This window comes from Gallinula chloropus, assembly GCF_964237585.1.
Source record: "Gallinula chloropus genome assembly, chromosome: 2".
Lineage (NCBI taxonomy): Eukaryota > Metazoa > Chordata > Aves > Gruiformes > Rallidae > Gallinula > Gallinula chloropus.
In genome coordinates, this window is record NC_140086.1 from 42,867,670 (window position 1) to 43,011,848 (window position 144,179).

Sequence of the window (144,179 nt, forward strand, 5' to 3'; positions counted from 1 at the left end):
CCTAATTCAGAAAGTATTTTTCTCCTAACACAAGGGGTTTATTTTTAGTCTGTGTTGTAGGTCCTTCAGCAGGATTGCTTTTTAAGAGTTACCTAAAAATGTATAATTGACTATTGTTTTTTCCCCACACATTAAAGCAACAAACTAATGACAGATGTTTAATATCAGTTGCAGTGCTTTGTTAGGAGACCTTTGTAAAGGAACAAGTTCAATAATTACAGTAAAAATGTTTGCAGAGTGGATGCCAAGTAGACCTAAATATCCACTGGCATTCACAGTGCATGTGCTGGGCAGGCACAGGTTGATTGGTTGGTATAACCTTCCTCATGCTACATGTGCTGTAATCTTTATGCCCAGCTGTGACACTTAGGAAAATTAACTGTTAGGGAAATAGAGTAATTGTCTTCCTCTACTTACTGAATTCTATCTGGACTTCATTGCAACAACTAGAACTGCAACAGGGCTTTCTGTGATACAGCCGTATCCAAGCAGGAGTTCAAATAAAATGTCATTTAACCTAATGTTACTTTATGGCTGGGCAGCAGCCTTCACCCTTCCTTTTTTCTGTCCCCAAGGTAAAAAGAACTCAGTGAAAGATAAAAGTCTGAGAACTAGATCCAAAAAAGACTGTAGGTGCCTAAATTCTCTTCACACTTCATTTTGGTTACCCAACTATGTGCACCTCAGTTCAACAAATACTTCAGTCTTCCTTCCCAATTGTCTGAAATTACCCTCCTCTGCCTAAGAGGATGCTGAAGGCTGAATAGGAGAAGGGTGTAGAAGTGGGGCTGGGACTGTATCTCATCTTCTCAGCTGGCTGACTCGTCTGCTGAGCTACAGTCCTGCTGTGACTGGCCCAGTACACGTTTTTTTGTAGTGAAAGATGCCAGAAGATCTGGCAATGAATCTCTCCCATCCAAGAGTAACTTAATAAACTAGTTATTCTTTAGAATGACTTCTTACATTTATGGACATTTCAATTCTTTCAGGTGAAAGAGAGACTGGCGCCTCATTGCCCTACATAAGCTAATTTACACTAATCTGTTAGAGAAATTGAGGGGCTCATGTTCCTTTTAGTGTGAATATGGAGAAATCTTTAAGAATGTCATCTTTCCTTCTGTAAGGAGGGCTAGAAATTTCTGCTGCTCAGAAAACACATCTTCCAGAACCTTCATTGAAGCAATTTCTTCATAGATAGTTCTCTTAATTTTCTCAGGAGAAAATGTGGGTTTCAAAATCCTCTGTACTAAATGAGTCTTTTTGACTAGCATGAAGCAGAAGGTAAATACCTGCTCAATGATTTTTGGCTTTTGTGAATTCTACTTTGAAGTCCTATTGCACTTTCCAAACATTGTCAAGTCTTTTTATCTAGAGTTTGGGATTCTGCTTGTGTGTTGGGATTCTGTATGTGACTTCTAAATTGAAAATTGCATACCAGCTTAGGTAGACTGTAAATTCATCAACGTGAAACCATTCACCAGAACGTGGTTGCATTACCTTTCAAGCACATGCCTTTTGAAGTAGATCATTAGTAGTTGTTCATACAAACTAACCTGAGGAGTGTTGAACTCAAGTACAGTTTCATACAGCTGCATATTATCTTCTCTTTCACCAGATCATTACTCATCTTGAACAATTTCACCAATTTAAAAGGTTTGGGATTAATTTATTTACAACACTAGTGTGGGAAATCTTACATTAATGTAATTGAAACAATACTGATACCTTTCATGGCAGGAGACACGTGTTCTCAATTACTGTTTAGAGGAAATTTGTTTAAAAACTACTTCACATTGAGGTGAATGAAGTAGCTTCACTACTTCACTTGCTCTTTTTTTCAGATATCCTTTGTAATTAGAATGCATAAGTACATGATGTTTGTGTGATAAATTTTAATCCATCTTTAAGTAGTATAGCCCTTCAGGGTAGGGGTATGTGTGTGTATTCCCCCCCCCCCTTCATTTGTATTGTGCTAATGACTTTGGAATTTAAAGGTCAGCGTAAGGCACAATACATTGGCTGGAGGGGCCCATGCAATTTTAATACTGCTTAGCAGGCTGGTGAAAAGAGCAGTCTTTAACAGTGTGCATGTTCTGTGGGAGTTACTGGTTTGTGCAGTGCAGGCATTGAAGAAGGAATACCAGTGGACTGGAAAGTTGTTGGAGCTTAATGATATCCTGCAGTTAGATAAATGCCAAGACAAACCAACCATGCTTATTTTCAAGCTAGGATAAATTGATTTTGTGATAATTTCTTACTTGATGAATTATAAATAATGTCTTGTGTCGCTATGATTATCTTCTCCTGCTATTCATGTAACAGCTCGTCAACAGCAACTTTTCAGTGCAACTCATTTTTGCCCTGAGAAAATTTGTGCGTAAGAAGCAAGTATATAGTAATGAAATGTAGTTAAAACCGGTCTTCTGTGCAGGTTGGTTTTTGTTTTCATTGTTGTCCCCTGTAATTAAATCCAGCATTAAGCAGTCTCAAAATAACATGATGTATTGGGGGCTGGGTGGGTTGGTTGGTTGGTTGGTTGGTTAAAAAATACTTTTGGGGCATCTGGGGACCGGACCAGCATTCTGCTGTTGGTGTTGGGTGTAAGCTTAAACCTAAACCACAACAGAAAAAAACTGTTAGGCTTTTCTAGGAAAGATGTGCATTGTAAATGTTTGCATGTTGTAACACAGAAGTAAAATGAAAATTGCCTAGGGAATTTTAATTGCTTAGGAGTTGTGGCACGTAGTAAACAAGAGTAGAAATTAGTATTTTCTTTTAATGGTCACATCTGAGCCATAGAACTGCCCAAACCAATATAGTTTTCTCTCCCCTCTAATTTCATTGCATCTTTTTCTTTCTTTTTCTTGCAGAATAATAGAGTATATTGTTTGATATAAAGTACGAGTGTTCGGTCTGTCTTCCAGCTCCTAATGAGGTATCTTTGCCGGGAAGGCAGATAACTTAAAAGAAACCAAATCCTCCATTGCATGAAATGACACGCTTTGAACTTTTTTTTGATGTGCATGTCTGATCTCTCCAGCAAGCTGGATTTGACCTAGTTAAACTTACTTTGTTAGCTTCAAGTTCTAGAGCAGCCTTACCCTCCCTGGTTAAGACGAGTACAGCATGGCCGGTTTGACTGCAGGCTCCCCGTGAGTGCTGCCTTACCGATACGTCCGGCTGGCTGCTTTGCAGTTACTACCTGTCACATAATACTTCATGTAACCAGATTGTATCGATAGTGCCCCGATTGAGTTTACTACCAACTCAGCTGAGGTGACCAATGTTCATGCATTCAGCAGTGACCACTGCACGTTGTTTTAAACAGTGGTATAGAGAAGGGCACCCTCTTAATCGTAGTTATCCGGTGCCGTGCTACAGAGGGCAAAAGCACTTTGTTTTGCTCTGTCTTTTAAGGTTATTTGTTTATGCTGATGTGTCAAAGAGTGCTGCCCTTTTTGGAAGGGGATGATGGTAAATCTTCCATACCTATCACTGTTAACTTCCTGTGTCTACTGGGTCTTCTCCTCTGGTGCTGTGTAATTGTTAAACAAATGACCATGAGGTTTTTCATGTGAATGCAGTAAGGGCTGAATGTGTTTGCTGCTGAGTACGTGGAGGGAACAATTAAATTGATCTCCTAAATTCTGCTTTGTTACACCCACTTCCTTCTTTTCAGAGCCAGAAACCCTCCGTTTTGTGCTTTTCCATAGTGCTGGAATTAGTCAAAAAGTAGGCTTTAGAAGGCTACAGTAAATGTCACTGAACTGCGTGTGTCTGGTTTTTCCCTTCTAGGGGTATTGCTTTTCTTTTTTCCCTTTGTATTTCCTTTTCCAACCTACATGTGTCTGATTGAAATATGTGTGCAGGAAAAAATACAATTTAATGGTAGGTTTAGTATAGTGGAATTGGAGTGAATCTTGCTATTTAAAATAAGTCAGTCATTCTAATAACAGATCTACATACAAACTGATTATGTGGATTCAATTTACTTTCATCCTAGTACTTCCTGTGATTACTGATTTTGACATATGATCAGAAATCAAGTGTAACTGGAGAATTGTATCTATTTCCGGGCTCCCCGGTACAAAAAAGACAGGGATCTCCTGGAGAGACTCCAGAGAAGGACTACGAAGATGGTTAAAGGACTGGAGCATCTCCCCTATGAGGAAAGGCTGAGTGAGCTGGGGCTGTTCAGCCTAGAGAAAAGAAGACTGAGAGGGGATCTGATCAATGTATAAGTATCAGATATATGGGATACAGGGGGAAATGGCCAGCCTCTTTTCAGTGGTCTGTGGGGACAGGACAAGGGGCAATGGCTGCAAGTTGGAGCACAGGAAGTTCTGCACCGACATGCAGAAGAACTTTTTCACAGTGAGGGTGACAGAGCCCTGGGACAGGCTGCCCAGGGAGGTGGTGGAGTCTCCTTCTCTGGAGATATTCAAGACCTGTCTGGATGCCTATCTGTGTCACCTGTCCTAGGAACCTGCTTTGGCAGGAGGGTTGGACTTGATGATCTCTTGAGGTCCCTTCCAACCCCTATGATTCTGTGATTCTGTAATGTTCTTGGGATACTGTAAATGGACGTTGTTTATTGGCAGATAGAGCTGTTGCTTTCCTTTCGGGCAGTCTGAAGTGGCGCTATATCAGAACAGAGTAGTTCCAGCTTCCTCCTTTTGTCAGTTAAATGTATGAGTATGTGTAGTGGAACCTCTTCAAGATCTGTCAGGTTAACAGGAGACTAGAGTATGTACAGAGATGGTTGATACTGCCATCCTTTCTGAATGCTGAGGGTTTTTTTTTTAACATCTACCTGCTAAGGGAAGAGAAGAATATGTGAGAATTCTTGTGCTTTATTTCAGAATTTAAATGCCCAGACTCTTTTTTCCTCATTAAGTAAATAATTTATAAATATCAACAATATGAACTTAAAAATGCTTTCGGCAGACTCTAGTAGTAAAATAACAATTCTTCAGCAAAAGGTTTTTTTAGGCAGCATTATTTCAGCCATTAGCTTTCATGAACTTGAGATTGCCACACTGATATCTTTTCGGGCACCGTATGCACATCAAATATACCAAGACAAGTGGAGTGTACCTGTGCCAGGTACGATTTGTACAGCATGTGAATCGTTGTCTAGTGTAACTCGGATATTGACAGCACTGTTTTTACTTCTGTCACAGTGTGGATGGGGAAACTGGTTTGGATTTCCAGAAAATTCCAGCACTCTGCTTTTATTTTAAGTTTAGTTTTGGTGCTCAGTTGGCATTTGTAACTCAGACATACGTTGTAACAGATTTGCAGCTGAGTTGCGTGCTGGGTTTGAAAAAAAAACACTGCATCTTTTTGAACAACACTTTCTCTCTTCCTTCTCTTTTGCAATGTAACACTGAATTTGATCAGAAACTGTAGTTAGCTGATTGTGTCAGAGCCTTGTGCGGGTTTAAATCATTCAGTCTGCGGTCAGACTTGCCTGAGTTATTTTCAGGTAAATATCTGATTAAATTCCCTGTGGATTGGTGTAGCCCAGAGTTCCATTTGTTTTAAAATAAATACATTTAAGAAGGAAAAAAAAAAATTAATCTTATGCTTCAATGGATTTTTCAGATAAGGACCGAAGCAAGTCCTTATAAATAGCAGAGTTCATAAACCGTGGGTAGGAGTCTCTGTGCATTAAGGTATAAATCTGAAGCTGTGCGTCATCGAAGGTGTGTTGTGAGGGTTCCAGCATATTTCGGTTAATAACTTCTCTTACTCTGGAGTCCAGGCTGACCTGCATATTTAAAATAGAAAATTCCATAATTAGTGGTGGCGAACAGTACGTGCGGGGGCTTTAGGCTTGAGAAAACAGTCGTGTTTAACCATTTCTGCTGGTGTCCTTCAAGAGTGTAAAAACTGCTAAATATACTTGGGCAGAAATGACTGTGTTTAAATTTGCAAGTAGTAATCTCTCCAGTGTGGATAGAGACGTTTCCTCACCGGGGCGACCTTACAATCTGCTGCCTGCAATAATCCCCATGTTACAGAAACCCAGGAGGTGGGCAGACTATTTCCAAACTGACTCCCTGCTTCCACAGTAGGGAGGATCTGTAATTTTTTGTGACTGTTTCCTCAGGAGTTAGGGCTGTTGTAGAGACTGAATCTGGACTAAGCAGTATGACGCAGATGGAAACTGTCACCTGGGAAGCTGTGGCTTAATCAAATTCCTGTGCTAAAAAGCAGGGTGAGTTGATGCACGCCACAGGTATGGCTCTGTAATGACTGTACAGCATCCAAGTAATGTCACTATTTTTTCTGCTGAGCTCTAGTGTCTGTAGAAAGATGTTTTAGTCAGTCTCCTGCAGTAATACCAAGCTAAACAGCATTTCTGTACGTGCTTAAGTACGGTTTGCACTGCAAACAACTGTGTGAATTTTGCAAGGATATTGGAAGGTTTAAAATTCCAGCCTGCTTGGTAGGATTATATTAAAACTGAACTAAAGAGTCTTGGAGGCTTGACATATTTGCTAACAGCGGAGTGACAAGTAGTTTTGTAAATGTTCACTAAGTTGGTGTGTTTGCTCCATGGCATGTTTTGTCAGCTGCTCTATGAGCCACTTGGGCTTTGCAGGTAACACTTTATGTGTGGCTACCATGTTTTTGGAGACACATGCAGGCCCTCTCATAAGTGCAGAGCAAAAAGAAACTGATTTGTCCAGCAAATAAAATTGAAGTTGAGCACCTCCCCTACGAAGAGAGGCTGAGGGAGCTGGGCTTGTTCAGCCAGGAGAAGAGAAGGCTGCGGGGGGACCTCATTGCAGCCTTCCAGTACCTGAAGGGAGCAGAGAAACAGGAAGGAAATCAACTTTTTAAAAGGGTAGACAATGGCAGGACAAGGGGGAATGGATTAAAGCTAAAGGAGGGAAGGTTTAGATTGGATATTAGGGGGAAGTTTCTTACAGAGAGTGGTGAGGTGCTGGAACAGGCTGCCCAGAGAGGTGATGGATGCCCTGTGCTTGGAGGTGTTCAAGGCCAGGTTGGATGGGGCCCTGGGCAGCCTTGTGTAGATCCAGGCCTGGAGGTTGGTGGCCCTGCCTGTAGTGGGGGGGTTGGAACTCCATGATCCTTGGGGTCCCTTCCAATCCAGACCATTCTATGATTCTAAGGATGATCACCTGTACGTTTGTGCTTCGAACTAAACACATCAGCATGTCAGGGTAGCACAGGTAAGAGCTTTCTTGCAGCCAGTCAAAGTAGTTTTGACCTCATCTTGCCACAACAATGGCTCTACCTTTTTCCCTTAAATCTCCATTGTTGGCACTGGAATGTGGGGGGAAAATGTATACCACTCAAGTATAGCTGTGGGTGTAAAGGGGTGTTAGAACTAAGTGTGCAAAGCAGCATCAGAGAATGCATTGGGGAAAGTAACATACCTCTTTTGGAGAAAGGATAGAAATATAATCTTCATAAATTAGTCTTGCTTTTTCTTCGATGACACTTTTGTTGGATTCTTGTTTTAGTTCCTCACAGGCCATCCAGAAAAGCATGTTTTCCTCACTGAATTCTGTTCGTAGGAATTCACGAAAAGCATTTCTGCCAGCTGGAGTAAGCATCAGCTTGTCAAATGACTGAGCCCAGGCATTTACTTCTTCAAGAGTAGGAGCAGGACTTGAGGAGGAAGGAGAGGACAAGAAGAGAGAAATGCATGATCGTTACTCAAGCTGTTTGCAGCTGGCAGGAGGCAGCTACCATCCCAGTGGAACAAAATTGCAAGGTTCATGGGGCTCTTAATTCCTCACCAGAACTACCCAAGTGCAAACACCAGTAAACTTATTTCTGAGAGGCTTTTTTGAAAGCGTGCTTAGGGAAAGCTGAGATGCAGGTGATTGCCAGCACTTCAAGGCAGAAATTGCAGTTTACTGCTGAAAGTAATTGCAACTAAGAAGTCCCTTTGCAATGGTTCAGGATTTTTTCTGTACCCAATAGTCCTTTTTAGAATCATTGTTAAGAAGTGAATGAAAACATGGAAAGAAGCAACAGTTCAAACCCCATAAAAGGCACCCTCCTGTCTGTTATGTTTTCACAGGTGCTCCTACCTGTTTGAGCAATTCTGAAGAGACAGTTGCCTGACCCTTGGGAGGATCGACCTCCTCTTTATTACTTTTGTGAGGCTGAGCACTGCCAGTTACCTTCATCACATAGTTGCTGGGTGGGAACAGGATGTATTTAAAAGATACTTCAGAAAAAAGGGGAGACGGTGTTTACAATGCTGGTTTTGATCTGCCCTGTTATGAAAGTAGGGATGTGGTTACATGCTGCATGTAAATAAGGTAAAATATTCTAGATCAGACCTCTGGTTCCTTGGGAGGTGCGAGACAAATGGCTACAAATTCAGCAGAAGTGACAAATAGATAATAATAGTTATTTGCATATTTTGTTTCATTTTGGCTTGCCAAACACTTAGTGTGAAGGCCATACCTTTCCTCACAGTTTGGAATACTCTCTGCTTGGAGCTCATGAGATGTTCTTGTTCGCTCTTCGTCTTGATTTCTAACAGTGAGACTGCAAGGTAGAAAAAAAATGAATTAGTTCCCTTTCTAAAGGAAGAGGCTGACATACACCAGGTGCTTTTCCTCTGATATTTAATAAAAAAATAAAAATCGGGCTGAAGCACAGAAGCTGCCAGCAGCCACAGTACTACTCAGTTGTTTGAAGCTGGCAAACGGTGTAGCTGAATGCTGCTCAGGATTGCATCATGTAGACTTTCTGTGCAGGGACTGGAGATTCGTAGAGTATCTCAAGGTGGAGGGGACCCGTAGGATCACTGTGTCCCGTTATGGCTGCGTACGCACACGCAAGCATATGTACGTGGGATACGTATGTAAGCACGTGTATATCCACAGGTACCTGTGATCATATAGCAAATCTCTTCTCCACTGGCACTTAACTATGCTGTGTGTGCTTGATGCAATGGTTTTATGTGAGTTGAGTTTCAAGGTCGGTGGTCTTGGTCTTCTGGTTTTGGGTTTGTTTTTTCTCCTTGGCTGTTTTTTTATATCCATAGGGCACAGTGAGGCCAAGACTCTGGTTTAGCATGGTGATACTGTGTTACAAGGCAGCCAGAGCTCAGGAGCTGGAGCAGAAACTTTAACATGCTTCTCTGTGTCGTTGGCAGTGTCAGCATCTGTCAGAGTTCAGATGTAGGTATAACCAGACTGCGTGGTAATTGATTGTAACTTTAAGTAAGTGCTAGTACCTGCTTCAAACTGTGAGGCCTGGAGCACGGAGAGCAGATACATCATTGCCAGATACCATCTTGAGCATGTCTGACTGGAAATAAGTATTAGCTTGTTTGCAGCTTTAAAATACAATAATGTTTGCTGTCACTGCTGGTGATCACTGAGAGAGTTGTTCACATCCCATGGAAGGGGAGCTGTCAGCTCCTGCTGCTTTCATCCAATGCTAGTTAAAATAGCTAGTTTTTAGAAACCTGTAATGTACATGAAATGGGTCCTCCAGCTAAAGTAAAGCAATTCAGTTGTTATAAATTCTATGAACAGATCAAACAGTTTCTCACTTTGTATCTTTCTTTAATGCTAATGTCGTAACAGTTTTGTTACCTTACTCCTGAAGAACCTTGTTTATCTCTAGTGAGGCTTTTCCTTAAACCATTTGATTTTTCTGTCCTTTCTGCCTTGTCAGCTGATGGCTCTGTCCTGTTTGCAGCCTTGCTCTTCACTGGCTATCTCCTCCTCTTGCTTCCTCCTGTGTTAGTCCATGATGTGCAGAGACCTGCCTCTCTGCCAAGGCAGCCCGTGCAGTGAAGAGGCAGGGAAGCTTTGCTGTTGCTAAGTTGGAAAGCACTTACTGTGAACACTTCCCTGCCCCCCCTGCAACATCTGAACTGTAGATTGAAGCCAGTGAGATATTTCAGTTCACATTTTCAGAAGAAAAAAGTAAGTACTGTTAGTTTTATCTTCTTTTGGGGTGTATAGGGCTCAGTTCTTTACTACGCTTTTTACCAGAGATTCTTGCCTTTTTTTGTACTCTTGGGAAGTGATGTATTATGTATTTTTCACACACAGAGGAGAAGTGGTATGCTTCTCAGAGCTATTCTTGGCTTGAGGGGAACCAACAGATCCAATGGGAGTACTGCAGCCTCTCAGGATAATGCTCGAAAGGGGAAAATGGCAAAAGAAATCACAAAAGCTTCCTTGAAATAACAAAAGCTTCCTTGAGACAACGTGCTATGCCTCAGAAAATGCCTTGCAGATAGGCTCTTTCCCTAGAAATGTAAGGGAAAAAAAAAAGACACTAGTGCTGTAGTGCATCTTTTCAGGATCTGGAAGAGTAAAGCACTGGAGACTTGAGTTTTGGCTGTAGGAATGAACACAGGCTCTGAGCATCCAGCTGAGAGACTCATTTCACCATTTCTTCACTCTAAATCTACTATTAAGAGTGTGCTGGATGTTGGATGTTCAGCAGCTCAGCTGCATGACTCATGTAGACAGTTATTTTTATTCCTATTCATAATTTTTCAGCTCAAAGTACTTGAGTTATTTTGAGGAAAGGCTCTATGAATAGGGAACTGAAATAGCTTAATTACGGTTTGTTTTGCATTTCTTGCTACTAGAAAACAATTGTTCTCAAAAAAAAAAAAAAGAAAAAAACCTAATTATTTTAAAGCTAAACCAGGCTGTTCTGTTTTGGAGCTTGTACCATTTTCCCAGATGATTCTGAAATGCAAATAGAAGTTTGAGGCTTATCATGAAATTTGAGTAATTTCACACACCCTATTGAGTAAATTGCTTTCTTTGAATTGTTTGAATGGTGAGGTGCACAGAAAATGAGCATCCTGGAGAATATCTGGTAAAATGGCAAAAAAAAAGCGCACTTTATTCACTATTTGAAGGATAAAATGCAAATTGTCTGTACTCTGACTTAGTAGATAAATGTATCTTCTTTCTTTTTTTTCCCTCTTCTCTTAATGGAAGAATGCAGGTTTGTGTAATAGGGAGGTGTAGATTGAGCCCCTTGGGCCTGTGCTGGACAGCTGTCCAGATGGTGCTGGAGCTTGGGTGGTAATGCTGTAGTGTAGATGTCATTCTGCGAGGCAGCGAACTCTCAGGTGCACCATTTAATCTCCCTTTAAACTCTACCTTAGTCTACCTCTAGGCCACTGAAGGGCTTTGTAGGATCAGAGCCAGTTCACTTGGGATCTTGCAAAAACAAACACTGCAAGCAGCCTTTTGTCCTTCCAACACGTTCACTGTCGGCATCGGAGGATGGAATTGGTTATCTCGGCTCCTGCTGAGCTGGGGACCAATAGCAGAGGAGTAACTTGCTCTCCCCCAGCTAATGTTCTCCAACATGTTTGCTACCAGCTGCTGTTAAGGGAAAGGAAAGGAAAAGAAAAGCAACCCAAAAAAGATTCCTAGCCTGGGCTGTGAAGTTGTTTATGGCTTCTTCCCTTCACCTGGGTGCTGGGTTTGCTTGCTCTGAACTGTTTGGGTGGTGGATAGAGCGCTGATAAGGAACGCTGAGCTTGCTGTCAGTGTTTTGGTTGAGCACCTATGGCTGTGTTAAGACTTTTTTGTCTTATTTCAATGGGAGTTCTGGCCTCACCCAAGGATTGACACTTGGCCCCTAACAGATACAGGACTTTTGAGTATCTGAAGCTTTACTTCAGTTTTGAATTAAATCACTTGGGTGTGGAGGAGCTGCTAAGAGAAAGCAGGTGAATGCATCATTCATTTAAGGAATTAAGTTGGTTCCTTTTCCTCTTTTTGCTTCCCTGGTAAGAAAGAAAAATTAACACCTTGTAATGGGAATGCTTCTGAATTATGTACTGCTTAACTCATCCTTCAGCAGGTCTCACAATGTCTGAAATCTCTGATCCTAAAGATTAACTTCATGTGAGTTGCAATTGCCGTGAGTTGGCAGCACCTTATTAATGTCAACAGATCCAGTTGCCTTTCAAACAGCAGAAGTACTGGGCACGTGGTTATTCATTCCCTGACCCACAAATTCTTCTACCTTCTCCTAACTCAATTTAACAGCATCTGTGCTGCTCCTTAAGTTCCAGTCTTAAATCTAAAGCTATTACAGTTTTTACTAAAATCTAAAGCTTTCAGTTTTTACTGGAAGACCTGGGTGAAGCTCAATGCTGGGGAGAACCTAGATGAAACAGACCTTCCACTACACAGTACTAACAACAAAAGTACAAGAGAGACTGTGCAGAAATTTAAAAAAAAATCAAAATATCAATTGCAGGGGGGGAGAGTAAATGAGAAGGTTGTGTCTAGTGCTGGAGCACAGTCATCTCTCAGCCTAGTGCTGGAGCACAGTCATCTCTCAGCCCCAGATTTGGAGAATTGCCCAGGTGGTTTGTTTGGCTTATGTTGTTTTACACCCTGTCTTATGTGTCCCTCCCCTGTGGCTCTGTTCCCTAGAGGCTCGAGTGAGAGGGGTTACCATGAGCAGCTGCAGCAACAGCACCAACAAAAGCAGCAGGCATTGGACCCTCGATTTCCTGTTCTGTGCTGAGCCTGTGCAGCGCCTGGGGTCTCCTGGGTCGTAGACATCTGCCGTTTGCGCATCTCCATCCGCTCCGATCCCATGGGCTGCAAGACAGCAAGGGAAGGGGGGAGTAATCAACATCTCTCTTTCCTTTTGTTTGCTTTAAAAGTCTTACCAAGAACTGCTGAAGGCCACAACTCCAGAGGAACTGAAAAGCTAAGCGCTTGATTTCCATCCCACCCACCCCCCCAGAAGCTCTTCTGTGTTGAATCCTTTAGAAAAATCCTCTCAGTTTATTTAAGTGGTGTGGTGAAAGGCAAGGGGCTAATAAATTCTGCACATGGGTGGGAATACAAAGAAGAAAGTGGTGATGCAGAGAGAAAAAGGTGGAAGTGAAGGGTCTCAAGAGGGCTGCAATGCAGGTATAAGTAAGCCTAGGAGTTGAAAAGGGTTTCCTGAGGTTTTTGACCTCAAGGCCAGCCCCAAAGACAATGGCACAGAATAAAGGTAGCTAGAAGCCTTTTTTTTTCTTTTTTTTTTTTTTTTCCATCTCTATTTCTTAGCCACTGCACAGCCTTAGTGGAGTTTGAGTGAGACACCTGAGCTCTCCTGAAAATGTGGCCTTTGGCGAGTATCAAGGACTCTCAAACCTGCTGGTTGCCCTGTCTGTAGCAAAGGGGAAGGGCCAGCACTTATCCGCCTGTTGCAGCTCTGATGGCCACTGGCTTTCATAAAAATGTTTCTCTCTCAAGAAGGAATCAGGTGCTTCTGTGAAGATGAGGAATTGCTGATGGAGGAAACACACGGCCGGACATTGATACTCAGCGTGCAGGTTACGGTCGCCTCCCCCAGCGTGAAATGATTTGTGGTGGAAACACTCATCGTTTTTACACTGTTCTAGGAAACCTTTTTGGAGCCTGGATTCTGCAGCCTGTGCAGAGTAGTGGTGGTGATGAAATGACCAGTCCCCTTGAAGTCCCTTTCCAACCTATCTCTGACCAATGTGGCGCTTAATAGTGCCCTTCCTATTATGCTGAGGGCTGTGCCGTATCTAGGTGACAGGTGTCTTTTTACAGATGAAATGCTGGCTTGTACAAAGATGAGTACCTTTTTCTTCATTTTTACTGTATTTGATTTTTGGATATGTAACTAGTCATCCCCCTGTGTTGGGAGATCCTTTTGGGTGTAGGTTTTTTTCAGGTTGCCAAACCCTCTTTTGAGGCCATGACAGTTGTAGGGGAATTACAATTAGGCTCTACCAATTTTGAGTTCTTTTCTGAATCAATAATTGAATACCAGACTTGAAACGTAATCTGATGAGCTGAAAAAGGGATGGTTAAAAATTGCCTTCCTTTTGAAAATGTTCAGCCAGGTTTAGGAAACACTACTGTTGTAACTTGAGGGAGAATGCACAGATGTTGTCGCAGACCCAGGAGGGGTGTCAGCAGGAGAGTATTTTAGTAGAGCGCCACATATTTTAATGCTGGATTTGTTTCTCTCTTACAGACCTTAATAGTTTTTGGTTTTGTGAGAACCACCCACTCTCCCAGGAGAAAAATGCATGCCATGCTGAGCAGAAGATGCACCTGTTTTGCAGGAGGAATGAAATATAAAAACAACAGTACAGATAGAAATGATAACCCATTTTGTAACTCTGTAGACCTGATCTGACAAGCAATGCCTAAACGCCCAGAAATAGAAAACTAGGAAAAGAACTCAGCTTCCAAAAAGCCCACAACCTTTCTCACTTCAAAATGTGGGAGAATAAATGTGAAATGTAAGATGCATTTGTTTGGATTTCTTTCCTTCAGTGTTTCAGATTCACAGCAATAGAAGGAACCCCTAAGTATTAATCTCCTTCCTGATACCTATGCTTTTTTAAATGGAGCATCTTCATGTTTCAGCTAGAAAGTGATAGCATATAGAGTGTTACTGGAATGATAATATATCCAACAATATTTCGGGTTTCTTTCAATATTAAAAAATATTATCAATTAGGAGGGTGTAACTTGGGTTCCGATACGTGCAGTTTTTACAGCCTAATCCATCTACTCTTACTTATGAGATGTTTTATGTGGATGATTCCCTTGTGTGTGTCTGTCTAATCCATATTACCATTGAACTGATGGTGCTGTGAATAGAAAAGCTGGTTCCTGTTTGCTTTTTTTCCCAAGGAGAAAGGTAAAGGACAATGGAAGTAGGAAGAATATGCTCACCCTCCCCACATCATCCCACTGTGGCTTAATTTGAGAGACTGTCCTGGATCCGTTGTTACCATCTCAGGTGGTGGCTCTTGCTGTTTGAGGCCTTTAATGCAGGGAAGAGTGTGTAAGGGGCTGTGTGGCAAAACCTGCCCAGCAGCATCGTGACACTTGTTTCGCCTGAGAATTGTGCACCTTACTTACAAGGCTTTGTGGAGTATTGTGTCCAGTTCTGGGCTCCCTGATATAAAAAAGGCAGGGATCTCTTGGAGAGAGTCCAGAGAAGGGCTACGAAGATATTAAAGGACTGGAGCATCTCCCTTATGAGGAAAGGCTGAATGAACTGGGGCTGTTCAGCCTTGAGGAAAGAAGACTGAGAGGGCATCTTATTAATGTTTATAAGTATCTGAACTGTGGGACACAGAGGGAAATGGCCAGCCTTTTTTCAGTGATCTGTGGAGACAGGACAAGAGGCAATGGCTGCAAGTTGGAGCACAGGCAGTTCCGCACCAACATGTGGAAGAACTTTCACACAGTGAGGGTGACAGAGCCCTGGGACAGGCTGCCCAGGGAGGTTGTGGAATCTCCTTCTTTGGAGATATTCAAGACCTGTCTGGATGCCTACCTGTGCAGCCTGTCGTAGGGAACCTGCTTTGGCAGGGGGGTTGGACCTGATGATCTCCGGAGGTCCCTTCCATCCTCTATGATTCTGTGATTCTGATTTTGGTGCGATGGGTTTTTACCAGTGCTTGTCATCGGGTGATTTCTCACACAGTTTACAGAAAATGAAGGATTGAGCAACACAAAAAATGTTTCAGATTAAATGGTGCTTTTTCATTTTCATTTGGCAGATGTATGCTAACTTTCTCACTGAATGAGCAAGTAGGTACTGGTCATTTATGTGATGAAGTTTTGTTTTGAGAGAGATTTTTAGTAGATAAAGTGTGCTCTTATGAGAGCAGAGCTGTACCAGAGTAATGGGAAATAAGAAAAAGAATGTTAGAAAAAAATTCTTCACTGAAAGGGTTGTTGGGGCCTGGAACAGGCTGCCCAGGGAGGTGGTTGAGTCACTTTCCCTGGATGTGTTTAAAAAAAGGGTAGATGAGGTACTTAGGGATATGGCTTAGCATAGGATGGGAATGGTTGGGCTTGATGATCTTAAAAGGTCTTTTCTAACCTTGTGATTCTGTGAAAACTGTGAGGCACCTGTTGGCTTAAAGACAGCCCAAGCTTTAGACTTCTGGAGCTGTTCAGTGATGATTGTGCGTGGATTTCCTGTGGCTGTTGGCAGTCATATCGTACTTTTGATGGCAGTTTGGAGTGGGTCACAAACTAATTAGGATGTGACTGTCACGTATATTAGCAGGAATATTCTGGAAAGATACAGGAAGTAATTTACTTCTCTGCAAGTACTATAGGTATCACATTCCAAGAAAGAGCATTAGAGATTAGAAAGCAAAATTTAGCAGAAAAATTGTAGGAATTTGGGTTAATCTAGAAAGAGGAACTGAGAAGCGTATTGATCTTCTGATCAGTAAAAGGTTGTGATGTTCTGTTGTTCTCTACTTCTTTCTGAGACAAATAATGAGTTATCTTGGGCTAAATAAAATCCAGGCTTGATTTCATAGGGTAGCAGGGTAGACAGCTGAGGAGTGGCGGAGGTTATTACAAATTTCTAGAAGCTTCTTTGGCACAGGTTGCCTTGCAGGTCTTAATGCTAAAACATTGGGCTGGGGCAGGTGCAGAGAAGCAGCAACGTTCTTCCCTGCTTGGCTGATTTTTCGTTTGTTTGGGTTTGGATATTTGTTTGTGTGAGTTTTTTGTTGGTTTTGTTTTGGGGTTGGGTTTTTGTTTGTTTAATGCAGCTCTGGCTCTAAACCATTCAAGCACACTGTTCTGCATACCTTTCTACCTGAACCATCTCCCTTTGGCCACATGAGAATGATTGATCTGCAGAAGTGTATATCTAACATTAAAAGTCTAGGGAGTTTTGTGGTTCATCTGCTAGCCAGAAATGCAAAATAAACTTAAAAACATCCCTGTTCTCAGCACAATTTGTTGCAAATGTGTATCCCAAACATGACTGGACTAAGGCCACACAATGCTCGACATGAGGCTTGATGTGTCATAATTTCTATGTATATTGATGGATATACACTTTTTTTTCTGGATTTCTTTGCTTTTTTAAGAAACAGATGCAACTGAAAGAAAGAAGATAAACCAAGGAAACACAACCCCTGCAACATTGCAGCAGTGCATGGGGATCTAAGATTACCATGAGCTCCCCATCTCTTGCTTTTGCTCTCCCATAAACTTCTACTTGGCTGGAAGAACAACAAAGACACATACACTGAGCTTATGAAAGTCATCTAAGGATTCATCTTCAAAGAAAAGTACCTTGAAAAGCATTGGGCTGATCAGAGTCTGACTATTCAGGGAAGTATCACCCTCTTGGAAGGTGCACAGAAAAAAAAGAAGAGGTGAAGCAAGTTGAGATTGTGCAGTGAGCTAATGACAGAGCCACTAATGGGACATAAACAGCAAAGCCTTATTTTTGTGTCTGTTGTTGTCTTTCTGCATCCTCTAGTGTATCCAGAACTTCACAAAGAGACCCTGAAGTTCTCCCTGGCACATTGCTGCTGCTTGCTGCAGCCACTGCCGGTGTGCAATGAGCCTTCCCAGGCAACTGCTGGGTTTGAGCTGGGCTGTGTGATTTATCCACAACTCCAGTCAATAATATCTGCAGGAACACACAAAAGTTCTTGCTGCTTAACAGTACAGCCCCTACTAGCAACAATTTAAAGGACTGTGTGACTGACCTGCAGATCTGTGGGAATGGAGGCAAGCTGGGCTTTTTTTTTTACCTTTAAGGAGAATTTAGGTGCTCAGGGCAAAAAGGAAACTTCTTTTTTTAGACCTCCAATAAAAAGGTCTGCTCAGGTAATGTTAATTTGTGACATTGGATGGTCTGACTGGATCATGGAGCAGATGTCAAACCAGTGAGAAAAATTTAGTGTTTGTGTGTTTTGCATCAGTGAGGAGACTGATATTACTTAAAGAACTATTCATCTGTGGATGCTACTAGAGCTTTAGTCCATGGTACCACTGATTGGTGACCTCTTCCAAGTTTCTTATCCCACAGTATTAGCCCAAAGGACTTCAATCAATCAACTGTAATCAACAAGTGGAAATGTGACCTCTAATTCTGCAGGACGGCTTTCCTTATTTTCCAGGCTGATATTGCAGGTGACCAGTTTGTTCTAATAATGAAAAAAATTGAATTATAAACAGCATTTTAAGCTGTTAGCTTGCCTTGAACTTGTTAAAGAGAATGACATATCATGGTAATTAGATTTAACTAAATATTTTTGTTTCATAGAATCATCATAGAATCACAGAATTGTAGGGGTTGGAAGGGACCTCGAGAGATCATCGGGTCCAACCCCCCTGCCAAAGCAGGCTCCTTAGGACAGGACACACAGATAGGCATCCAGATGGGTCTTGAATATCTCCAGAGAAGGAGACTCCACCACCTCCCTGGGCAGCCTGTCCCAGGGCTCTGTCACCCTCACTGTGTAAAAGTTCTTCCGCATGTTGGTGCGGAACTTCCTGTGCTCCAACTTGCAGCCATTGCCCCTTGTCCTGTCCCCACAGACCACTGAAAAGGGGCTGGCTGATTCCCCCTGCTTCAGATAATTATAAACTTTAATTAGGTCTCCCCTTAGTCTTCTCTTCTCAAGGCTGAACAGTCCCAACTCACTCAGCCTCTCCTCATAGGGGAGATGCTCCAGTCCTTTAATATCTTCGTAGCCCTTGTTTGGACTCTCTCCAGGAGATCCCTGTCCTTTTTATACCAAGGAGCCAAGAACTGGACAACTCATCCCAGTTGAGAATACATTCTGCAGACCTGCAAGTGGTAGAGTGGGGAACTGGTTTCCTGCTCTACTTTGCCCTGGTCAGGCACCACATGAAGTATTGTGTCCATTTCTGGGCTCCCTGTTATAAAAAAGACAGGAATCTCCTGGAGAGAGTCCAGTGGAGGGATGGATTATGATTAAAGGGCTGGAGCAGCTCCCCTGTAAGGAAAGGCTGAGTGAACTGGGGCTGTTCAGCCTTGAGAAAAGAAGACTGAGAGAGGATCTTATTAATGTTTATAAATATCTGAAGTGTGGGACACAGAGGGAAATGGCCAGCCTCTTTTCAGTGGTCTGTGGGGACAGGACAAGGGGCAATGGCTGCAAGTTGGAGCACAGGCAGTTCCGCACCAACATGCAGAACTTTTTCACAGTGAGGGTGACAGAGCCCTGGGACAGGCTGCCCAGGGAGGTGGTGGAGTCTCCTTCTCTGGAGATATTCAAGAGCTGTCTGGACACCTATCTGTGTCACCTGTCCTAGGGAGCTGCTTTGGCAGGGGGGTTGGACCCGATGATCTCTCGAGGTCCCTTCCAACCCCTACAATTCTTTGATTCTGTGAAGTAGGATAAAAGGCACACAGAATCATAGGTTGGTTTAAAGGTCATCCAATGCCCCCTGCAATGGGGTTGGGAGGAATCTTTGACTAGATTAAGTGGCACAGGTCCCTGTCCAACCTGACCTTGAATGTTTCCAGGCATGGGACACCTACCACCTCTCTGGGTAACCTGTGCCAGTGCTTCACTGCACTCACTGTAAAAAATTTCTTCCTTAAATCTAGTCTAAATCTTAAACCCATTACCCCTTGTCCTATTGCTACAGGCCCTACTAAACACTGTCCCCATATTTCTTACAAGCCTCCTTTACATATAGAAAGTATTTAGGTATTGAAAGGCTGCAAGAAAGTCTTCCCTTTCCTTCTCTTCTTCAGGCTGAACAAGTCCAACTCTAACCCTCTCCTTGTGAGGTGTTCCAGCGCTTGGATCATCTCCATGGCCCTCCTTTGGACTCGCTGCAACAGCTCCACGTCTTTCTTGTACTGGAGACCCCAGAGTTGGACACCGTGCTCCAGGTGGGGTCTCACCAAAGTCGACTAGAGGGGCAAAAAGAACTTCTCTTGATCTGCTGCTTATGCTGGTTTTGATGCAGACCAGGCTTTCTGGGCTGCAGGCATGTATTGCTGGCTCATGTTAAGCTTTTCATCTATCAGTACTCCTAAATCCTTCTACATGGGCCTGCTCTCTGCTCTCAATCCCTTCAGCCTGTATTGATACCAGAGGTTGCCCTGACCCACACAAGACTTTGCACTTGGCCTTGTTGAACCTCATGATATTCACGTGGGCTACTTTTTCAGCTTGTCCAGGTTGCCCTGGATGGCATCTCAACCCTCAAGCGAGCCAGCTGTGCCACTCAGTCTCATCTGGAAACCTGCTGAAGGTACATTTGGTCCCACCTTCTATGTCACTGGTGAAGTTCTTAAAATGTACTGGTCCCAGTATGATCACTACCCTCTGGATGCAACCATCTAACCAATTCCTAAGCAGTGCACCCATAAAATCCATATCTCTCCAATTGAGAGAAGGATGCTGTAGGGGACTATGTCAACACCCTTTGCTATGGACATTCCTCCCTGCCAGCTGCTGCATTTCGTAAGTGGAATAAAAGGTGACCTAATCTAGTTCCCACAACCTATGATGCTTAAATAAAGATCTCTGTGCTTTCATACCAGTAGCATGATGTTGCAGAGAAATGCATGTACAGAGCTGGGCAGGGAAAGCATTAGTAGAAGCAATCAGCTGGAAGATGACTTTGGGGCTTGAGAAGCCCTGGGAGCTCAAGTGTATAAGTAAGTGCATTCAAGGATGAGGGGTAGTTCAGAGCTGCTGTTTAGAACAAGGAACCACAGAATCACAGAGCGTTAGGAGTTGAAAGGGACCACGAAAGATCATCTAGTCCAACCCCCCTGACAGAGAAGGATCACCTAGACTACATCACAGAGGAACGCATCCAGGCGGGTTTGAATGTCTCCAGAGAAGGAGACTCCACAACCTCTCTGGGCAGTCTGTGCCAGTGCTCCATCCCCCTCACAGTGAAAAAGTTCCTCCTTATATTGATATGGAACCTCCTATGCTCCAGCTTGCACCCATTGCCCCTTGTCCTATTGCTGGCCATCACTGAGAAGAGCCTGGCTCCATAAAGGCTCTCGCCCTTTACATATTTATAAACATTAATAAGGTCACACCTCAGTCTCCTTCAAGCTAAAGAAGTCCAGCCTTGCCTCATAAGGAGGTGTGTTCCTGAAGAAAACAAGGTGTACAGACCTGACACTGTCAGGTGGATCACTCTGATCTGATGTGAGACTATTTTTTTTTTTTTAGTCAATATGGTATTGAAGTGGAAAAGAACCTGAAAGAGCTGGATAGATTTCTCCTTGCAGAGAAATGTTAAAATGTGGTTAGAAAAAAATGAATAAAGTAAGTGTGTTTTCTGTAAACATCAGTGCAAATGTTCTTCCATTGGCCAAAATACTCTGGTCCTTACAGAGTGCGTGCTTTGAAAATGGCAATTGGCCAATACAGCTTGTTGTCCCACCAGCCCCTCGGGACAGTCACTTATTTCATCACCTGACACTCCGAAATAAAAACAAGATGGAGATGTTCTTCCTGGCATGCAATCAGTATCTGGTTGTAAATGGATTTGTTACTGGCCAGCGTCGAGTATTTTCTGTTGTCTTTCCATGGACAATCGACTATCAGTGCGTCCATCAGCAAGGAGGCTGTTTTCTTTGGAACACCGCAAACCCCGTTGCGATGAGAGGAAATTCCATCCTAGTTTTTATGCATTCAGTTTTGAAGCATGGATGCTTAGCACATGTAGCATGAGTCAAGTCTTCAGCTACTGAAAAGCAGCACCTCCTCCTCGCTACGGGCAGCGGAGACACGGGGCTTACGTCAGCTGCGGATCCGATCCGGTGCTTGTGTTTGCGCTGCAGAAAAGTGACTTCATGTTTTGGGTTGGACTTAATGCCAGGTGGTGCTAAGCAGGGGTGTTAGGAATCATCTGAAATGCCTTTTTTCAAAACTCATGTAAACATTTGGTTTAAACCTCCTCCTGCTTCCCGAATGCCTTCACATGGATGGTTACAAATGATGGGAGTTTTATCACTGAAAGCGACTTCTTCCATCTTACACGTTCACCCTCTGCGCTTCCTTCTCTGCACATGAACAATTGTTCTCTGTTTCTGCTCTGATTGAATAGTTTTGCATTACTTCTTTGAGAGAACTCCTGCTGTTTGACTATGAAGCAAAACCCAGAGATGGATGGCTTTGTTTTTCCCAAGGTAGTTTAAGTACGTTTGGATTTTTAGATATGTTTCTTTAAATAGTTAAAGATTTCAGATCTATGAAATGCTGTTGTCTTTTACTCACTGAGGTCCTCACAAGTTCAGGAAGACCAACATCTCATGGGTTCAAGCTCAAATTACTCTTCTGGTATTGCCTGGGTTTTTTTTTAGTGGGTAGTCACACTGAGCTCTACTGAAATCCTCTGGATTTCAAAAACCTCCCTGCTCTCTTGTGCAATTCCTTATGACCTTCAGTTCCCTTGCTAGGTTTCTTTACTACAGGAGAGACCTGTACTATAAAACTTGGCTTGCTGAGGAAGAATAAGCCAATCAAAAATTGCTTTTCTTCCTCCAGGCTCTCTTCTTTATGAAGTGGAGATTTCACTGCTCTAAACTCCCCATGCAGTGAGCCCCCCTTTATCCTCTCAGACTTCCAGACCTCCCAAAAAGCACCAGGAAAAGAACAAATGATGTGAAAACCCTCTGTGCTGGATGCTCTCTGCACTTGAGAACTGGGGTCTGCCTTCTCTGTCCTCACCACCTGGAGCAGATATGTGTCTTGTCGGAAAATGGGTTGGAGAAGAAAATAAGGGGATTAAAAGCTGGAGATGGACCACCCTCTCGTATGTGTTTTGTAAGGAATCCAAAAATACTTGTGGACCACTGAAGGAATGAGGTGAGAGACTTTTAACCAAAGGACTTGAACTTCTGCCACCTTCAGCATTGCTCAACCCCAGCCTTAGTGCAGTTTTAGCCAGTTACCGGATATAACATGAAATCTATGTCCAATTATCTCAGTCTGACTGCCTGAAGTAGTGACAGCACTGTCATGGGCACCTCTGTCTGTCTGGTGAGGGCTTGGGTGGCCATAATTTAACAACAAAATAATATTTTTTTTGTTATTGTTTATAGAGATAGTGAAGGGCTAGAAGATGTTATTCCTCTGGTTCTTGGGTAGTCAATGGGATCTGATTTTGCTAATATTGTGTCACCATGGGAATCAAATCAGTCAATGTCCAGATGCCAACAGGAGTTTCTGTTGCAAAGATCCTTGTGGTGGTGGTGGCTGGACCAGATGAGGCTCCCTGAGCTGTGCCTTCCTGCACAGTTCTTGTGTCCACCTGGCCTGTGCTCCTCGAGACCGCTCCAGCACATGTATGACCCATCCCTAGTGATGGTCTTGAGCTACATACAGACCATGTCCTAACTACCTAAACTGTGTGCAAAAGACTGTCCACCATGATCATTACTGCATCGACAGGAACTTTCTCCTGACTGCTTACAAGTGATGGGTGACTTAAAGCTTTCCCATGACTACCTGCAGTCAATGTCGAGGTGGAACAATTTTGCAGTCCTAGTCTCTGGAAGAGCCAGGTTCTCTTCTCCAGATGTTGATCAGCACATTGAAATGTATGTTGATCAGCACATTGAAATGTACGGGGACTGGTCTGGGCACAGCATGACCTGCTTGGAGGAATCCACAGAACTGTCCAAACTCCACATGGAGAGCAACAATTAGTCAAATACTTCATTGAGAAAGTGGAGTAGGAGTGGAGTGCAGTTGACCACCAGCTTGTCTCTGTTTGGTTCACTGTTTCAAGTCAATCTAATGTTGCATCTATGAAGATGCTTGGGTGCGGAGTTTCTGGATCTCCCAAGGAGAGAGAGGTCCTTCTTTACCTAATAATAACATCTAATTTAGCCCATTATAAAAAATATCCCTGACAACCCATGAACCAAAGATAGAGAAAAAATAATGGCACATGTTCTTGCTTCTTATCCAACTAGATAACATCTGCACTTCATATAAAGAGCACACACTCATATTACTGAATACTAAGAAGTGATTAAAAAACAAAAAAGTCCAGGGATTTAAGCATCTGAAAGCTACTTTTGACCAGAGCAGAAAACTATCGTATGTCTGAAGAGTTGTGTTGAGGTACTGTAGTAAGCATGTCTGCCCTACCTTTTCCATTCCAAGGTGTGCCTATCTGGCATTCAGATTATGAGGCATTTCTGGATGTAACCTTATGAAAGCCAAGGAGCGTGAAGGTCAGGAATGAAAATGATTTCCCTGGTTAAAAGCAGCTCAGGTGGTATTTGGCTATATTTAAAATCTAAGTCACAAATGTCAAATCTAAAAAACAAAGCCAAATAAAGAAAAATAAAACAAATCCCACCACACGAGCTGACATGGAAGAGTTTGTAGACAAAGCCTTTCAACTTTTATCCTCGTTTTACGCTGAAGCACGATGGCATTTTCTCAGCTCAAAGTGCAAAGATTCTACTACTTAAACATAATTACCCTAAGATAATGTGTGCAAGGAGCACGCCGTGCAGCTGGGCAGATGTGCAAGCCTTAACCTCTGCCCGGGTCCCATTGGCATGGTGACAGCAGGAAGCTTTTGCAGTAGCCGGGGCTGCGAAGCCCCCTGCTGTAACGCTGCCTCACTGCCCGGTGCGTCCTCACAACACGGGTATTCTTCAGTAAATGCCCTCCATGCCTGATCCAAACACCCTTATGAGAACAAAACCCACCTATTGCTCTTGGTGAGCTTGGGGCGAGGTAACTCCTGCGCCTGCTGCTCTCCCTTTGGGTCCCCTCCCCAAATAGTGAAAACCGGTGAGTTGAAAGAGAAGAGGTTCTTGTCTGCTAATGTCATAAGAATCTGCAACTGGAGTCAAGCTCAAAGGCTCAAATCTCTGGATCCTTATTTTTATTAATACATAAATATTTTTATATTTATCTGTATTCTTATTAATTCATAAATCCATATTTTTCTTAATTCCTAAATACTTGGGGATGCAACATGCTCCCACTAGAGCCTGTGCAATTTATTGGCAAGTGAAACACCAACAGGGAGCTCTTCCTCTTCATTGACAAGTTTGACAGCAGGCAGGCTTTCTGCATCGAGCAGCATACTATTTTAGATGGGAGAGGAATTACAATGTATGTTAATGGCCTCACCCACACATCTGCACATGCCTTAGGCACTTTTACTGGGTTGCCCACACCAGTCAGTTAAGAGCAAGAGCTCATCAGGAGTTTCTTTTGTGTAGCTGGAGATTTGGCATCTTGAAATGGGATAACTGAGAGTTTATGGAAGTGATAGAGGTTAGCAGAGAGGAGACTGCAAGCTGTACCAAATAAAACAGCTTCTTATGTCACTGCTGTGCCCGAGTCCGTCACAGGCTTGACTGGGTAAAGTTTCAAGACAAAGTAGTAGCCTTCTCTGAGTTTAATAACAATTCTGGGTTGGTTTTATGTAAAATGTCTAGGAATTGAGTGCCTTTACCTGTTTTAATTCATTTTTCCAGGGGAGCAAGCAGCGGCTCAGAGGAGCTCGGTTCATCTATTCCAGTTAAAGCACTGCTGCACATTTCGAAAGGTAAGGCTGAAATTGTATCAGGAACTGGTTCAGGTTCTTGCACAGGAACTGGTAATGGTTCCTCAATCATGTCATCTGTAACTAAGAGTTTTTCCTATCAAGGGCTTAGATGCCTTCTGCTCCTTTTCCTTTTACTTGGCCGCCAGATCAGCCTGCTGTCTGCAAGAAAACTTCCTCCACTATTTTTCTGAGTAAAATCTGACTTTCTTGTTAAGAAACATCGTTACTTGGGGTTTCAGCGGGATCTTTGTGGTGCAGTTTTTTGGTTCTTTTTTAGAGGGATGCCCTGTATCTCCTCCGGCAGCACTGTAAAGTAATACTTTACTTTCCATTTTATCACAAGAGACTACACTGCAAACGTTGCTCTAACATGCAAGGAGTCTCCCTGTCATTATTTCTCCTGTAATGTGAAAGACACGAGAGAAACTTTTACCAGTGGCAGAGCAAAGGCAACAAGTGCAACCTGTCGCCTGGATCCGGCCGTTTCTGTGGGTGCTGTGAGCAGTACGAGTGCAAGTATGGACATAACTTCATCCCATGCTGTTTCCCTTAACAAACCAGGTCACTGCAAACTGCAATTAAGTTAAATCAGTGTCAAGCCCTCCTCTGCGCAGCACAGACTGACAGCATCCCTCGCCTTGTCTCCTGTGGCAGCTGGAGTCAGCCTGAGCAGATGTGCATCAGTTTGCACGGGCTGATCAGCCGTCTCAGAAGCAAAACCAAATAAAATAGACCCCAGGCTTCTGCAGTGCTGGGAGTTCTGCCGCTGCTTCAGCCCTGCTTTTGCTGGCTTTAATGGCAGAGGGAGGATTTGCTTCTGGTTAGTTTTATGCAGCTCACTTTAAAAAGAAAAAAAAAATAATTCATTCAGCCTGATATTTTACAAACCTCTTTACTATGCAGAGAGTGAAACCGGTGCATGCAGCAGATTGCTCTGCTCACTCCCATCATCTCCTACGGAGCGCTTGGTTGCATCGTGCTTAATTATGAATGGTCTCCAAAAAGCCCATTTTACTGTACTATGAAGTGACTCACATCACACAGAAGCTCTGACAACTCGCACTGGGTACCGGAGTCACATGGCGCTGTATTAGTCGGTGACTCATTTCATATTGTACTCGGTGCTGAGATCTGACTCATATCGAACTGTGCGAGGAGCTGACTGACATTGTGCTGGTCTGAAAGCGGGTTTGAATCGGGATGACTCACCCCGGAGTGCATTAAATAGTGATTCACGTACCGTTACCTATTGATTCCGATTGTCGCGATTCACTTCGGACTGTACTACGCTGGCATCTGGCTGCCCTGGCAGGGTGGGCACCGTGGCGGCTGCCCTCTGCCTTGCGAGCTCGGCTGTAGTGCCAAGTGGGGCGGCGTCAGGCACGAGGAGTAGTATCAAAGTCAACGTAAAGCTGAAGTAAGGTCAGAATCTGACTTAGCACACTGTCGTGATGCTCTCTAGACCTTCTTCCCTTCACCCAGCTATGACAAATTTTGGAAGGTCCCTATGAACAGAAAGTTAAGAGTCATGAGCCTCTAGCTGAGGACGCTCTGTTGCTTCGGAGCGCTAGGAAATCTCCACAGTATTTCCGAGACTTGCTGCCTCCTTGTGATAACTTTTCTCAGTGACGAAAAGGGGAGATGAATTTTTAGAAGTGACTGGCTGAGTGCTGGCAGCTGCCCCACGCTTCGGGTTCATCAGCCTGAGACCCGGGCTCCGAAAGACACACAAACCTCATGCTCAGAAAACTCCTTCCTGGTACTTTAAGGCCAGTCACTCTGAAAAACAGGCGCTGCTCTTTCCAAGAGAGAAAGAGGTGCACAACAGCCATGGCGATGCTCCCTCATCAACAATTTAGGACCCAGAGTAAAGATACCAACCGAGTATTGACGGGAGGGGCAGATAAGAAAATAAAGGGGAAATAAAGTAACTGTTCTCCCATCTTAGAGCATTTTATAAAACACAGTTTACCTTCAGCTGGCTTGAACACGCTCTCATTTCAGAAAGACGCTCCTAATTTTAACCCGACACTTCTAATTTTAACCTGGCCCCAACTGGGACTCTCCTGGCTGACAGTTATTTCGGCGCTTCGTTTAGTTGAACTAGTGGTTACTGGTTCTTTTTGGTCCCGTGGTACAACAGTGCTGTAGTCGGCACCACGGCACACAGCTCCTGACTGAGGCGAGGTGCTGTTTGTGCAACAGGCACAGAGGTACAAGGGGATTCCTCACCACTACGTCATGCCGATGGCACCGCGGGAAAAGTTTCCATCTCACACTTTTTTAACAGCAAAAACGAAACGATGGAAGAGTTGCATGAAGCCAGTTACACCGGTATCAAATGACTGTCATTCTTACTGGCACGGGCAAGGATAATCTTATTTCACTTTCCAATTTTCATTACCCCCTTTATCATACCTACTGAGATGTAACTACTGCTGGAGCTCGGGAAGAGCTCTTCCTCTCACTTGAAGATGCATGATGTGCATCCTCGGGTGAGAGGATTTTCCCAGCTGATACTGGGAAAGCTCTACACGGAAACGCTGGTTGCTACTCATCCCTCGAACTTTGCAGGGGAGCCGAGGGCCCCCAGAACGGACGTGCCTCGAGACTCCCTTTGCGAAGGGGAGTAGGGGGGATGTGGGGGGATGGTGATGGATGCTGCCTCATCTTCATCCTCACTCGTGAAAAGAGGAGGAAGGGCTCCTGACCTTACGGACGGAAGCCGAACTTTAGTGGTGGTACCCGCGCTGGGGCGAGGGAGGGGGCGAGGAGCGGGGCAGGGGCCGCGTCCAGCGCCGGGAGCCCGTGGGGAGGGACGGGGCGGTGCGAGCCCCAGAGCGGAGCGCTGCCGGCTCCCGACCCTCCGAGGGACGGGGGGAAGCGCCTTTTGCTACGGATCCCTCCGGTTTCTCCCCAGCCGCGGGGGCCGCCAGTGGCAGCGCCGCCCGGGTCCCGTCCCGTCCCGTCTCGCCGTACCTGGGGCAGCCCCCGTTGCGGCGCGGTGGTCGCGGCTGCCGGCGACGAGCCCGCGAAGGGCCGTGGGGCCCGGCGGCCGCCAGGGGGGACCGAGCGGTACTTACGGTGTCGGCGGCGGGGCCGCGCCGGGAGTCCTCGCCCGCTTCCCCTCCGGTAGCGGCGGGCTGGGCGCCCGGGGACGACAGCTCGCCAGCCCCGCGCATGCGCTCGGCCCTCGCGGGCTCGTCTCAGGGTGCCGGCCGCGGACGCGGGTGGGCTTCGCTCGCCGTGGCCGGAGCGGCGGGAAGGGGGCGAGGCCGGTAGCCCGCGCTCCCCGCCCCGACCCCGGCACGACGGGGCGGGCTACCGCCGGGCCGCCCCGGCGAGACGAGCACCGGGGGCCGCTGCGGCTCAGGGGCGGTTTGCAATGGGAGCAGCCGCCGCAGCGGCCGCACCGCGGCGGCGGGCTGGGCAGGGCTCGGGGGGAGCCATGGGGCCGGCGCCGGAGGGGGAGCAATGCCGGAGAAACCGGCGTGAGGCTGTGCGTGTGTGAGCGAGCGAGCGAGCGTGTGCGCTCAGGGGAGGGGCGGGAAGGGCTGGAAGAGGCGGCGATGGTGCCGCGGGGCTCGGTGCCGGCGCTTTGATGTTCATAGGTGCCTTAAACGAGAGCCGCGCTTATAAACCCGGGATTGGAGCGCGCTTGCATCTTAAGTAACTGCAGGGCTACATCTTCCCTCCCTCCCCTCAGCCGCTTCCTGCCTTCCAGCGGCGCGCAGCTCACCGCCGCCGGGCTCTCTCGGTCTAGTTCTCCCGATCCGGCGGGGCATGATGTTACCCGGCTGCGTCATCCGCGCAGCGCGGCCCCTGGGAAGCCGTGTGCTTGGCCCCACGCAGGACGGCGGGCAGGAGCCGCCGGGCTCGGCGCTCACCCCGCTCCTTCGGGGCGGCTGTACCAGCACCGCCCTTACCAACACCGCCACGCTTTGGGGACTATCTCACGGGTAACGTCCCGCCACGGCAGCTCCCCGGCCAGTCCCAAACGTCGCCTGCCGGGAGGGCGCAGCGCGCCCGTCGGCGGGACAAGGGTTAATGGGACGGTTGCGGCTGGCTGGTGTCACTACCGTTCCCGGGCAGCGCGACACGATCTTCCCGTCACACCGAGACTGAAAAGGTGCATGAACGCCCTCCCCGTACCCGTTTCCTGGAGCTGTGCTCCCGGTTACCGGGAGACGTGGGGAGCAACTCTGCCGTCGGGGCTGCTCCCTTCCCGCCTGCGCACCGGGTGAGGAGCACGACGGCCGCAGGAGCCTCCTTGCTGGAGCCAGGGGGCCCGGGGAGCGATGAAGATGGCAGACAGGGAGCGAAGGGCTTTGCCTGTGGAGCCCGGGGCTCTCAGCCGGGGTAGCTCACCCAGCGCCCCCGAGACCCCCACGCTGCTGCCGGCTGGTGGGGGGACGGGGACGTGGGCGGACAGCGGCTTCCCCGGTGCGGGGAGGAAGAAGGGGCGGACGCGGCCCCACGAGCGGTACTCACAGCGCCGGGCGGCTCGGGGGCAGCGTGGGGCTGCGGCGGCGCGGCTCCGTGACACGCCGGGCATCTCCGGCGCTCCGGGGGGAGGCGGCAGGGCGGCGGCGGGGCCGGGGCCGGGGCGGGGGCCGGCAGCAGCGGCTCAGCCCAGCGGCCCCGCAGCAGGGCGGCGAGAGGGCAGCGGGCGGCCGCCCCGCTCCCGGCCAGCAGTGCCGCTAAGCCCGCGGGGCCGAAGAGGAGCCCCGGGGAGTCTCGACGGGGCGCCGAGACGAAGCGCGGGCAGGGCCGGCGGGCGGGGAGCTGCGGCCGCAGGAAGGGGCTGGAGAGCAGAGCTGACAGCGGGGCGAGGGGCCCGGCAGGCCTCGGACGCTGCGGCGTGCGGGGGAGGTGTGGAAGCGGGGGGACAGGGCGGGGAGAGAGAGAGAGGAGAGAAAGAGAGAGAGAAAACACAAAATAAGCATTACCGGGGGGGCAGGCGGGCGCCCTGCGCAGCCCAGCCCCGAGCGGAGCCCCTCCACCGCGTGTTAATCCGTGGGGTGGCAGACTTGAACCCCCAGCTGTCAGTCCTTGGGTGCTCGGGCTGCCCCCTCACCCCTCCCGCAGACACGCTCAGTGTTTTTAACTTTTCTGCGCCGCCCCGTTAGGTGCGGTGCAAAGGAGACTTCTCGTACCGACCCAGCGCCCCTCGGGGTTCAGGGCTGCCCGTGGAGGACGGGGAGGAGGTTGACCAGTTACAACCTACATGCCAAAAGCACCCCCTAAAAAAAGCCCCGGCTCACCCCGCAAACCAACCACAGTCGGCGGGAGGAGCTGCTGCGGCGGCAGGCGGGCCCCCCTCGCAGCCGAGTCCCCGCCCGTTCAGACCCTGTCCAGGGTCCTGAAACAGCCCCGCCGCATCCCGCCCCTCCGGCGGCTCCGGACCCCAAGCATAAGGGCAGAGCGATCTCCCCCTTCCTCATGGCCCCGGAGAGAGGAAGCCATCCTACTGGGGTATGAGCCTGGAACAGGAACAGGCAGGAATCACTGCCATGGGGGCCCTGCCTTTTCCTGTTCAGCGTTCCATATTTTTCAGCAAGGCCCTGGCCTTTCCAAAACATCTTCCCCATTTCTGGCCTACAACCAACCTCTTTATGCCAAAGAGACAGAGAGCAACTGAAGTCTGCACAGTGTGAAGAAAGCCCTTCCTGTGGTGGTGGTGCCAAAGCCACCTCTACAGCAAGCGGAGGACATGGGTGTTGGTGCCAGGAAAAGGTGCCCGTTAGAACTGGGACCTGCAGGGAAAGCTGCCATTCCTGTATATAAGTAAAGCCTGTTGTTGCTTAGCAGCAGAGAGTTTCCCTAGGTCTGTTCTGAGAATTGAACTAGGATGGGAGCTGGACAATGTTTCCATGAGAGTGGAAAAGATAGGCTGATTTCCTCCCCACCCACACTGCCCTCTTCTAAGTATTTCGCCTGCCTAGTGGCAAGGAGCCCTTCTGCAAATCTCTGCCCTTTTGATTGTGGCACAAAGCACACAACTGGGATGTTAAATACACTTCCATGCTGAATTACAATTGTCAAGGCCCAGGCAGGACCTATGGAGATATTACAGGCTGGAGAATTAGGATTAAATGATACTTCCTCACTTCTTGGCAGGGAAAAGGAAATAAAGACTCAGTAAGCGTACCAAGGTGGTTCTTCATGTATCACAAGATCCAGATAGAAACACCTGTTAATACCACTGGCCTTTGAATGCAGTTCCTAGTCACACTTCTGGGTAGGGCGGTCATTTCTCACACCAGAGAGTGGATGTGACACCCCTAATTCCTCTCTAGACTACACTCTCATGTGCTTTTCTAAATTCTAGCAAAAATGCTTCAACAAGTGTAGGTTTAAAATGTTGCACAGCAGAATCCCCTTCGGAAGGGATGGTCTTGCTCCACCCTTTGCACTTGTCTCAGGAGGGTCATGATCAACTCACATCTTATGAAAGATGGCTACTAGAGTATCTTGCTCTGCACCTGAATGTCTGTGGCCATACTCCTAGTCTGCACTGCTGCCCCACTTTGTGCAAATTAATGCAACTGCAAGGAGACATAAAGAAAGCAAAATGTGTTTGTCCATCTTGCCAATCTAGTTAGGTGTGGGAGCGTTTGGCCTGGGTCTTGGTCCTGTTCCAAAAACTATGTTACAGAAAATGGAGTGTTTCCACATGTATTCAATAAAATTATCCCATATAATGGCACCTTTGCTTGTAACATACAAGGTCAATTTTAAATTAGGACTCAGTTTCAGTATTTATTGAGCTGCTACTACATAAGTCACTAGAAAATAACAAAAAAATTCTCTTTACTAGACTTTCCTGAACATATCTCCTTAAGCCTACATAGGTTACTGATAAATGTCTAGGAGGGAAGTCTATCCAGCATGCAGCAGTTTTATTTTATTCTACATCAGAAAGGAATGGCTTTATCTGAGGGTGCTTCTGCTATTTAATATTGTCCTTTTGTGTGTCTCTCAGACTCCAGCCTCTCTCTTTCTGCAGACTTGTCCACTTTACCTTTGTGGAAACAAGGAAACCTGTTACTGTTGTTATGATGACATTATTACTGAGAACTTGTATGGCTTTTTTTTTTCCTTTATTTTAAAATTTTATTTGTCCTCATTACAAAAAGATATGAAGTTACTAGAAAGGCAATATGGAACAAGTATCTGCATTTTAATAAAATCATATTCCAACATTCTTGTAGCCCCATTTCAGAGGGTGTCATAATGCACACAGTAGCTCGTCTGGGGCTTGTGTTGCTTTAAGGTGTTAGGACAGGTTGCTCCACCTCCCACCTGAACTGCTCCTTGCCCAAGGACAGGCCATACACCCTTGTGTGGTTGCTTACGGGTACTAGTCTATTTTAGCGTTTCCTGTTCAATTGTTAAATAGAGAGTTTCTAGACCGTTGAATGGAGCTGATTCATAGTGAATTAGGGAGCAATTCAAACAGAAAGTAAGAAGCCATTTTTGATTATTTTCATTGACATGAAAGTGCACTTGTTACAAATCACTTTGATAGGCTGATCACAGATGGATAGGCTTTTCTGGCAGAACAGATATTTTCAGAGGGAAAATGAGTTTCCAGGGGCTTTAGTTGAACTTAGATTATATATCTATATGTCTATCTATCTATATATATATATCTATATCTATCTATATCTATCTATATATATATATAAGATCTTTATATATACATACACACATATATATATGTATGTATATATCTCTGCAGTATTCTAGTGTTTGCTTTGCCCTATCCCTTAGTTTAAAACTTAAAATCTAAATAAATATACATATTTAAAGGATGCAGCTTAGGTAACCACATCTTGAATTGAATGCAACGAAGGTGATGTTATGGGAAACAGCTTTCTTGAACTTCTAAATATTTGCATTCTAAATATTTGTATTCTTTCAACATTGGCCATGTAGAGGTGTAAGTTACTTTTCTTAATGGATCTATTAGTGATTTATTTCAAATAGAAGGGGCAGGTTCAGTGTTGATGGCAGGCAGAGTAAATAGGAGTCTTCAAACATGTAAAACTAACCATGGGGTTGCAGCAGCCCACAGAGTAACTTATAAGTAACTTGTCCCACATGCAGGGATGCCTCTGAGTGCTTGATTTTTCATCAACAGTAGTAGCAATGAGTTGATTCAGCAGTGGAGTTTATTCTGTGTAAGCCCAAGTGTGAGTGTGCCCCAGAAAGTTCCTCCCAATGCCATGTCAGTCACACTGTCAAAATGTTACCTCTCAGGAGTGCAAATGTAGAGCTCAGGGTTTTCCTTAGTCTTTTGCTGGAGGGTTAAGTTTCCTCAAGGTCCTGTGCCAACACCTGTGATTACATTATGTTAGGACTAGTGCTTGAAAAGTTACTGCAATGGTTAGCCTTGGCTTAGTGCTCAATGCAGCCAGAATTATTTGCTATTGATGGCTCTGCTTAGCACTTTGCACCGTGAGGTTACTTTCCAGGGTGATGTACTTCCTTAGGGCTGGCCATTCCCAAGAACCCTGTATGTTCTTCCAAAACTGTCAGCCTCGGTATTTAGATAAGTTAGCTTCTACTCTGAAGACTCGGGCAGCCTGGAAATTAGCCTCTGCTGTCTCCACTCACAACCCTGTTTCTTTTTGACTCCTGTGTATCCCATCTTTGCTGCTTCTAAGGAAGGGGAAGCTTAACGAGGCATAATCTTTGAGATGGAATTAAATATTAGAAACAAGGAGATGTTTTCCAGTAATAGGACTGAGTGCTGGGTTTTAGAGCATCAGAGTCAGCCCAGTAATGGCTCTGCTCCCCATTCTGGCCCCGGTCCAGCTGATGCATGCAGGCACCGTGGGGTTCACGAGCCCTCCGACGGAGTTCTCTGGCACTACTCGTGTGCTTAAAGTCCTTGGTGACTCAGAGGTTCTGGCAGATTGACAGAATGCCCAGGAAGCCGGCAGCTTGGGCAAGGAAGGTCTAATTAGAAATTGTGATATGACACATACCAAAAAATGGACACTTTGCTGAACTACAGCTGCATTAAGTAACCACGTCATCAACTTCATTTGCAGTGTGTGGCAAATTGAAGCCTCACCATATCCTGTCTGAGCTTTTCTTCCTATGTATGTCAACAAATAGTTAAAAATTTAATGCCATTTAATGCCAAATAGGTATTTTTTTTAGATCACAAGGCTAACACACATCCCTACTCCTACCTTTTGGGGCTTTTTGTGTGTAAAACTTTGAATTATTTGAAACCATTAAAAAACCCCAACCCTACAGTGTTGGATTGATTTAAAAAAGCCTTATCACAACAACTTTCTGTTAGTGCTGTTAGTTCTCACATCAGAGAACCTGTACCAAACGTCTGGGCAAAATGTGGACCAGAAAAAGATCATCTTCTACACATAAAAATTCAAGTTTCCAGTGGAAGCTGCTCGGTAACTCTCATTACATGCTTCCATAAGGTGTCACTGTGCACCTACAGTTTGCATGGGGAACCTCAAGCGTTGAGGATTTGTTCCTCCTTTAGCTCTTAGGGGTCCTCTGCCCATGATGGAAATTAAATGAACTAAAACTGGGGACAAAAATATTTTCCTTTTTTTATGATGAGTGAAGGGGAAAATAAAGAAGTCTTCATAGTTTTCATGTCGCTCAAGAGGTACCTATCCAACCAGGACCCACAGGAATATTCCTGGGTCACACATAACCTAATTATTACACAGGATCCTTAACAACAGGTGCTTGGGAAGAAAAAAAAAATACTGTTAAAGAAGAATCAACCTGACATGACTGCAACTGTTAGGTCTGAAAAGCAGTTTGTAGTTATATTGCAGAACTAATTCAGAAAGGAAGATTAATGGAGCAATTTGGAAGCAATGTTCCTGAACAACTCAAGGTTTCAGAGGAGTTCAAAGTGTGTCTGAAAGCCTGGTTGCACAAAGTGGCTGCACAATAATATTCCAGCCTGACCAGACTCCTGAGGGAGCTCCTGTGACTTTTGCCACTGACTTTTGATCAGATTTTGGGCTTCAGAAAACCTTGAGGAACTAGGGGAATTAAGCAGCTATGTTAAAAGGCTGATATAATATAACTCACAGGATGTGGTGGAGAACACTGAAATATACCAGAGCTAAAATACAGTATAATTCCTTTGAAAAAGAAGAACAAAAGAATAAAGAATAGGCAAAGAGAGACTGCTAAAGAATGTGTGGTTAAAGAGATTAGTATCATAAAGGAGAGTCTAGGCTGATACGTGCTGGCAGGAAGAGCAAACTGTGTTGGTCTCCTTGCAGATTCATTTGAGGTAGTGACATGCAGTACTTCTCCAGCATCTAAAAAAGGACCTGTGAATGACAATGGGAGGGAAGGGAGCTAATTTGATAAGAATGATGGTGAGAAGAAGGTGCAAACATATTTGGGCAATGAAAAACTTCAGGTAATATCTACTCCAGTGTACTAAGTTATCAATGGAAGTGAACAAATACTGATTTAGAGAGGTCAGGCTATCCCTGTTATGTAGATACTCCCATGGAATTGAGCAGAAAGGTGCAGAATCTTTTACTAATCTTTCTTTCACAGATCCCTGTGATATAGGAGTGCCTGGATTAGAGAGGCTGTGATTGCAGACAGCACAAATTACTGTCTAAATGTCATGCTTGCTTTAGGCTTAGGACTTACAAATGGTTATCTGTTCCTAGGTCTCCCTTGACACCACAGATACCAGGTTACAGGTTATAGATACAGGGGACCTCTTGGGGAAACAAAACAGTGGGGGTGGGGTGGAAACTCAAGATGTCCTGCCTGCAATAGCCCAGATTTTCTTCTCTGATCTGTAACACACTTAACTTCTCCTGATTATTTGGAAAGACTGGTAAGAAACCAGTAGAGTTTGGGTTTTCTTTTTATTTAAAGTGTATCTGCTTACAATCCAGAGTGATACTTGAGCAAGCACAGCTATTTTATGAGCCTGAAACAATTTTATAGTCTGAGTAAGACACTGTTGGTCAGGTAACTCATTCAATTAGATGCTATTCTTGCACTTAAATGAAGTGCATACATTTATCTGCACAGGGTCTGTATGAGCAAAACAAACACAGTGCAGTAAGGAAGGTTAGTCTGTCATAAATATAGGAACCATCTTTCAGAATAAAAAAAAATATCAATAAACATAAAGAAATTCTAGTTAGAACGAACATCCCTGCCATTTAAGGCTGTGACTCATTGCATCAGTCTTCTGACTGGAGAACTATCCAACTATTCTATGTCCAACTATCCAGAAGATCTAGATGTATACTGAGAAACACCCTGTAAACCTCTTATTTCGACCCCATATTATATATAGTTGTTATAGATGTCCCATTTATTGACATGCAGAATTCTGGGTGGTGGATCAACAAATGGATGAAGAATTTGCAAATTAAAAACCAGAACACTGGAACAGAGAAGAGATTCTCAGCCACTTCCTGGGTGCAGTCTGAGTGCCCCCTGCACATCTGAGCATAAGTTTGGAGTACCAGAAGGCACAAAGGGTGTGAGTGCCAAAGCTTATTTGGCATACTAAACTACAGGACACAAAATCAAGCACTGCAAAGAAATGAATACTTTAAAATATTATAATCTTCCCATCTCTCATAATAAATGGCAGTCTTATGCAGTTCAAGAACAAATACTTTAGCCTATCTTGGTCTGATTTTGCTCTTAGCTTGGTTATCCTCAAAGAAAACAGTGAAGTTGACAGAGCAGCAGGAACGGTTTTGTTCTTTATTGAGTCCTAAAGTAAATTACACAAGTGGTCACAGGAAAAAAATCACAGCTTCTTGCTGAAATTACGCTGTGTTCACAAAGGCAGCCTAATTAACAGAATGAAGTTTTCATTCCCCTTTTTCCATATGAATTCCTCAGCCTACACCTGACTTCTCTAGACTCTGGAGAATAATTTTGATTCTTGTGAGCATAATTAAACACTTGCAACAGTGAACCAGGAAAAGTAACGTGACATTTTTGTAAGATCATCAGCTGCTGCTTGAATGGCATCACTGGGCAGCTCCTGGTTTGTTGCAGGCTGTTCTTACCTTTAGCAGTTGATGTGGTGTTTTAGATTAGCTTTATTTTGAGACTAACACTAGAATAACACTGCTCACTGATCCTTGCCAATTCCCAAGTGTTACCCTTCAGGACACCTTCTGCATGTGGCTGATGGAAAAACAGCATTCTGCCTGCCTCAGAGTTAAGTTTTAATGCTTGTGATACAACATGCAGTTACCTATATTGAACATAACCAAGGTGTTTTCATTCCCTGTGTGGCCTCTGAGAGAGGAGTGATGGTTTCTCTCCTTTGCTTTTCCTGGCTCGGTAGGGCTTTGACTTTGACCTCCTCTTGGGAGGATGCGCCTGGTTGTCACCTAGCAACCTGGAGCTGGGCTTTGAAGCAAAGACATTTGTGGTAGGATATTGTGACCTCTTTTTTGCATCTTTCTTTTGACTGGATTATAAAAAGATGCAAATCAATGGGAGTAAGAAGCTGTCCTGTTACTGCACAGGAGGGGCCAGCAAAATGTAGCACTGAGTAAGGTCTAAATGGCTTGAAAGGCTCTTTGAATTCTTCTTTGGTGGAAATTGCTGTGGAAAAGCACGTATATGATTCATGACTTTTGTGCTGTTGTACCACCTGCAGGAAACTCACACTGGGGAACATGCATTGTATCCAAACAGGCAAGTGGACGGAGTCTATTACTCTTCGTGCTTACTACATATACAGCAAGGAGCAATGGATTTAAGCTGCAGGCAGTGATATCTAGGTTAAATGTGGGTTTTTAGTGGTAGGATATTGAAGAAGTGGAGCAGGCTGTCTCGACTGTGGAGTCCGTATTAGTGAGGTTTTAAAGAGCAGGTGAGTTAAAGCTGTGCCAGGAAGGGCTTGGGGATGGTTGATCCTAGCAGCAAAGGTCAGGCAACACTTTTAAGCTCCCAGTCAGTACTGCCTTTGATGATACTGCACCCCACATCATTGCCCTGGTCACTGGAAGGATTTACTAATTAGCATGGACTGGCTGACACCTGCAAATCAGGCACAACTTATTCTGGCACTTAGGGATTCCTCTGGTACTCATAAATCCCTGACAAATCTGAGCTGAAAAAACCCACACCACAACTCCCCTTGCAACTGGACCCGAGGTGTATTGGAAATAAAACAGGGTGTGATGGGAACACTGTGCTCAGGTGATCTCTCCCACATGAGGGCCTCTAGGAGAAACCAGGAATCACAGCAACAGTATGTCATCATTCTTGGGCTTGTGTTGCACAACGGTACTTCATTTCAGGAAATCACTTACTCTCATCAGTCTGCGTGTGAGTAAAGGTCAGTTCCACCTGACAGACACCCAAACTAGCTGCCTTTTCCCAAAGGTCTCCATGGTCTTCCAGGGAGACAGAGGAATTGTTTATCCCTAGTATCCTCTATCTAAATTGTTGATTCTTGCTCCTGGAAGAGTATCCTAAATGAAGATATTTGTAAATCTGAAGTTACCCATATCTCAAATTAGTAGATTTAAATTTAGGCTGAGTAGGTTACAGCATTTTGTTCCACTTAAAGAAGGTCATCATGTATTAATGGAAACAGCCTCTCTAGTTCAGGTCAGTCTAGGATTGTTTTGCTGAAAAAAACTCTGGAATTAGTGTAAAAACAGTTTATATTTTGGTTTTTGCATTACATTCTTTGGCAGTAATATCCTAATCTGCCCAGGACTCTGCATTTTTCCATTTCAAAGGTACACAGCTAGAAAGGAAGTTTTAGGGCTCTTTCAAAGGCAAAATATGTAAATCACTAAATTGGAAAAACACATGATTGCAAATTAGTACAAATTATCGAGGACTTGAAAATTTGCACACCATTAATATGCAAGTAAGCCACCCATTAATGTGCAGTACAGTATTGTTTTGACAACTTTTGCAAAAGAATGCCCCGTGATTGCTGCCTGCGCAGCTATTATTGGTTCACAGACAATGCTGAGCAACACAGCAACACAGCCAGCTATTCTCAGAGCAGTGGTTCTGGGTGCAAGTGAAAAATCTTTTATGAATTGAAAAAAAAGTATTATTATGCCAGGTAATTACAGAACAGTTTAAAAAGAAAGACACTGTGAAGAGCTCTTTGTTTCACGGAAGAGTTGATATTGGAAGGGGCCTCTGCAGATCATCTAGTTCAACCTCCTGCTCTAAGGCTTTGTAGGTCTGTGCTGAGGAGGGTTTGAATACGTCTCTGGATGGAGACTTCACAGCCTCTGTGGGAAACCTGTCCCACTGTTCAACCACCCACACTGTAATAACCCCAGTTTTTTCTGCCAGATTGAGTAATTCCTGCAGAAGCCACATCCTTCTGTTCTTACATTCACGTATTATGCTGAAGATGAAATCATATAATTTTTAAAGAAGTTGTATTTATTTGTTTCAGCTGCCTGGAGCAGACTTGCATACTAAGGACACTCAGAGGAAACATGGGGAAAAGAAAACTCCAAGCCAAACATGGATGGTCTCTGCAAGGTTGCCTGGGGTAGCAAAAAGCCAGTGAAAAAGTGGAGAAGATTGAGAGGGGATCTCATAAATGCTTAAATATCTAAAGGGTAGATGTCAAGAGGATGGGGCCAGACTCTTTTCAGTGGTGCCCAGTGGCAGGACAAGCGTCAGTGGGCACAAACTGAAACACAGGAAGTTCCATCTCAACAGGGCTTGATCTTGGACGTCCATTGTCTGTGTAGGCTTGCCTGGTGATCATGGGACTTGATGTTAAACCTTGATCTGGGGGGCTGACTTCTACCCTGCAGTGATATAGCCTATGGCCCAGACCTTGCTTGCACCATACCTGTGTCTATCCTGTTTGCCTTGCCCAAGTACCGTAGCTAGTGAGGCTCCTGTCCTTCTGGTTGTGGGATCACCTTGGATCTCTGCACCTTCCCTAAGGGAACAGCCCAGCTCTTGCTGCTTTCTGGCAAGCAGAATGCCTTCCAAATACTATAAAGATTTATTACCTGTAAGGGCTTGCTTCCCTCTGTTCCCCAAGGCACAAAGCAGAGAGGAAAGCATGGTGTGAAATGACAAGACGTGCGCCAAGAAAGGAGAGCAACTACTAAGCCTGCTTTAACATCAACATGTAGGCTGAGGCCCAAGGAGACCCCTGTTGCACCAGCATCACCTTTCTGTTTTCAGAGTCCTACCCATTTGAGTTCTGTGTGGGAGACCAGGCAGAAACTCAAATGGCCCCAGGCATGCTGCCCAGGGGAACAGCCCAAGGGAAGTATGGCATCCTTTTCCCTTCACCTGTCTGATCTCAGATCTGCAGAAATCCTTTGGGTCTGAAGATGCCAAACAGTATTCTGCGAGCTGCATGGAGTGTGGAAGTCACTCGTGACCGTGCATAGCTCATCTGAATTATTCAGCAACTGCTGTGAATCATGTTTTGTTTGATGAAATAAGAATCCATTCTCAAACAACTCCAGAAAGGTCAAAAATCATAACATATGTTATTTGCAAAGTACAACATGCCAGTTCAACGATTGCACTGTTTTGCCAAGTAGTCTAGTGTCTTGGGGGGATGAGTGCCATCAGTCGTTAATTACTGTTAACAGTCCCTTTGAAGTCAGACACTGTCTTCATCTTTCATAAGAGGAGGAGAAGTCCTGACTTTAGTAAATATACTCACCCTCTTCAGTCAATATAATGTCTCCCAAGTACATTTTCATGTCAGGAGTGTTTATTTGGCAACGCCTGTTTTTCATACTTAGTCACAGTAGCATTTGTGTGTCTTAAAGCTTGTGATTGTGTCATAGGGTGTTAGGAACAAACCAAGCAGCAACTTATAGCAGGAACACACTCTTTCTGTTCTTTTGAACAGGTGTTGTGCTTAGTTAAATAAGCTGAAACATAGCTAATAGTCACATTTTATCTAATTCTTATGTGTTGAGATGGGCAGAGGGAGCAAACGCCTATGGCTGTGGATTGAATCACTTGGCAGCTAACATTCCTTGTCTCTGCCAAAATTCTTACACAGCAGATGTAAAATTTGAGAAGTGTTTGATGGTCTGTTTCATTCAGGAGCAGTGCTGCAAAGAGACAGTATTCTGGGAGAGAAACAGGAGTATTGCAGAGTATTTAGGACCACCAAATAATGAGCATCTAGTCTTACTGACAACTTCTTTGATAATGCAGTACACTTTTAGGTAGGGAAAAGAGTGGCTATTTTGCTGAGTAGTTACAGACTAAGATAATGAGGTAAAATCATGCGCAGCTGGCTTTGAAGTTAATCAGAATTATTTCTAAGAGAAGCTGGAGAACATTATCTCTCTTCTGTGGTGTTCTGCGCTGGTTAATTTTCTTTCCTTCACATGTTTTCTTTGTAACAAGGGTTTCTCTTGCCCCTGAAGTGTTTTTTTTCTAGTTAAGAAAAGTGTACTCCTGCATATTTTTAGACTGTGTCATCCTGAAGTATAAAACTTTTTGAAACCAGCAGTGTCCAGCAAAACACTGGGGTGCCTCTCATCAACAGACCTATTAGAAAGATTAAGGCCTGTCAGTCCCCAACCCTGCAAAAGGGGTCAGGTAGAAATTGGTAGTTTCTCTTGGTTGCAAGACACTATGTCCAAAGAAAAAACTTATTCACTGTTGCTTTCAAAGTCACAAAGTAAGAGTCTGAGATTCAGTGAGAAATATCTCCATTTACCTTTTTCCCAGGTATTCAGTGAGGACCAGACCAAAATCCACAGGAAGGTCCCATGCAGCTATATTGGAAAGTCATCCTCCTTTCCCTCCCATCTGCTTAGCCCAGTCCAAGCTGGGGAGGGCCCTTCTGAAAGGAGGCTGGCAGAGCACCTCCAGTGGCTGGGCCACCACCTTGGGAGATCAACTCATGCAAATTCAGAGCCTGTATCATCTCTTTCTCCAAGAAATGTGCTAACAGCAGCATTCAGACCTGTGGATCTGTGGGCTGAGGCTGTGGCTCCCAAATGAAGGGTGGTGCACACACAGTGCCAAAGCAGTCCTATAACTTCCTTTGAAAGATGCAGCCTAAGTGGTATGTCCTGCAATTGAGTGTTTCTTCTGTCCCTGTGAGGCAGCTCCCCATGCAGTGTGTTGGTGGGTTTTGGATAGTGTGTGTAAATACCTGATCTGTTCATGCGGGATGAGGAAGCAGGGTCTGGTGCCTAATTCAGGTCTGTGAGTCTGGCCCCATTCTCTTGACATCAATGCTTTACATATTTAGAAATATCAACCAGATCTTCTCAGCCTTTTCTCATTGAGTCCCCTCATCATCCTCATAGCCCTCCACTGGACTTTCTCTGCTAGGTCTCTGTCCTTCCTGAACTGGGGAGCCCAGAACTGGACACAATAGTGCAGATGTGGCCCTAGCAGGACAGAGTAAAAGGGGAGAATAACTTCCCTTTACCTTCTGGCCATGGTCTTCTTAATGGACCCCAGGATACCATTGGCCTGCTTGGCCATGAGCATACACTACTGGCTCATGGAGAGCTTGTTGTCTGCAGGGACTCCCAGGTTCTTCTCTGCTGAGCTGCTTCCCAGCAGGTCAACCCCCAACCTGTACTGGTGCCTGGGGTTATTCCTCCCTAGGCACAAGACACTACACATACATTTGCTGAATTTTACTAGGTTTATCTCTGCCTGATTCTTCAGGTCCCACTGAATGGCAGCGCAGCCCTCTGGTGTATCAGTCACTCCTCTAAGCTTAGTATCATCACCAAACTTACCAAGGTGACCTTGACATCACTACTCCTTCAACACAGCTTAGGCAGGGAGCAGGTTCCTAGGACAGAGCTTATATAATGCTGCTGGACCCATGGGTGTGGGGTGAGGTCCCAGGTGAGGCTGGTCAGGACCCTTAAGACTTATTAGTGCTCCCATAGCCCTGACACTGTTGTCATGCACTTGCCCAGTCACTTATTGTCTGTAGGTGTATTATTCATGGAAGCCTAACCAAATCTGGAACCTTTATGTTTAGAAATCATAATTATGCTACTGAATTTAAATGGGTCCAATCCAGATGTAACCTGAACATAAACTAAAAAGTGACATCTCTCTGGAGAACATTCTCATCCTCTTCTGAGGAAGCAATGGCAACGAGCTCTGTGTAATGGGTCAGATTTTGTTATTAGGTAAATACTGCGATGTATTTGCAGCCTCTCACTGTCTCCCTGAGCAGTGCAGAGTTTCTGGGGTGTTTATTTTGCTAACTGGCAAAAAGTACATTGGGAGCACATGAGAACGTGTCTGTGTTAGCTCTGGGTTAAGTAAGTTCTTGCATCTTTGTGTTGAGACTTATAAAAAGTTTATACAGTTTTGCAAATGGAGATTAGAAATAAACAGCTCATGGAGTTGATTTAAATGTCATGAAGAGGATTTAAGAGGCCTTTAAACTGCCTACCACGTCTCAAAAACATTTCTCTTGTAATTCAGTTCCCTTTGAAAGTATGTTCATGAATAAATAAACCCAATTCAAGCACTCTGTTAAAAGACTATTTTTGTTTTGTTTTTTTAAATCTGAATTTATTTAATATTTCAACTTTTTTGCTATTTAGCATGTTGAATTAGATTGTAACTCACTCTGAAAGCAGCTATTGCTCTCACATACAGAAGCATCAGATTCAAAACCTCACCTGAGGTGGAAGAGAACATGGGAATTAATGAGGATGGGGGAATCAGTGATCAAATCCATGGCAGTCAAACAAATGTATGGGTCTGAGGACATAGTTTATCTATAGCGATTAGTGTCACATACAGAAACATACTACTGGAAAGAATCTGAACTTTCTGCAGGCTTCAATGTCACTGAAGAAAAGGTTTTGGTGTGATCTTGTCTGTTTTGGAAGTATAAGTGACAAACTGATCATGAACCTTACAAACTTGAAGTCAATTTCCTAAGTCTCAGGAAATCTCATAAACCCTCTGTGTCTTTGTTATGTGTTATCTGTTCCCCAGCCTTAGGGCTGTGCACATTTATAGATGGGTAAGCTTTCTGACTTCCTATCACTAGCACAATCCTTGTCCCTCAGAGACGAAGGCTGTGCCAGCAGAGCTGCAGCACTTAGAAACAGCTGGCAGCACTGGTGTTTAAGGAACTGTGGACAGTGAGTGAACCCTGCAGTGTCACTTAGGTTCCTCTGCAGATAAACCCTTCCACAGAACAGAGAAATAATATGTTGTCCTCTGTGAAGCCCCTGACTCGGTCCAGTCCACCATGTTCCCCAGAGACTCAGCAACAAACTGATTTCAGGTTAGAGCTGTAAACGCCATCACCAAGCTGAAAGGAAGGATTCACCTGGGATAAATAACAGGATGGCTTATGAGAAATGTTCAGGGACAAGAGCTGCGAAGAACTCACTATATGGGTTTCAGAAGGTATGACTACCAAGGGTTAAATTCAGGAGCCAGTTGTGCCTATGACAAAACCCCCTCTGCCTTCAAGAGGGCCAAGAAGTCCCCAGGCTCCTGTGCTAAATGGACAGATAATGAGACAGAATGACATGAAATTCTGAAAGGAGTGTACTTGGGTCATTATCAGAAAGAGTTTCCTGATAGTGGCAAAGCAGGCTGAGTATTTCCTCTCAGCAAAAGCAGTGAAAGTCATTTAGGATTTCTGATGACTGTATTTCTGTAATTCAAATGAAATGGCCTCCTGGAAATGGGAATGCATTGGCTAAGGACATGGGATGGAGAAGCCAATTCTTGCTTAAACCTGAATGTCTGTAGGGCAGATATTGGGGAATGGGGAATGTCTTCCCCCGTCTTGCTTTTCACCAACCCTGCCAACAACCTCAACTAGCTGCCTCAGTCCCTCTCTGATCTAGTGCCAAGTTAGTCTGAAAACCCCCCAGACTTTGTGGCTACAAGAGTGTGTGACTTTGCTGACATATTCTCTTCCCTGCTGTGCACCCATGTGCACCACTTCTGCACCAAAATTTTAACAAGATGGTTTTTTTCCACCTGTCGATCTTGCTCTGTTGTGCTGCGCAGGAACGTGCTGCTCACCATAAACAACATTGGTTCACTCCTCAGGCAACCTTCAGGCTTTTGACAAAATCTAGAGGGTAGATGACTCTTGTTTTTAATTAAGGAAGATGGTTCAGCTCTCCAGGTTCACTAAAGAGGATTTACTGTAACACCCTAATAGATTTCCATATTAGACTGCAGCATGTTTTCTTTGGGATATCCTCTTTTGTAAACTACCAACAAATGTAGATCTCCTCAGTGTCTAAACAGCCATGAAGCAACAGGCTTTACCTCACCCTTTTAACCACAGATCAGCTCCTCAAAGTATGAATCATTTTTATGAGTTAGATAGATGTGTTTAATTTGTTGTTTGAAAGCAGACACCTAACAGGAAGGTGGATCACCACTTTCTTTGTCACTGTGGATGCAACTTGCTGAGGGCAGAGGATGAGGCTCAGGCATAAAGGAAAACTACATGAATACTGATGATGTCTTGGTGACAGATAATCTACGGCTGTTATGAACATTCTGTTTCTTTCCAGGCACACCATTTCCCCCCTCCTTCAGCACACCTGGCTAATCCTGGGTTTCGTCTTACCTTGAAAATCCACTGTGCTGCTTTGACATCCTCTTCATCTTCACTTTGGAGGGTCTCCTTTGCTTGACAATTGTCTGCATGGTAGCTGTGAGTCCTGAAGTAGAGCAAAAATTGCCTCCACATCGAGAATTAAAAAGGCTGTTCCTGAATCCAATTCTACAGTGACCTTTCTTGGAGAAGCACCACTTTTATTTAACGATGAAACAAAACCAAATCCCAGACATTGGGCTGAATGACAACAACATAGAGATGGCTCCTCCTCACACCAATAGGCAAATGTCAGGGCCTCTTGCAGCTTGCCAGTTCTTCTGCAGCCTCCGCGGCTCTGAAGACAAACAGGATTATCTGCCCTCAGATATCTGTGGTGCCTCATCCCCTCAGCAACGTGCCAGTTTAGAGATTAGATTTACGACTTCGTGGGTTTTAGTAAGTTGAAAAGGAGGAAGACACACGCATAGTGGTTGAATACATGTCAGAGGAACGGGCTGCAACAGTCACGGGACACATTCTATCACATCAGAGCGAATGTATTTCATTTACAAGTTGAAGGAAGAAGCAACTCTGCGTGTAGTTACACTCTGCAGGCAGCACCAAATGGGGATGTCTGTCCTAGGTCAGTGGCACCTGTCAATCAGGGTTTTTTCTCTCCGACTGAACAGATGGTCTACTGGTAATCCTTCCAGCCCCAATGACAGCACCGCATGAGTAGCAGCCATGTCTGCAGCTAGAGACAAACTAAATATAAAGACTAAGACTCCAGGTAGATTATTAATAGATTATTTCTCTTAGCTTTGCAGAGGGCTGATGGGCTCTTGCCTTCTGTTTGTCAACATTCACTTGCTCTTTATTTCTTTGTGCTTTTCAAAATGCCGATGGAAGAAACACAGAAATATTAGGAGGAATATTAAATTATTGTGAATTTTTCATTCAAACAATTATGAAAATGCTGCTTATTGTTCTGGCCACTACCAATGCTGCTGTAATGAGAGATAAGCAAATAACAGTGTTCCTCATCTGGGAAAGCATTTGGTAGCCTTTTAAAACACTTTATCCTGGAGACAGAAGTAAAATTCATATATATGTTAGTGTGTGCTGAAAAGAGTCAGTCTGTTCACTTATCCATTACTTCAAAATACTTCCAGTTCTAATATTTTTATATTTTAAGTTAGCCTTTTATTACTTAGCTGAAACTTCCAAATGAGAACTTCCTATAAATGGGGAGCCAAGAGAGCTTCCATTTTAAAAGTATCTGATGGGATAATCTGTATGTTTTGAAAGTTCACAACATCTCTTTCCATGTTGAAAAATATGCCTGAAGCAACATGCTTTTTCTGCCAAGAAAAAGTTTTGACAGTTCAGTACTGGAGATGTAGATATAATGCCATCTGCCCCCATCACATCTCTTGTGAGAAGAGGTGCCTCGGTCACATCTCTGTCTTTTTTTAGAGAAATCCAGTAAGTGCTCAGGAGAAAAATGAAGAACTCTGAGAGAACCCTTTTTCCAGCATTTGATGTGACAAGCTGAATTGCACTAGAAGTCATCGTACAGTCAGAAAGCTGTTGCGTAAACTCTGATAATAAGTCTGACTTTGGCAGTGTTACTGCTGAGGTTTAGGTAATCACCTTCTTTTCTGTCCTCCAGCCAGGCTTACTGTAAGCAGCACTGGGTAGCTCAGCATTTCCTTTTTCCTCCAAGGAGCCACTGCTCTGCCCTAGCCTCTTCTTAAGAGAGAGGATGAAGTTAGAGGATACATTGCTTTTTAAAATTATTTTAACCCAGCGGTGAGCTTTACCTCACCTGGCACTGCAGCAGATTCCCAGAGAAGGATGCTCCTTTTACACATTCAGGTGCAAAGCCCCTTGTCCAGACAAGAGCTATTGGCACAAAGCAGCAGAGACTGACAGTAAGAGGAGGAGATATGCTGTAGGTTGCAAAGAGGGGATGGAGACTCTGAGACCTTCCAGCTTTCAATACAGAAGCTCATGTTCATGAGACAGAGACACTTGTCCCCACACCCTAAAATAATGGACTCTAGTATTTTAATCCCAAAAGCCTTTACTTCTCAAGGCTATAAATAATTTTCAGCTGGCCTTTCTGTTCCTGTTTCTGCACAGTACTTCACTTCCAATTTTCTGACAATATTGCATTGTGACATTCTACCAGGAAAAGAAATTGAAACACGTTCTACTCTTGGAACGCACCCATGGGGGCTTCCCGCTGAAAGAAGGCACACTAAGAAGCCCCCTGCCTACAGCTCGCATCCATCCCTTGTCATGCAATATACATGCTGACCCTTTCCACACTGCCCTGGCTAGATGGTTTTAAGCCTTGGGAAAGCAGAACATTGAGGACCCAGAAGATCTGTTCTGAATCCCTACACGAATAACCCTAGGGTAGGATGAGGTACTTGGTTTAGGAATAGTAGTTTTTAGAGCTGAGGCTAGTCGGTGTTTTTCTAGGGTATAGGTACCAACTTCAAAAAGTCCTCCTTTACACATTTTCCTATTTTTCATTTTTTTCATGTGTGGAGAGTATTTTGTGAATTAGAGAAGTGTGGTCACTTTTCCTGACCTTCTGAATTTGTTTCTCTTGGATAAGCTGTTTTTTCTACACGTGCTAAGATCTTGTGTGGACATGCAGGAGACAGCTACCTGATGTTCAGACTGCTGCAAGGTTAAATGGCAGGTGTGTAAAACACTTCTGCAATTTGCAGAAGGTATGAAAGACAACGATACATTCTTGCAAGAGGAAAAGAGAGAACAGGAAAATGCCCTCACGATCCAACTGCCTGTAGTCTTACTGTGAGGATGACTCATCTGCATTCATTTTTCTAGTATTAAAATACAGATAATTTTTATTCTTTGTGATCCTAGCAACTGATGACTTTAATTTCTGCATGCTGATAGGCATTGAATTTTTTTCTCTATGTTTCACACGACAAAGTCCTGTAAATACAGCAACTTGAAGTGAAGCTGTGCTGCCTGGAGTTAATGGACAAGCACTGACATAACCAAAATTAACTGAAAGAATTGGTTTGTAGAACCTGAATCCTGAAGGCTTACCAGAAAGTTGGAGCATAACACTTCCAATCATTACCTTTAGCAAGATTCAGTTCAGAGAAACAATGTGTGGTTTTGCGTGGCAAGGTTCTGAAGGAGGAGGGGGATGCTGCAGTGGGTGGAGACATAGGGAAGATGCTGTGACTTGCATTGGAGCAGGATCCTGGCAGCACCTGCAGCCCGTGCAGGTTTGCTGGGGGGGCTTGTGACTCCGTGGAGAACCAGGCTGGAGCAGTCTGGGCCTGAGAGACTGAGAGACATTGTATGATTTTATGACTGCACCCCATAGAAGCGCAGTCCCCCCCCACCCATGCTGGGGCAGCTGGTGGAGAGCTGAAGCCCTGTGGGAAAGGACTCATGTTGGAGAAGTTCATGAAGGACTGTCTCCCGTGGGTGGGACTCCACTCTGGAGCAGGGGAAGAGTGTGAGGAATGTCCCCCTACCCCCCACCTCCACTAGGAAGGAAAACAACTCATGAGGAACTGACCAAAACCCCTATTCCCCATCTCCCCCATGACACCTCGGGGGGGGTGGAGGGGAAGAAAGGAGACAAATAGTAGCTGCATACTTTCAGCCATTAGGCCTCACTCCAGGGATACAGAAAAGTTACAGGGCAGTATTTTTTACTTTAGCCTTTAGACTTTTTTGAATGTCTCTAGAGACTCCACAACCTCTCTGGGCATTCTGTTCCAGTGCCCTGTCACCCTCACAGTGAAAAAGTTCCTCCTTATATTCACATTAACTTCCTATGCTCCAGTTTGCACCCGTTGCCCCTTGTCCTGTCACTGGCCATCACTGAGAAGAGCCTGGGTCTGTCTTCCTGATTCTCACCCTTTATATATTTTTAAACATTAATGAGGTCACCCCTCAGCCTCCTCTTCTCCAAGCTAAAGAGGCTCAGCTCCCTCAGCCTTTCCTCATAAGGAAGGTGTTCCACTGTTAACATGTTAAGCCACAGCTTTTCAAAGTTCTTTTCTATAGACCCCCCCCCCCCCATGTTGTTGCAGCATCAACATTTCAACTGCAAAGAGTAATCTATCTTCTTTTAGCCAGACTGAATGGATGGTGCTAGACTCTTGCAGGTAGTGCAATTAGGCCATAAAAATAGTCCACTACGAAAAAGAATCCAGAGCCACTGATGACACAAATAAGGTATCCCTTTGGGCACCAAGCAGAAAGCATGAATTTATTTTTCTCACATGAACACTGCAGGCTATACACTGCTGAACAATACTGGAAACAAGGACTAGAAGTGAGAGAACCACAGTCCTGTGTGTATTTGCACTTGGATACTGGTGCTTGGGTTAAGCCAGAATGGTGGGGAAAAAATCTGCTGTGCAAAGTAGACTATAGTCCAGTATTTTGGATGATTTCCTGGTAACAGGTGATCCTCAGCAGAAGAAAGGGCTTTGCATGCTTAGGCAAGTATTTGGGCCATTACCCTGATGGACACAGGGATGGGCACACGATGGGGAGCAACACTGTGTCTCAAAACTGGTAGTTGGAACTGCACTTTCAGAGGTGCTGATATGGCTTCCAGGAGTTTATTAAATTCTAAGAACAGCTACCACACTGAGCTTTGAAGGGTGAAGTGGAGGAACACCATATCTGGATAGGAAAGAGAACGGCCTAAGTTATCAGTGTTTTGAGTACTGAGACATCTTGGGGTTTGGACAGATGTATCACTGTGGACAGCTAAGTTTCACAGAAGGGAAGCCTGATGTGCCTCTAGGTTAGATAAGGGCTCAATGGTGCCTTACAGGATCACTGTACAGGCCTTCCTTCTCCAAGTCCCATTTAAAAAGCTTCACCCCTTGTTCAGATCATTTTGTAAGCCCTTTGCACTTTTGTTTATTTATAAAACTGGGAGAGTCATCTGTAATGTCATCAGTGGTAATGCAGTTTTGAAATGACTGTGGAAAAGGTGAATGTGTTTATTCCAGGTGCCTGATGGCAGAATGCAAAAGGGTGGTGAGTGAAACATGCCATAAAAAGGCAGAGCAGAAGCAGGAAATGCAGAACCCCAAGGGATCAGCAGTTACAAATACCAGTAAAAGAGGAACTGGTTAAAATAAGGCCTAATTCTGTCTCTCACTCCTGAAATAAAATCCAGATTCAAGTGAGCTTTCAAAACCCCCAGATTTCCATTCAAGATTGCTTGGAGATTTCTATGCTGGAGATCAGGAGTTGTGCAAGCACTTCTTACCAACATATGTAAGTAAGCAACCTGCAAGAACACAAACACATTAGATTAAACCTCAAAGCCCCACATGTTGGGTAATCCACAGAATCACATTAATGGATGCATTTATTACAGACTAGACAGCAAATGGCTTAGAGAGCTTTCTTCTGCTGAAGCATAAAGAAATGCAAATGCTGTTACTCCAGACTGTGCCTGGGATTTAAGCTCAGTTATCAAGAAATCAATAGCCTTACTATGGCATTGAAAAATGATTGATTTTAAAGAAAAATAAACGTATGGTGGAAGTGGAAGTATAATTAATCAGTGACACAGTCATGAAGATCCTCCTGGGGTTAAAAAGAACAATAGAGGTAATGGTCAGGTATAATTTAAAGAATAGTCCATTTCCTACAAGGAAAATACAGACACCTTGGCAAAATGAGATGTTAACTGTAGATGTCTCTAGACCAGCTCTACATTGGCTGTCTTGAGCTGCTTGCATGCAAAACTCTGACCTATTCTCTGCCTTTCCTCCTTGTATGTTAGCAGAATTACTCTTCAGGATCAAGGAGCTGGATTTGATGATCCTTATGGGTCCTCTACAACTCAGTATATTCTATGATTCTATGATCATTTCTGACCAGGAGTGGTTATGTCTATGCGTTTCCTCACAGTATGACTGGAAAACTTCACTCAGCAGCCAAAGGAAGTTTTTTTCTCGGAAACATGGAAATTTAAGCCTGTGGTTTCTGAAATATTGGGCTTTTGGTCTGAAGTTTCCCACTCCATTCGCTTGTAGAGACAAAGCCTGACATAGACAGGCTGAGGTTTTTTACAGGAAGAAGTTGTGCAAGGTGTTAACTCGGGAAGAAGGCAAGGTGTGCCCCATTACTCGAGCCCTCAGGAGGTGAGGGTGAGGTGTGAGGCAGCAGGCAGTGAAGCATGGTGGAACATGGCCAGGCCTCCCTAACAGGGGCTGGGGTCCACACCACCAGCCTGCTCTCCAGCTGGGGAAAAGGTTAAGCTTGTGCCATTGCAGCATGAGAGGCAGAGAGCAAAAAAATCACAGAATCACATAGAATCACAGAATCACAGGGGTTGGAAGGAACCTCCAGAGATCATCGGGTCCAACCCCTCTGCCAAAGCAGGCTCCCTAGCTCATATTGCACAGGTAGGCATCCAGATGAGTCTTGAGTATCTCCAGAGAAGGAGACTCCACCACGTCTTTGGGCAGCCTGTCCCAGGGCTCTGTCACCCTCACTGTGAAAAAGTTCTTCCGCATGTTGGTGCGTAACTTCCTGTGCTCCAACTTACAGCCATTGCCCCTTGTCCTGTCCCCACAGACCACTGAAAAGGGGCTGGCTGATTCCCCCTGCATCCCATACTTCAGATATTTATAAACATTAATAAGGTCCCCCCTTAGTCTTCTTTTCTCTAGGCTGAACAGCCCCAGCTCACTCAGCCTTTCCTTATAAGGGAGATGCTCCAGGCCCTTAATCATCTTCGTAGCCCTTCTCTGGACTGTCTCCAGGAGACCCCTGTCTTTTTTATACCAGGGAGCCCAGAACTGGACACAATACTCCAGGTGGGGCCTGACCAGGGCAGAGTAGAAGGGGAGGATCACCTCCTTTGACCTGCTGGCCACACTCCTCCTGATGCACCCCAGGATCCCATTGGCTCTCTCAGCCACCAGGGCACACTGCTGGCTCATGGCCAACCTCATGTCATCAACCAGGACCCCCACGTGCTGAAAAAACCCAGGAGCATTCCAGCACAAGGGGCACTGTCTGCCATCTCCCTGGCCTCTTCCCGCTCCTGGGCTCCCTCCACAGCTTGGTGGCCCCTCTCACAGGCAGGGCCTTCCCCAGGGGTGCAGAGAAATCATGACTAAAGTGAAGTCTGCTCAGAAGGGAGGAGTGAGGGGAGGTGCTTTAAGATCTGGTCACACTTCCCATTACCCCACTCTGGTGTCACTGTGTGTGCCGTGCAGTGTGATAAATTAGAGAGGTTTCTTTCCTTTCCTCTGTGTTGAGTCTGTTTTGCCCGTGACACTGATTGTGGAATGATCTCTCCCTGCCCTGATCTCGACTCCTGAGCCTCTCAACACACAGTTTCTCCCCTGTCCAGCTGGAAAGGGGAGTGAGAGAGCGGCTTTGGTGGGCGTCTGGCCTCCAGCCAGGGTCAAACCACCGCACTTAGGGAAAACCGTTTACGCATCTACGTGTGCACACAGATATGTGCTCTAAATACAACTAAATCCCCACAGCCACGCCTGCATACGGCTGGCACCCTACGCCAAGGCCCCACACGGACGCAGGGCCCTCAGGCGTCCCGCTCCACCGGCAGCCGGGCGAGGCTCCGCCCACCGCGCGGCGCTCCGTGGCAGGGCGGGGCGCGCTGGGGGTGACTTGTTCCTCGGAGGCCGCCGTCGCGGTCAGGTGAGTGGCGTCACATGACGACGGCCGCCGCCGAGGAGCGCAGCGGCCGGAGGGGTCCTGTGGGCGCGCGGGCTCCTCGGTGCGGCGGCTTCTCCCTCCCGCGCCCGTGGGGTGAGTGGGCGCTGTCGCGGGCCCGGCCCTGCCCCCCCTATGGCAGGGAGTGGGGTGGGGACGTGCCGCCGCCGCCGCACAGCCTCCTACGGGGGCTCTGGCGGGCCCGGGGGAGGCGCGAAGGGCCCCGCCGTGGCACCGCCGCTTTCCCGAGGGCTTTCCCCGGGAGGCGGCCGTGCCCGTGGGCCTGTGCAGGGAGTGGCGGGACAGGGGCCGAGCGCCTCACCCTCCACCCCGCTTCCCCAGGCGCCTCTCGGCTGCTTCGGCTTCTCTGTGGCTTGCGCAGGCCTGAAGCCGCTGTTACCGGCCCTGTCGCCCTCTGAGGCTCGGGGCGTGTTCAGATGGCTCTGCCTGGGCCGTGTAAGAGCTGGGAAGCGTTCAGTGGCCGTTGAAGGGCGCAGTACGTGGGGACCGCTTAGTGGGTGTCGGCTCGGGAAGTAGTTTTGTAGGGAGGGGAGTTCTGCGGCTCCATCAGTTCAGGGATAGTTCCCTTTTATATTTTTTTTTTTCTTTCGTTAGAACCGTGTTTTCATTCAGTCAGGCGAGTGAGGTGTGTTTGTCAGGGACGGGGCAGAGTGTGCCGGTTTGGTCTCGTTTGCTGCTGGAAAGGGAACCAACAAAGTTCAGAAGTAAGCTGCGTGGAGAGGCTTGATGCAGTTGGGGTTGGAAGGAATTCCTGCTCCAGCTGGGTCTCGAGCCTTTGCAAACACACGTCTTGTTTTGGCATCAAAGTCAGGTGGAGATTAAGCCATAAGGGAAGGACAAAGGGGAAGTGGTGAAGGTCACAGTCAGTGGTAGTGTAGTATGCCCTGATGAAGAGCTGCTGTTTTTTCAGTTTGCTTTTTGTACTGCAGTGATCTTAATTTTATAGTTAAACTAAAACCTCTGTTACATAGATTATATAACTCTTTTTTTCCTGAAGTTGGAGTTCATGTGTTTTCCATGTATAAATGCTCTGAACTAAGTCAGCCCGAACATGCTGGGAGAAGGGATGATGTGCACTGAATTTAACCTTTATCATCAGTCTGAACTTGGAAGGAAGGCAGCTCCTGTTATCTGTAGGGCTACTTGGGCATTGCAGAGAAGTCATCTTCAAATAATTTAATTTGATTGTTTGAAAACTTACAGGACTGAGAGTTATTTAGTAATGGTGTATATCTTCTACTTTAGCAAACTCATGATTTGCTACACTTTAGCGTGTAGGTATGGCTTATTTGATTTAGGGAACTCACATTTTCCATGTTATATAAAACTCTCAGAAAGTACAGTTTCAGGGAATAGAGCACCTTGAAAACAGCTTATCTCCCCCCCCGACCCTCCTACTTTAAAATACTGGACAGATACTCTGCTCTTTAGTACTTTAATAAGATATCTCAAATCTGACTTGCATTTCTAGGCACATTTTAATTATCAATCAAGATGGATATCCGAGGTGCTGTAGATGCTGCTGTCCCAACAAACATAATTGCTGCCAAAGCTGCTGAAGTTCGGGCAAACAAAGTAAACTGGCAGTCATATCTCCAGTAAGTAAAACCTTTCCACAGTTCTTTTCTCCCTTCCCTCTTAATTGTTATGATTTTTTTAGATTTTTGGGTTACGCTGGGACATTAGATTACAGTGAGGAACATTCTCTCTTGGTCCCATGGAAGTTGTTGGAAAAAGTCCGCGTTAAGTGGAAATGCTTGGGGAAAATTTTCCCGTGACTTATTACTGGAAAAGGAACTCTGCTTTTGTGAACTGAATGCTGTAATAATAAATATGTTTGCACAAATCTGTGGTGAAACGGTCCGTTTTTTTCTCATAATTTGAAAACCATTCTCAATTTTAGCCTTGTTGGATAGGAACTGATATAAGAAGAGTTTACAGTTAGAGCTGTCTTACATGTAATTGCATCACCTTTATTGCTGAAGTGCTTTATGTGTGAATACAGTTGCAGTAGTAAAACTGAACTGGTAGTGTAGGAAAATAAGCTGCACCTCAACTAAAGGAAGAATTGTACTGGAGAAAAATTGAAGCAAATAAATGGAGGAGTAAGCTGGAAAAATACTTGTGTGGTGCTACCATTTCATGTAAGCTCAGTGTTTACTATGGAAGGTATATAATGGCACTGGGGGTAGGAGAGGAATATTGTCTTGAAAGCAGATAGGGACAAGCTGAAGAAAATAGCTTTTTGCATGAGGTAGGAAGCAGGGAGAAGAAACTATTTCTCTGTAGACTAATGGCAAAGTCTAAGTTAGTATTATCTCTTGAGGGCCCAAGTATAATAACAAATTACTTTGGTGTCTGTTGCTCTGTAACTGACTTGGCAGAAATCTTGATGATCCTAGAGGTACAAGCTCTGCTAGTGATGCTTAGTGTAATGATCAACATTATAGCACTTAACAAAAGTTAGTGGGTTTGGTTTTTCTTTTTTTTTCGATAGCTGCAATATGTTAAATCTATAGTATATATTAAAATAAGTTTGTGAAAAATGCACATGCAGGCTGAGAAATGCCAGTGTGGTGGAATCTCATTGGTGATGACTACCTGTCTCATGCTATGTAGCTCCGCTCTGCCTATTCCATTCTTTCATTGTGTTACTCTTTCTCTTTGTGGTTGTGTATCTTAATGATATGCAAGATTAAGGAACTGATCTGCTGAAAATGACTCTCTTCTTGTCTATCTTTTCAGATGGATCAGTCCCTTGCTCAGTTTGCAGTGTGACATTACAGTGGCTTTGCAGGCGTAAGAGTGAGGCTGATGTGGTAACTTGCCAGTAGCAGCTACCAAGCAGTTGTCAAACAGCCTACGCAGCTTTTGCTGTCACGGTGTGCCCTGTTATCCTTCTGATGGGAAGCGTGTAGGGAAGCCTGGGCAGCTCTTCCCGTGCTGTCCTGGTGGCAATGAACAGCTAGTTTGCAGTTGGGGGGAAAGTGGAAGTACAGTTGTTCACCAGTGATCTAAGCAAACTTGGGATAGTCTTTTTCACCGTGTCTCTAGTGGCTCACTCATAAGGGTGATGAGTTTCCATTGCTTTTGTTAGTATATCGGATGGTTCTGTTTTGCAAGGAGCTGTGTTTTGAATACATTTGCAGTTATTAGTTGCTTGACTGGCTTTTATGTGGTCTACCATTTATAATGTGCCTTTGTTCTTGGGGTTGTTTCTGCTGCTGAATAAGGATGGGAGAGTTTTGTTTATTTATCTGTGAGTAACTTTCTGTGTAACTTCTTTTGACCAGCAGTCAGGTTTGAGATGGTTCTTGTTCAGATTCTAGATGTAGAATTTTATTTTGTTTTGTTCTGGAATCTATGAAAGAAAGATGTAATAATTATTTTCCTCTATTTGATGGGTTAGCCAGGTTTTGGAGGCTACTGTAGCATATCTGGCAAGTATTTGGGATCCTGTTGTGAGACTGTTCAATGCTTGGTGACCTCTGTATGTCAATGACAGTGTGTCCTGTTTGTTACAGCTCTGAAACAAATGTAATCTTTGTTTCTTGTATTTACTGATAACAGTCTGGCTATCTAGCTAAGGTAGCTTCAAGGGTGAACTTAAATATTGCCAGAGGGATTGTGGAGCAATGTGAAGATAACTGTAGTTCCTTGGATGAGGAGCTTGCTTATCATTAGTTATTGGAAAATATCAGCAGGACTACTGGTGTTTCTAAAGGAGAGATGAAATGATACCTGCTTTTTGGACATGTCCCTTTTACAACAGCCAGGTTTGGACTTGATGGTATCTTTCAGGCTGGTGCTTTAAGGGATTGGTTGAAAAGTCTGGAGTTATTTGGACTCATTTCTGCAATGAAGCACATTATTAATGACTGGAAGTGGTTTGCCTCTAACAAACCTGTTAGCGGCAGGTCAGAGTGGTTTATTCTCTTCTGTAGAGTAGAAGAAAGAAGGGGTACTGATGATGTTGAAGGATACTTGTGAGCTGCTGTTCAGGCAGTCTATGCATTTATTGTAGTAAGCCCTCATAAATTTACAGAGGCATACTTCAAGTCTTCAGGTGTAGTTATGTAAGAGGAAAGATATTTGTTTTCCCTAAATTAACGTGTTAACTCAGGCATGACATCATTTGTGTTCTTTAAACTACAGATAATGTTTATGTAGTTAGAATTAATGAACTTCGCACACAATTCTGATGAAGCTTTTTTTTTAAAACAAAAAATCTGGCTGTGACAATTGTATGTGTATAAAGGCACTTAAAAGATTTCATCAGTTGAAACAGCATGAAGTCTGGGCCATACAGGAGGGACTTTAGAAGTTCTTTGTGTGTTCTTCAGTGCGAAAGTAAGATGACTTACTGATAGTCAGCTAGGCTTTAGTAGCCTGGCTTCTCTTGTAGAGTCAGTTCAAGCTAAAGATTAACTGGCATGTTCTTTTACTCAATTGCTGAAGCTTATAACTATAAATGTCAAACTATGCCAACTTTTGATGTTTCCTGTGTATACTGTTGGCACAGAAATGAAGTATTTAGGTATGATAACTGTACCTATAACCAGTTTGCCATTGTGTTCACTGTGCACTTCAAAATTGGGCTGTAGGGAAAAATAATGCTAAAATTTACACTTTGTGTTGAATTCTAGCTAGTGCCTGTCTCTGAGGGAGAAGAGAGTGGAACAGTGGAAGGAGATGTGTAGGTCTGCCACCATTCTCAAAACTAAATGTAGTTGGGGCCATTAGTACTGGGCAGACTCTTCTGCTTGTAGATCTTGACACTTGTAGCAGTTTAGAAGTGTTGATGCCCTCTGCTAGTTGGAAATATCATGTGGAGGTGTTGTGAAGTGTGTGGTTGTTTTCAGCATTTGCCTCTGGGTATCAAAAAACTTTTGGAGGGTCTGAAGCAAGTTTGGTTTTGATTTCTAAGGGTAATAAACGAGTTCTGTGGAAAAGTGCACTTGTTTCAGAGTTTAACTTGCATCTTGCTGCACTGTAAACTTTCTAATACACAACATTTGGTGATACAGGTGAGATACCTGATGGCTAATTTAGACTTGGTTTTCTATGTTTTCAAGTACTTTTCACAAATACACACACACATGTAACCTCCAGAATTACTTGTGTTGAATCATTAGAACAACAAAAAAAGGAACAAGAGCTGCTGGAGGAAATGTACAACAAAAAGAAGGAATCACAAGTTTCTGAATCATATTGGGAGACCAAGAGGGTTTAAAAACGATAGTCTTGCAAGTTCATTCTTTCTTAATCTTACATAACTTCAGTTTGCTCTCTTGTAGCTTGTGCTCTTGAAGGCCTTAGTTATCTCAAGTGCAGAGCTTTAAACTGCAGTCTCCTGGTCTAAACCTGACTTACCAAGAGAGCAGAAGCGTGAAGTGACTTTTTAACTGTTGATAAAATAGTGTGTGGACATACCATGGAAAATAAGAAAGTTAGGAGAAGTGATGGAGAGAAGCTTTGATTACTTGTATTGCTTTCTTAAAAGTGCTGGGAAATTCCTGTCTCTTTGAAGATGGGATGAGGAAAAGGTAGTGATAGTGTAATAGCATCATGGTGACTGGTACCAGCTGTCTGAGGCTGCTCTCCATTTTTTTTTTTTTTTCAGTGTTTGCTAAGTTTTACTAGTGAAGCTGAAATAAATATTTCAGTTTTAAAATGAGATGAATCAACGTGGATGCATTTGAAATTACTCAAACTATTAATCAGACTTATGGGATCCCAATAAAATATGAACAACTTGCTTACAAAGCTGTCAGATCCCTTGTACAGTTTTGTATGGGTTGGTAAGTGTCTTTTGAATGGTACTTAAAAAGCAATGAAAAGTAAAACCCAAACTTCAGCAGTTAGGCAATATCAATGCCCACCCTTTTTTTGACTTTTTCTTTTTTCCTGTGGTCTGATGGAAGATGCCAGCAAAAGCTTGAAAGCTTTTTCCCTTGACAGTTTGGTAGACGCACTCTAATGGCCTTGCTGCCTTGCTATAAAGAAGCATCTCTTCCTGGACTGATACTTTTTCAAGCCTTAAGGCTAAAATTTAAGGATTCACCTGATGTCATCTTTGCAGTGCTTCCTAAATGGCAGTAGCCTCATAAACAAGCTGCTCATCTCGTTACTTTTATGTCAGTATCATCCAGGAGTCCTTGGCTTGGCCAGCATTTATTGCAGTGTGAGAGGCTTCTAGGTATGGGTTGTGAAGTCCAATGTTTGTGGTGAATTGTCCTTATCTTTCAACAACTACTCAAATCCATCCTTCATAGGCAGGACAGAGCATGAGTCAGTCTAGAAAGCATGTGGTAGCAGCATGGTTGTCATTGGCTAGTTACTTTTTTGTTCATAACTAGCTAGGCTTTAGTAGAAACTGATTGTGGACTACCACTGGCTTTCTGAATCTTGCATCTAGTCAGTGTTTGTTGCCTTATGTCAGTGCATGTAAGGATACAGGATACTTAGAATACAGGAAAAGTGTACATGGTACTGAACTACTTATGTTCTTTGCTTGAAAAGTAAATAGGTAAAAGATGGCTTGATTATGTCTTGAGGATGGCCTGATCACAACTTAAGCAAGATGAGAGATAAGAACACATTGTAATTCTTGGTTATGTTTGTGTTTCAAGAAATTTATTAAAAAAACAACCAACTGACCCAAAAGCAAAACATGAACATTTTTTGTAAGCTTACAAGGATTTTAATGGGACCTTTTGTGGAACATCTGGAAACTGCCCTGGACTGTGGAAAAGATGGATTAAAAGACTCTGTGCTATATAGCTTTGCAAAGTGGAAGAGATATTTGACTCAGTGGAAATGTAAGAGGAGATGAGTCTTGGAAATAACTGAAACGGAGTAACGTCTGATACTCTCATCCCTTGTGACTTCTGTATTGATGATGAAGTACATGATTGTCTTGTTTCCTGAAGCAATCCTGGTAGTAACCTAGTGAAGCTTGATTTAAAATTAGTTTTCTTACTTGACTGTACAGTTTTGACAAGTTTGTTATTTGTTGTGATGACAAGCTTTGTATTGTAACAAAAATGCAACTGATGTTCTGCCAGGTCCTCAGCTGAGTCAACAGCTTTCTGAAATAGCATTGATGATGGCAGTAACCCTTCAATATTAAGTTAAAGGAGAAGGTCAGTGGAGATCTTTTAGCTTCTAGGTGCCTACAGTGTTTTACTATATTAAGCCCCATTACCCTGTGTTTGAACGAGCTTGCATGCCTATCAGTTTTTAAACTACCAGGAAAAACTAGTGAAAGCTAACAATACATTAGGAACAGTTCTCTGTACTCCTTAAAATTCTTCTCAGCTTTTATGACAAATTTATTATAATAACTAATTTTATGTTTCCCTCCTATTTCCAGTGAGATTAGACTATTATTCATGTTCTGTATTACAATTTTGGCATCATGTGCTAGCTGTGTGTATTTAATTTCTTACCCCTGTTTCCACTGGCTGTTGTATTTGGCCTCTAGAATTATTTAGAGAATGCTGTTGAACAGAGGCCATGTATAGGAAAAGCATAAATTGGAGAGTCTATTTTGTGATTCATTTTAAATTGTTAGTACAGGAGACCTTTTGCAGACAGGAACTCTTTATGAATCCTGTATCCCACAGTAGAACTTAAAGCAATGCTGTTGAGATACCAAGTTGAAGTAAATAAGGTTTGTTTGGTGGGTTGACCTTGCCGGCTACCAGTTGCCCACCAAGCTGTTCTTACCACTCTCCCTCATTCAAAAGAACAGAGGAAGTAGTACAACAAAAGTTCTTGGGTCAAGATAAGTACAGGGAAATGAGTTGGCAGTTATCATCATGGGCAAAACAGACAAATCTAATTAAATGGATTATGATAATGAGAAGTAAGAACAAATCTAAAAAACTTGCGTCTTCCCAGTCTTAACTTCACTCCCAACTTCTTATCTTCTCACCCCAAGCAGTGTAGGGGGACAGAGAATGGGGGTGTGGATGGTTCATAACACTGTTTCTGCTGCTCTTTCTTTATCATGCTCTTCTGCTCCATCGGAGTCCCACCCACTGGTTACAGACTCCATAAACTGCACCAGCGTGGGTCTTTCTTGAAGGAAGTACCCCATGGATAATGGACTGATCCAGTATAGATCCTCCTATGGGGTTGCAAGAAACCTGCTCCAGTGTAGGCTCTTCTCCACAGTCACAGATCCTGCCAGGAGCCTGATCTAGGATGGGCTTTCCATAGGCTGCAGCTTCCTTTAGGGCATACCTACCTGCTTTGGCATGGGTCCTCCATGGGCTGCAGGTGGAATCTCTACTCTCCATCATCCTCCATGGGCTGCAGGGGGACAGCCTGCCTCACCATGGTCTTCTCCAGGGGCTGCAGGGGAATCTGCTCTGGTGCCTACAGCACCTTCTCCCCCTCCATTGCTGACCCGGGTGTTTGCAGAGCTGCTCCTCTCACGTGTTCTCACTCCTCTCCCCTAGCTGCTGATGTGCAGCTGCTGATGTGCAGCTGCTGATGTGCAGCTGCTGATGTGCAGCTGCTGATGTGCAGCTGCTGATGTGCTGTGTGTTTTTTCCCCTTCTTAACTGTTATCCCAGAGGTACTACTGGTATCACAGATGGGCTCAGCTTTGGCCAGTGGTGGGTCCATCTTGGAGGCAGTTGGAAATGACTCTGTCCAACATGGTGTCTTATAGAAGCTGCCTGCTACTCAAGTTTAGCCACCCAAGCCGAATATAGTTTGAAATGACTTACTGTTCTTGTTGCTTATTGTTTCATAATTTGCTTTTCAGAGGGCAGATGATTTCGGGTGAAGACTGTGAATTTATTCAAAGATTTGAACAGAAGAGAAATCCAGAAGAAAAACAGGAGTTGCTGCAAACAGAAGGCAATCAAGTAACTTTCCTTTCTTTTAATAATGTATCTTTTGGGGAGGATGGGAGGAAATTTTTCATACTAACTCTGCTTTAATGTTGGCTATATGTAGTTAGGGTGCTGTGGAAGAAGTATAAAACTTGAATGTTATGACCTGTTTTTTTTGGTATAGGTTGAAAATTATTTTAAAAAACTACTAAATATCTATTAAAAGCCTTTGAAAGTGTCTGTTATGGGACAAGCTACCTCGTGTCTTTTCTCATACTGAATTACTTGACCATTTACACTTGTACTTGAGCCACATTTTTTTTTTTGAGGGCTACTACCGTGGCATTTCAGCTCAGTTAGCTGAACAATTAAAATTACTAGACTCCACTGACTGCTAAGGGGATTCAATTAGATGCAGGTGTCTAATGCCATTTAGACATGGTAAGATAGGAGACATCTGCATTGGATAGAGCTGATGGAAGATTGATAAGTGGCCAGTGCCTTTTTGGCTTACAGAGTCCAGGCAAGATGTCAAACAACACTCTCATGATATATGAAGCAGTAGAATCTCAGCCTCAAAGCCTAAGGCTCTAGCAAGTTCAGATGTCAAGAGGGTTGGGGAAGGCAGGGAGGAAGATGAAAAGTAGGAGATGCATTCAGGATGCAAAACCTTCCAACCTTTTTTTCTGCTTTAATTTTAGGCTGTTCTGTTAGGGTTTTTTGCCCCCAAATTCTATTGTGTGACTACTATGTAATGGGTCATTATTTGCATTGTGACAAAAGCATATGTGGTGAATTTATATGCCAGTGTATAACTACAGCCTAGCAGTTCAGCATTCCATCTCAATGTCAATTTTACTTGTATGTGGTGAAAGGGAAGGAGGTCGTGTAACAGTAGTGTTGTGTCTGTTTCAACTTTTATCTGTTGCTGAAACTATAGAGTTGCTCAGGAGGCAGAAAACAGCTCAAATATGAACAAAGATTTGCCTACAAGGTATAGGAAGTGGACAGGTAAAATAGACCTGTCTTCCCTCCCTCTGTTCAAGTTTGTTGCTGTTTTATCAATTTATTTAGTTCTTTTACAGCCTGCCATAAAAAAAGGATGGTGATGGAGGTTTTTCTAATCAGTCTTTCAATGAAGCAACTTACTGATTTTTCACTAGTGAGTTCTTGTTATTTCATTTGAGAGCCATAAAAGACTTTGTAAAGGGTAATGATGAGTGTGACAGAAAATTCTCTTTGTAATATAATGCCAAATGTATTCATCTGCTGTTGTGGTTGAATAAGGTGTTGGGATGCTCAATGTTTATGTCAGACTAAACTGAATCAATGAGGTCCTGTTTTATATTATCAAAAGGAGTGAAGACAATCACTAATATTAATTTTAATGTCTCATTTTTCTAGTGTGCTAAAACATTTATAAACTTGATGACTCACATCTCCAAGGAACAGACGGTTCAGTACATTCTGACTATGGTTGATGATATGTTGCAAGTAGGTCAATAACTTTTCTTATTTTTAAGTCTTTAAATGCCTCCTTGAATGTTTCCTTTGCCTAATTCAGGTCTCTCCAGTTGTTTGTCATACTGTATTAAAAAGATGCTTTTAAATTTCCAGATCTTGTCTTCAGAAGTTAAATGCTAGCACTGAACTTGGATGTTCATATTCTGAAAATAAAACATATTTGTATGCTTGTCTGCTGTCTCTCAACCGTGTTTGATGCAAAAATTGGATGTTCAGGCATGATTTGTGGCTTCCACCCTTTACTCTTGTGTAGACAAGGTACGACATCTAACTTGAAGCTTTTCCTGTGAAGATGTTGATTTGGCCAGCCTCAGCAAGAAGGGGTGTTTTCTGCAGCTTCGTGTTTCCAACATAAGTTGCACTGTTTAGGATGTGTTCTGAAGTTCTGCATGGTTTAGTTATAGAACAGGAATTTCTGACTGAATGAGAGATAGCTCTTTGTAGCTGTGGGATACTGTGACTTATAAGGGTAGGATATTACATGTGGTGTCAGGACACTTTTTCTGACCTGAACGAGTCAGGAGTGAACTTTACTCAATCAGATAATCCTGCTTTTGCATTTCTTTGCTCTCTAGTAGACTGAGGAAGTGGTTGGAGTGATGATAAAACAAAATATGTTGTGTGAGGTTTTCTCATGGTGTTCAGTTGGAGTATCTGGATGTCTGACAGTTTTTCTTCTGCTGTTTTATGTTATACTTAATACAAAGTTGCAGTGAAATGTGTCTAGTGATAACAGTTTAGGGCATTGCCTTAGGAGGTGAACCATGTGAGTTCTGATTCTAGCTCTGACTATTCAGGATTGTCAACAGGGTTGCAAAGTGTGGCCTTCTCCATCCACAGCAGGTGTAAGGGGGGGGATTATGGTATTCTTTCTAGTGCCTGTCTACCCGTTAGAGCCCTGTGTCAGTGCCCTGACTGGGAGAATAATAGTGGGGCTGGCAGTGGTTTATTCCTGCTAGTCTGCAGCTTTGTCACTGACCCTCTTCCTCTTTTCTTTAGATTTACTTTTTATCAAGTGTGATACAAGAAGCAGAGAAGATGAAAGGGACCCTCAGTATTGTTCCTTGATTAGATCACTGAGTTGCAAGTGCTTTGTTTTTGTCTGTGCATTTGATGACAAACTTTGTATTAGGGTGCAAGATCTCTGTTTTTTATGGCTACTTTTGTGAGGAATGGCTCTCTTTTGTGAGGAGGTGGTGGCTGTAGAAGTAATCCTTTCACTTGCTGCTCTTTGGAGCTTTTTGTATAAATAGGTCTTGTTTTGCTTATATGCTTTGACATTAGCACATAGTCAGTTGCTGCGATACTGTTTCCTGTGCTCTGGAGTTAGTACATCACAGGTAGAGGTTTTCACTGGCTCACTCTTGAACAACTGCATTAGTTGTGGGTGGTCACAGAAGGTAGTTTTGAGTAATCTCTTAATTGCCCTATTGGTTCTGTCATGTGTCTAGATGATCATGTTTTCTTGATTTTTATGACTATGTACTGACACTTCCATTTTCAGGGCCTTATGCTGCCCCAGAAGTGTCATGTGTGGAATTCTTAACTGTACTGACTTTAAATTGTCCAGGTTTCATAGTGATGGAAGAGAGCAGAGGTGTTGGTGCAAAGTACAGGCTTGCTTTTGTTTGAAATTGGATGCCTCTCTCACTCTAGAAATTGTGCAAGGCTGCACTGGCTTTTGCAGTGCTCTACTATGATTTCATTATTCAGGGATATCTTGCTGCTGGCAAAGAGTGTTTGTATGCAGGTGACTGCATGGCATCATCCCAAAGCTTCCTAGCCCTCCATGTCTCCACTGGGCAAGGCTGAAACAGGACCTGTTTGGTGCAGAACATGGTCTTTTAGCCACGTTCAAATGGTAGAACACGGTGCCAGCAATGCCTTGTAGGCCCTTGGTTGCACATTTTTGGGGTGTAAGCTTGTGAGAAAGCAGCATATTGGGCATTGTTCAGGGACATGGCCTGTCATGGTGCCACTGGCTCTTTCAATAAAATAGTTTTGAGCAAGAATATTCATTGCAGTTCCATGTGATGAACAAAGAGCACTTGAAAGGTGAAACTTCTAGAAACTAATGTCGGTAACAGTTTCCAGCTTTTGTCTGTGTTGATAATAACTGTGGTTCTTCTATTATCTTTCTGTGCTTTTCTTGTGAGGTAAAAATCATACCAACTGTGTTTTGAGCTCATAAAAAGCCTACCTGGGTGTCTAGGATTGTTCCAGCAGTTCTACTTACAGGTTTAATCATAATTCTAAGAATGATTTTTTTTTTTGGGGGGGGGAAGCTGGCAGAAGTTAAATTAACGTGGTGATTGCCTTACAAGAATATCACCATTCTGCTTATTTCTGAAGGTGGAGAGTGTTAGCATACTGAAATCCCTGAGGAAACATTTCTTATTCTATTCACATGATAAATACTTGGAACAATTTCTCTGGATCAGTGACCCCGTCACACTGCAGAGTCTGTTAATTATGAAGTCTTTAAGAACCTGTGCCGGTTGCAGTACCACCCAAGTGAGCTTCATTATGCTGCTTCAGGAATGACAGATGCTAAATTATTCAACTGTTGGTGTGAGAGCTTCAGGATTTCCTTTTTATCAGGGTAGCCAGCTGCCTGGGAAGGTGCTGCACTATATACTTCAGGGCCATAGGCAGTTCTCCACTCCTTCCCTTGTGGCTCTACCCTGAACCTTAACAGCACACCAGACTAGTCTTCTGATTGGCAGCATGTCAAAACTGTCTCAGCTTTTCCTTTTCCGGACACGTCTGTCTCCTCAGGTATGTTGTAAGCCAAACACATTGATCTTGTTGGTTTTTGATCTTTTTAGCTGGAGTCTGTGTAGCACAACTGTAGATGCTAACTGACATATTAGATCAAACTACTATTTTTTTAAATCAAACTAGCACACAGAGTAGAGGCTGTCCACCAAGGCACTGTGCTCTTGAGATTTCACTCTTATTTCATAGTTTGAACAACAAATTTTGAGAGGGTTTCTGAGTGCTCTTTGGTAGATGCCTTATAGAGCACTAATCACTGTGAGGGTTATGACTGTGAGAACTTGTGGCTCCTGACCTTCCTCAGTCAGTGGTCAGGACAGCAGTTCGCAGCCCCCATGTAGTGTAATAACTGTGGTACTCTAAAGGAAGGGTTGGTTGCCACTCTGATGCTTAGTGCTATGCCAGTGTTTGGGTCATGGATACATTTGTTGTGCTGAACAGATAGTATTCCAACAAGAAGTCTTGGCCAGCAGATTCTTGGTCCTTAGAATTAATAATAGGGTGCTGAATGATGGTGGAAAGCCTTTCAGCCAGGGGAGCTGTAAAATTTAATTCATTGGGTAACAGAGACTAAGAAACTGTTCTCATGTGAGTGTCCTAATTACAGCATTTCAAACAGTTTTTTACCTTCCTTGATAGTTGTACACTTGGTTCTAGTAACTTGACTTCAATAGGGATGCACCTCTTTAGAATGAAAGGTTACTATTCACCAGGCTAGAAAGTATATGGAAATGCTGAGGAAAAGCAAGAACCCAGGCATTTGATTTTTCTGTAAGATGTCTGTATTCTAGACTATTAGGGTCTGGTCTGCTTTAAGGAGAGGCACAATAGCTGCTTTTCATGGTGGTTATTAGGTGAAACACTTGAAGAAACTCTGCGTGGTGCCCAGATTCGGATGCTCATGGTCTGTTTTGGTTCAACCTAGAAGCTGTGGAGAGCAGAGTTGTTCTCTCCCAGGTATACAGATTGTCTGAAGTAACAGCTGAAACAGTGGCAGCCTCACCTGGGAGAGACCTAGCTTCCCATTGAGAAGAATAGAGAGGCAGGGCTAACTTATGTCTCTGAAGTTCCACTTGTAGCACGTGCAGCCGAGTTGAACAACGGGCTCTTGCGTGGAAGTAGCAATACACAGATAACTTTGTGTGGACTTTATTCGAGCATAGTTGATTGGATCAAGAGTAGTGATCATCTGGAAAATGTCAGTGTTTAGCTAGTGTCTTGTTTCTCTCATTCTGCTTGCTTGCTCAAAAAGATACATCCATTTTTACTCAAGCAGGTGCTGGAGTACTGAAGTGTAACTAGGGTTTCAAAACTTGTTTCCACACCCCTGCCCCAAATCATAATGTTGGAGTGCTGACATGAACTATATCCACAAGTAACTGTCAAATGGCAAAACTTCCATGGGCTGTTACAAGCCATGATAACACTCTGATAATGTATGCCAACATGATGAGGAGCAAGTAGCTGCTTTATGTCGAGTGCTTTTGGAAGTCTCTCATCTTTTCCCCTCTCCCAACTTTTACAGGAAAATCATCAGCGTGTGTGTATCTTCTTTGACTATGCAAAACGTGGTAAAAACACCGCCTGGTCCTATTTCCTGCCAATGTTGAATCGACAAGATCTTTTCACTGTGCATATGGTAAGTTTGAAATGAACCTGACTCTGAAGATGGCAGAGAAAAATGCTGGGTTTATTTTTCTTCAAATTTTGGAGTTTGAAACTGAACTACTGCTGGGACTGGAAACTTTTCCTCTTACAATCTAGATGAGTCATGCTTAATATAAGCTTTACATGGCTTCTACATTTTAAAAAGAAGGAAATCTTTCCGAAAGAAAAGCTACATTGTTTATTGACTCTTGTTTCTGGGAAATTTGATACTGTGCAAGCACTGCTCAGTAGCAGCTAAAATACTGGCCTGTTACTGGTGCTGGTCACCAGTGTAAAACACTGCACCATGTGGCTGAGAGGCTGAGGTGAACTCAATTTTCTTTGTATCAGCCCAAGCTCAGTACAACGATATCCACTGTATGGCGTCTGCTGTGCTTTAAGCCACTGGGTGCTACTGGTGTGTATGGAATAACTTTTCTGGAATTCTTCATATTATTCTTCATATTCATCTGTGGTGAGAACTGGCCATTTCATCTCGGTAGTTGTTTTTCCCCACAAGAAAAAACATGGCTGTATTAAATCAAATTCCTAATTGAGATTAGGCTGTTGTTTCCACCACTAAAACTTCTTTAAGGTTTCAAGAGGGAGGAAACTGCAGAGCTACAAATAGCTCTTTGCTGCATATGTTTCTGTCAGCATGGTAGGGTCATGTGGCTCGAACTACAAAGCACATACCTGGCTTGTGCTATGCCATGGTGGCAGTACCAGTGCAAGGAATTCCAGGAAAGTCACGTTTGCCCTTTGCTGTGTCTGGTGCAGCTGTGTTTCACACTGTGCTGTGAATTGAACAGTAAGCTGGCCTATTTTCAAGAAAAATGTCAGGCTTGATGGTTTTAATCTGACTGATTTGCTGCATGGCTGGTGCAGCTGAAGGGAAGAGTCTAGAGGTTTGTTTTAGTTTGTTTTTTTTTAATTTAGTTTTTCCTTTTTTTAGTTTTAGGGTTTTTTGTTGGTTGGTTGTGGGATTTTGTGGTGTTTTGGTGTTTTTTTTTTTTTTTTTTGTATTGCTGCTTAAGACCCATCTTGCTAAACTGCAGTCTGAGCAAACTCAGGCAGTCTTGACTTGTTAAGTATACAGGTAAAGTATACTTTTCAGATCCTTGCAGGGAATTCAGTTAGTCACCATGGAAAGGACATAGTGTAGAAATGTCTGTCTGGTATTCCTTTGTTCACAGACGTGTTGTGCAGCTGGCTGCTGCAAAAATGCACAAATAACTTTACAAGTCCCAGAGAGCCTCATAATGTGAATTCACTTTAAAACACTAAGCTTGTGCTCCCTCTACTTACTTGTGCCTTTTAGTACTCAGTGTAATTTTTTTTTTTCTCTTTGCAAACACACACAGTTTTACGTTTCAGGTATGGGTGTTATTTTTCCTTGCTGAATACACTGAAAGACCTTTGATGCCACACCATTGCATCTGCATGGGCAAATGAATGTATTTGTCCCCTGCAAGGACAAACTTTTTCACTCTGAAGGTAACAGGACTGGGACAGGCTGCCCAGAGAGGTTTTGGAGTCGGATTCTCTGGAGATATTCAAAACTGATCTGGATGTGATCCTTTGCTATCTGCTCTAGATGGTTCTGCTTTAGAAGGGGGAAAGAACTGTACTCCAGAGGTCCCTTTCAGCCCCTACCCTTCTGTGAATCTGTACCCAGGCATGAATGGTCTGTTGTTTAGGTAGCAGTTTGAATTCAGGAGCGTGCTAAGCTAAAGATCTAGTATCTTGTGTTTTAAAGCTGAAAGGATTTTTACAGGGCTACTTGACTGTATCCAGAAGTGGACTTGATGTGTTTTCAGTGTAGTGTAGAGTGTTGTTCCAGCTTCTCGCTTGTGATCCCTCCAGAAATCAGTGGTGGTCATGCTGCACATCTGAATGCTGTATAGTGGAAAGGTGCCTGGAATACTCTCCTTGTTGCATCATGTAGCTGTATGCAGGCAAATGAACCATTGCCTCAGTGTTTTCTTGATTAAGGGTCTCTCTGCTCTGTAGGCATAATGAAAACTCTTAATGTGACTACATTTTTACTCCTCAAGGTCATTTTTGAATTCTACCTTCCCTTTTCATTTTCTGCTCTTTTTCTGGGCTTGAAACATCTCCCTCTTGCTTCAGGTTAAATACAAAAGCCTAATACATTACTGTTATTTGTGTTGGCATATAATGTATTTGCTGTAAAGTAACCCTTCTCATGTATGTGTTAGGCCATGAAGTGTTTTACTGTTGATGGATTTCTGATTGTAATGGGATTGTAATGCTGTGCTACAGCTGCAGGTATCTGGTAAATCACGAAAATATACTAGTTACTAGGAAGTGAAAGCAGCAGAAAGCTGAAGAAACAAGATTGCTAGGCGTGAAAAGTCGCCTATTTAGAAAATAGGTAGAGTATCTGTAAGGCGCCGTCTTTTACTTAAATGTGGTTTCCAGAGCTTATAGGACTTCTCACTGAATCCTGAAATTATTGTGTTTTCAAAAGTCTGCTCATTGCATTCTTTTACAGGCAGCAAGAATTATTGCCAAACTGGCTGCATGGGGGAGGGAACTCATGGAAGGCAGTGACTTGAATTACTATTTCAACTGGATTAAAACTCAGCTCAGTTCACAGGTAAAAAGCTACGTTTTTTTTTTTTGTTTTTTACACATTACAGTGACTTCAGAATCTTTTTTCCAAGAATATGAGCTATAGATGCACAAAAGGAATCTTTTTGATTTTTACGTTGTAATTTTAAAATAAAATATTATTTATTCAAGATCATAGTTTTTAACTTACCACTTTATTTTCTAGTCTAGCCCTTGAAATGTAAATTAAAAAAAAAGGCTTTTTTACTTTTGTGTAGGTTAATATCGATTTTCTTCTGGACACTGAGAAAACATGTGATGAGGTGTCCTTTTTTGTCTTTGGCATTGTTTTGTTTCTTAGAGTTTTTTTTGCTGGGAAGAAAAATTGCATGGCAGCAAGAAGTAAATTTCAAAACTTTTTTCCCGTTTACAGTAGCACAAAGCTTTTAGTCCTGTCTCTTGGCACTAAATAAATCCTGACTTATTTGGACAATATTTCTGATAGTATTAGCTCAGTATGAACAGCTTACTGTTGGCTTGTCCTTCAAAAATGAATCATTCTCCTTTGTATGAATTTTTGGAGGTCTTTCCTTCAAACCTTTTCAAAACCCAGTCATTTGTCATTCTCTAAGGCAGCACTGTAGCCCAAGTGGAATATGTAGAGTTGAGAAACATTCAATAGGCTTAATAATGGTGTATTTTTTCATAGTGTTCCAAACTGGGTTGATTAAAAAGTTTTTTCCCCTGGAAAAAGTTTCTTAAAGTTGGATTTTCCTTCAGAAAGATTCAAGAGAACAGTTTTTGAGTTTTAAGATGAAGATGGATAAAAGTCTTGAGTAAATCCATGCTTAGATAAATAAAATTAAATCTTAATATCCCAGGGTCAGCTCAAAATGTATTCTTCTAAACATGGTGTGTGAAATACAATATATTATCAGAACATGTTGAGCAGGAAAAGTATCTAATATACTTCTAATCCTTTTAGGACTAGAGCAGTGAGAGAATTGAAAGAGATTTGGTAACAACTGTTCTGTAAGGGTAAAGGACAACTGATTTTAAATTTTTTTTTTTTTCCTAGAAACTACGTGGTACAGGAGGCTCTGTGGAAACAGGAGCAGTCTCCACAAGTGATGTGAGTATATCTTTGAAGTCAATTTGCTGTTTTGAGCAGGTGATACCCACTCCATGGATTAAGGTGCAGAGCTGTTACTGTGTCAGTAATAGAAAGTACCTGGAATCAGAACTGTATGGCAACACAGTGCCAGGTGATGGCGCCAAGAAACAAAAGTATTTTGAAAGCATTGATGACACAGAAAATGCTGGCAGAGGAAATATGTACCTTACAAGTTGGCTTGGGTTGTTAAAACTGTTAGTTTATCTAGCATTCTCTTTGTTAAAGCTTTAAAAAAATGTGATTAATACTTGAAACAATGCTGTCTGTTCATCACTGAACTGTCAGACTTGTACAGGAAACCTCAGCCTAAGAAGCTTTTGGCTCTCGTGATGTGCAGAACTGTGGTGGTTTGACCCTGGCTGGAGGCCAGATGCCCACCAGAGCTACTCTATTGCTCCTCTTTACAGATGAGCAGGGGAGAAAATATATATATTCAGAGGCTTAAGATTTGAGATAAGGACAGAGAGAGATCACTCTGCAGTTAGCATCACGGATAAAACAGACTCAACATGGAATAAAGGAAAGAAAACTAATTTATTACACTACACCACGCACCCAGTGACACCAGGGTTGGGTAATGAGAAGTGTGGCCAGATCTAAAAGCACCTCCCCCCACCCCTCCCTTCTTAGCAGACTTCACTTTAGTCATGATTTCCTCCCTTCCTCCCCGCCCCCCCTGCTTTGCAACACAGGAAGGGGCAGGGAATGGGGTTTTGGTCAGCTCCTCACAAGCTGTTTTCCTTCTTAGCTGGGGGAGCATTCCACATACCCTTCCCCTGCTGCACTGTGGGGTCCCACCCATGGGAGACAGTCCTCCATTAATGTCTCCATGAGCCCTTTCTATTGGGGTATCAGCTCCTCACCGATTGCCTCAGCGTGGGTCCCTTCCATGGGGTGCTGACCTTCGGGCCCAGACTATTCTGGCCCCACAAGTCCCCCACGAAACTGGCTCTGGCACGGGTCGGTCTCTCCACAAGCTGCAGGTTTCACTGCCAGGAGCTTGGTCCAGTGCAGGCTTCCTATAGGGTCACAGAGTCCTTCAGGTGTTTCTACCCACTCTGACATGGGGTCCTAAGTGAGCTGTAGATGGAATCTCTGCTCCCCATCATCATCCACGGGCTGCAGGGGGACAGCCTGCTTCACCATGGTCTTCTCGATGGGCTGCAGGAGAATCTGTCTCTCTAGCACCTGGAGTACCTCATCCCTCCTCCCCTCCCCCCCCAGCCCCCTTCTTCCCTGGCCTTGGTGTCTGCCTGGTTTCTCACCTATTCTCACTCTCTTCTCTGGTGGCACAATGTGCCTGCTAGCAAATTTTTTTTTGTTCTCCTAAATGTGATTCCCAGAGGCGCTGTGACCATCGCTGATGGGCTCGGCCTTGGTCAGCAGCAACTGTGGCCTTGAGATGGGTGGTGTTTGCTCTGTGGGGCCTGCAGAGAGCTTCTGGCTGCTTCTTGCAGAAGCCACCCCTGCAGCCCCCCTTCTCCACCAGAACCCAGCCATACAAAACTGCAACAAGAACTTAGAAAAGGGCATGTCGGATAGTAAAGCTAACATTGCCCCCCAGCCTCTGTAGTACGAAATTACAGGAGTGCTTTGAAAGGTGTCAGCTCTTTGTATTTGAGTAGTTTGAATTCAGGGGAAAACAGACTGTCCTTTAGACATCAGTATTTATATTGACTTTCATGTAGCTATAATGGCTGTTGAGCTTGGAGATGAACTGCAGCAGTATAGCAAACCCAAGTGACCATTTTAACTGGATTTTCTGTTTTATTGTGGCACAATGAGGTGGTTCGTTGTAGCTTTTGAATGTGGAGTAGAATTCAGCAACCTGACAGTGTTTGCAGTTTTTCAGAAGACTTAAACATGGACCTGAAATTTTTTTTCTTCTAAATGTTGTCACTGCTTTAAACTATTAGCTTCCAGTAGAGAAAATCCTATTAAATTACCACCTAACAGGTTTAAAATAGAGAAGAGGAAAGACTGTTATTCTTGACCATGGCTAGGGGGTAAAATTATGGCTTGAGTATAGAAATGGAAATATTTTTGTATTTCATATGCAGTTCTGTGTGCCATGCTGTTAGATGTTGTCAGCCCTTGGTCATATAGACTTAAAAAGAGTAAATAGTTCTACAGCATGCAACGCTGCTAGTGATGGAGCTGTGAGCTCCTCTGACATGCTTAGGAATCTGTTTTTGATGTCCTGTAACACTGCATGGATGTACTGTGCCACTGTAGGGTCCCAGAGCAGCAGAACTGATAGTGCAAATATGTTCTAGGATAATTTAGTGAAGTATTGTCTTGACCTTGGTAGTGTTCTGATTTCAGATCTAGCTTGTACAGGATTTCCAAGCCAGTCCTAACTGATTTATTTCAGAGTAATTAGCAATGGGCTTGTAGCATTTTACACAGGAAATGAAGGCTGGGATTTATTATGAAATTCCAGTCATAATAGTGTGGGAAGAGAAAGTTTTTACTACAGTCTTTAAAAAGAAAGTTCCAAGTTCAGTAGTACGCGGGTTGGTGACACATCTCAATAAGTCAGTGTGTTATTTGGAGCAGGAGAGCTGTCTGTGTGTGTATAGCTGGTTTGTTTGTGTGGAATGTGAGTGTGAATACCTACCTAAGGAAATCAATATTCTGCATGATGATTAGGGCCTAGATGTTCAGACACTCAATTTTTACATAAAGGTCTTAATCTCTGATGAGAGAGACAGATTTAATCTTTATTTTTAAATTCTGTTTATTGTCTTTTCATATGGGATTGCCTGACTTCTCTTTTCCATTAAATCTTTGAACGGTTTAACCTTGTATTATGTGAGTGATCTAATTTAAGACTTTTAAGGCACTTAGAAAAGGGCTTATAGTGGGGAAAAAAACCCAAACAAACCAACCCAAAAAACCTCACAAAACCTCACTGACAGCACTGTGTCCAAGTATTAGTGAAGGTAATGCCAGAGATTGAGCAAAAGAGAAGGGGGTGGTGGAGGAAAGCCATCTCTGTGTTGTACCTTGGGGTCTTTCTGCTGTTGTAGTGGGAGAGACAATGGTTGACCAAAAACCCCTTTTTGAACTGCAGCTCATTGTCTGAGCAGTAACACATGAAATACGTGCTTGTAGAGATGAAAAGCTGTGGAATGATTCTGTCTTTGTGACTGATCATATAGGAGGCTGAATGAAAATACAATTGAGTGGTGTATCTTTCAGCTTTTTCCTAATGAGAAAGTTTTAGTCTTATTATTCCTTTCATAGCACAGTAACTGTGCTAAGCTTTTAATGAAAAGAAAAGGAAAAAAAGGCAAAATTAAACTTGTGAGGATGATTTTGCATACACATTTTTCTAATGGTATTTTTTTGTATAAATATACATCTCATTATGATAAGCATGGCACTTACTGTGTGCCACACGTGTAGGAAAATATGCAACTTTAATGACACCACTGCTGGCTTGAGTTGGAGAATGGGAATGGGAAGAACTTTAGCCTGGGAGTCCTTTTCCTATAATGGTCTCTAGCAAACCTCTGCAGGCTCGGTAACCAGGTTGCTGCTCTTTTTCCCCAGGGTTTACTTAGTAGAATAAGAGTTGACTCTGTGCATGAAAGGGCTCTGGCACTGTAACCAACCAGAAGACAGCCTTCATTCATGATGCATGTTCACATGGGCTATAAAAAAACCCAACTGTTAGGGTAATGTAAAATGGTATCACTTGCATAACACTGCTTTCCTATTCAAAACTCTAATCCATGTATATTTTGCTTCCTACTTTTTCTTGTGAGTTTTTTTTGTTTTAAGGGAAAGGGTGAGTTGTCTAACTCAGAAGTGTTGATGAAGAAATAGACATGTGTTGAAGTATGCCAGTAAAAACTAGTAAAGCCTAGTTTGGAAGACTGAACTTTAACACTTGCTGTGTAACTGTTCCTGTAAGAAGTGATGTGTTCTTCTCTTCACTCAGAGTTCCCAGTACGTACAATGTGTTGCTGGATGCCTGCAGCTGATGCTCAGGGTCAATGAATATCGCTTTGCGTGGGTAGAAGCAGATGGAGTGAATTGGTGAGCATTTATTTCAATTTATATGGATATACTTGCACTTGCAATAACATGTTCCCCAGTGACCTCTTTTGGAATAGAACTCTATTGCAAAGGACAGCTGCTCTGTTCGAATGCAAAACCTATTTGTTTTCAAACATTAATACAGTCAAACAGGCAAATTGAACTTGCAGATACAGGTACCAATGTTGAGGCTGTAACGCTGCTTTACTTTCCATGAAGAACTGTTTAAATAAATATCTGAAGGGAAACACAGCTGTCTGCAGCTGAAGATGCTGTTTTTCACTCAATAGAACAAGGACTAACAAAACGAGTTTCTGCCAGTCTTCCTCGTCTTTTCAGTTTGAAGTTGTTCAGTCTGAAAATAGAGAAAGGAGAAATGTTCTAGAGCTAAGCTCAACTTTTTTTTCACACATGGCTTCAGGTAGATCATTCTTTTATCCAGAGTCTCTTCATAAATAGCTCTGCATGAGGCTAGGATGTTGTCATTCATATTATTTAAAAAATACCTGTGTATAATAACGCTCGGCCATGCATGCCTCTATTGGGGATGGTGGCTATACAGTTTGCACTTTAAGAAAAAAAATAACCTTGTACTCTGAAATGGAAAAAAATCCAAGTTGCCAATGAATTGAGAATTCAAGATGTATGTGTGTGTCAAGGTGACAGCATTGAAACAAATATTTTCATCAAGGAAGCTGTTTAACAAACTACTAAGGCATTACCATAAGCTTGAATTTCTTTGTTTTGATAGCTGTGATCTTGAAAGTAGTTTGATTTATTTTCTGGTTTTGCATTTGTTTTGCTTTTTTTTCTTTTAAACTGGGCTAGGGTTTGGGTTTTTTTTTTTTCTGAACGAGCTTGTTACAAGTTGAACAAAGTATGTGATTTCTTTGAGAACTTGTGATATTACTACTTCTCTAGTGGTGATTTGTGTGTCTGTGATGTGTTACCTATGAGCTGTTTCATGAGAACTCACTTGTTAAATGACTGCTTCAGCTTATTTTGGGCACTCCTGTGGAGAGAGAGAATCAAGGTAACAAGTTCCATTTGTGTAGATTTTGTTCTGTCTGTTTATGCCTCCCTCTCAGCTCTGAAGGAGTAGGTATGTGTTTCTATTTCTTCTAGAATGACAAATCATGCTGTAAACATGCACTAGAAATAAGTCTTGGTGAACCTGAAGATGGATACAGTACCACATCCGTTCATATGGGAAAAGCTGCTTTATAGCTGTAAGGCTAAGGAGGGAATAACTAGATCTCTAAAAGATGTTTTTCTGAATGAGCTGTTTGTACAAAGATAAATACTGGTGCATTATAGTGTGAAGTGTGTGTTGTATACTCATCTGGAGCAGCACTTCCCAAAAAGTTCCTGTTAAGCATTTCTTCTGATGTTTCAGGGTACGGCAGTACAATCTATGCAGCTGTTATTTACAAATCAGATCTATGGCGTGTTAATTTTTCAGTATCATGGGGGTCCTGAGCAACAAGTGCGGTTTCCAGCTCCAGTACCAGATGATTTTCTGTGTGTGGCTGCTGGCATTCAGCCCTCAGATGTGTGAGTATCTCCGCCGGTACAACATTGTCCCGGTGCTGTCGGACATCCTTCAGGAATCTGTCAAAGAGAAAGTAACCAGAATCATCCTCGCAGCCTTTCGGGTAAGTGTCTGTTGGCTGCAGTCACACTGCTTTTCTCTCTCTGAAAGCTGTGTTTTGCTACAGGTAATATATATGCTATTACAGGTAATAAACACCTACTATTCAACATTGTCTTAATAGAAGTTAAACTAAAAACCCCTATACTAACATGGGCACTAGGGATTTCCCTCCTTCAGTTTAAGAGGGTTTTTTTTTTTTCTACTGGTAGTAGTGTAAAACAATGGAGTTACTAATACATGATAAACTCTGCTTTATGAAGCTTTAATGAAAAAAATACCCCTTTAAACATGTAGCTATCCAACTGACTGACTTAGACATTATTTTTATCTATTAGTCTGAAAATATTTTCTTGGTGGCTCTGTCAAGATGAAGATGGATATCCATGTAAGAGTAGTTAGTTGACTTAGTGTGTCTGTGTTAACCTGAAAATTCACTGGTCCTATTTAAGATAATTTGGACGGAGCACCTAGGCTTGATATTTTCATTGTGAGAATACCAGTTTGTGTTAGTGGATGCTAATTGTGTATGTGCAGATAGTTATGTGTGCATGCTTGTCAAGTGTCTTGTGTGCAGTAGCGGAGTGCAGCAATAACTTGTAATCCTATCTTAAAACAGGACTTATGTCCTGAGTAGGACATGTAGATCTTGGAAACTTTGTTTTCTGAATAAGGTAGACCATAAAAATAAGGTACATATCCTGCTGAAGGAGGTCAGTGGTGCAAGGTGTTTAATAGGGGCTGTTCTTACTGTGTAGAAGTCTGTAGGTGCTTGAGTGTTCTTTAGGATCTTAATGTTAGGATTCAACAGGGATGTATGAATCCTAACATTAAGATCCAGCTTGAGGTGAGGGTTTGGGGGCTCAGCAGTTTTATATTCAATTTTTTCCAATTCCAAGGTCATAAAAAGTAGACAAAATAATTGGTAGTTCTTAGATTTAGTGTGTTTTGAAAGAGGACCTGACAATGAACCCAAGGTCTTTTATTTATTAAGAGTGTAGAAGGAATAAGATGGTCCTGTTACAGGCTTTGGGGGAAAAAAAACATAGCTGTTTTTTTCTCCAGTGTTGAAGGCTCGTATTGGTATGAAAATGAAGTTATAAACTGACAGCCAGGAAATTACAGAATAGAAATTAGACGAGGAGCTGTGAGTTGGGTACTTCTGTTTGTTTTGAATCAACTATTTTCTCTCCTTACCTATTAAAATGTTTTTTCGTCATTATTCTTAGTGTGTTCTATGTCTGTTTCCTACCTGTAATTAACTTTGTGCCTTAAGACTTATTGCTGAGTGATTTACTGATCCATTCTATTTAGTCATGTGTTCCTGTGTGTAGTTTTCTAATTTATCCCTTCATTTTCACTGTAAAAAGCTTGAATATCTCATCAGGGTATGAGATGGGTAATAATATTTGGAGTGGCTTCCACATTTGCCTGTAATTCACGTAGCCAGGAGTTCTTTGGGAACTCTATATGCTCCTTGAACTTGCTGAATTTTGTCTTTTGAGATTCATTATTTGTTCTTTTGCTCTCTTTAGCACTTTTAACTATAAGCAATTTAGCATTATTTTCTGTAAATTACCTCTTACTTCTCAGGGCTGTTACGGAAATAGAAACATTTTAAAGCACATTAAAGCTAATTGTGTGTGGCCATTAAAAGCAGTAATATGACTTCTAGTATGCAAGTTTTAACACTTATTTGCAGTGTTCTGCCTTACTAACTAATATGATATCAGATATCTTAGAAGCCTTAAATGCTGTTGTCCTGTGGCATGAGGGATGCAGTCAAATTCTTTCTGTATGGTTTCATTGCTTATTTCTTGTAGATATGAAGGCTTATTTATATGAACACATGTTCTGTTAAGGACTTTGTCTTTTATATGGAATTCATGTTTTCACAGCTTTATCTAAAAGTGCAGGTGGTTAGAAGCTGATTAAATTGAGTAGAAATGTAATGAATAAATGACATTGGAACTTGACTATTACACTATGTGCTTGTAATTCCAGTCTTGACAACAAGCTTCTGTTTGAATAAAAAATGTCTAGTTGGAATATTCCCAATTTCAAAAGAAGCTCGTCTAATCCAGATGGTAACTCTTGAATTGGAAAGATGTCTCCAGGGATTTTATTTGTGGGTTTTTAAAAGACTTTCTTGCTTTATGCCATTGCTGCACAGAAAGCTAAAATGATAATCCCAGATAGTAGTTGTTTATGGCAGAGACTCTGAGATTTGGCATATAAGCCTGTTCTTTGAATAACTTTTGCAGTCAATCTGATTTCTTGTGGAAAATCAGCAAAGCAGGTACATTGCTTACTAATACTGAATCAAGTATGGTTGCATTACTTGCATCTTGCATAACAAAATCTTTTCTTTTAAGTTCCTCTTTGTCTGCTATAGTGACAGATATGAATACTCTTGTGTAGCAAGGTCAGTCCAGGGCAATTAATGTTTCTAATTGTTGGTGTCAAGCAGCCACTGTGTGGTAGACTTACACTGTACTCCTTTGGAGAAATTACTTCAGGAAGTGGTCAATTGTCTCACTTACCGACACTTTTTAATTTAGTAGGAATTTCTTTTAAAAAATCTCTTTGTTTCAAAGTAGTCTGTTCTTAAACCAACCCAAATAAATGAATTTTTACTCCTCTAGAATTTGTTAGAGAAATCTACCGAGAGAGAGACTCGCCAGGAATATGCTCTTGCCATGATTCAGTGCAAAGTTTTAAAGCAGCTAGAGAATTTGGATCAGCAGAAATATGATGATGAAGACATCAGTGAAGATATCAAATTTCTATTGGACAAGCTTGGTGAGAGCGTGCAAGACCTTAGGTATGCTTTACAATGTGAAATTAAAAAAAAAGCAGTTATATGACCGTTAGTAAAACTTTTTTCATTTTAAGGATAAACAGTGTACAGAATTATGATAAATAAATGCTGGTTGATAAGGTAGAGCATATGGAGATGCTGGTTGTATATAGAAGTTTCCTATTCTAGTTGAGTATTGACAGGCTGAATAGGAAACAAATGATTGCTTTTGGATATGTGATTTTGTAACTTAGTTAAAGGATTCCGGAGGGATCTTACAGGAGTTCCAGTCTAAGGCGAAAACAACCTGATTAGAGTTACATTGCAGTCCAGTTTTTGCTAGTGCTTATCTAATTCTCTTGTGCCTAAACTGAACTGCATATTGTAGCTTATGTCAGAAGTTTAATTGGATGAAAGGCAAGGTCTGGGATTCTTGGTTGGGGAAGTTAGAACCTAGAAAACAGGCAAAATAACCAATTAAATTCCCAAATGTTGTGGTTGTGTGGTTTGGCTTTTCCCTCTCTTTTCTTTATACCCCTTCAGGAATTGTGTTTTGGGGTGGATGGAAGAGTATATTTGAAAGTAATTTTTTTTTGTTTCCCTTCATGCTTTTCCTTATCTTTAGTGATGAACTCTGAGACAGGGAAAAATTGTCATACTCTGTAGAGAGCTGACTTCCAAATGTGTCATAGCAAGGTGTGCTCCAGCTTTGTCTTGCTAGGGAGAGGCATGTGCGCACGGTTCAAACTCTGCTCGCAGAAGCATAGTTAGGGCTTTGGTGTTGCAGCTCATCTGATGAGTACAGCCAGGTGTTTCTTGTTGCAGCTCATTTGATGAGTACAGTTCTGAGCTCAAGTCAGGAAGGCTGGAATGGAGTCCTGTACACAAGTCTGAGAAGTTTTGGCGGGAGAATGCTGTAAGACTAAATGAGAAGAATTATGAGCTACTCAAGTAAGTTTTCAAGTTTTGAATCACACACTTCTTTAATATTTTCTGTGTTTAACTGAACCTGTCTCATACAGGTTTTATGTTTCAACATGTAATAATGTCTAGAGTCAAAGCAAGCCAGACCATCTTGCAATTTTTAGAATATGTGGTCTGGTTATTTTTCAAAAGCAGAATTATTTGCCTTTCCTGGCCAAAATATATCAATGGTGATATTACATGGAATAAGTCTAGCTTAACTTCTGTGCAAATCTGTGTCACTGACACTCTTAATGCTTTCACTGGAAAAACAGCTACACTAATTGGTGTTATTAAATGTTTTTACCATATCTTAGTCTTAGTTTTGTGTTGTTGATGTGAGTGATCATGTCCTTTCTTGAATTCTTGTGGCTTGAATGTTATGGTACTGTTCCATGGAAAATCTGCTGCATTAAGTTGCAGCCTGTCTATTTTGTATTGGAATTGGTATATGTAGATTGTTAGATGAAGTGAAACTGAAGCTCATCTTTCTCTTGGAGTATGGGACTTATTTGCTGGTTGCTGAAAGTATGGACTCAAAAGATGTCAAGGTCTTAAATAGCCAATAGGACCTCTCAGTTGTTTAACTACACTGCCATTAACGGATAATGTGTGATGTTCTTCCCGTTTGGTATTTGTTAATAAGTGCCAGACCTGATAGGAATCAGGAGGTTGAGGGGAGTGTGTGAGATGTTAGAAGACAGGGCAAAAGCAAGCTGAGCCTGAGCTTTATGTGCATTTCAGTCTGCCCTGAAACCTCACCAAAATAAATCTTATAAATTCCTCCCTGAGGGCATATTGCTGAATATGTAGGATTGTAGACTTAAAAGTGTTAGATGCTGCCAACTGCAGCATGAAGTTGGTGTTGAAGCTTAGTATTTCCTATTGCAATTGCAGTGTTATTCTGTATTCTGGTTCTGTGACTGCGGCAGCACATACACAATAAATTTACCTAGCTAAGTCAGTGATCTAAAATAGTTCCATTAAAAAAAACACCAACAGCAACAATAAAACCCCAAAACCCAACCAAACAAAAACCTGACACCAAAACCAAATACCACCACCACTCCCCTACCAAACCTCCCAACCCAAACAATCCCAGCCACTCCCTCTCCAAGATACTGTAAAGATTCTTGCACCTTAAAACTTCTCTTTTGCATTGCAAAGCATTTGGCAGACAGTCCTTTACTGCTTCAGGCCACAATTTTATTTCCCATTATCTGCCATCTTAATTGTTTTTTAACCCTAATATACTTAAGTTTTCTGTTAAATGTACTTTAATATGCCAATTTAATTTCACCAGAATAATGTTCTTTTTAATTCCAATTAAATTTTTAACCTATTTATTTCAACTTGTTACTAACTTTCTGTGATTAGAGCACATTTGTCATCTCACTAGGTGTAGATAAATCTAATTTTCCAGTGATCTGTATCTTTTTATCTTTTTAAATGTACTGTTAGTGCCTAACCTTCATATCTTCATGTTCCTCCCTCCCCTGTTATGGACTAGAGAATAGTGTTACTGGTAGCTGCTTTCCACTAAAACTGATTACTTAATTAAAAAATGCAGATGTTATTAAGAGTTGGGAAACTGTTTTCTAATTCTTACAACTTTCTGCTCATGGTAACAAAAAAATTAATATATGAAATTGGAGTAAATTACAAAGTACAGCTTTCATCATCTCTGTCTTTGAATTGGGATTAAGCTGCTTTTTAGACCAAAACGGTTGACTGAACAAGTGATGACTTTGAGATTAAGTTGAAGTTCTTGAACTAAGAGTTTAGGTGCACAGACCAAACAACTCAGTGTGCTGCTTTGTCCTCAGCTGCTAGGGTGCTCTGTAATTTTTAAATGAATATATATATATATATATATATATATATATTAGTGTTCTGCCTCTCTTGTCTTCTGTGCTGCATTGAGCAAGGCTGCTGATGTAAGGTGAAGAATAGCGTTGTGGAAAGGCTGATAGATACCAGGCCTGTCATACCCTACCTTGACACATCGTGAGCCATGCAATCTTACCACTTTCCGAATCCACAGTGCAGGATCCCAAGCGCAGGAGCTGGCAACAGCATGCAAGCATGACTGGGCTCTCCTGTACAGCAGGAGCATCTGTTGGCCTTGTGTAGGCTTTGTGCTTGTGTCCCACTCCTGTCTCAGTCTATCTGTAGGCTTGGTTAGGACAGGTCTTGAAGCCAGTGTATAAAGAAAGGAGGCATTTGTAAGCCTTGGTTTACAGGTCTTTATAGATATGGCTCACTAAACTCACTCTAGTGAATGCCTGTAATAATTCTGTTAATTGGGGCAGGATCTCCATTGTTTTAAGCACAAACTGCAAAGCTGTTCTAGGTTTGCTATTTGACTAACTTGTGAAGCATTTTTATGGTCACAGGCTTTGGTAATTCAAGTTACCAGTGATTTTTAAAAAATAAAATCATCAAACTCAAACCAACCAAACAACATAAACCCAAACACAGAAACCAATACCTGTTTTAAATTGGTTTTGATTGTTTCAAATCTCTTCCTAGAATCCTGACAAAACTTCTGGAGGTTTCTGATGACCCACAAGTGCTGGCTGTAGCTGCTCATGATGTGGGAGAATACGTACGACACTATCCCCGCGGGAAACGGTAAGAAAAATGCCAATGTGCTGTTACTCAAGAGGCCAGCTAGAGTATCTGCTTTGCCTCTGGCTTTTTGGCTTATTTATATTAAAATATGCTACATAGGGATGGCAGGTTATGCAGAAGTTTAATTCACTGGGATGGTGAGAAAACAAACTAGATGAGGAAATGCAAACTACATCTTTGACTTACTGTATTTCAGTGTCTCTTAACAGTGAAGGGAGCCTATGTCTAAAGAAGTCTTGAACAGATTTTGGGCCTAAAGTGGAAGACACATGCCAGAAGAAGTTAGAAGAGCTAATAAGAATTTAATAAATAATTTTGACCCTCTGTTATGACTGTTGGATTATAATTACTGGACTTACAGTAGGGATGGACTATTTCAACAATGATTAAGTCTGATTTTTGATTTAAAACTACTGGGATAAGGTTTTTTTCTCACAAACAATTGCTATTGTTTGCAGTGTTAGCACAGATTCAGTTATTGTTCTTCTATTCTAGCATGTTTTAGCTACACAAACACATGCTTTGGCGAAAGTGTTAATGTTTATTTTAAACCTGAATTCCTATAAAAATAGACAGACATTGCTATGTTTTCTTGCTTTGTTTTGTTTCACAAGCCTGTGAGCAAAGATGTTTGTTTGCTGAATAATTGCATCTCTAAGGTAGAGAGATCACTGAAGCAGAAAGGGGCCTTTGTTCTATGCAGGAATCATGCTTGTCAGTCACCCAAAGGGGCATGTGGCCATTTTTGTAGCAAAGTAGTCATATGTTTCTGGTTTCTGTGTAGGGTTTAATGGGGAAGATAAGAATGGTCTCCTAGGCTTGCTGGGAACTTTATGAATGCTTCTTGAACAGTCTGCTACAGTATTAGAATACAGGCAACAGACAAAAACCAGGAAGATTTCTTCACTCTGAGGACTCACAGCCCTTGTAGTCCTGTAAACAACCTGAACTGGAGATATTTTTAGATTTTTAATTAACTGATTATTAACAAACTGTTTTCTGACCTTTCTTAGTGAACCTAGAACTTCTCAGTGTGTACCACTTGTACCAAGCAGTGCTGTGGATTTGCTACTTATCTCTTGAGTCCTCCAAAAGAAACTTATGGCAACTGGTGTTTGGAGGAGAGGCAGAGATACTCTCCAGTGAGGTGGAAACTCACACTGCTGCTTGCAAGTGGGAGGGCAGAAGGACTAATAGTGGTTGCCCCTGCTTTGACCTGCCCTTTGTCTGACACAGTTTTACTAGGCACTTGCAATAATCTGGGAGAGCCTGTGCACATCCACCCAGACACGGCATAATGCTGGTGCTTGTATGGCTGTGCAGCTGCAGGACCAAAGCTGTGGGGTTGGATGAGTGGGTAAACAGGACCTGTATCTCTCTCTCTCTGTAGTTAGAAAAGTGTACTGCTGGTGAGACCCCAGCTCTGTTCAGCTCCCGGGCTGTTAATCTTATTCTGAAGTGCATCAGCCTTCAAAAGGAGTGGTCATCAGTAAATAAGTGTCAGAGATGCTATTCTAACCCACATTCTTACATCAAATTATAATATTTAGCTGCTTTCTGCTTATGGGCTTGGCTTATTTAGCTTTCTGTGAGATGGACAAACTAAAATGCCTCTGTCTCTTTCTTTTAAAGCATTCCCTTTGAAATCCTGTGTATTCTTGCTAAGTATAACTTAGGCATTTCTAGGACCAAAAGCTTAAAATACAGAAGGGCTGTGTGTCACTTCCCATGTAATAATAGTCCATTTTTTACCATGAAGTTGTTTGATACAATAGCTGTTTACTGCTCCCATGCCTGAGTGGCATGTCACTTTCATTGTATGACTCACTTTGAGAACATATGCTATTTGTTGGTTTAGAATCAAATGTCTTAATATTTTTGTTTCCTTTAAGTATTTACCTTTAACTCTTCACTGGATTGTGCTTCAGCCTTCGAAGGTTGCAGAGCCTCAAACTTACTCTAGTTTACCTGCTGTGCACACTAGACACCTAGAGTTACAACTCTGGTTAACATCTCCCTTTGACAAAATAAAATGTTAATTTAGATACTTCATTTTTTGCTTGGTGGTTCTTTAATGTTGTCAGCTTAGCTTAAATTTGCCTTTAAAGGTGCAGATTGTGGACTAAATTTTTAAGGCAGTAGCACTGTGGGCTTCTACTAAGGCTAACCAATGTGCATTTTTCTGGCAATATAATAGGAGAAATAAAGTCCAGCATTGGAGTTTGCTGTCACTGAAAATAAATGCAAATTAGAGATCAGCCTTCCGTGTGGCCCCAGTGTTTCTGCTCTGTAAGATCAACACTTTCAGTCACCTGAATACCCCGAACATACATTTTATGTTTTGCATCTACAAGAGATTGACACCTAGAGCTATTCCCTTCCTTAGGTCATCATTCAGAAACAGTTTAATTACATTCCTTTTTTCATTATGGTCTGTTCTTAAATATTTGGTGTGGATATTGTATTTATTTTTTTTTTCCTGTAACAGTCAAAGCTGCTTTCACTTCATCTCCTGTTTCTTCTTTCTCCCTTTAAATGGGTCATGTTAAAATCTGGCTCTTCAGCATCCAGAAACTTGTTTGAATTGCCACTGTTATTATGGGCAATGGTCCCTGCAGATGATATACACGTACTGTAACTGGCCCACTGGGCTCTGTTGCTGCTGTAAAGTAAGCAGATGTTCAGAAGAGGGAAAATGGAACTAAAAGTAGTGTTTTGGAACTTGAAGGAATGGCATTCACTGTGAACTTTCTCACAGTTGATTACCTTTTGGTCTGAAACACATAGCTGGGGGGTGATGTGCACCCGTAGGTAGTGTTATGCAAGAATGGTGACACTGTTCTCTGACTTTCAATACTATCAGCCAAAATTTCACTGCTATAGTGTCATCTGAAATACTCTTATTACTGATTGTGATTATAGGATTTAAACTTTTCATTTTGATTTCTGCATACTCCTGGCTTAAAAAGGCTGTTGAAGTTTAATGCCTTTTTTACCGCCTTTCAATTCCTGAAAATTCAGTGTTTATGTCAGTCCTGTAATGAGGCAAAAAGTTCTTGTTTGTGTTTCATAATCTTGTCCTTGTGTGCAGTGGTTTTGTATTTAACAAATGTTTAAAAACTGAGTCATATAAGGCAGGCATAAAAGTTCTTGTGGGTTTTTTCTGATCAGTTACATTGCTAATAATTTCTTGAATTCTTGGCAAGGATTTACCAACTCAAAACAATTGCACTTTTGTAAGTGCATTCCTGTTGTATGAAATATCCTTAAATACTTTAATATTGTTGGGAAACAATATTACCTGTGGTCTCCAGCATGGTTTTGACAGAGTTGTAAAATGCAATGGGAAATTCTCTTTTTCATCTTCATGCTATGCCTTTATACCTGTTCTGCTGTTTACTAAAATGTGTTGTGCAGCAGTAATACTTTAATTTGGCCATGAAAAGAACCGTAGTAAAATCAGACAATCTGATGCTATCCTGCCACTCTAAGCTTACATTAGCTAAGTATAATCCAAACAGTAGCCTCTTCAGGGGATATTGTGTTTAATTACTCAGTGACCCATGAGAGAACTAATGTAAAAAATATATGCAAGTCAGTAAGTAATCAGGTTACATATTCCTTGCAAACTCTCTCCAAACTTTCTTTGTAGTGCCAGACCAAAATACTCCATGTAGAGAGTCATCTGGATAAAGGGCTTCTTCCTTGATTGTTATTTATTTAAAAATTTATGGAAATAGGTAGTGGGTAGCAAACAGAGTTGTCTGATGTGAATTCTTATAAATAATTCAGTAGGTCGTATGAGATCTGCATTTTTAGCATGTCAATATGCTGGGTAATAAATACATTAATTACTATGTGATATGAGCTTGACCTCGTAATGCCTTGAACATGGAAGGGGTTGCATAGGAGAGCTACTGGGGAGCTGAAGTAATGTAAAAAAAGGAAAATCCCTTCTCTTTCAGAGTGATTGAACAACTTGGTGGTAAACAGCTGGTAATGAACCACATGCATCATGAAGACCAACAAGTTCGTTATAACGCACTACTGGCTGTGCAGAAGCTGATGGTTCACAACTGGTATGTGAGAATTATTTAACACATTACCAACAGCAACAAATATTGGCCTGTGGGGAGAGTATTTAAGGCTGTAGATTCCTTTAAGGGGGAATAACATTTCATGTGGTAAGACTGCAGTTGTTAAATGACAGAGCAATGTGATGTTGATGTGTAAAATCTTAGCTGTGTTTTCTGTATGTTTCATTTGCAGTTGAATTAAGTAGCTTCAGTTCACAGGAGTAATTCACTTGATCAGTATATTTTAACTTGAACTACTTTGTATTTAATATTACCTGTAATTTAGTCCTGTGTGCTGTTTTGACCCTGGCTGGAGGCCAGATGCCCACCGAAGTCACTCTGTCACTCCCATTTTCAGCTGGGCAGAGGAGAAAATATATATTGAGAGGCTCAGGAGTTGAAATAAGGACAGGGAGAGGGTCATTCCACAATTAACATCCTGGGGAACACCGCCTCAACCTGGGATAGAAAAAATATCTAACTTACTATACATACACACAGTGAAACCGGAGTCAGATCATGAGAAGTACAACCAAAACCCACCTCCCCTCGCCCCTCTCTCTTTAGCAGACTTAACTTTATTCATGGTTTCTCTCCCTTCTTCCCCTTCATCAGGTGGCATGGGGGAGAGGGTGGAGGGATGGGGATCAGAAATGGGGGTTTCAGTCAGTTCCTCATGAGTTGTTTTCCTTTTTAGCAGGGGTTGGGGGGGCATTCCTCACACTCTTCACCTGTTCCAGTGTGAGGTCCCACCCATGGGAAACCATCCTCCATGAACTTATACAGTGTGAGCCCTTTCCCACAGGGCTTCAGCTCTTCACCAGCTGCCCAATTGTGGGTCATTTCTGTGGGGTGCAGTCTCTCAGATCTAGACTACTCCAGTCTGGTCCCCCATGGAGTCACAAGTCCCCCCAGCAAACCTGCTCCAGCGTGTGCCTCTCTCCATGGGCTGCAGGTCCTGCCAGGAGCCTGCTCTGATGCAAGTCACAGTGTCTTCCATATGTCTCCACCTACTCCAGTGTGGGGTCTCTCCAGGGACTGCAGGGGGATTTCTGCTCTCCATCATCTTCCAGGGGCTGCAGGGGGATTCACAGATCCACAAAACTGTAGGGGTTGGAAGGGACCACCAGAGATCATTGTGTCCACCCCCTCTGCCAAAGCAGGTTCCCTAGGACAGGTCACACAGGTGACAACCTGCTCCACCATGGTCTTTTCCACAGGCTGTAAGGAAGTCTCTCCAGAGCCTGCAGTGCCTTCTCCCCTTCCCTTCTTCACTGACCTTGGTGCCTGCATGGTTTCTTACATCTTCTCACTCCCTCCTCTGGTGGCAAAAAGCAGCTGCTTGCATTTTCTTCTCCTAAATGTGATTCCCAGAGGCGCTGTGACCATCGCTGATGGGCTCGGCCTTGGTCAGTGGTGGGTCCGGCCTTGAACCCAGCTGGTATTTACTCTGTCGGGCCTAGCGGAAGCTTCTAGTTGCTTCCTGCAGAAGCCACCCCTGCAGCCCCCCACTCCTCCTCCAGAACTCCACCAAGCAAAACTATAACAGCTTGCAAAACTACAGCCTTCAAAACGTTAAGGATGTGTGTAGGTATTTTAACAAACTTCTTAAGCTCAGCTGAAGGAATCAGTTGCTTGATGTGAGAGTTGGTGTTTCAAGTACTTAACTTGCAGTTGCTTAGCAAAGGGCATGCCTGACCATTCATTGCATTGTTGTGTTTCATTCTAGTCCTTTCCCCTGTTCTAGACTATTTTTCTGTTGCTGTTTTAAAGGGTGCAGGTACAATTTGTTTTGAGCTCCTGGAGTAGTAGAAGTTTATGGTTGGTTAGATGAAGTTGAAAATCACTTGCTGCTATCTCTTTCATCAATTCCTGAGCACAGCATTTGAAATAAGGTTTTTCTTTCATTGTTTGTGGACTATTTCTCTAACACTTTCTCTGATAAAGCTCCAGAACCCCTCAAGTTCTGGCCACAGAACTTGCTGTTGAGTGGTGGTGCCTTTCCAACAGAGCACAGGACTCTGTAGTGAAGTATTGAGGAGCTGAAGTGCTCATGTAACAACTTTGAATAATTTACTAAGCTGATTAGCTATGCTGAGCATAAAGCACAGAGAGTTAAAAATACTAATGAGGAATTCTTAATCTGATAATTAACTATGATTTCACCAAAGCTTCTATTTCCAATTTGGCATTGCCTTAGATAAAATGCAGCAGTACACTCAAGTACATTGGAACGGAGATATTGAGATACAGAAAACTAATTTAATTTTGAACTTAAACCAGCCTTTTATTTCTGAAAAGCTTGGTTCTTGGAATTTTTGTATAACTTTTGTCAGTTTTTTTTCTACTTCTGACAGAATGTGAATGTTTCTAAAAGGCTGAGTAGTGATGGTGCTAATGGTGTGAAAGCGGTAGCGGAACAAGCTTTAAGTCATCTACTTGCTGTAGAAGACAAGCTAGCGAGGCTGACGAAAAGTTCCTTTCCCCTCAGTCTGTAGTAGATCTGGAAAACAAAGCTCATTTCCCCCCTTCTGAAAAATAGGGGTTTTAACTTTCACACGTTACACAGGATCACAGAATGGTAGGGCTTGGAAGGGATCTTTGAAGGTCATCTAGCCCAACCCCACTGCTAGAGCAGGATCACCTAGAGCAGGCTGCACAAGACTGCATCCAGGCAGGTTTTGAATGTCTCCAGAGAAGGAGACTCCACAACCTCTCTGGGCAGCCCGTTCCAGTGCTCTGCCACCCTCACAGTAAAGAAGTTCCTCCTCATGTCAAGGTGGAATTTCCTGTGTTCAAGTTTGTGCCCATTGCCTCTTGTCCTGTCACTGGGTACTAATGAAAAAAAGACTGATCCCATCCTCCTGACACCTGCCCCTCAAGTATTTATAAGCATTGCAAAGATCCCCCCTCAGTCTTCTCTAGGCTAAAAAGACCCTCAGCCTCTCTTCATAAGAGAGATGTTCTAGTCCCCTCATTGTCTTTGTAGCCCTTTTTTGTACTGTCTTCAGTAGATCCCTGTCCTCCTTGAACCAGGGAGCCCAGAACTGCATGCAGTATTCCAGATGAGGCCTCACCAGTGCAGAGTAGAGGGGAAAGAGAACCACGTTTCTTGATTCACCCCAGGATACCATGGGCTTTCTAGGCTACGAGGTCACGCTGCTGGCTCATGGTTAACCTGTTGTCTGTCAGGACTCCCAGGTCTTTTTCCACAGAGCAGCTTCCCAGCAGGTCAGCCCTTACAGCCCAGCCTGTACTGGTGTTACAATACTAATTTGATTGTGCTTCCTCCCGGTCTCATACTTGTGGGAACCTTCTGTAGTAGAGGAAAACCATGCACATCTAGATAACATACTATGACAAATCCAGACTTAACACTTTACATCTAAGAAAGACTTCAGTGCAAGACATTAAATTTCAGAGTGTGTGGAGGAGACTAGATGGGTGGTCATGTGTGACCTAATTATGGGACAGTATTGTTGTCCTGGTTCTGAGTAGGACAGAGTTAACTTCCCCAAGGAGCCAGTGTAGGTTAGCTGAGCTGGCCAAGGGTGTTTTCCCTACCATGTGACATGTGCTCCATAAGGGGGCTGGCTGAGGAGAGGTGGGTCCACACGGCTCCAGGACGGGCTGAGTTTGGTTGGGACGGTTTCAGTGCAGGTGGGTCTGGTCTGTTGTCAGGTTGGTAAGTGCTCTGTGTTACCTCTGTGTGTGTATTCTGTCCCGGGCTCTGTTGCTGTTCCCCTCTCCCTGTGCTGTGTCAGCAAACTGCAGGGGAGATGGGGGAGCTGAACCATGTCAATTGCCAGCCGCTCAGCTTAGTGATAATGCTGCTCTCCTCACAGTGCTCTTCTGATACATTTGAAGCATTCTGAGTATTATAAACCAGCTATAGCCAAATAAGTGTGGGAGGCATAGTTAATGAATTTGCCTTCTGTAGTGGGAATAGGTCTTATTTCATGTATGTTCAGATGTCTTGAAAATCTGGTAAAACAGAAATATAAAACTGGTCTTTCTCCAGCACAAACCTCACTGGTAGTAAAGTCTTCCTAGGTGCCTAACTTGGCTCTCTCTCAATTTCAATTTAAGCATATTAATGTTAAAAACATTACATCTGGTCATTGGATTTGTCCGTCTCTTTTAACAGCATGAACACTTACTACTTTGCATGCTTTTCACAGTTTGTGAACCTTTAGACTTCAGACTGAGAGACTGCAGTTACATCTAGCTTCAGATCTTCAGAGGTGTCAGTAGAAAGGATCTGTTTAAGTTAGTGCCATTTTCAGATTCATATTGTCATCTCTGTAGGAAATATGTTCTTGTTGAATCCTTATTGGAAGAAGTGTCTGGGACACATCATCCTCGGGTTGTATTTGTCAAAGCAGTGTTCCCCCTAAAATGGACATCAGATAGCTTGAGTTAAGGAGATGACACATCACGGGTACGTGGGAAGCTAGATCTGTCTTTCTATAGATCTGACTTTTGATGTGTGTCAGGAGCTTTTCTGTTTCATAGCTTGTGTGGGGAGAAGAGAAGGCAGAGTCCGGACACTGCACAGTGCTGTTCAAGTGCCTGCTTAGCTTCTCATTGGAGGGATTACTCTGCAACTTCAAGGTTTTGTTTCTCCAACTCTTCAGAGATGGAGAAACAATCCTCATTTCTCCCCTTGCTTCCATGTGTCTTGGAATTCCTGTTACTTCCTTCAAAGCAGTTGTTTTGTATTTTTTTTCCTTCAACGTAACTGGCACGGAATAGCTCTGCATTACTCTGACACAGGCATGGCAGAGGTGGTCAGGCTCTTCCTAGATCTGGAGGGTGAGAGAAGGATGAGAAAATAAGGGGCTTGCTCCACCAAGTTGAAGCTTGATGCAAGTTTTGTGCCTGGAGCAGCAGAGTGAGGAAAACTTGTATCCGAACTGGGGGAGTGTGATGGGGCAGCTGAAGTGGCATTCTGCTTAAAGCACAGCTGCATCGTTGTCTCCAACTAACTCAGCTTGGAGACAATTAAATCCTAAGTAATTTGAATAGTTCATTACAGGCTCCTCAACTGCCTTTTCCTTAGGGTTTTTTAAATAGGGGGTAAATGGGGGGAAACCAGACTGTCAGGCATTCTGTTTAAGAGTGAAACTAGGTTGACAAAAGCAGTAATTGCTGTCAGCTTTTCAGATGAGGTAAATTCAGGTGAAATATTTCAGTTACAGTTGGATATTAAATGTTCACGCACTTGACGTGGGGAGTGAAGGTATCTTTTTAGCTGCTCTTCGCGTCTTTAAATGGTAATTTAGCCTGTGTTTTAATCTCACTTGAGCTGTTAGTCATGGCACCCTATGCTAATGATAAAAACTTGTTATTGGCAGATGGGGGAGTTTGGCATGGCAGTGATGGTGCAGTTGTGGCTTTTTTTGTCTCTTGTTCATTTTGTGCTTGAACTGTGTATGAGAAACATCATCTCCTTATTCCTTGTCTTTAGGACAGGGAATAAAGTGTTTAGAGACAATACCCAATGTGACCGTTTTAGCACTAGGAACTGGTTTTGGGAACCTAATGCTGGTTGAAGCAATGTTTTTAATGATGCAGACTTGTAAATTATCAAATAATTAGTTTCTGAAGTGACATCACTTACATATATCACTCCAAAGAAACCCAGTATGTTAATCTTTACAGATGAGGCACGTGCCTTTCATGTGCTTCATGGCATGATGTTTTGCTGAACTTCAGTGATGGATGTTGTAATTCAGAGCACCTGCAGTTTTCAGCTCAAGTTCCTTCCAGAAACAATGGAGAGAAGCTCTTCACTAAAAGAAGAGCTAGATGATGGCTAGGTTAATTCTAGATGTCCTACGTTTAATTTGTACTTTATTTATGACCTTACAGGTCATCTAGAACATACTGTGTCAGTTTCCAACACTTGCTTGTCTTTTAGCTGGGTTAGGCCCAGGAAAGGTTTACTTATGACTTATGTAGCAAGTGTAGCGTGTTTGTGTTTCTTGCCAGGTCAGCAGTAGTGCTGTTGAGAGTTGGGGACCAGAGGTCAGAAATAAGAGAGAGTTGTTACAACATCCAGTCTAGCTGAGGGGTGCAGCAATAGATCATGTGTGCTCTTTGTTCAGATAGGTGTAAAATGCAGTGGTTTAACCTCTATAGGTCAAAAGTTCTTTAGTATTCATGCAAGTCCTACTGAAGCTATGATGGAACTGACTGCAGACTTGTTTATTTTTCTTCTGGATGAGTCAAGATCATGGCAGAACTCACAGTGCCTTTTGGCACTTGCTCCCATTGACTAAACTGCTGGACTGTGGTGCTCCACCTCACTGGCTATGCCATCTCCTCAGGAACCTTTCACCTGAGCTGTAAACTTCCTTTAAAAAGGCAGCCCTTTTAGAATAAACTGCTATTAATTGACTTGATACTGACAGAGAGAGTGAGAGTATGTTGGAGGATGCTAAGCAATTTGTGTTAGGATGCATCATTGCTGCACGATTGAGTACGGTATTGGAAGTAAAATTAATAAATGGCAGACTGAATGAAGCAACAAGTTCAGATAGGCTTTGAATCTGTGACATTCATATATAATTTTCAGAGTGCATGTCCCAGACAAAATTACTTTCAATCTTTTCAAATGATTAGTTATACAGAGAGACATTAAAAAGCCTGAAACTGCCTGGGATTCGCAGCATATGCTATATTTAGAAGCTGTAGTTTTGTAGAGTTAGCATAGAATGTTCAGCATTTGTCACTACTCTAATTTGGTACAAACTTTGTTCTCCAAAGCCCATGTATCCTAAGATAGCTTCTGTACTGTGCTTTTGGTAGTAAGAAGTGAAAAGTGTAAGGATAGTTAACTGGCAGCCATCAGGTTTGCAACCCTCCCCCCTCGTTCTACCAATGTTAAGTAGTGTTTAACAGAGCAGGTTCAAATCTAGGCAACAATGTGTACGTGATAATGCAATCCACAGCATTTACTTATCCTTTTTCTTAGTCTTCAAAATCAATATAATTCCTATTTAATAGTTAACAGATGTTAACTAAAGAAGACAGATTGTGCCCCATATAAAAATTAATACTTGTTTTAAGAGGACACTTCCTTGCTAGAATGAGACAAGTTAGGCAAAAATCCAGTTAGTTCTAGTCACACTTGATAACTTTCACAGTAAGGGTGACATTTCACTGCAAGGGTGACAGAGCACTGGAACAGGCTGCCCAGGGGGGTTGTAGAGTCTCCTTCTCTGGAGATATTCAAGACCTGTCTGGATGCCAACCTGTGTGACCTGTCCTAGGGAACCTGCTTTGGCGGGGCAGGGGGGTGGGCTCAATCTCTTGAGGTCCCTTCCAACCCCTGCAATTCTGTAATTCTAGTAGGAGTGCTTCATCTTTTTATTTGAACATAGATACCTGTTCTTGCAAAGCTGCACTCCACACAGGTAGGGACTGTGGTTCGGATTGTGCATACGCTCTTTGGGATTTCATGTCGTGATCCTGTTTTATGTAATGAGATCTGCACTGCTTGTAAAACACCCTCTAGTTTTTCTAGAGCTTCTGTTAGCATGGAGTGAATATCAAACATTCTGCTCAACTTGCATTTTCCTTCTTTCAAAGAAATTGTTCATTTTCATGTGCTGTGATGGAAAAAATGTCACCAAAGAGGTAACTGCTTGGTAGTTTCATTTCTGATTAGTGTTCTGTTAAAGATTTGATTTCCTGATAGGAAAATTCAGTTAAACATTATCTATGTGTGTCAGAAATATTCTGTGCAAGCTTGAAGCCCTTAAGTATTGAAAGCATTTTGCTAACTGTTCACAGTGGCAACTAAATCTTCTGACTAAATGTAAAACCACTTTTAAAGCAAGCTGCATGGTTTAGTCAGTTTGGTTCTCTTCAGTTCTCAGAATGGCTCTCTGTAATTGTTAGCTTTTAGCATGTTTTAACTGAAAAATGGCTTATGTCATTTCCCTAACAGAAAGGCATATATTGAATTGAATTTCATAGGTATTTTTCTTTTTATAATCTAATAAAGTTTGAGTAATAGCCTTGTCATAGGAGCTCATTGATCTGATGTTTCTTTATGGCTTGCATGTGAAATTGTGAAGTGGAAGTCTAGAATTATTGGGAGAAAACAATTCACTTGAGAGTTAAATGAAAAAAGTAACCAAACCCCCTATGCCTCACCAGTGCCTGGCTGAATGCCTCCAAGGCAGGCACACGTGACTGGAATGGGTTTGAGGGTGACTGCCAGCTTTGTCCTCTGCTGGATTAGATGGGGACTGGAGAGATGGTTGCAACCTTGTCCTGGTGTCACCACTTCATGACTGTTGCTTGGGAGGTTCCAGGGATTGTCACATCTGTGGAGGTTTTTCAGCAGTCTAGCACTTACCAGCCCAGTACTTTCAAGGGATTGATTTACATCAGTTGTGCACCTTGAATACCTTTTTGTAAAGCCACAATAAATGATTAAAATGGTTCTGTCTCAACAAATCCAGGTTGTTAGAATAGTTTGAACAAATTTGTCATCTATATGTAGCATTTCTCCTATGGGTCTATCTGCTGCCTGTCCTCTGAACTTGTTTAAATATTCATTGTATCTTTGATTTGTCTGTAACAGTGTATTTTGAGTTGCAGTGTCATTTGAGTTGCTTGAGTCATGTGGCAGACTCTTTATTGTAGATTTATTATGCTTCTGTACCCTTTCATAAAGGGAAGAACGAGCTTTTCATTTTCGCTTTCAAAACCATGGGACTTTTTTCTTTACTAAATATAAACCTAAAATCATTATTTTTATCTTGTCAAGGGAAAGCTTTCTTTTTCTTAGGAATCTCAGTCTGCTAAAACAAGGTACAAATTACAGATGTTGAAGACAAAGTAATTTTTTTTTATAATGTAGTTCTTCAATAAATTGGATTTAAGCAATGTTTGAAATTAAATTTTATTAGAAAAGAGAGAACAGGAAAAAAATAGCCCTTCAGAAAGGGTTGTCAGGCATTGGACTGGGCTGCCCAGGGAGGTGGTGGTGTTGCCATCCCTGGAGGTATTTAAAAGCTGGATAGATGTGGTGCATACGGATGTGGTTTTGGCAGGTTGATGGTTGGACTTGGTGATCTGAAAGGTCTGTTCCAACAAAGACAATTCTATAATTCTGTGATTCTTCTCTTACATGTTTCATCTACTTCCCTTGCCTGCTGAAAAGAAGGATTTCCAGTTTTCCTTAAAGGACAATCTAACTGCACTGGAATTTTGACTATACCTCTAAAATTAGTAGTTTTTAAACTGCAAGGCTTGTTCTTTTTAGTGCGTGACCTTGAGAATTCTGTTGGAAACCTTAAAACTTTCCGATCTCTCATAGTTTGTTTGGATTTGACAATGGTTCTTTGCTCAGTCTCTGAAAATTAGCATAAAACCTTCAGGTAGGGTCTTGTGCCCAATTGCAAGTCCCCTTATTCCATCCTTGCTGAACTTGGTAGCTTATGTTTTGGATCAGTTTCTTGTGCATTTTCCTAAACGAGCTTTAAACGCTTGCTGTAATTATTATGGTACTTGCATGTATCTCAGCTTGCGGATGTCAGTGTCTCATGTGCCAACAAAACCAATTAAATGAATCTGAAGGAAGAAACAAATTCATGTATTCACCTCCAAGCTTCCTTTTCTTCGTGGAAAAAGCACTTTGGGTACCATAGAAAATTGTGTGTTTAAAGATTAGGCCCCGAGAAGGGGAAATTGCTAGTGTGGAAGGAACCTTAGTTATTTTAATATGAAGGAAAGATGAATTTGGAAATGGAAATTACTTACACCTCACCACCAGACTTCTGAACGACCAAGGGAGTGAGAAAATGTGGCGGTTCAAGTTTTGTTGATCTGAGCTTTAGTTGAGAAATGGAGGGTTCTGTAATTACTCTGAAGTGTTGTGCTACACCTGCGTGTTTTGATGCTGTTCTGCAGCACAGGGGTTCACAGAATCACAAGGTTGGAAAAGACCTTTGAAGATCAAGTCCAACCATTCCCATCCTAAGCTAAACCATATCCCTAAGTACCTCATCTACCCTTTTTTTGAACACATCCAGGGAAGGTGACTCAACCACCTCCCTGGGCAGCCTGTTCCAGGCCCTGACAACTCTTTCAGTAAAAAACTTCTTTCTAATATCCAGTCTAAACCTGCCCTGGCACAGCTTCATGCCATTTCCCCTTGTTCTATCTTCTGTCATCCGGCTGAAGAGACCATCGCCCACCACTCAACAACCTCCCTTCAGGTAGTTGTAGTTGGTGATAAGGTCTCCCCTCAGCCTCCTCTTCTCCAAGCTAAACATCCCCAGCTCCCTCAGCCGCTCCTCATATGATTTGCCCTCCAGCCCCTTCATCAGCCTGGCTGCCCTTCTCTGGTCTCACTCAAGGACCTCAATGTCCTTCTTATGGTGGGGAGCCCAGAACTGGACACAGTACTCAAGGTGTGGCCTCACCAATGCCAATTACAGGGGCACAATTACTTCCCTAGACCTACCTGGGCACACTGCTGGCTCATATCCAGCCTGCAGTCAACCAACACCCCCAGGTCTTTCTCTTCCTGACAGCTCTCCAGCCAGTCTCCCCCAAGCCTGTAGTGCTGCATGGGGTTGTTATGTCCCACGTGCAGCACTCTACACTTGGCCATGTTAAACTTCATCCCATTGGTCTCAGCCCATCGGTCCAGTCTGTTCAGATCCCTCTGAAAAGCCTCCCTACCCTCAGGCAGATCAACACTTCCTCCTAGTTTAGTGTTATCTGCAAACTTACTGAGGGAGCATTCAATCCCTTCATCGAGGTCATTGATAACAATGTTGAGTAAGACTGGACCCAGGACTGAGCCCTGGGAGACACCACTTGTGAATGGCCTCCAACTGTATTGAGCTTCATTCAACACCACCACCACCCTTTGGGCCTGTCCATCCAGCCAGTTTTTAACCCAGCTGAGGGTCCACCTGTCAAGGCCAGTGGCAGCCAGTTTCTCAGTCAGAATGCTGTGAGAAACCGTGTCAAAGGGTTATAGTTTGTGCTCATGTAAACTTACACTGAATCAGTTGTTTCATGTTTGAATGTAGTTAACTGTAGATGCAAGCTTGTCTGGACCAGCTTTCTTTGCTATGTGATAAGGATGGGTTTATAGTGAAGGTAGTCAGAAGGGGAGTAAAACTGACCCTTAAAAAGGCCTTTCTGTTCCAATGCGAGCAAGATGGTCGAAGTGGAACTTTTTGTCCCGTAGAGCTCAATTTACACATTTGAACTTTCAAAGTACTTGGGTCATTGATCAATGAACTTTACATCTTAGTTATTAGTGCTGAAGGATGATGAATTGCCTCCTTGTGCTTGGTTGCGTGGTGCTAGTGCTACTAGGAGCTGTTGCAGGGTACCTTAAAAATATCCAGAGTTTACTGTTTCCAACTTGCTTTTGAAATACTGTGTAGAAGCACAGAGTGGTTTAGGTTGGAAGGGACCTCGAAGATCATCTAGTTCTAACCCCTAATATATGCAATAACACAGTGCCTACTCAAGATAAAAGGCAGCTTTCTAGTGGAAAGAATTGGTAACTAAATCTGTTGTTGGCCAGGACAGTATTATGTTCTTTTCCCACAAATTTGTTGAATTTTCTGTGTCTTGTAGATTGCCTATTGAGCAGCATTCTGCAGATCTGCTTAGCCTGGTTAGAGGGGAATATGGTATTACTGCTAAGATTGCATATTGAAGGATACAGTGTTTGGGGGCCCTGAAGTTCGTTTATGTCAAATGTTAGCATATGTTTTCTCTCAGTCTATAATATGAGCTGATCAGGCATACTGAATGTCTGCCAGTAGTGGTCACACTCATATGTTGTATACTTTTGCTTCTGAATTTAACCATCTTAGACACTTGATGTGCTTGTAAAGACCAACCAGGATGTTTTTGTTACTGTAGAAGTGGTCTTTTTTTTGAAGTTATGAAAGAAGGACTAACAAAAGTTTAAGGTAGGGTGAAGTAGTCCAGTTCATGGATTTGTTGTTTGTAATTTTAAAAATCAAGTATTACCTCATTACTCTCCATTGTAGTTTGCATTTCTAATCTCAGATGCTTCTTTGAATATTTTGTGATTTGTTGGTGGTGGCAAGATCTGTCCTTTCATTATACATTCTTTTGTAGTATGTGATTACAGTGCTACTTAAACACTGATATTTCATCACATCAGGAGGCTAACCCCTGTCCCCCCCCAAAGCAAACAACAAAACAAACCCAGAAAAACACCAAAAAAACCACAAACAAAAAAATCCCTTCAGTTTTCTTATCCTCTTAGCATGTGTTTTAACAGGCTGAGACTAGGGCTCTACTGAAGCTACTCACAGGAGCTTGAGTTTTAGTGAAAGATGGGAGGGAGCAGTGACCAAAGGCCTGCCAGAGTAACCTCTCAGTCTGCTGTCTGAAGGCTGCACGTGAAAGCTTTACGTTGAGAAGCATCTAAACCCCTCCTATCCCTTTTATCATCGGGCATAGGCCATGCAAGAACTTGTCCTAGCTTAACCATTGACAGTCAATTGGACATAACCAAATAGAAGACTAGCTGGTACTTGTCACAGCAGGTGGGACAAGTGTTTTTGCTCTTCAGGTGCCTTAGGCAGTGAATAAAGAAGTGATGGGGTAGGGACAGTGTGGGGTTTTCACTTGGGTTTGCAGCATTTAATTCTTGTAATTATGTGATGTCAGCATAGAGTAGTAACTGCAGATATTCATTCTATATGGGGAATGGGGTAAGAGTGTTTTTTTGTCATAGAATCATAGAATCTTACGAGTTGGAAGGGACTCATAAAGACCATCAAGTTCAAACCCTGGCTCAACATAGGGCCAACCAAGTCAGAACATGGGACTGACTGTATCGTCCAGATGCGTCTTGAACTCAGTCAAGCTCAGTGCTGTGACCACTTCCCTGGGGAGCCTGTGCCAGTTCCCAACCATCCTCTGAATTTAAGAACCCCTTCCTAACATCCCATCTAAACCTCCCCTATCTCAGCTTCATACTGTTCCCTCAAATTCTATCACTGGTCACCAAAGAGAGGAGATTGGCACCTGTCCCTCTGCTCCCCCTTGTCAGGAAGCCATAGACCAGAATGACCTTTCCCCTCAGTCTCCTCCAGGCTGAACAAACCAAGGGACTTGGTCTCCTCATAAGACTTCCCCTCCAGACCCTTCACCATCCTCATTGCCCTCCTCTGGACACTCTCCAATAGTTTTGTGTCCCTCTTGTACTGAGGCGCCCAAAACTGCACCCAGTACTCCGGGTGAGGCCGCACCAGCGCAGTGTAGAGTGGGACTTAAACCTCACACCTGCTAATGAACAACTGAAGTAAAAGGGTTTTGTAGGGAAGGTACTGTACTGTGTACTGAATGCCCTTAAAGTTGTGTCTTTAAAGGCACTAATTACCTACCAAATATGCTACTGCTCTGCCTTCTCAGAGAATTATATTTTTTTTTGAATACACTGTGTTGTGGTTGGATTTTGGTAAGCCTTGGACATACATCTGAACCAGTGTAGGCTGTGCAGTAGTTGCACTGTTAGGGATTGTTAGGTTGCTTGATTTTCCTACTAATAAGTAATTGCATAGGAATATCACATGCAAAATGGTTCACTTGTGCTTTAAGAATAAATAACTTTGCAGGCTTGTGATGCTCTGAGCAGAGCCATGTACATGCACTAAGTGTCAGTTGCTTTCAAGGCTGGATGTTAGACAAGAAATACTAGAATCAGGGCGTGTCTATAGGCATGAAATAAAGAAAAAAACCAAAACAACCCAACAAACAAACCAAACTCTGAGGGAGCAGAAGGTCTGGTGAGTTTGGAAGCTCATCCATAGTTGCCAGCTATGTTTTCAGGTGACTGTCCAATTTTTGTTTATTTTGAGTCCTGCAAAACCCCAAGAGAGCAGCTTGTTTCCTTCTTTGTCATTAGGAGCCCCTACATTGAGGGTGGTAACTTACCTGTTATGATCAAGAGTCATATCTTCAGTGCAGCCCAAACACTAAAATACTGCGGTTCTGCAGCAACACCCGATAAAGCCGTGAAGGAACACGTCATAGCATGTAGCTCAGCCCACAAATTGTGTATTACTTGGATTGCTAGTGGAGTTGAAAGTCAACACAATACTTCTATAGGAATGTTGCTTTTCTAGATACTTAACTTTAAAACTAAGAAGTGCTATTGGTTGGTAGAGTTGGGATACTGAACTTTGTTGTGATACAGAGGGAACAGCTGTTCATCAGGATGCAAAACTGAAAAGTTGTTTTGAAATGTGCAGGAAGGACCAATCCTTTTTTTCTTTTCTTAAATAAAGCAAAACTGCATAATCTTGAGGGTTTTTAAAGAAAGCTTCATTTCAAACATCATTTCTCTGAACTGCTTTTCATGTTTAACCCGTGTAGGTTGAAAAATACCTGTGTAGTGAGAGAAACTGTGGTGCTAAGTGTGTGATCAGAAGTGGCAAAAAGAACGCCTACGTTTCGCAGGTCCCAAAACCTCTCTTTGAGCTGATACAGTGGTACAATTATTGAAGTTCATTTTCTGTAGCAAGCAACAACCCAGATATTACTAAAGACCTCTTTCAGCTTCTTTGTGGTTCTGTGAAGTGTTGAGCTGCTTTCATAGGAGACAGTGAAAGATGGGAACATTCAAAAGAATCGTGCAGCATTTTTCTATAGAAGTTAGGTATTGTTCAAGGCAAACACTCCGAATTTGGGGTATGTTTGTTCCAGTGCTGAGAAAACAGGTATAAGATAAATGACTTAATGCACTTCAAAATACAGGTGAAGAAAACACTTCAAAGATCATCAGTTTTGTTTATGCCAGGTTTGTACCTTATTTCTGGTGGGCTAGATGATAGCACCAGTTGACTATCAAATATTAGTGGACGTTATTTGAAGAAATAACTCTAAACTTAAAGCTTTTTCCCCTTTCTCTACTTCATGTTTCCCACCGTTATCATACTCCTTACTCTCTTTTGTCGTTGTGTTTCAGGGAATACCTCGGAAAGCAGCTGCAGTCAGAACAACCTCAAACGGCCACCGCAAGGAGCTAAACACTTCTGTCAATCCATGCTTATAACTACAGTATGTTTGTCTTTAAATTAATATCAAGGGAATATTGAAATCACATGTTCTTTGCCCACTATTAGCACATAAATTCTCTGGCTTTCCTCCAGTGTTGTTGGCGTAGTAAAAATTTGTTCGTTCGACTAGTTCCGATGATTATGCCTATTAACTTCCTGTTATATTCTGAATGTATATGAAGAAATGTGGCTAATATATTGCATTTGTTTTATGTATTTATTCTCATAATAAAGAATGTTATTAAAGGATATACATTCCATGTTACAACTAGCCTAGAACAATTGGTCTTTTCTTGCAGAAGAAAACAATTGTGGTAATTGAACATAGATTTTCATGGGGTCTTTTTGTTATTAAAAATACTTGTAAATGTTAGGGTTCTGGTGATGCTTTAAAATCTATTGTATTTCCTTTATATCAAGCCAAATAATTTGGCTATCAATTTTTTCTCTGTTCTGTTGTTCCTGATAGTAAAAAAGATGTAAGCATCAATAAATCACAGATGATATTGGACTGGCATGGGAAAACAGTCTCGTTGCATGTATAGCAGCTTTGTTCCAGGCACTTGCAATGCTAAGCAGTTAATATTCTTGTGGTGCCTCTTTAGAATTAAAAGAAAAAAAAAAGTTGAGAACATGGCTTAATCTCATCAGTAGTCTTATATTGTGCAAGTCTCTGAGGAAGCTTGGGGTACTTTGTCATCACGTAGAACCCCAACAAGTTGGAAAAACTACTTTCCCAATCTCCAGTCTGGATTTTCATCATAAAAACCTAAAATTTGACCACTGTTACAATGGAGAGGGGAGACTTTTAGGGATGACAGTGATGATTTCTTGGCCAGCTAGAAGCACTCTGCTTCGGTCTACGTATAGGTGTCTTAAGCTTGGCGTGGAAGTTAGTACCATGAGGATAGAAGCTGAAGCCTAAAAGGAATTAAACTGACTTTATTTGGGGTGAGAGTTATCTGAAAGCATTTTATCTCAGTGCTCCATGGTCACACTGTGATGAGGATTACCTTGCTGGCATGCAGAGCTGTTTGGAGAACAAGAGTGCACCTACACTGCTGTTTTTATCTTGGGTAGTTGAATGCTCTTTATAAATTTGAGTCTTTCCTGGTTCTCGCACTTCAATTTGCTTCACTCGATGGTATTGGTATATGAATGAGGTGGTTCTCTGGTAAAGCTAACTGCAGGATGTACATCCCTGTGTCTTAGCTACTTGGTAAGTGTTCAGTCCACTGGACCAGGTAAGATTTTGTCTGAAATATGGCCCTTTTAAGTACATGCAGAGTGGGAGTTGGATTCTTAGTGACAAATGTCTTGCCTTACGAGTTGGGTTCTTGTGTCAGACATCTTGCTGATGCAAGCATAGCACAAGGACCATGACAGAGCATTGATGGGGAAGCAGTGTCTTTAAACCCAGAAGTTTGTGTTGCTTCCTTGTCTGAAGGGAGCACTGAAGCACTGCGTGGTAAGAGGATTTGGGTTGACATTTTATGTTTAAAGACAATGAATGATACCAGTAGTAACCCCTCCTATTTTTTGGCAGCTAGAAATAACCAAACTATAACATGAAACAAAATTGCTTACAGGGTTGTCCTGAAACATCTAAATATTGTGTTAAAGTATTATACAAATACCATCTCTCTGTTGCTCTGCTAGCTTTACTCTGTGCAGAGTTTAATTCTTCGTTATGTGGTCTGTTTCTAAGCTGTATGATACCTGGTGTTCTCCATTTAGCTTAGAAATCTGTTGGAGACAGATGAAGGTATTTAAAGAAATGACTGTGATGTTTCACAGTGTGCAGCACTGATACTGTGGTGCCTGTGAAACCTGAAAGCCATGAGATGTCCAACCCTGGATGGTAACATTCAGGTGGCTCAAGGGTTGTGGTCTTTGAGTTTCATGCCAACAACTGCACAGTAGGAACCCTGGTAACTTGGGGGAGGGTGGTGGTGGTGTTATGGAGCACCTTTCTCTGCAGCCAGTAATTTGGCTGTGGAGTTGCTAGAGCTGAGATTTCTTTAGGAGTCAGAGTGCTTATTGTCTCCTAGAGGTCCTGGGGCCTCTTGGCATAGCAAGGAGCTGCAGAGAGGTTTCCAGCTGTAGGTTCTCTAGCTTCCATCCCAGGGCAGGCCTATACCTGTAGGCTTTGCATCCATGGTCCCAAAAGACAAAATGGAGCAGAGCTGCCCTGGAGCTTTTAACGTTTGAAATCGGGAAACCTGAGCAGAAGTTTTCATTGAATTTCATCTTATAAACCTTTCTGCTGCATCTGATTTTAGCCTGAAAAATTATAATTATTTTTAGCTCTTGCTACTGAGCACTGTTTTTACTGTTCATCTGTTTGCATTAGCTCACTTAACTGGCTCAGCCTCCCTCTCCCAAACTCTGGCATAGGGCGGGTAGGCAGGTGCCACGTCGTCGGCAGATTGAATGCCTCAGGGCTGTGTGGTGACAGTGTGGGCAGAGCTCTGTGTTAGGATGAGAAGTGTGTGCCAGCATCTGCCTGCCTTCCCTCAGGTGATGTGAAGATTTGAGATGACTGGAGATAAGCTGCTGTGGACCAGATAACTGACTTCCTTCTAAAGCAATGAGATGCAGTTACCTCCCGTCAAATTAGGGTCATCAATCTTCCTGAAATCTTTCTCTCTTGTCCTAACTTTTGTTCTCACTCTTACTTAGCATCCAGGAATAAATAAAATGGGATTTAATTTTTCTAGAGGGAAGGTAACTGAGTCTTTGAAATATTTATAAGCTTTGCATTCGAGGTTGCCTTTGCTTTTCATGATACACTTGCTTCAATTATTTTCTTTAACCTTTGGTTTCAGTGTGAAACCTGAGTGGAAATAAATTGGAGTTAGTTTACAAGATGTGCAGCAACTGTAAGAGGAATTGAAACTTTTCACACTTCAGTGTAGGAGGGATGGGGGAAGCATGATGAACAACAGGACTGACATCTGACACCAAGGCAGGAAAATCCTTTAGTGCATGTTTAAGATTCCCACAAGCCATTTTGAAATCTGAAGGCCTGCACCTGGATCAAGAGGAGGCCAGATCTTGGTACTGGACAGTGTGAGCCACTTTGCTAGGAACAAACCAGAAGATGGGCTGTCTGGATGTACCACTCTGCATCAAACCTCTCTTCACTATCTCATTAGAACTACAAAATGCCTGTGTGTGCCTGGATGAACAACTGAAGATTGTCAATAACTTCTTATATTCAGACCTGTTGGGTCAATATTTTTTTTTTTTCATGAATGTGACATGCTAGATTTAGCCCAGTCAGGGATAAGGGGTCAGAAGGAATTCTGTTGACTCATTTTTGTCCCAAAGCTGTTTTTTTTTGTTTTAGCAGCTTCTACAGAGTAGCTGTGAGTTGTCTTAGAAACGTGGTGTGTCAGAATTGGGAACAGATCTAGAGCTCTCAGGATGATCAGGTGTGTTAACAACTTGATTATATTTGCTTTCTCCTAAATGCCAAAGTGATTATTCTAAAAAAAAAATAATCTGAACTGCTGTTGAAATTTTCCAGTGGCCAAGGGTTATCATCACGCAAACACTATGGAAAGCAGCAGCATTCTGTGCAAATGTTCAGTGGAGCATTTAGGGATTTAACCTGGGAACTCTTCTTACCTTGGGCTATGTGTATTTCATCAGTACAGCCAGTTCTGAGATGCATCAGACATTGCTGAGCATGAGAGATATGCTAAAACTCTTGTCAATAGCCTTTATTTAAGAACATTTTTTTTCATGGCTTGTCCCTTGACCTTACTGCTGCGTGAAAGCAAAGGTACTGTATGGTAAGGAGCATAATAAAACCCCGAAGAGTAATGGGCGACTGCTCTGCAGGGTGTCTTGTTTCTGTTACTTGGTTGCATCCAAGAAGGTGTTATGGGAACTTAATTTTTCTTGGGGGAGCTGGGGAAACTTAAAAAGGCAGTGGAAAAAGAGTAACTTTTTGTTCTGTTTAATCTGGTAATCTCACACTTGCCCAGAAGTGCACAATTTGTGTGACGCTCTCTCTGTGAAAACTAAAGCTGCAGAAGGGAACAGTTGTGGGATTTCTTCACAAAGTGCTGTTATGTACATATTCATGACTTTTTTTTTTTTCAAGGCTCTTCAGTTAGTTTTCCATGTGTGGATTCTCTGTAGAGACAAAAATGTTGAGCTGCAAATTTAAATACCTTTTTCAGTGTCGTCATAAACTATTTTAAAAAGGTTGCAGACCTCCACTCCTGACAAAAAATTGGCTGAGAAATTGGGTAGTTGATTATCACCATGACAGTTAAAACCTATTGATGTGAAAATTGCAGAAATGCTTATATTCTGTTGCTCTTAATCCATCAGGTTTAAGTCCAGACCACTTCCTCTTTTTTTCCCACTTAAACATTAAAGTTTCCTAAATTTTGTCATCCCTGATTTTAATACACCTTATGCTGATATTTTTTTCTTCTAAGAAATTCGGAACAGGATGAAATCTTCCCCTGAAGAGAATGCAGTAAGCTCCCTAGATTTTGTTTCTATGTAAGTTTCCATTTCCCTTCCTTAATTTTATTAGCCCATCTGAATAGCCTTTAGCATGGGGCAAAGCTGAGCCTGTTCTTCATGGTGTGACTGCCCTGCGGGCACTAGGCACTGTGACTTCTTTGTTAACAGCCTGTGTGCCTTGTGCCCTTTCTGGAGATCAAAGGAATTCCTTTAAGGTTTTTGTTTTGGGGTCTTTGTTTCATAATCCAGTATAGTAATTGATAATTTTGATGAGAATCTTGTGATGTTGCAACTCAACAATAAGTAGTGATTATTCCATCGAACCACTGAGATCACTGTCATCCTCTGTTCCCCATCCTGTGCTGTTTCTCTCAACAGTCTGAATTTCCCATTAGCTGTTCCACTGCATGAGAAGAAAAGTTCTCAGTCATGTAGAGCTGCATCTCTTGCACTGGGATGAACTGATCTCTTGTGCCTAACTTTTTAAAATTTTTTTCTTTCCATTCTTTCTTTTCTTTTGTCTGTGGCCTGAAGTGTTGCAAGGCACAAGACTGGTTTCTTCTTTCACCAGATACATCTTTGGTCACATAAAGACCATTTTTCTCAGGTGTGTTTTATTTAACTTGAGTTAACTGTTCTCCAGCTGCTCAAAATTGCATATGGACTCTGTTTCCAGCTTTAACTTTAGTCTCTAGGTGCTTAGTGCTTTCTTGCAGGGAAAAACTCTGAGTATATATTCAAAGCTATTAAGCAATACATCTCTCTGTAGGCATCTTTATTTGGTCTCTTTCAGTGCTGCTGGAGTTGCTAACACTACCCATTCTCTCTCCCCCCCTTTTTTTTTCTTTTTTTTTTTTTTTTTGAGTGATAAGGACCACTATTTCCCTGTTTTGTAAAGTCACTTGCAAATTTTTGTTTATGCAAATTAGGGTTTCTAAATTTGTATTTTGAAGAGATGGAAATGGTTGGGGGGGGGGGGGGGGCTTTTTTTCCTACATCAGGGACATGGGAACATGTATCTCAGATTGTTAGTCTACAGCTACATGTTTGCATAGCACTTTTTTTGTAGGCAGATATCACAAATAGAAATTTGGGTTTCAAAAAGCCAGTTCATACTATGGAGTAATCTCAGCTCACCAGATGAGATAAATATAATATTTGAAATCAGTAGATTTTTGATCTAGAATCATTTTGTTTGGAAAAGACCTTTAAGATCATTGAGTCCAGCTGTTACCTATCACTGCCACGTTCATCACTAATCCATGTCCCTGAGTGCCACATCTCCACATCTTTTAAATACCTCCAGGGATGGCAACTCGAACACTTCCCTGGGCAGCCTGTTCCAATAACTAACACCCCTTTTGGTGAAGAAACTTTTCCTAATATCCAATCTAAAGCTGTCCTGGGACAAATTGAGGCCATTTCCTCTTGTCCTATTGTTTGTTAGTTCGCAGAAGAGATGAACACTCACCTGCCTATCACCTCCTTTCAGGGAGCTGTAGAAAGTGATAAGGTCTCCTCTCAGCCTCTTTTTCTCTAGGCTAAACCCCTCCAGTTCCTTCAGCTTCTCCTCATAAGACTTGTGCTCAAGGGGCATGATCCTAGTCCTGCTGGCCACACTGTTTCTAATACAAGCCAGGATGCTGCTGGGCACACTGCTGGCTTGGTTGTTGCCCACAACAGCTGGTTCCTTTTCCTCTGGGCAGCTTTCCACCCACTCTTTCCCAGGCCTGTAGCATTGCAAGGGGTGGTTGTGACCCAAATGCACTCAGCCTTCCTTATACAGTTGGTATTGGCCCATTGATCCAACCTGTCCAGATTTTTCTGTAGAGCCTTCCTGCCCTTAAGCAGATCAACACTCCCACCCAACTTGGTATCATCTGCAAACTTACTGAGAGTGCACTTCGTCCCCTCATTGATAAAGGTACCAAAGAGAACTGGCGCTAGTACTGAGCCTTGGGGAAGACCACTTGTGACTGGCCACCAACTGGATGTAACTCCACTCACCACAACTCTCTGTGCCTTGGCCACCCAGCTAGTTTTTTACCCAGCAAAGAGTATGTCCCTCCAAGCCTTGGGCAGCTAGTTTCTCCAGGAGAATTCTGGGGGAAATGGTGTTAAAAGCTTTACTAGAGTCCAGACAGGCAACATGCACAGCCTTTCCCTCATCCACTAAGCTGGTCATTTTCTCACAGGAGGAGACCAGGTTGGTCAAGCAGGATCTGCCTTTCACAAACCTGTGCTGATTAGGCCTTCATTCCTGGTTATCCTGTACATGCTGTGTGATGGCACTCAAGATGATCTTAAACTTCCCTGGCACTGAGGTCATGCTGGAATGCCTGTAGGTCCCCAGATCCTCCTTCTGGCCCCATATTCCTCTCTTGCTCCAAGGTGGTTTGAGAAGAACATGTTGAAAAATTATGATTCTGAAGGCCACGTTCTAGAAGACCTTTTTGTAATAGAAGTATTTTTACTAGGTCTGGTGATACTTAAAGATCCAGGCTCTGCACTATCAGCAGCATGATACTTGAAATTTAATCAGTGTCCCTTGGACTCTGTAACCTCACAGAATGAGGTAACGTCTCCTCAATTTAAAATAAAATTCTAAAATAAATTAATTTTGAAAACTAACTTTTATGGTAAAAAGGAGATTGACAAGGCAAAAATCAGTAAGAATGACATGTAATCCGCTTCCAGCCAAGTGCTCTGAAATTGGTTCTGTTGTAGTTTATGTAGATGATGCTAATGACTTAGGGAAAAGCAAGTTAAATCTTTGTCAAGACAGACTGTTGTGTGCCATGTAGCCCTCCCTCTGCTCAGCGTCTCTGGCCATATTTCATTCAAGGTGCCTGTGGAGCAACACCTCCAGCTGTTTGCTTCTCCCTGTGCCCAGGCTGGATTCCACAGAAGTAATTGAACTGGGGATATGTGTAAGGTAAATGGATTCCAAAAGAGACCAGTAAAAGGGGGATGATTTATCAAGCTGCCCTTCCGCTGTCAATGGCTTGTTTGGCCTTGCATGAGTTGTAAAGGAACAAAGATGGATGGGTTCTCCCTGCCCCTGCAGATGGACAGCTACCACCTTGCTTACTTTAGAAGAAACCAACAAATAAAACACCCTTCTTCCATGCTGTGTCCTGGTATCAATGCTGACTCCTAGGGCAGTGAGGAACCGCTTGCTGTTCCCACTTAACCTTTTGGCTTTCTGGGAGGCTTGCAAAGCAGCAGGAGGTGCTGCGTGGCTTGTGCTGAATATATTTCATTGTGCCAACTCGTTTCCTTCTGTAAGCAGACCTTCAGTTTCATTTTTCTCTCTTCTACCATGACTGCAGGAAAACCTTCTCCCACAAGGTATAAACAGCAGGCAAGCCAGGAGAGGCATTGTTTCCTCCTGGTGTAGTTATGGCTAAAGATTTACACGCAGCTTTTCCAGGGATGAGAGCTGTTTGAATTTCCTTTGAAGCTGCTTTTTAAAAAAGAAAATCTCAATTATATATTTTTTTTCCTGTTATGGGGAGCTGTTAGCAATTGCAGATAAAACTTGTCATTTTATGAAGCAGTAGGCAAGCTATTTCCTACCTGAAGTGCCTGGGGAACAAGTGAAATAGAGCCAGACCTGATCAAATGACGCTTCTGAGACTTACTCAAGGGGCTGATAATCGTATTGTGGCTTTCTAACTTTAGGCTGACACATTCACCGTGCCTGAGAGAGAGCATCTTTCACCTGTACGGGGGCAGAGGAACTGCTTTGATTGAGTAGGTAAAGAATCTGTGCAAGGGCAAAGGTTGCTGCTGTGTTTCTGTAGCCTGGCTGAGGAGTTGCGGTGGGGTGACAGGCAGTTGAAGGGGCCTCGTGAGTAACCCAGCTCCGTGCAATGCTGAGGTCGGAGCGCTGGGAGGTGGTGCTGGGGGATCAACGTGCAGCTGCCTCTGACTTCTGATGGGATCCCAGTTTAACTAAGCCCAGCTTTCCTAAGCCCTGGTGTTCTGGTTGAAGTCTTGGTATTGGTCTTTGACAAGTTAAACTGGTACCTTATATACCCAAAGCATCATATATTAATAATTTCTGCTTTGCTTTCAGAAATGGTCTGCACCGATAGCAAGAGGTTCAACCTTTAGTGTTTTCATTGACTTTTCCAATCTTTTAGGAGGCCTGCTCCCAGCCCAAGCAGATACTATAGCCAAAAGACACCTTAAATAGTATTTTGAATACAGTAATTGCTATGAAAGGCCTTTACAATGGGGTCTGCATAAAGCTTCTCTAAATATTTGGGAATAGTCAATATTACTTTGGCAAAAAGGCATGCCCTTCTCTTAGCATTTTTGAAATCACATAATGAAAATGAGTGCCTGACAATTACTAAGAGGGTGACCAAAGTAGGAGACAGATGGTGCTTTTCTCAGCACTGTTTTGCGGTAAAGGAGTTAAAAATAAAGGTTGCAATATTATCAGGAGCTCCTGTCTAGCTTAAATAACTCAGTGTCACTGCTTAATTAAACTTGTGCTTGGCAGTGCTATTTAATCGCCACTGTTGCAGCACAGGCACAAAGAGACTAAACAAAAGCAATTTGTGTACTGATGCAATTCCTTATGAAAACAGTTGGCTGGATGCCATGTGGACAGAGCAGGTTCCACAGCTAACTTGCTGTGTTGCCTCCCTTCTGAGGTATGGCATCCAGGTAACTGTATTAAACAAGAAGGTTTTCATGAGAAGGACTCAGCCTTTTTAGCAGATGCCATGAGTGGTGTGGGGCACTGCTCAGTAACACCCCTGCTCCCCAGACCACTACAGCATCATGAGCATGGGCCTCTGGTCCCCCAGACATTACAAAATTAATTGGCCTTGTCAGTTGTGTTTTTTTCTTCTACTCTTCCTGTTGGGAAACTGGACCAGAAACACACTTATGATGGCTTTAAACCTTCCTGCTTCCAGATTCACTGAAGCTGTGGTAAGGATCTATTAAGTCTTCCTCTTGTGCTGATACTTTCCGATTGCTACTTAACCTTTGATAGCAGTAACTCTCCTTAGGACAGGTCCTGAAGTCATTTAGAGAGAAATCACTTAGAAACACTGTTACCTCTGTCTCTAGTGGGTCCTAATACTCTTGCAAAGTGTGCTTACTTCTTCCACTCAGAATGCAGAAACCAATTAAGAGCACCACTTGATGTCTTAGAGGTGTTACAAAGTCCTGACATGAGCCTCACATCTGTCTTAGAGGGAACCAGTTTATGAGATGGGGGCTGTATGCATATATACGTGTATATATTATCAGTGACCGAGCTGGTACTTCCACACGCAAGTAAAAACTCTTTAGTGTGAGCAGCACAGGCAGAACTAATGAGCTGGAGCCTTAATTACCAAACTGATAATGCTGTGTTTCTATTGCCTTTGCCAGGTCAGAGTTGAGGCTTTCTGGGGAAGGCAGCAGTGTTATTCTAGACTAAACAACACCTTAATTAAGCTGTTTACACACACAACTATTTTTTGTTTCCTCTTGTAGGGAGCAAGCCAGCTTTTATATACCTGGTACTTCATAATTCTTTTGTGACTGAGTCTGCTGGCTTTTCATGGAGAATGAACCACCTTGCGACAGGACAATAAAATTCCTGTGTATTCACCTGAAGATACCCGAATTTTTTTTTCTTGTATCCAAATAGCTCTGTGGTCAAATATGTTAATCTTTACTCCCCTTTTAACCATCCTAAGTGATTCAGGTATTATTTAGTATTGCATTACTCCATTCCTCTGGTAATCTTCTCTTGAAGATAATAGAAAAGTCACTTCTGTTGCCTCAAAATCTTTTCCCCCTAAGCTGTTTTCCTTCTTTGAATAGCTTCTTTCTCACTGTGGTGGTTTGATCCTGGCTGGAGGCCAGATGCCCACCAAAGTTGCTCTATCACTCCCTTTTCCAGCTGGACACGAGAGAAAATATATAGTGAGGGGCTTAGGAGTTGAGATAAGGACAGGGAGAGACCACTCTGCAGTTAGCGTCACAGGCAAAACAGACTCAACATGGAATAAAGGAAAGAAAACTGATTTATTACACTACACCACACACCCAGAAGTGCCACCAGATCTTAAAGCACCTCCCCTCACCCCTCTCTTCTTTGCAGAATTCACTTGAGTCACGATTTCACTCCCTTCTTCCCCCCACAGGGTGGCATGGGGAGGGATGTGTGTGTGTGTGTGTGTGTGTGTGTGTGTGTGAGTTCCTCATGATGTTTTTTCCTTCCTAGCATGAGAGGCACATGTGTGAATTTCTCATGCTCTTCCGCTGCTCCAGCTTGGGATCCCACCCACAGGAGACAGTCCATCATGAACTTCTCCAATATGAGCTCTGTGACCATTGCTGATGGGTTCAGCCTTGGTCAGCAATGACTCTGCCCTTGAATTAGTTGGTGTTTGCTCTGTAGGGCCTGCAGAGAGCTTCTGGCTGCTTCTTGCAGAAGCCGCCCCTGCAGCCCCCCTTCTCCACCAGAACCTTGCCACACATAACCACAACACTCATCCAAGTGCTATGATGTTCTCTTAACATTACACTGGTACTTTTGTTTCATCAATGCCTGTGCAGCCACCTCATAGTTTATTTGGTGTGCAGCAGGTTGAAGATATGTAGGGAAGATCTGTAACATTAAGTAGGCATTCAATCCAAGTTAATTTTGCGCTACCTTATGAATTGTGTGGTCCTTGATGGCAGTGTTACTGCCCCTACTATGCTGACCCATCGCAGGTCAGTGTGAAAGCTGTGTGACAGAATATGGGTTCTACCTGTCCTAGCCCCTTTCACTGTCTGTCCTGTTTGGTCTTCGTTGGTCGGTATTTCGAGACACGAGCCAGTGTAACCTACTTCTTGACTGTGGCAGATGAGCCCTGTCTGGTCCTGGTCGGGATAACTGGTATAATCCTGTGAAAGCTTGTAAGGCTTTGGGAGATTATTGAAGGTAAGGGGAGATTGTGTGTGTTGCTAATTTTGTTAGCAGAGTAGGTGATGCTTTTCTCCTTTCTCTAGCTGTGGAGCTAAGAAGAGGTTAACTTCTTCTTCTTCTGCTTGCAGGGTTTAAGCCTTCTAACATGTTTTCTTGAAAGGCAGGGCTGGTTCTGCATGCGTGTGGCTACATAACAAGTTCTAATTAAGAGGCTTTGCAGTCTTCTTCCTGAGCTGAATTGCCATGAAATAGTTCCAAAATTTAACATGTTGATTGCTAATTCAGCATGATTTTTTTAAAAAATTATTATTTATACAAAACTTGTTTAGGTGATGAGCTGTAAGTGATTTATTTAGCTTCACTAAATTGCTTAGGTATTACAGTATACTCTGAGCATGACAGCACCTCTCCTGTATGCTTACATTATAAGGAGGTAATTACTAGCTGTTGAACTAATGATGCGAAGTGAAGCTCTCCAAGAGAATGAACTGGGGGCTGGAGGGTTCCCAGTTTGAAAATCTAGTTGTCTTTGGGTGGTGCTGGCGTGTGTCCAGATGAAAGTGGATAGCAGAGGTAATGCTGGAAACAGACTGTCTCCATGCATCACTACCTCACATAGAAAGTTAAATACTGGGCCAGAGAATGGGGCAGAGAAGTCTGAGCACTTGTTAGATGCAGAAGACAGAGGTTCTGTCTCCGTGTATTGTCTACACAAAGTGCAGGTGCTCTAGCAAAGCAGATGGAGAAGCTTCCCAAGAACAGTAGGCTGGAGGTCACAACACTCTTGTGAAGAGAGATACCTGCTTTCAACTTGATATTTCAATTTAGGCAGATGGGTATATTTGAAATTGGCTATTCCAAATCAGATTGACTAGTGAAGCAATTACTTTGAGGCTTGCAGATTTTTTCGTTTAGACTGAAATCCCTAAGTAGCTTAAATGCTTTTGAGAGTTAATGGGAACTCACCATGTAGAGAATGGAAACGAAATCCAGCTGGCCAAACTTGGTTTCATCTTATGTAGCAATATAAGTTAGTCCACTTAACACTGGGCATGGAAAGGGCTCTCATGTACACAGAAATGCTGATAGAGTATTGTTTTAATTTTAAAGGTAGTGCTTTACTGTCTGTGTCTAAAACTTAGTCTATAATTTCATAGATAGAAGCAATATTGAGTGGGTAACTACAGAATTTATTGGAATTATTGAGATGAAGTTTGCTCATAAAATGCCTATGAGCAGGTTGTGATTCCATTAGGGTTACTTCTTTAATTTATTTGACTTAATTTGCTGTTTAGAACTGAGTTTTGTTCCTCTCCATTATTGTTAGCAACTGTTATGTGATTAACTAATGCCATCAATTTGAGCTAGATGAGCTGCTGTAATTACATAAGTCACAATCTATCACTTATATATCTAGACTGGAGGAAAACAGCTTTGTAATTAGGAGAAACAGTGGAGGCCACAGGATGGGGAAAAGGATTTGACTCTTGGGGAGAAATGGTAAATGAGGAGGATTGGGAAACTTTTCTTGGCCTAAGTACTATCTGAAATGTCAACCTCAGCAAAATAGCCTATTTTTATATCTGTTCTGAGTTCAGATGTGAAATTAAATTTTCTTTTGCAAATTATTTATATTACAGTGGTTTCTCCCTGCTCTGATGGGGGCTGTTGCCCTTTTTGATGGGCATTATGCATGATACAGCATCTTGCTTGTCTGCATGAAATAGGGTCCATTGTCCCACATACTTTCTATTAGCTGTGGAATCTTGGTGGTTTGAAAGTTGAGTGCTTTTATTTATAATTTTAACTTGAGTATGTGCAGTGGGTTATTTTATTTTTTACTGTTTTGCTCTGGGAAGCAGATGTAGAAGAAACGTGATCACATTTAAGACAGTAATTTACTACTCAGCCTACTTCTTTAGGTGCATAAAAGACAGCATAAGATGAATTACCAGAAGTTATGGATGGTGACAAATGTTAATTTGTGGAATGACTTTGGTAGGGGAACAGATCTCAGTACCAGGAGGGAAAAAAAACCTGTTCTGATAAGTTTTTGTTATTGTACACTTTAACCTGTGTGTAGCTGTCAGCTGTCTGGCTCCTTGTGAGATGAGACATCAGCTTTGCAGCCGTTCTGCATGAAAAATTACAATAATCTGTAAGCAGAAATCCTTAATGTGCTTTCTTGCAAATCTGTAGGGTGTTTCACCCTTCAGGTTGTGAAATGGCAGCTTCCCCCTCGTTCTGTGGTCACTGACTGAATGTGATTCGAGTCCTAAGAGATGGACTTGGGTGCTCCGCTCCTGAGTGTTGTGCATATTCATGATCTGAAGCAAGGTCAGTGGAGGGAATCATGGCATGGTTTGGGTTGGAAGGGACCTCAAAGATCATCCAGTCCCAACCGTTCCTACTATGGTGGGAGCCCGGTCTGCCTTGAGTAGACCAAGTTGCCCAAAGCCCCATCCAACCTGGCCTTGAACACTGCCAGGGAGGAGGCAGCTACAGCTTCTCTGGGCAGCCTGTGCCAGGGACTCACCACACTCAGAACGAAGAATTTATTCCTTGTTTCTTATCTACCCTCCTTCAGCTTAAAGCCATTACTCCTTATACATCCCCTTGGTAAAAAGTTTCTTTTTTATAGGCCCTCTCTAAGTATGAAAAGGCCAGAATCAAGTCTCCCTGGAGCCTTTTGCATTTTTGATTCCAGAATTTCTACGATATTTTCTGACCTGAATTGCACAGATAGAGGAATAAAGGTTTTACTTGTGCTGTGCAGGTTTATCTTGTCCTTCTAGGGGTATATCTGCTCTTGACTTTGGGAAGGGACTAAGCCCTGGCTGCCCAAGAAAATGGGTGCCTGCAGCATCCTAAATCCTTAGATTCTCTGAAAGAGCTGTTGGAGCAGAGCTCCTGTTTGGCTGCAGGAAGATTAACATCTATGGCAACAGCAGGTGTTTTTCGCTGGCTGAGGAACAACTATTTGAAACAAGAGAGACAATTGGTGCCTACAAGCTAGGGTCAAAAGGAGAATTGAATCCTCTGCACTTATCTTCAGCAGTGGCTTCATTTGCATCTCTCTAATCTGCTTGTTACTGGGGGACTGTGTGGTTTGGGCTTTCTTTCCTGGGTGGGTTTTTTTGTTTGTTTGTTTATTTTGGGTTTTTAAAGGCAATAGTCTTTCTGTCTTTTCAGTGATATAGAAAATCACTAATAATAAAGGTGAAATTAATGACTTTCCATGGTGGATGCACAGTATAATTATTATTTAGTCCCTGATACCATCCCTGTTTTCCTGTTTTAGAAAGGGAAATTCTGGTTCTTCAGTTTACTTATTTGCCTGTTAAAAGGTAATTGATGCTAGATGCTTATCATAAAAAATACTGAAGTTCCCTATAGCTCTTCACAGCATCTTTTTTCCCCCTTATGCTCTGTATCATGGGGAGTTGAGTGTTATAGAGCAATATTTATTTCAAGCTATTTGGTTGGATTTCTAGTGCTTTTGAAACAAGTGAAACAATTTTTTAAGATCCCTTGTTATTACAAAAACAACCAATCTTGGTTCTCTGAAGGCTGACTGAAGAGAAGAAAGTAGATATATTTTTTTTGTAAGAACAGCAATCCATTCTAATGTAAGAGACTATGATTTTATTGCATTAAATTTTGCATTCCTCTCAAGCCTAATTTCCTATAGAAATTCCTAATCTCCTGTGGAATTCGTTAAAGTAAATATTTGTAACCTATGGTGAGCCAGAAGTCAGCCTCAAGGCTACTCTGGAAAGAATTGCTGGGTGGCAGAGGTCCTGTTATACTCAGCCCTGGTGAGGCCGCACCTTGAGTCCTGTGTCCAGTTTTGGGCCCCTCAGTACAAGAAGGATGTTGAGATGCTGGAGCATGTCCAGAGAAGGGCAATGAAGCTGATGAAGGGTTTGGAGCACAGGTCCTGTGGGGAGCTGCTGATGGAGCTGGAGCTTTACAGTCTTGAGAAAAGGAGGCTGAGGGGAGACCTTATCACTCTCTACAACTACCTGCAAAAGAGTTACAGAGATGTTGGGGTCAGTTTCTTCTCTCTAGTGACAAGGGAAAGGACGAGAGGGAATGGTTTGAAATTGCACCAGAGGAGGTTTAAGTTAGATATCAGGAAGAATTTCTTTACTGAAAGGGTTGTCAAGCACTGGAATAGGCTGCCCAGGGAAATGGTTGGGTCACCATCCCTGGAGGTATTTAAAAGGTGTATAGATGAAGTCCTTAAGGACATGAACTAGAGGTGGTCTAGTCAGGGTTAGGCTATGGTTGGACTCGATCTAAAGGGTCTCTTCCAACCAAGGTGAATCTATGACGAAAGACTACCACTTGTTAGTGGCATTTCATCATGTTGTGGCAGCAATGCCCAGGAGATGCTCTTGGCGCAGCGTGAGCTCTCCCTGTGCAAGCATAGAAAGCAGTGGCTGATGTGTGCCAGAGCTGTAGTCCTTGAGCCAAGGCCAAGGGTGAGCCTGCTGGTAATGTGTGGATATGGAGCCGATGACTGAAGGTGACAAAGGTGTTTGCAGAGCACATCCCCACCTGTTTGAGCAACAGAGTGGAATAGGAGGATGCAGTACATCCTGTGGAGATGTGTCTGGCATAGCTCTGTGTGTGTGTGTGCACAGGTCTTGTGTTAGATGTGCATGGATTCCCTACATACTGTCTTGTGACACATCAACTGTTCATGTCATTCCTTGCTTCTGCATACAACCCTGTAAGTCCTGGAAGATGCTGTCAGTCCCTCCAGACATTTGTTACCTGTTTGCTTAGAGGGAGGCTGTGGCAAAGGGGTGGTGGAGGGGAGTGGAGAAGTGTTTTCTCTCAATTAAAGCAAAGCAGGGTCCCTGGGCCAGGTGGCAGTGTACAAGCTAGCTGTGCCTGTCTGTGCTTGCCTGTTGCTCTGGGTCAGTGTCACTGTGTGGATAAAATAGGGTTCCCTTAGGGTGTCTGCAGACATTGGCTTTTCTCTGCTCGGAGGCTGAGCTCCAGGGTCCCTGGTGTGCAATGAGCAAGCAGAAGCAGCAGGGAACTGTGTCACAGGCGGGATGTCAATCTGAAACTGTGGGGTTTGGGTTGTTTTTTTTAGTTTACAGAGGCATCATTTCTCATTTTTTTTTGTGCTTTACATGGATGCTAAATTATGTAGAAACAAGAGAATGAAAAGCGTGTCACCTCTTTTATAAGGTCAGGTTAAGGGAAATGTCCATGACATAAGAACAAGAGCCCATCAAAGGGGAGGTTTAATGAATGCCTGCTGGGCTGCTCTTCCCCTGTGCGGGAGGAGAGAGTTAGTGTGATGAGACTTGTGGGCTTTGTCAACGCTGAAAGGTGTGCTTGTGATTGAGCAACCACCGATTCTTTCAGAGACGAAAAGGTGGCATATTAATAGAACTGAAATCATAAAAAAAGAAGCGGGGAAATTGAGTTTTAAAGAGATTTAGGCTTTTTCTGTTCAGTGTGCATTGGTGGCTGGCAGTCCTTTTTAAAGTCAAATAAATACAGAAACAATTGAATCACGATGCTTTTGCTTAACAAGTGGACAGCCAGCAAAGCATCTTTTTGTGAATGACAGCCCCAAAAATGATGTGTATGATGAACTGAACCTAAAATGATAGCAATTTATTTGGCCGATTTAGTTATGGGCTGTTTGGAATAATTTAAAAGTCCTATCGCTGTGGCACTTACAGCTGATGAACAGCATGTTAAACGCACACGGACAAAACCTCAGGGGATGTAAACCATCAGATTTAGATAATAGCTGTATAAGCAAGTGCTATGAAGAGTGTGTCTGCCAGGGTGCAATGAACAGTGAACTTGTGAAACTGAGTTGGTGACCATTTAATTAATTCAGAGGATGTTTTCTGGCCATCTGTTCATCCTGGGCCTGTTTTTCAACAGGGAAAGAAATACCACCAGTGAGTTATTTTCTTTGAGACTAATTTTTGTCAAGTACAGTGGGCATCTATGAAGCTAGCTCTCACAATCTCCTGTTATTGGGCTGTCTGGTACCAAACAAAGCCGGAATTAATGGTATGAATTGTATGGGAAATCATCTGGTGGCATTGCAGGTGCCTCTCTCTGGAGTGGTTGCTTCTGTCACATAAACACATACATATGTGGTTTGCAGGCAGAGTATCAGCTATAAATATTTAGCTGGAATAGGGTGAAGAGGGTGCTCAGTTCTTAGCACTACCCTGAGGGAGAAGCAGGTCCATCAGGAAGGCACCAGCCACTCTCACTGTGTTTGTAGCTGACTGGAGGATAAAATCAGTCTCTGCGTGGAAGGCTGATGTGCAAGTCTCTGGTATTAATAGCCACGGGGAAAAGAGAATAGCAATAAACTAGTTTGGCAGAAATCCTTTGCTTTCCTGGCAGGACTTAAGAAGGGGATATGTACCTTCATGCTAGACAACAGGCTGAACACTCGAGTCTGTTGGAAAGCTAAATCAATAAATATTTGTAACTTACTGCCAAGGGACTGAGTAGCTCTGTGGGTATTTCGAGCCGATTCTTTGAACAAATAGCTGTGGGATGATGAGTATGCTATGAATGACTTGGGACAGACATTATGTATCTAGGGGGTCCTGGCAGTAGGACTTGGGAGAAATGAGTTGTTGTTTGGGGTTTTCTGGGAAACAAAGCTTTTTGTCAGTGAAGTTTGATATGTTGTAGGACTGGCCTGCTTGGAGAAGTTATGGTGTAATAACAAAAATGTGATTTTATGTCCCCCTTAGTGACTCATTTTATTTCTATCATGCTATTGCTGTATCAGGTTTAATTTGTTTTGCACAAATTTGTCCAGCGCCCTTTTGAACCCAACTCTTTGTAGTTCCAACATCCTGTGATGGCATCCTATAGTATAACTGCCCCTAGGGTGAGGAGATATATATATATATTTTTTCCTTTCTTCCTCCCCACCCCTCCCCAGAATTGTTAGTGCTCTGTATTTTCAGATCTTCAGCTTCCCTCCTGGAGCCATCTCTATGTCAGTACTACTGTATCTTGCTCTGTCATGGAGAGACACTGACAGGAAGCCTTCCCATAACCCAATGAAGTGTGGCATGGCAACAAAATTATTCCTTTTAGAACAAAAAACACTGTAGGCATTCAAACCAGTTTTCTAGAGAAGTATTTTTGCTGTTTTACCTTTGACCTGTTAGTATTTAGCTGGAAAGCAGTTGCACACTTGCTCTTGCTGCCCTCCTGTGAGAATAAAAGCAGAGACTCAAAGGGTTTTGTTTGGCTTCTTTCTTTTTTCCTTTTCTTTCATTCTAGCTGTGAAAGCTGCTTCCTGGAATGAGTGAAAACATCAGCAGCTGCATTGGCCACTGAGTCAATCCTAGTGAAGAACTGTGAACCTGTTCTTTAAAAATAAACATGTCTGTTGCTTTTTAGGTCTTGAGAGGTAGCAGTAATTCAAACATATACTCAATAGAGGCAGAGTTTCACGTAATGAAGCCAAGGAAAGCTTTCCTGGACCCTTCAGTGAAACCTGGTCTTGAATTGTCTGTCCTCTTAGAGAGCAGGAAAAAGGAGGTTCAGGTCCAAAGATGAGTTGCATTCTCAGTCTTATTTTCCCTCATATGCTGTGATGTTGCTTCTGAATTTTGCAAAATATTTTTTGAAGTGGAATTGAGATGAACAATTTGATGAATAATTGCCAGTACACTTGCCAATATTTCATTAGTATTTTTTTCTGAAGCTTGCTTTTTAGCTGCAAATGTCTGCAAAGGAGTATTTGAAAGGTTGGCTGTATAACAGTGAAATCCAGCACAGTCATGATAAAACCTCCCCCCGCCCCCCAGATAACATTTTGAAGGGGTTTTGTTTTATTGATTTTTAAAATATTTAGCCTGAGTGCCACTGCCTGTGACAGAATGTTTAAATAATGCAACAGCAGAAGAAGATAAACATCATCCATAAAACCAGCAGTTGCCCAGCTGGAGAGATTAAAGCGCTATTATGCCACTAGACCTGGGGAAAAGAAATCCACCTAGCTTTTTACCTCAAAAGCTGAGATAAACAGAAGGGGTCTCATGGCCTTTCAATAATCCCTGTGCATTATTTTAGGCAAGGGGTGGAGGGGAAATCAAAGCCTCAAACTGATGATGATTTGTAGACACTGTTCTGTTCATAGTGCTTCTTTTCTACTTGAAGAGGCCTCAGTTCAGATACTGCCAGTGAAAGGCCAAAAGTCCAAAAGAAAATTGTTCCCCTGGGTCTACCAGAGACCTCATCTCACCACTGGCAGCACCAAAGGTGCAGGAACAGACATCCAAGACACATACATGTCTAGTGTTGGCATGCTCCATGCTGCTTTCATCTAACTGGAGAGACCTCAGTTCAGGTGTTGCTAATGACTGACTGAAAGCCCCAAAGGAATTTGTACTGTCTGGGTCCATCAGAGACCTGGAGCTGTCTAAGCTACTGGCAGCACTGAAGATGTTAGAAGCATCCATCAGCACATGTATGGTGCTGGCATACCACGTGTTGGTTAGTTTGAGCCCTACCTAAGCTTGAACTGACCAGAAGATGAGGGGTAAATGAACTGAATGTTTACAGGCTTGGCAGGGGGAAAAAAATAAATCAACCCCCCCCAAACATAATAGTGCCTTAAAAGGAAAATCCTGCAAGGTTTTTTGGTTGATTTTGTCTAAAGATGAAGTTGTTGGCTTTAGCTGGGAGCTTTGCTTCCAGTACAGCTGCAGTGGGCATAAGGCAGTGCTCAGGGCCAGGTTGGATGGGCCTTTGGGCAACATGCTCTAGTGGAGGGTTTCCCTGCCCATGGCAGGGGGGTTGGAACTACATGGGCTTTGAGGTCTCTCCCAATCCAAACCATGGTCTGATGACTGAGTCAAGCCATAGATCAGCACATGGGAGATGCTTGCAAAGCAACAGTAAAGGAAGTCAAAATACCTGTAAGTGCAGAGGAATAGCAGGCACTTCTTGCTGAAGGGAGTGTGATCTGGCTTTGGGGTCATGCTATGTCTTACATATCAGTAAAATAAGTGAACTGGAGCTAGATCCCAATTCAGGGCAGGGGCCAGGGGATGAGGATGATGCAACCTCTCCTATGTTCCGGTGTCTTCACATACTCTCCTTGTGGGAGGTCATCTTGACAAAATCTGTGATTGTGCTCCATGACATGGTTGTAGGAAAATACCTAACAGAGGTAAGAAGGATTTAATCCGATTAAAGAGCCCACTGAAGTATTGGAAGGTTTCCTGGTGATTTATGCGAACTTTGAACCAAGCTGCTTGTACCAAGTGTGCCGGTCTGCAGGCAGGGTCGATCAGAAGTGTGTGATGTCAGACTTTATATGAGCAAATGTGCTGGTTTCAGGTTATTCTCTACCTGGAACAAACCTACAGCTATTTTTTTTTTTTTTTTTTTTTGCTCCTGTTACAGACTTTTAGCTCCATCTTTCATCTATGCAAACAGTTTTGTGAACTTTGAGGATGGTCCTCTGTGCATTAAAATGTATTTGCTGTTGAAATGTTAAATCAAACAGCAGCTTGAATATTTTTAAAGGTCATAGTCACTGAAGCAAAACACACACATTGCATACACCTTTTCTGAACCCTTTTTCTTCTTTCCTTTAAGCGTGGAATGCTGCAGTATATAGACAACACTGCAACTAAAGTGTGTAGAGTGGAATCTGATTTTGTCCTACAGGAATTAACAAGTGTGATGATGTTTCCATCTTCCATTTACCTTCTATAGGCAATTGAGAAGAACAGCAGAAAAATAGTAATGGTCTTTTCTTAGAAAAAGCTCTGGGCAATTAGCAATTCAGCTTTCCAGTATTTTCTCCATCACTCCAAGGCTCCAGGAGCATGTCTAGGGCAAGTGCATCAATGGCTTAAATGAAAGCTGAAGTCTGGGAATGCATTTCTGCAACCAGGGCTGAAGGATGGAACAACCTCCACAGCTGTGGGATTGCAGCTTTGCAAGGCTCTAAACAAATGCTCTGGCTGCTGCAGTAATAAAACTTGTTAAACAGATGCCAGATAAACAGGATGCTTTGCAAACAGACGCTATTATCATATATTGGGATGATTCTGGTTTTAGTTACATCTGGTCATCTGGCTGCAGCTCTGCAGCTACTATGTTCAATTCCATCTTAATTTGTCTCTTCTGGCTGTCAACCATATGTAGATATAAGTGTTTATAATATTTACAGTAGTCTCAAGTACACATCTATTTATAAACTGGTAGAATCGTGTGGCATTTGGCACTGGTGCTTTTGGATATATTGTGCTCTTACTGTGCATTCACAATAAAGAATTGCACACTCAAATGGGAAAACTGATTTAGTAATAACATCAGAGATGCATTCTTCTGTTTAACAGCTTAGCTCCTGGCTCATCAATTTTAAGACCCATCCATCCCATGTGCATTATATCACATAGTTTAGGGGTTTTTTTTTACTTCCTTTATATTTGCTAATATAAAACAGGGGTGATGGTGCAATTATTTCCCTAAAGTTAATTAATTTGAAGCTTAACTAAATAAAAAGCACTTATTAGATTTTTTCCACTGTAGCTGGTGAAATTAAAAATCTAATCTTTCCTGCACTCAGGAGGGAGAGGATCCTTACAATTTGCATACGTTTACAGTACCAAAAAAAAAAAGAGACAAAAGAAAGAGACAAAGATTACAGAAGTTCATGTAGGTTAGGATTTGAAAAGCCATTAATTTTATTTTTCCCAGTGATGAACTCAGCCCACAGTGATATGCAGCCATTCAGTGTCAGCAGCAGTTACTCCAGATGCTGCTGGGTGTTTAGCAGGAACTACTCAACAGAGTTTAGCCCTGTGAGGTGCTGGATGCTTTTCACCTCTCCTTCACTCCCATTGCAAGAAGCACTCAGCACCTTATGGACCTCGATCAAACTACTTCTAGCTCAGGATGTGGGTCTGTGTCCCTGAGATATTTAATCATTTGCCTCCTATTCTTTTAGACACAGTATGAAAGAGCAAAGCCATGCTTGACCCGTGCCTAAAAGCAGCTGCATTCTTTGTATTAGCCCCTGAATGCATTATAAATATCTGCCCATAAGTTTTTTTTTCCTGAAGTAGTATTACTTATTGTGTCTATGAGGAACTCATTAACATCCTTTACGCTCTGAATCAAAATCATTAACCCTCCCCTTCTCCCCAAACCACAAGTGGGCTTTGTGGTGCCATAAATGACTGAGTTATAATTTATTAATTTCACAGACTCTGATCTAGGCAGTGTCCAATTCTGTAATTAGAAGTTCCACAGCATCAGCATCTGGTAACGGCAGAACATCAATGTGCATATGGCTGTGCAGGCAGGGTGTTTCAGTAATTCAGGAAAAAATGGTGCATAAGTCATCTGTGAGGATGCTGGTGGAGGCAGGCAGGAGGAAAAACACCATTTGTTTCTGCAGCTGTGAGGCAGTTCATTCATCAGCACGTTTTCGTGCTCTGAAAATGCAGAAATGATGCATTCAAACCCGAGTGGCTCCTTGAGTCTGAGGGCTTTGCACAATCTGGTGCCACGGGTGATGCAGAGATCCATAAAGAATGATGCGATCTGCAAGTTTGGGGCGGAATCGTGAGCGGCAGGACGGCTTAACAGAAATGAACTGTCTGCGTTTTCAGATAGCTGGAACATTGGGAAAGCTTCCTCAAAATACTCATATGCTTCACATGCAAATTTTTTTCCCCTGAAATTGGATTGAGATTTTAATGATTTAAAATAATTTGACTGAAAGGAGAATACTGTACAGCCTACTTAGACACAAAAAAGCCCATATTTGTCACCATGCCGAAATTCATTAACTTGATGGAGTGTTGCAATCTGGGCAACATCCAATTATTATAATTAGCACTTCTGTGATGTAAGACCTGGGAACAACAGAGCCTCTGTGTTTTCCTTGTTTCTCTATGCATTTGTTCATTTCTTCTGCTGGATGAGCTCCTGTGAATGCCTACTGTAGCTCAAACTCCCCAAAATGTGATTACGCAAAAATGTAAAGTTACTTAAAATCAAAATGAGTGCCCAAACTGCTGCATTTCTACCCCAAAATTTGAGTGGTGCTCCAGAGCTTCATGTTGCTGGTACCTCTTGTGTTTGATGGGGCAGCAAAATGAGCCATGTGAAACACCTTCCCCCCTCCACTGGGTTCTGCACAGTTTGTGCTGCTTCTGCCTGCTGGCAGTAGAAGGGGGAGGTCATCAGAAAACCAGACCTTTTGGTGGGTGATGGTGGGTTAGCAGCTTTCCTCTGGGCATCACAAAGCACCTGAAGCCATCGGTACTGTGCAGCATGACACCTTGACCCAGTGGCCATACAGCACAATCCCAGGGAACAAGTAGACAATTAAAACCTACTCACTGTAAAAACACGTGGGGTGGGGTGCAATGCAGAAGGCAAACTATTTCAATTCCAGTTAGCCCTGGATTAAGGCCTGTGTGTGTTATTAGAGGGTTTCTGAGAGCATGTGATTTTTCTCCAAGGCAAGGGAGAGGGAGGCAACTCTTGCCTTTTTTTCAAAGTGGGTTTTGCTGAGCTGAACCACCCTGAAAGGCTTAATAGCACAAAACGCAGCTGCTGTGGCTGAAGCCAAAGCAGGTCATTGAGGCAGGAACACAGGATGCTTTAGAAATCTGAGGGCTTCTTGTAGTGTTTTATTCATGATTAAGAGCTGGCTTGGAAAGAAGAGAGTAAATGGGGTGGTGCTGGTGGGGAAATAGGAAATAATGTGATTGCAGAATCATTAGCAGACAATTTAGAGACCTTTATGAAGGCTGTGGTCCACCCCCTTCTCAGGAGATACGTACACCTGTGCCACAACCTTGATTAGCCTTGATGATGTTTTGCCTCCTTGGCATCATGCCTTAAAGAGGAAAGGAGGCTCTCACCTGGGTGGGTTGAGACACTGTGAGGGGGTTGGAGATGTACCATAGCCCTTTGTGCTCCTTCACTATTTGAGTGAGGCATGTGTTGTCCTCAGGCAAGCATGCTGCTCTGTGTTTCTGCACCCCAGCAGGTTGTTGAGGTGTCATCATGGGTTGGGGACCTCAACCAGGTCACTGCCTCCTGCACAGAGACCCTGGTATGGAGGCAGAGAGAAGCAAGGATCAGCCCTTCATGGGAGAGCTTGCTGTCCACCTCCTTTACAAATTCACCCCAAAGTCACAGGTGTGACATGGAGAAGTTTTCAAGTGAAATACACCTAAACCCCTCATAGGTGCACAGAGCACACCCCTTCAACCTCCTCTCAAGGAGGAGGATAAATAGATATATAGGGGAATAAACAGAGGGGAAAGGATTTTGCTGATCTTTAAAAATACCTCTGTGTTCTTGGAGCTGCATGTGTTGTCAGAGTTATCAACATCTTTAGCAGAGGAACAGGTAGGCAGCAAGATTAGGGTATTCACAAGTTTCCCAGCAGCTTCTGTCAAAATAAACATTATTTTGTTAACAGAACAAGGAGTCATGCCTATGTATTGTGTAGAAACATCACTACATTTTCACTATATTGCAACAACTTCAGGATAAGAAGAGTGCAACCATTTAATCACATATGTATTAATTATAATAGCTATCTATGTTTTCAACAAAGCCTAAGTGGTTTACTGATCTAGATTTACTTCTGTCACAGCTTAGGTATTAGAAGTGTGAGTTGCTTTGGAAATCAGCGGTACTTAGGCTCGAAAGCTGCTTACATACTTTAAAAATTAGATTCAGTGGTTTGAAATAGAAGTGATTTATGGATAAACTATTAATTCTGATGGAAAGAGGACTTTGGGCTAATTTAGAGATTATTCTGAATTGTTCCTAAATCTAATAAGCTAGATGTTTAAGTTTATTGTTAGTCCCATGATTATCTTAATGTATTTATGTAAATATGCATTTTAGGTTATGTTCCCTATGTCCTTAATAAAATAGTATTTGGTATGTTCTAACCCTGTACTGTCAGAACTACTCCCAACCACACACCCCCATTTCACTTCACTAACTGCTTTTAGTGTTTTGTGACAAGCTTTATTTTTCAGAAATGAATTATGTACTTGTTCTTCACAGGAACAAGCTCTCACCTTTCTCAGGAAAAAGCTGGTAATCCAGAGGTTACTTTGGGACATGGGTATTTCTGTTAAAGGCCTTCTCTTAGATCAGGTATGTAAAACTCTTTGTCACAGCCCTGGCTGATGCTTTAATCAAAAGGACCCTTGGACAACACGTTATTTTCTTATCAGCAGAAATAACCTGGGGAGCCATACAGAGCTTCCCTGTGCAGAACTGAGAAGCTTTGTACTTGCCTTTTTCAGCACGGGTGCGTTCTCCCCAGCTCCGTATCTTCACGTCATTAATGGATACAGTTGAAGTCCACGCAGGGTCTTGTGGATGTAACTGTAACAGCAGAGGCCAAAGGCCAGCCTTTAGACGCTGCTGTTGCACTCGCGTTAGGCCCGTCGAGCAGGCCACAGCTCAGTGGCGGCTCGTACGGTTGTTACACCCGGCCTGCCTTGCTTGTGGAGCTCGATCTGGTGTAAAAGTGAATATACTTTTCCACTCACAAAAGGTTGCCCTACAGCATACTGTCTGTGACTGCAAAACCAGGTACGTGTCCTTTAGATCCCCCAAAGCTGTGGGTAAGGTGCTTCTTGGGCTGGAGGGAAATCTTTCTGCTCAATTTTGAGCAAGGATCCACATCCTAGGGAAACGTGCCAGTTACGAGACTCCCAAGTACTCTGCAACGAGCCTCCCACAGCCTCTTCTGCAACTGTCCCACTCACTGGAACAAGTATGTGAACATGAATCTGCCACTTCCATGGGGAATGCTTCAGTGAAAAGGCCTTTGAGAGGATCATTTTCATCCTTGAAATGTGTCATGGCAATATGGAAAGAGATGGTATAATTTAGAAAAGACAAGGTGCTGTTTCATATGAATCATGTTTGCCTTTAATCACTTTGAACTTGAAATGAGAATTAAAAATATTACAACAGTATCATACCTGAATATTCCAGCAATACCTCTGTGTGTTCTGGATTGCTGTCAACTTTCATGAAGCACTGTGAAGATAATACTTTTATAGATGAAGAAATAGAACTTAAAATGCAATTCTAAACAACGTTGTGGGGTTCTAAATTAAAGGAAGTCACACTCAGTAGCTTTCCAGATCTTAATTTCAAAAAGAAACAGGAGAAGTTTTGAAGTCTTCTTCACACCAGCTGAACCACACAGGACTCAGCCAGTCCAATGACCACAGGGACTTATGCTTGTGACCATCTCTTACACGGGCATTAATATCTTGTGAGGAAATCTGACATTAATTAATATTTCATTAAGCTTTTATCCTGGTTTTTTTTGTTAGCGTTCTGTGAGGAATTAGAAATACAATTAATTTTGCTGTTCTGCTGCAGGGTTCATTAACCAGAATTAAAGGATCAGAGAGCTACCCACCTCTCTGAAGCCAGCCAGCCATTCTCATTAGGGCTTGTTTCTCCCCTTTTTTTAACAGACAGTTAAAAAAGTGCCTAGATAGGCAGCCGTCATTTTTAGCTGCCTATCTAGAAAGATGCTTTGCAAACATTTTCTTTTGACAATGTGTCAGCCAATCCTAGGATTTTTTCTCAAAAAATTGCTGGCACAGATTTTAAAATGGCTTTAAACTGATGGATAGGTGTTCAAGTGTGGGGGAAGAGTGGGTGAGGCGTGGCTTTAAAGGCCATTGGCAATTAGGAATGCTGGAGTGCTATTGATGATATAAAGGAAGGCAGGTCCAAGAGAAAAGATCTCACCATAAATTGTGTGTGTAGTTTTATTACTGTAGAAGACAAGAACTCACAACTCTGCTAGTGACAGATGCGGAAGCTTCCTTACAGAAGCACTTACTGCAGATTCTAAACTCCAGGGTAACTAATCATTAGATGATGATTTTCAAAATGATGATAAACATAACTTTGTGGGAGTGAACATGATAAAACAAACATACAGATTCTGGACAGTGTTATTAGAGAACAGTCCTTGGGAGAAATGTAAACTTGAATTTGAGATTACAGCCATCACAGTACTTCAGTCCCTGAACAAAATGAGGAAAAGAGGAAACAAATTTGTTTAAAACTACAATTAAGTAGCCTACTCAGGTAGGAAAAGACTATGTGATCTCAGCAAGTATCTTGCCAGAAATGGTGAGACCAAACCACTGAAACCAAGGACTGTTAACAGTGGCTTGTTGGGATTTAAAAAAGAGAGAAAAGGGGAAAGATTCAAGGGCATGAGGCTGGAGAAGAACAAAAATAACCAGATGTGCATTTTGTAGTGACAGGCCTGCAAAAAGCCTGCTGGAAAAGGGTACCACCACAGAGTAAGTGCCATCAGTCATGTGAGCTGATTTCTTCACATCAGTTTCTTTTTACCAAGGAGATTGATGACACCTATTCAGACCTGATTTTCAGTAAAGATGAAGAAAGAACTGGACTGTTAGGTGATGAACCTAAACCAAGAACATTTTGAAGGAGAAATGTGCAGCTGTGTTTCTTTTGAATGGTAATGCAGATCAGCAGGATACATTTTAAGCTTGGAAAGCCAAGAGACAGGAAGAATTTAGCTATACATACAGAATAAGTTGCTGTGAGCATTGGCAACTGCTGGAGAAAAAAATCATTGCTGAAGAACAAAGCAATGGGATATTGGAAGTCAGTGGTAGTTTAAAACTTTTACATTTCCCACATGATAGATGAATCAATAGGATTTTTCCAGACACCTGCTACATTTACTGTGGTGCCAAAGAAGAGAGGGAGATCGCTGTGACGGTATAGCAAGATGCTTCTGACATGTGCCATGGTGGTGGGGAGGCATGAAAGCAGCCAGATGCATGGTGTGTTCTTTACATCACTGTTTCATGTATTAGCAGTAAGTTTGTTCAGGTCTCTCTACCCTTTTCCTCTGGTATCTACAGATTTTTGTCTGAGGACATGTTTCAGTTTTTAAAGCATAGTTCTTTACATTTTACTATCAGTCTTGGACTTGCATCCTAAAACTTGCACCCTAAAACTGTCATCACTTTTGCCTACATCCCATGGCAGGATTGACACTCTGGAACAACTACTGTATCCTGAAGGTCTCCATGGAGGGAGGTAAGCACAATGTTGCTGAACAAGCCTGTGTTTCAGCCGTTACCAGTGGGGTGATATTTGGCAGGAGCTTGATCACTTTTTGTAATGTTTGCTCTGAAATGAATGAGCAACAAAAGTGGCTTCTTAAAATAAATGGGGCTCATTCAAATATACACTCCCATCCTAGTAAATTCCTGACGTTAAATCAAGTGGTTCCTGTTGCACCTTTCATTTTCTTCAGTCAAAAAGAATTCTGATGGGAAATTTCCAGCTGGACATAAGGGCATAAATGGCAACGTACCTCGGTAATGTCTGTGTTACAGTAGTTAATGGGAATAATTGCTCTCTACTGATCAATGAGCACAAGACAAATTCCTTCCGTTCTTGATCTCTGTTCGTTGTGTTCCAGCCTGTTAGAGAAACAGCGTGATTTATTTCACAGCAGATCCTTTTATTATCGCCTATAACCTTCATCACACACATTTGTATAACCTTTCCTAAAACTGGGGGGGGAAAGTCATTTCCAAAAATGTATGTGTAAAATGTCTTTGTCATATGTATGAGGGAAATTGCATAATTACCAGATCCTCTGGTACATTGGTGTGATGTCATGAATTGCTCCGGATGACACGTTGTCAATTCCTGGCCCTGCATTTAGCACACTGGGGACTTGTCCAAGGGTGGGATGCCTGAGAGCTATCAGCTAATCCCAAACAAATCTCAACTCCAGGCAAATTTAAAGGTAAGAATAGAACATAAATTTTGAGAAATCTGCTCCTTCACTCACAGACAGGTGCAGAGAAATGAAATTATAGAAGACAACACCTGAAATTCTCATTCTGGTTTGACTTCATGGAGATTTCTGCACTCCAAGCAGGTTCTCAAGTCCTACTGTTACAGTGCTGGAGCTGAGTCCCCTAGGCAATCCTGCAAAAGGCGAAACTTTCTCCTTATGTTGTCCTTTCTCTGCTGGGCTTCTGTGGAATGAAACTCCATGCACTGTTGCAAGGTTTTGCAGCTCTTTATCCTGGCAAGTAATTCAATCTGGATGGTATTTTATACCTCCTAGTCAATGTACAACTTGTACAGCCTTGGTGTTTATAAGAAGACTGTGATGATGTTTTTCCAGCAGAAGTTGTTCACTTGTCTGCAACTATTTCACTTTTCAATTGCTGTGATTTTGAAAAAGTGCTCTGTACACAGTTTGTGACCGAGTGAAGTCTAACAGGCCAGATACATGTCATCAGATTCTGAGGCTTACCTAAAGGCTCTGCACCTTCTCCTGATCCACAGGACTCAGTACCATGCTAACAACGATGTTTTTCTGGTAGGAAAGCTTTAGGGGCCAAGGTCTTAAATGTGTCTTTGTGATTCTCTCTTGCTCTGACTCTTCATGGTAGGGGACTATTTGCTTGGTCCTGAGGCTGGTGGATGACACCCACCAGAAGCCATAGCCTTGTGAGGATGGGCAACATAGAAGTAATAAAAAAATTCCAGTCCTCTTTTTCTTCTTGTTTTTTAACAAATGCTTTGTAACGGACTGGTGGTTTGACGCAGGCTGGAGGCCAGATGCTCACCAAAGTTGCTCTATCACTTCCCTTTTCAGTTGGACAGGGGAGAAAATATATATTGAGAGGCCTAGCAATCAAGATAAGGACAGGGAGAGATCATTCAGCAGTTAGCTTCATGGGCAAAACAGACTCAACATGGAATAAAACCCCCTCATCTAACTACATACACACAGAAACAGAGTAGGATACCGAGATGGAAACCCAAGCATTAAAACACCTCTTCTCACCCCTCCCTTCTTTGCAGAGTCCAATTTTATTCATCATTTCTCTCCCTTCCTCCCCTCCAGGCATCACAGGGAAGAGACAGAGAGGGGGGATTTGGTCAGTTCCTCAGTCAGTTCCCCAAGAGTTGTTTTCCCTCTTGGGGTTGGGGGAAGGCATTCCTCACACTCTTCCCCTGCTCCAGTGTGGGTGTCCCACCCACGGGAGACAGTCCTTCACGAACTTCTCCAACATGAGTCCTTTCCCACGGGGGTTCAGCTCTTCACCAACTGCCCCATTGACTGACAGAATGTCTCTCAGTCTCTCAGGCCCAGACTGCTCCAGCCTGGTCCCCCACGGAGTCACAGGTCCCCTCAGCAAAACTGCTCCATGGGCTGCAGGTCCTGCCAGGAGCTTGCTCCAACACAGGTCAAAGCACCTTCCATATGTCTTCACCCACTCCAGTGTGAGGCCTCTCCACAGGCTACAGGTAGTGTCTCTTCTCCTTATCATCATCCATGGGCTACGGGGGGACACCCACTCCACCATGTGTTTCTCCACGGGCTGCAGGGACATCTTTCTCTCTGGCACCTGGGGTGCCTCCTCCCCACTTCTTCCCTGGTCTTGGTGACTGCACAGTTTCTTACATCTTTCTTACATCTTCTCACTCCCTTCTCTGGTGGCAAAATGCAGCTGCTTGCATTTTTTTTTTCTCCTAAATATGATTCCCAGAGGTGCTGTGACCATCGCTGATGGGCTCGGCCTTGGTCAGCAGCAACTGTGGCCTTGACTCAGCTGATGTTTACTCTCTGGAGCCTGCAGAGAGCTTCTGGCTACTTCTTGCAAAAGCCACCCCGGCAGCCCCCCTCCTACAACAGAACCCAGACACACAAAACCACAACACAAAATTTTGACTGCATTATAGGTCTGGTAAGTTCATTTTTTGTAGTTACTGTCAGTTACACTGAGTAGTTGTATCAACTCATAAATCAGATAGGATTTCTGGATGTAGATGGTATCTTGCTTTAGTCAAATAAGTTGTGGGGTTTTTTTAAGGTAATTTCTGAAGGTATTGCCCAAGGAAAAATTTCATGTGTGGTGTTTAGTGAGAAATATCCTAATTATAAATTGAAACACAGATATATCTTTAGAAAAAGAAACTTAAAAACTCTTTTATCTCCCCATGCAGTGAGCCTTCCTTTCAGATGCAAATGCATCAATTAGAAACTAGCTGTTATCTCACAATTTGTGGGGGAAGTAAACATGACATTAAATAAAGCGTATGGCTTGTCCAAGTTATTGTCAGTAGTATCTTTAATAACTAGCAGATGAGATATTCGTCTTGTAAATCATGGATGTTACTCCATTAAAGTGCTCCCAAACTTTTTTCTCTTTTTCCAAAGGCAAAAACTTTGGTTCAAAAATAGGAAGAAGTAGAATTGTTCAGCCACAGAGGACACAAGAACAACATCTGCCATTTCTTAAGTGACTTTTCCAGAGTTTCCCTATGAGATACAGCTGATGCTGCAGTGGTCCTGCACAGCTCCTGCTGCAGGGGAGGTGTTTGTCCTCTGAGAACCCACCGCTTGTCAGACTGAAGAGAGGTAGGGGATGAGGCAGACTAGAACTAAAAGGTTATGTGATGTTTGAGGGGAGGTGCCCTACAGCAATTCTGCCAACCATAAAATAGAATACACTTAGTTAAAAGGGACCTACAACTATCACCGAGTCCAATTGCCTGACCACGTCAGGGCTGACAAAAGTTAAAGCATGGGCATTGTCCAAATGTCAAACACTGACAGGTTTGGGGCATTGACCACCTCTGTAAGAATCCTCTTCTACTGTTTGACCACCCTCTTGGTACAGAAATGCTTTTTAATGTCAAGTCTGAACCAGAAACAGAGTATTGCTCTGACAAATCCCATGTCATTGTTTCCTCCCATGCAGCTGGAAAAAAGGATTTTGATATATGAAATACATCAAAAATACAGATGAAGCAGCAAGTGAATTTCTGCTCTATCAAAGACAATGTGAAAACTCTGGCAGTGAGAAATAACAGCAAATTATTTTCTGAAGGAGTGCAATATTGCTCAAGGTAACTCAGCAGGATTGCTTCAGTGGTCTTGTAGGGTTTTTCTGGTAAATTCGTTCACTTCTGAGAGTTACTGCTGGTGCAGAACAGAGACCATGCTCTAAATATATATCCCATTGCTGAGCTCTGAGATGCCCTTTGTTTGGGTGTTTTTATATGAAAGCTAGATCATCTGGATGGGCTTCAATGTCTTTTTTCTGGGCACTGTGTCTGGATGTAGAGCTTTGGACTTGGGTGAGGTAAGTAACAGCTGAAGAGAGAACATCTGACCACCAGCACCCCACTCCTTTAGCTGCAAATTGCCATTTTCCAGCTGAGGTGGTATCTGACTGTGCTTAATTTGTTTTCCCCTGGACATCAGAGCTTTAGCTCTAGTTCTGGAGGCTGGGTTAATGTAAGGGGGTACATCTCATTTTTATACTTTGAAGTCAATCTTGCTACTTGTTTGGGCTCATGGGAATCTTCCCTTACCTGACCTAATGTGCCAACAGTCCTACCCACCAAGTGGCTTTTCTTAAATTCACTTACATCCAAGGTGCTAAGATCTTTCAAATGTGGCAGAGAGCAGCCAGGCATGCACAAGGGCATTCTGTCCATCAGGAAAAACCTTCTACAGACAGACTTCTTTGGAGAACAAGCTTTCACTTGCAAGGGCAGAAGAGGATATCTGAATATTTTAAGGGCAAATCAATTTCATAAAGGCATTCAGAGAGGTGCAGGTCTGGACCTTATTATCCTAATTAACTATATCACCAATAAAACACGGAGAAAGATTTCTATGCATGAAACAATAAAGCTATGCTTGCTGCTTCCACTAAGTACATTATGAGCTTCTGGTAAGCTTATTGCAGTATTAATACTGGCATTTGTTTAAAAATATCCTGTTGTAGCTCTGTGTACTGATTAATTTTGATCTCTAGTGTTGCTGGAGAAAATCATCTCCAAGTCATCCACTTAATCTAAGGAAAGTCTGGGTGAGACAAGGCTGTACTTGCAAGCTGTAGAAGGACAGTCTTTTCAAGTGGAGACAATTTGGAAACAAAAACAAGAGAAAAAGAGGAAAAAACACCAATGTTTTCTGCCTCATTTTCAAACACAACAGAAAATTTTGGGGTAAGAATTAAACCCACAGGTAACACTGAGAATTAAGGAAATAAAAATACTGGGGCTGGGATTGGAGGGTCTGGCCTGAGGGCCGAACTCTACCTTTGATTACACACAAACTGATACAGTGCTGAAACTAAATGTGAATGACATGTTAAATGATTAAAAGGACAACCCTATGGCATTCAAAGGTCAGAGAAAATTGGACTTGCACTGCACGAGATGGAATGAAGAATAAATACTCGGTGCCTGTCTGTGCGTGTTTCATACAGGAGACCCGATATAGAAGGTGATCCGGTATGGAGGTTTCAGTACAATGAATCTCTTTTCTGTCTGAAAAACTAATTTTGTTTGAAATTTACTTGAAAAGTGGATTTATGACTTCTTGGCATCTTTGTATCCTTTCATGAATTGGATTACATTGGAAACGGCTATATGGAACACTTTGTGCTGAGGTATTAAGGTTGCTTAGTGCAGATATCTGGTGCTTATCTTTCATGAGGAGTGGGGTTTTTCTGGCACTTTAGCTGAATTATTTTAATCCAAATCCTAGAACTGTTGGTAGTATTTTGTTCCTGGAAGAATTTCCATAAAACACTTAGGTAAATCTTCAGTTCTCATAATTTACAGGTTCTGCAATCATTCAGAAAAGCTGGAAAGGACAAAAAAAACCCCCAAAACCTCTACTAATGTATTGTCTGTGAGTAAATGGCTTCTGAATTCTGTGCCATGAGAGAGCAAATGCTAGCAGGCTCAAGAGGAACGGCGCAGCAAACTTGCCCCTTGCTGTGATCAGTGATTTCTTCTTATACCTGATGAGCCTTTTTTTTCTCCCTCTGTGAAAAGATTAAATCAGAAGAGGGCAACAAGGAGTCCAGAGATTGTTTGCAATACTTACTTCCACCTTTTTCTTTCTCTTGATCATTTCTGCATCCTAAATAGTTTTCTAAATATGCCATGGGCTGCTTGGCCTCTGGATTGTGCAGGCAGCATGGACGAATGCAAGAATGTGTTACAAACACCAAGGTTTGATGTGGGAAAAGACTGCAACTTTTTAAATGATTGCTGTTGCAGAGCAGTAAGGCTATAGGGAAATATAATTTTATAACTTTCTTTATAGATTCATAAAACCTCATGAGAGCTATGCCTAAAATGTAGCTATTTACAATATATTTTTGTCACACCTGAATACTTAAACATGATGAATTTAATACAAAAGTATTTGCGTTAAAATACTGTACCACATGCTTCATGAGTTTATAGTGCTTTAAATATACAATAAATACTGCTATATTAAATGAGATTGGTTTATGAAAGCTTAATGCTTTTGGCTGTGATTTTTCTTTGGCCAGTGTTTCCTTCTGAGCAATCATTTCAAGTGGAAGATCCATCTGCGACTTCTCAGGTTATTTTTCCATCGAGTTTGCAATAAACTGGAGCCTTGTGCAGAATTGCCAGAGCAACAGTGGCCCAGCCTTATTAGTTTAAGTCTTCCCTCAAACGTATCGTCTAACATTTACATACTGTAATGTTCTCTGCTCTAATGCCATACTTAGAGCAAAGGTGCAGAGTTAATGCTATTGCAACTTTTAGGGGCTTGCTGGGGACAAGGTGGATTAGTCCTGTGGGGAAGAAGGATTGCAGAGGCATTTTTCACGGTTTCTTCGCCAAGAACACGCACAATCCTAATGGTGCAAATGGCAGGCATTTGCCTTGCTCACACTTCCAAGTCTGTTTACAGCTAGTGTGCTGCCCCAGAGCAACTCACTCGTGGTTTCCACTCCATATGTGCTGCCATTAGTAGGGTTTTTTCAACAAAAACCCCTAGCTTTTTCTGCCTGAGAAGAAGCCAACCTGACAATCAGACTTTAATGGTACTGAAGAGAGAACTGTGGAAAACTTGATTGCTCACTCTGTCTCTCTCTCTCTCCCTCCCTCCCTCATCCTTTTCACCAGCATTTTTCCATTTTAGGTAGAATAACACATTTTATTTGACTTCATATGAAGTGCTTCATTTTGCAGGTCTTGTTCTACGTGCTGGGTTTTCAGGTCCACTTCTGCAATACTGAACTGTCTACCAAGCAGACACTCCATAAACTAAGATATTTTCCTTAGAGTACACAATTATGCTCTGGGAATTCCAGAATTTGATGAAACATACAACATCATGCATGAACTGTTTTTCTACACTGCTAACCCCTTTCCTCAAAGGGTTGTGCCTAACGAGTGTGCCATGGCCAAGGAAAGCTCAGGACTCTGCAGGATCCAGGTGGTGGGAGCCAAACACCAGGGTATGAGTGTTTAACTGAAAAGCTTTCAGGTTAGTTTTGTTTCAGAAAAATGAACATACTTCTGGTGCCAAAATGGCTTGACCCCACTTCTAGCAGTGATAGATTGGTTGGCTGAAACCTCTAAGATTCCATTACCAGAAAACCAAAAATGTTTTCTTAGAATGGCATGAATTGCCATCCTCTTGCATTGCTCAGTTTATTCTTTCTTTGGAACGTTGTTCAAAAATTAAGCAAGCACTATGGTATTGAAAAGAAATATTTCAATTGCCCTTCAAGTGGAAACTGGAAAATAAATGAGAGTAGAAAGATTACCCCTTTGCAAAGCTGAAGCACTGGTATCTTTCCAAAGGAGTAACAAATTATAAGGATTTTTTGACAGGCAAAGAAATTGAATTTCTTCATTTCGGTGGATAACTGTTACCTGCATCCTTGGTTTGTTCACTTCCATTTTTCATCTACTTCTGCCATGCTGCTTGTTGCTAAAAGCATTCTTTTATCTGAGAAACACCCTTGAACAGCTCTCTCAACCTACCAGTGAGCATTAAAAGCATGCTGGGAGAATCCTCCTTTTTGTAGAGGCTCATGGTGCTTTTCTGTGGCGTGTACTCCAGTAAGCTTTTCAGGCTTAAGATCAAAGGTTTGCAATGTTCTGCCAAAATACTTGCAAATTATTTCAGTCTGGATTGCATCAGGACTTGGTAGCTTGAGCATGGCTTTCTGCTCAGGTCTGTTGGAGTGCATTTTAGAGCAGTGGTACTCCTGATAGCCTGAGGGTTGGTTATTTCTGGTCTTAAAGACTTAAAGAAGTCTGAAAAGACTACAAAACTGATTAAAAAAAAAAAAGCCCACTCTAAAAAAATCCTCAAAGTACCTTGAAATTCCCATGTAGGAATGTATGAGTAGGGTAAGCAGGAAGAAAATAATGACGTGAGGATTATCTGAATGAAGGTTCAAAATTCACTTATTTTAAATGAAAATAATTTGGTATCAGAGCATGGGATGGCAGCTGGCTTATCTTTTAGAGCAGTCAAGTAGTTCTTCAGTTTCAAGGAAATGGTGGAATACTGTTGGTGGGTGCTCTTTTTACATGTCCTTCCTAATGAGGGTTGGAAGGCAGATGCTTTGCTGGATGTGCTGGGATTGCAGGATTTCCTCCTGTAAGACATTGGTCACTATGAAAGGACATGACCAAATGGCAAGGGTCTGCCACAGTTATTCTTCAATAACCTTTTGATAAGTTGATTTTTTTTTCAATGAAGCTGAAAAAAGGGGCCATTAGTGTGTGAAACCAGAGTGGTAGCATGGGCAGGGGGGCTTGGTGCTGATTGCTTAATGTGCTTTCATTTCCCATCTGGGTTTTGTTTTTTTTTCCCCTTAACAGTGGCTTTCCTAGATAGGCAAGCCCTCACTCACTGCCTTGGAGATGGCTGATCTGAACATCTTCAGGAGGTTTCACTGATGAAACTGGGAATGAAAATAGAAGGGAGCCATTGCAGAGCGTGTGTTAAATAGCTTTCTCTATAAAGCCTTTTTTGTACCGGGTACCTCAGTCTGTGCCTGGAAACTTTAGCCTTTCCCATCCCCCTCCTCTTCCCGAAGACTCACTCTAGCACAATATCAAAAACACCCAACAAACCCTCTGTTCTAGGCTTCTGTGGCAGCTCTCCCATCCTTTCATCTGACTGGGTTTTTTCTTGGGGTGGGGGGTGAAGGATGATTGTGTTTAGCTTCAAGTAGACTTTGTACATTCTGTCTGTTCATTGTTGGAAGGACTTCTGCCTTGTGACTGCTGCACCTTATGTTAATGGATATCGTGGTGTTGCCTATTACCTGTCTTTGTCATCATCAGCATCATTATGGTTCCTTTCTTTTGTTACTATTTTATTGTTGATGAAAAACGAAGATATAGAACAGTGGCTGAAAAGCCAGTTGCATTCAGATGTGTGCGTGTCTTCAATTTTGTGACTTAAATAGAACCATTGCAGTCTTGTTGCAAAATGACCTTCCATGAATTGCACTGTGATCATCTCAACAGAGGAGCATAGTCCGTATTCTCGGTGCAGTCACGAACTCCTTTTACAAGGACTACAAAGCAGAAGATAGCTTGTTTTTAAATTCTGAGACATACAGGACTATGAGACAACTGATGAATCAAGTTCTGGTTTGTCCCTCTGAGACTCTCTGTTCTTACAACAAGAAACCAACCCACTTGGTCCTCTAAAATGAGTCTGGAACAAAAGATGGAAATTATCTTTTATCTCAAAATTGAGAAGGGGCTTTGAAAGCTTGCTTAAAAGTCCCTGTGGTGAATCTGGCCTACCAGGCTGTAAAGGCAGCAGCTCTGCAGCCTTCCATATCAAAGTATAAGGGAAAAAAAAAAAAAATCATAAAACCTTTCTCAATCCCCATCCAAATAAGTGTTCAAACACATTGAGAGAGTCAGTCCTAACATTTCATGACTACACTGTTGTTGACTGGCTGTTTGAAGGCAGCAAAATGTAAATAAGGTTTTAATTTTTAGAGGAAGCTGAACTGGTCAAAATATTTTGAAAACCTGTTATTTTTAGTTTGGTCAGAAAGTCTGTTCCACCAGGTTTGTGTCTGTTCCTTTATGGAATGGAATAGAATAGTTCTGATTATACTTGCCCCTAAAGACCTTTAAAGTTCAACCTGGAAATCATGGTCAGGTTCAGAAGATTTACTTACCCCAGAACAGCCTTTGGGTCAGTGGGCTGGTGCATCAGCTGTACCTGCAGCTAATGCCTTGGGCTTTTGGGGCAGAAGAGGGGGCTGAGTGAAGATATTTTATTTTCAACTTCCTCTGTTGATGAAGATGGTGTTGTTTAAATCCTGTCTTAGATGAGGCTTTGTCTGTGGGCTTACAATCACTGGTCTGGAAGGGAGTTTATAGAACCATAAAACCATTTTGGTTGGAAAACACCTTTAAGATCATTAAGTCCAACCACTAACCTTCTAATGCCATGTCCACCACTAATCCACGTCCCTAAGTGTCACATTGACACATCTTTTAAATACCTCCAGTGATGGTGACTCAACCACTTCCCTGGGCAACCTGTTCCAGTGCTTGACAACCCTTTCGGTGATGAAATTTTTTCAAACATCCAATCTAAACCTCATCTGGTGCAACTTGTGGCCATTTCTTCTTGTCCTGTTCTTTGTTAGTTGGAAAAAGAGACCAACATCTGTTGGCTTCAACCACCTTTCAGGGAGTCGTAGAAAGCGATAAGGTCTCCCCTCAGCCTCCTTTTCTCCAGGCTAAACCACTCCAGTTCCCTCAGCTGATTCTCAAAAGACTTGTGCTCTAAACCCTTTGCCACCTTCTTTGTCGTTCTCTGGACACACTCCAGGACCTCAATGTCTTTCTTATAGTGAGGTGCTCAAAACTGAACACAGCACTTGAGGTGTGGCCTCACCAGTGCTGAGTCCAGGGGGACCATCCCTTCCCTAGTCCTGCTGGCCACACAGTTTCTGATACAAGCCAGGATGCTCTTGGCCACCTTGGCCACCTTGGCAAACTGCTGGCTCACACAGCCTATCAACCAACACCCCCAGGTCCTTTTCTACTTGACAGCTTTCCAGACACTCTTCCCCAGGCCTGCAGCATTGCATGGGGTCGTTGTGACACAAGTGCAGGACCTGCCCTCAAGCAGATCAACTTGGTGTCATATCCAAACTTACTGAGAGTGCACGTAGTCCGGATCATTGATAAAGATATTAAATGGAACTGGCCCCATGGACCCATCCTGCATTGATTTGGGGTAATGTTTTCAATACTTCATTATACAAATAAGTGACTCTTGATCACTTTTGGTTTCCTACCTGAATGACTGATGTGGGCCTGTTGTTCTACAGCAGTGAGGCAGTTCCCCTGCCCGCCTGTTCCTTTAGTCACACTCTAAGCATAATCTCCTTTTGACAATATTTTCCTAAGGTGTGTTGTGCTTTTATGTCTCCCTACAATGTAGAGTCAAGGGTTTCTCTAGGTTTTAGGTATAGATTTAGAGACATGATGTTGGCTCCATGGCAACACCAAGCATTTACAGTCTCAGAGGAACTGATCTTTCCAACGGATCAGCCTGAGAAGACAGCTGCATCCCTGGAGCAGGAGGGAAGACCCAGGCATGCAGCCTAGTCCACCCCTGCAGCCGCAAAGCAAGACGTGCCAGCAGCCTGCACATGCTGTGGAGGTCAGAGCTTCCCCTGGGTGCGTTCCTGCCGCTGTGTGACAGTTGCAAGTCTGCAAATAAGGCCCCCAGGGCCTACAGGAGCTGCCCTACCTCTTTCACCATGCAGCTCCTTGGTATCCATGTAACCATCTCCATTTTGGCAAACTTCTTTTGTGGTGGTTTCCTTCACATCCTCAGTAAACAGCTTCACACGCAAGTCTCTCCTTAGATGTTCCACTGCCTAATATATTTGTCTGTTTTTCCCCCAGAAATGAACAGGCTGATGCTGGGATGGTGCTGGTCACAGTCATGTAATGATTGGCAGTCACAGGGAAGAATCTCTTTTTGAGATGCTTCCTTCCAGGTACTGCCTGCATTCATATTCACATGGAAGAGGGATGGGAGGGCAGTGCAGCAGGAATGTGGCCCTGCTTCTGCTGCACAATCAGAAATGAGGCACTGAAGTCCCCCTGATGCTGAGCAGGCAGTCTCTGTCATGCGATGCTGGTTTTGTGCTGAACAGAGAGCAGCAGTGTACGTTTATGTGTGTCTCAAAGTGCTGTTTCATCTTCCTGGATTAGAGCAAAAGATATCTCTTGTTTCTTCTTTCTTTTTCTCTTTCTTGTCAGCTGGTTTTGAATGCCATGGGTGTGAAGATCTGTTGGTTAAGACTACTGTATGCAACTTTTTTGTGTCAGTTTGGTTTTTTTTTCCTTTGCAGAAAGGTGACAGAAAACCCATGCAAAGAAC

General features: G+C 42.7%; 2 protein-coding genes across 3 annotated transcripts; one reads left to right on the forward strand and one right to left on the reverse strand.

Moving 5' to 3' along the window:
• Positions 1-5,584: 5,584 nt before the first annotated feature.
• Positions 5,585-46,050, reverse strand: RGS20 (regulator of G protein signaling 20; the record flags this gene model as incomplete). Of its 2 annotated transcripts, none has more annotated exons than XM_084260805.1 (5): positions 5,585-5,773; positions 7,413-7,647; positions 8,458-8,541; positions 12,454-12,602; positions 45,928-46,050. In XM_084260805.1, 5 exons carry the CDS (start codon positions 46,048-46,050, stop codon positions 5,585-5,587), a joined length of 780 nt encoding a protein of 259 aa, XP_084116931.1. The 2 variants fall into 2 exon arrangements, with proteins under 2 accessions (XP_084116931.1, XP_084116932.1); XM_084260806.1 differs by lacking the exon at positions 45,928-46,050 and adding an exon at positions 28,427-28,525.
• Positions 46,051-53,653: 7,603 nt separating this feature from the next.
• ATP6V1H (ATPase H+ transporting V1 subunit H) lies at positions 53,654-103,976 on the forward strand. Its single transcript, XM_084259963.1, has 14 exons — positions 53,654-53,718; positions 55,115-55,241; positions 62,423-62,525; positions 63,897-63,986; positions 68,320-68,433; positions 70,960-71,064; positions 72,097-72,150; positions 76,142-76,239; positions 77,702-77,894; positions 80,536-80,714; positions 81,516-81,641; positions 84,186-84,287; positions 88,253-88,366; positions 103,359-103,976. The coding sequence occupies exons 2-14, from the start codon at positions 55,138-55,140 to the stop codon at positions 103,417-103,419; spliced, it is 1,443 nt and encodes a 480-aa protein (XP_084116089.1). The 5' UTR covers positions 53,654-53,718; positions 55,115-55,137; the 3' UTR covers positions 103,420-103,976.
• The last annotated feature ends 40,203 nt before the right edge of the window (positions 103,977-144,179 follow it).

Coding starts and splice junctions, on each gene's coding strand:
- ATP6V1H (XM_084259963.1), top strand. CDS start 55,138: ATGGATATCCGAGGTGCTGTAGATGCTGCTGTCCCAACAAACATAATT. Junction 62,526..63,896: donor TGCAAACAGAAGGCAATCAA/GTAACTTTCCTT, acceptor TCATTTTTCTAG/TGTGCTAAAACATTTATAAA. Junction 80,715..81,515: donor GAGAGCGTGCAAGACCTTAG/GTATGCTTTACA, acceptor TTCTTGTTGCAG/CTCATTTGATGAGTACAGTT.